At 46.2% G+C, this 144,179-nt stretch overlaps 16 non-coding genes across 16 annotated transcripts; all 16 read left to right on the top strand.

The window, feature by feature from the left end:
• Positions 1-63,321: 63,321 nt before the first annotated feature.
• On the top strand, positions 63,322-63,403 carry trnal-aag (transfer RNA leucine (anticodon AAG)). Its single transcript has one exon. It is a non-coding gene; the product is annotated as a tRNA-Leu (tRNA).
• Positions 63,404-67,324: 3,921 nt separating this feature from the next.
• On the top strand, positions 67,325-67,406 carry trnal-aag (transfer RNA leucine (anticodon AAG)). Its single transcript has one exon. It is a non-coding gene; the product is annotated as a tRNA-Leu (tRNA).
• A 2,845-nt stretch (positions 67,407-70,251) lies between these two features.
• trnal-aag (transfer RNA leucine (anticodon AAG)) lies at positions 70,252-70,333 on the top strand. The gene has a single exon. It is a non-coding gene; the product is annotated as a tRNA-Leu (tRNA).
• Positions 70,334-74,254: 3,921 nt separating this feature from the next.
• trnal-aag (transfer RNA leucine (anticodon AAG)) lies at positions 74,255-74,336 on the top strand. The gene has a single exon. It is a non-coding gene; the product is annotated as a tRNA-Leu (tRNA).
• Positions 74,337-78,247: 3,911 nt separating this feature from the next.
• Positions 78,248-78,329, top strand: trnal-aag (transfer RNA leucine (anticodon AAG)). The gene has a single exon. It is a non-coding gene; the product is annotated as a tRNA-Leu (tRNA).
• A 3,982-nt stretch (positions 78,330-82,311) lies between these two features.
• trnal-aag (transfer RNA leucine (anticodon AAG)) lies at positions 82,312-82,393 on the top strand. The gene has a single exon. It is a non-coding gene; the product is annotated as a tRNA-Leu (tRNA).
• A 3,787-nt stretch (positions 82,394-86,180) lies between these two features.
• On the top strand, positions 86,181-86,262 carry trnal-aag (transfer RNA leucine (anticodon AAG)). The gene has a single exon. It is a non-coding gene; the product is annotated as a tRNA-Leu (tRNA).
• Positions 86,263-91,170: 4,908 nt separating this feature from the next.
• Positions 91,171-91,252, top strand: trnal-aag (transfer RNA leucine (anticodon AAG)). The gene has a single exon. It is a non-coding gene; the product is annotated as a tRNA-Leu (tRNA).
• Positions 91,253-95,173: 3,921 nt separating this feature from the next.
• On the top strand, positions 95,174-95,255 carry trnal-aag (transfer RNA leucine (anticodon AAG)). Its single transcript has one exon. It is a non-coding gene; the product is annotated as a tRNA-Leu (tRNA).
• A 4,908-nt stretch (positions 95,256-100,163) lies between these two features.
• trnal-aag (transfer RNA leucine (anticodon AAG)) lies at positions 100,164-100,245 on the top strand. The gene has a single exon. It is a non-coding gene; the product is annotated as a tRNA-Leu (tRNA).
• A 1,950-nt stretch (positions 100,246-102,195) lies between these two features.
• trnal-aag (transfer RNA leucine (anticodon AAG)) lies at positions 102,196-102,277 on the top strand. The gene has a single exon. It is a non-coding gene; the product is annotated as a tRNA-Leu (tRNA).
• A 1,950-nt stretch (positions 102,278-104,227) lies between these two features.
• On the top strand, positions 104,228-104,309 carry trnal-aag (transfer RNA leucine (anticodon AAG)). The gene has a single exon. It is a non-coding gene; the product is annotated as a tRNA-Leu (tRNA).
• A 3,921-nt stretch (positions 104,310-108,230) lies between these two features.
• Positions 108,231-108,312, top strand: trnal-aag (transfer RNA leucine (anticodon AAG)). Its single transcript has one exon. It is a non-coding gene; the product is annotated as a tRNA-Leu (tRNA).
• Positions 108,313-110,262: 1,950 nt separating this feature from the next.
• trnal-aag (transfer RNA leucine (anticodon AAG)) lies at positions 110,263-110,344 on the top strand. Its single transcript has one exon. It is a non-coding gene; the product is annotated as a tRNA-Leu (tRNA).
• Positions 110,345-113,217: 2,873 nt separating this feature from the next.
• trnal-aag (transfer RNA leucine (anticodon AAG)) lies at positions 113,218-113,299 on the top strand. The gene has a single exon. It is a non-coding gene; the product is annotated as a tRNA-Leu (tRNA).
• Positions 113,300-117,220: 3,921 nt separating this feature from the next.
• Positions 117,221-117,302, top strand: trnal-aag (transfer RNA leucine (anticodon AAG)). The gene has a single exon. It is a non-coding gene; the product is annotated as a tRNA-Leu (tRNA).
• Positions 117,303-144,179: the final 26,877 nt, after the last annotated feature.

Here is a 144,179-nt window from a genome sequence, read left to right as displayed (position 1 = left end):
TACCCTCGATCCCTGAAATTCTGCCATACATCCACATCACTTTTGTTACCGATGTTGGTGCATATGTGGGCAATGACTTGGGGTTGTCCACCCCCTCCCTTAAGGATCCTGAAAACACGATGCGAGATATCACAAACCCTGGTAGCTGGGAGACAACACATCAATCACGAGTCTGCCCTATATCCACAGAATCTCAATCTGTTCCCATCGATATGGAGTCCCCAATAACAAATTCTCTCCTGCTCGTCCCCCGCATACTTCTGAGAAAAAGGTGCAAACTCTGTGCCAAAGAACTATACCCTATGGCTTTCCCCTCGGAAGTCATCCCACCCAAAAATAACAAATATGGTATACATGTTACTGAGGGGCACGGCCAATTCAGATGCCTGCACTGTCTGCCTGTTAGCGTTTCGGCTCCAGATTGGATCCCATCTATCTATTTCTTGTACCTGAAGTGTTACTGCCTCCCTATAACTTCGCTCAATTCCACTCAGACTCCAAATGACCTGACCTCAAGCTACAGTTCCCGAACGCAGTTGCCGAGGAGCTGGAGTTGGGTGCACTTCCCGCAGATTTGAATATCTGGGACATTATTGAAGACCCTTACCACTCATATTCTACAGAAAGAAATTTCAAATGTCCGGCAATCCATTCCAAATATTGTCCACATACACACACTCATATATATATATATATATATATATATATATATATATATATATATATATGTGTGTGTGTGTGTGTGTGTGTGTTTGTGTATGTGAACATATATACTGTATATAAATATGTGGGCATACTTGCATGTATGCGTGTGCGCATATATATTTAAAAGTTGCAAAAGAAAGTTGATTGAAACGGCATTTATTTAAAAGAAAATGATTTTGTGGAGTGTTCTGTCCTTGGAAAATACTATTCAGGTAAAGAACAATGAAACACAGAACAGAACGCAAGTCGACCCTTGAATAGAGGCAGAGGAAGTTAGGCCAGAGCAGAGGGGGAATTTGAGAGGGCGGATGGAAGTGTGTTAACACCGTTTAATCCAAACGAATGGCTGAGAGTTTGAGCTGCAGAAGAGCGGAGACGTGGAAGAGTTAATGATGTTAATGAGGTGCAAGTGACGATGGTGACGATGGCGATATGTGGTTGAAAGCACAGAACGCGGTGAAGGATGCCACTATGGTTATGACGTGTTTCGTTCAGACTCAGACAATTGCGAAAGAGAAGATTGAGTCAGTGGCGAGGCATTTTCTCCTCGCACATGGTCAATGATGCTTTCCAGCTCATGCATTTGCCGCAACTCCACTCTCAAAACCCATCCTCCAACAAGGACACAGCTCCCTTCTTCATCACTTTAAATTCCAGCAACCTCCGCAGACATCATGTCATTCACCGACATTTCCACCACCTGAAAATTAACCCCACCAGCTGAGATGTGTTTCCCTCCCCATCCCTATCCGCTTTCTATAAAGATCATTCCCTCTACGACTTCCTTGTCAAGTGCACACCCCTCACCAAACCACCCTCCCCTCCCGCCCCAATCTCATTCCAACACGAGATTTGCAAAACCTCCACCCACACCTCCACTCTGTCGCATGCCCAAAAGGAGCCTTCCACATCCATGAGAGTTTTACCTGCACTTCCACACATGTCATTGAATGTATCCATTCCTCCTGGTGCAGTCTACCTATATTGCGGAAACAGGATACCTAATTACAGTTCCCTTCAGAAAACACCCACAGACACCCGTAACAAACAACATCACTGACCCGTGGCCGAACATTTCAACTCTCCCTCCCAATCAGCCAAGTTCATGCAGGTCCTGGGATTCCATCGCTCTCATGAACTGTCCTATGTATCAATCTTCCTCCCCAACTATCCGCTCCGTACTGCTCTGCGACCAATCACCACTACACACACCTCCATCCACCTATCACACTCTCAGCTACATTGTCCCAGCCCCATCCACTCCAATTTGTCTCTCTACCCCTTCGGTTTACAAGCTTATTTCCTGATGATGGCTCTTGCCCGAAACGTCGATTCTTCTACTCCTTGAATGCTGCCTGCCCTGCTGTGCTTTTCCAGCAGCACACTTTCGGCTCAGGAGCGAGGCAGTGGATTTTGATTTCTGGACTGAAGACAGAGGCCTCAGCTTTGCCATGATGCAATTGTAAGAAATGTCTGCTCCAACAGAACTGCATGTCAGACAAGGCAGGACAGCGTTTGACCTGGAAGGAACAGGGAGGTGATCGTGTTTATATCCACCTGCAGATCTATCTGTTCTCTGTGGTGGATGCTGTGTGCATGAAAGATTCTGACGAAACTCTGGTCACATTCTAAGTGTCGAAAATCCCTCACCCTCAGACCATATCTTAGAAAGTATCCAGAGTCTTGTGGAAGTTGCTTTCCCATTCTCATTTTTGGATAATATCAATTTCGCAGGATATTAGAAGGGGAAGATTTTCAAACTAATCTCTCCGCCGTGATCTGATAACATCGCACATTGTATCACAAGTAGAACTTGATCATATAGAGAACATGAAAGAAAAAAAAAACCTCTGTTTATAGTGAGAGAGAAATCGTTCTCTTATTGTGTGTGTGGACAATGGTTCTACCCATCATCAGAGGTCACAAAACACAAATGCAGTCATACTAAGGAAAGTCTATTGAAATGTGTGTATTCATTTCCTTGTCTGAGCTGAATTCCCATGGAGACAAAGATTCCAGGAAAAAGCGATTCACCTGCTCAGAGTGTGGAAAGGGATTCACTCAGTCTCTGACCTGCTGCAGCACCTGCTCGCTCAAAATGAGTAGAAACCATTTCAAAGTCTGGACTGTGGAAAATGCTTTAAAACGTCCAGCACAACGTTCATACTAATTAGAAACCTTTCATCTCGCCAGACTTTGGAAAATGTTATCAAACCTCTGTGTGCTTCATCTCTGAGAAATATGCTCACATGAATGAGAGACCTTTACGAATTCTGGAGACGTGCTGTCTGATCTACGTGCTCACCCGGGAGGAGAGACATCTTTTTGTCCAAATCGATGGGACCTGCTGTAAAAGTCCGAGTGACCGGATGGCTCATCACATTTCTCACAATATTAACGTGCCTTTCTAATTGCCCTGACTGCAGGAAGTGCTGCATAAGTTCCTGGAGACGAACGTGTCATCAACGTATTCACACTGTGGAAAGACATTATTCACTCTAAAAGTTCCAGGGGGCAGTTTATCATGAACGTCTTCACATTGAAGAGAGACATATCAAATGTATAGTCTGTGGGATGTGCTTAACAGTCTCTGTAGAACTGATGTCCCTTCGACATTTTCACAATGTGCGAGACGTTTCAAGTGTCGTTATTCTAGTAATAGTTTCAAGCGTTCATCTCAACTCTCAGTACACCAGCCAATTTGCAGTGGGCAGAAAGCATTTACTTGCTCCATGTGAGAAACACAGCTCATTCATCGACCCTGCTGAGACAAAAGAGGGATCCCAGTCAGGGAAAGAATTCACTCACTCATCGACCCTGCTGAGACAGTGCAGAGATTACATATCTCAACAGCGATTTAACCTTGTTGTTCATCATATTCAGATCTGAAAGCAAAGTTTTGATATTCTGGATAAAAATCAAATAAATCAGCTTTGTATTAAGTTCATTGTCAAGTGTCATTGGAAGGATGGGCTGACCGAGTACTTGAAGCATCAGCACAGGTTCCCAAGGGGAAATAATGTCTGACAAATATATTAGACATCTGTGGGGAGGAAATGAGCAAGTAAGACGACGTCTACCCTGTAGAGGTGAAAATGTGTTGCTGGAAAAGCGCAGCAGGTCAGGCAGCATCCAGGGAACAGGAGAATCGACGTTTCGGGCATAAGCCCTTCTTCAGCAGGGCTTATGCCCGAAACGTCGATTCTTCTGTTCCCTGGATGCTGCCTGACCTGCTGCGTTTTTCCAGCAACACATTTTCAGCTCTGACCTCCAGCATCTGCAGACCTCACTTTACCCTGTAGAGGTGACCAGCTGGAATTTCCAAAAGGCTTTTGGAGAGGTGCAGTCTGACAAACTGCTCAATAATGGGTAACTTCTACTTTAGACGATGGTGTGTTTGGAGTTTCCACATCGTCTCCGAATCTGCCTGGATTTCCTCCCCAGACGAAAGATGCGTCGGTGACCTTCTTTGCCCATGGGGAATGCAGAGTTGCAGGAATTGGGTAGAGGTGTGAGTTTGGGTGTGATGTCAGTTGCAGGATTAAAGGATTCTTCCTGGGCCGAATGGCCTGTTTCCACATTGTAGGTATTATATTTGGACAAGGTTGATCGCAGGGATTAAGGCTTTTGTCATATGAATTCCTTTTTTTAAAAAAAGATCACAATTTCCATGTAAACATATGATTTCAATTGAATCTGTTGAAAGATATAAGGAGAGGAGGGGCATTCTTAAAGAGGACATCATAAAGTTTGAGCGAGAATGTCAGATCGCCTTAGCACGTAAAGTTAAGGATATAAACTAAAGAGATTCCACAAGTACATTAAGAACTAGAGACGAAATAGGACCACTTTAAGATGAAAGAGCTCACTTTTATTTTTAACCTCAGCAGATGGAGAGATATATAATGTTCACTTCGTGGAGAACGAAATGGACCCTACAACTAAATATTGATGTTTATAAAGTCGTTTCCATTGTAAAGGGCAAGTGCTGGAGGACTTAAAAAATATGAAGATGGATATTTCTCTGGGATTTGATCTCATGTATCTCGGAACTTTTTGGCAAGTTAGGGAATGAAACTGTTGGGCCTTTCGTAGAAATAATTGTGTAAACTATTACTATGAGTGAGGCGCCGAAAAATTGGGGAGTGGCTAATTTTGTGCTTTTGTGAAGAAAGGGTTACATGGAGAATTCTGGGAACGATAGACCTGTGTTTCTGACGGTGGTCTTAAGTAAGTTGTTGGATGCAATTATAAACGATAGGATTTAAATGCATTTGGAGATACAAGGAATAAATAGAAATAACCAGAATGTTTTTGCGCGAGGGAAGTTGTATCTCACAAACATGACTGAGTTTTTGAGGGCATAACGAATACGATTGATCCGGACAAAGTGGTAGATATTTCTCACTTGAACTTTAATAAAACCTTTTTCAAGGTTCCACATGTTTGCCTGATTCAAAAAGTGAGATCACAGAGAGTTCAAGGTGAGATTTCCAATTCGATATAAAATTAGATTAACAGCAGGAGGCTGGGAATAGCCGTGGAAAGTAGCTTTCAGACTGGAGGGCTATTACCGATGGTGTCCCACAAGGATCGATGCTGAACCCACATTCATTTTTTCATTTAAATAAATGATTGAGGTGAGTAGATAAAAAGCATGGTAAGTAATTCGCAAAATTTGTCGGAAAAGGGGCAATAAAAAGGTGATCGAAGATTTTGAAGAGATTTTCTCGTCAGGACCATTCCGCTCTCTGTCCTCGAGTTTTTAAAGCGTGGGAGAGTGGGGTTGGGGCGGGACAGTGAAGGGCAATCCGTCCATCGTACAGAGCAGGTTATCAGACGTCCATCTGTCCTCGTCCCAGTTTGCAGAATTTGCCCCATAACTTTGAGTGTTCTGACTTTCCAGGGAAAATGTCAATGAGATTCGCTCTGTGAGCTGAAATGACACAACAATGGTACTGACGGTTGACTGGGTTGCAACACCTTTGAGGAACGTATTCTCATGTTCACACACAGAGGCAGACACGCAGGCACATTCCCCGACAGTGACAGAGTCCTCATCATTATACGCACTCCATGAGCTTTACGTCCGCAAGTTTCTCTGGTGAAAGGCGGCTTTAAGTGACTTCTCCAAAAAAAATGTGAACCGTTGCTGTGAGCTGCGATATGAAGTGGATACAGAGCTGAAATAGTCCCACACGCTTCGCATGTTTACCTTTCAGTAACACAAATCCCACCAAATCAAGGTGTCTTGCTCCTGGGATCTGACAGGATAGCGCCCAGCAAACATTCCTCACTAAAACTATTGACACACGGCAAACTCTAGACACTTTCACGTCTCGTCTCGTCTCGTTCTGTTTCTGTCCCTGTCACACCTCCAGATTCCTCTTCAGGTCTAGTCCCGAGATCAATGAGCTGTTTGCTACAAATACAGACACATTGAGAAAGTGATCTTTATTTCAAAAGCAGAATCAGGGAATGTAATCTGCGAGGGCTTGCTCACGGCAGGGCAATAAGGCACCACGGTTTCATGTCCTGATTATCGTATAGACTGATTCCACCAATGGGCACCGTACCATTTATTACCAATTAAAATCTTCCAATGAATACCGTGACTGACAGAAAGTAGCTTCGACCTCTTCCTCACCGAGGGGCATTTTGCAAACAATGTCCTGTTCCTTCACAAACTGAGTTTTTTCTCAGCTGGCCATGAATGCGTCGAGCACAGAAAATGCCCTTTAGCCCACTAAGTCTGCACATTCCAATACAATCCCCAGAACTGTTCTTACCTCATTTGGCAGCACTTTGCTCAAAGGCTCAAACGAATTCAGCACTGTTCGACTACATGGGCCTTTCATGCTTTGGAGGTTTCTGCCTTTTCAATCATGACAGGTGGTTGGTTGCAGTTTCCCAAGCTTCCTTATCTGGGTTATATGCATTTTACTTCATCCTGCGATTTGAATTTCAAACAAAAAAGCAGAGAACAAACATACTTCTAGTTCACTCTCGACTCGCAATCACAGTCAGCAAAATGCTTAACTGCATGTGGAACTCACAGTGGATTTAACGTCCATCGCCTCAATCACTTGGCCACACCTGCAGAAGTACGCGACTAAACTGGTTTCAAGTTCTCCCTCCCTGTGGAGCTGAGGAACAGGCAATCATTGTTAGGTTTGTTTGAATTGAATCACCACAGCTTCGACAGGGTAAAATGTCAGGATATGTTTGGTCTGTGTAATCAATCTCGATATTTCAAATTATCATTCATTTAGAAGCAAAGACAGAGATTGCAGGAGAAACGAAGCATGTTTGGCAGCATCTGGAGATAGAGAAATAGAGACAACGATTCAGAGCTTCTTCAGCAGTTTCTCAGAACTCTGTTTTTCTCACAGGGTCTTCCATTCCTGCCGAATTCCTTGAGTAGTGTTTGTTTTTTTGTCAGAGATTCCCAGCATCCGCACACTTTACTAACCATTAAACAATAACGAAACACATTTGTCGTTCCTCACTGGATAGGTTTTCCGATTGGGAGCATATTCCCGAACCTACTAAAAACACGAAACTGCACAGCAAAGGATTCGGATGGATAAGAACAGCGACCGCTCCATGCTCCTATCGGTTACCAGCCAAACGAGAGAATTAATTACTCCACAGAGACTGGGGAGTTCCTTGTAGCAAGCCCCTTGCAGGATCTCATAAAGAAGACTGTTAGCGAATTCAAGAATTCGTAGAATGACAATTTCCCTCGTTTGGTTTCACGTTTCCAAAATGAATCCTGGGGCATTCGTTGTGGAAAATGGGAACAGTCTGATCCCACGCCTTGCCGACACAGTCATGTCACCGGGAACCAGCTCTCCTAAAACCGGGACCGACACCCTTCGTGCCTCATGACGGACATATTCCTGACGACGGTAAAAACCCCGGAACTGTGCAGCTGAAGAAAAAAGGATGGTGTGATTGTCGCTCCCTTCCTGGGTCGTGAGAGAACAGCACTTGTTAGTGAAGACCCGAACGCACTGACTTACATCGCCACAGAGACTGATGAGCCAACGGCGTCAATGATTTCCGAATGCAAGCTTTAGTCTGCTCCTCTCCCGTGGAAAATGCTCCTTAATTAGCTTTACCTTTCGAAAATAAATCCTTGGAAATTCATTCTGAAGACAAGGGAATAGTCTGCTCCCATCCTATAAAGACACAACCATGACACCAGGAACCAGTTCTCCTCCAACCGGGACCGTGTCCCTTCCGGCCTATCAGTGCCTTGTCTGTGAGCGTTTTTTCTCATTGTCCCGGAGCCGAAATGAAATTTGACGTCCTGACGTGCAGGAACGAGAATCTTTTCAATGTCACAGATCAGTTCATGTCCGGAGAGCATCAGAGTCAAAGCACTGGCCTCCACAAGCACAGAAGGATTTCTAACCTGTCTCTGCTCAGTCGAACAGTTCATCGTTCATTCGTTTCTGGATCCGCTTCCCAAGGAATATATAAAGATTCAAAAAAACTCGAGACGCGGATTTCTGCTTTGCTTCTTGACAGTTTCCCCACCTGCCAATTGGCAACACTTTCCAAGAACCTCTTCACAACCCTCTGTTTTGCACTATGTCCAGAGATAAATAAATCTCACTTTGTGGAGAGTTTCCCGACTCTGGGAATGTTTTGTTTGGAGCAAAGACGTTTAATAGGAGATTTCTTGGGAATGTTTATAATGATGTGGGCGAAAGCGGTGTGGATGGGCGCGTTGATGGCCAGGAGGAACTGCTGCCCCTGACCAGGGCAACTGACCAAAGGACGAGAAGTGAAGACGTTTAATGGAAAACACAACTTGTATCAAATAAACTCAGTGAAACCTACATATAAACCATGTGTTTGTTGTTATCTGTGGATAGAGGAACAGAGCTAACGTTTTGAGTCAGATCCGTTTCTCGTTCAGAACACAAGTTTCCTGCATGTCAACAATTGAGCATACCTGAGAAAATGTCGAGTTGTCGAGACGGGTTTTCTGGAGTTGCAGGGATAACTTCCATTGATGAGAGATAGAGTGGGTGGGAAGGATCGATTTCCATGAGCAGAGAGATTAACAATACGGCCATGGTCGAGTAACAAAGATGTTCTTGTATTTTTACAGCGCCTTTCAGCACCACTTCAGTCACAGGCACTGACGTAACTTTGAAGTAGATGTGTCATTGTCAAAACTAAAGTGCTAATCAGGACAGTTTTTTCAACCAGGGGTCAAAAAAGAGCACTCAGAACTGGCCTTAGAGACGCCAGTGAGATTATGATTTACTTTAAGCCTTTGTTCCTCTCTGGTTTATATCCAGAATAGTGCAGGACTGGAGGTTCTAATCTCAGGGGAAGGTGTTACCCACTAAGACACAGATGAGGAGGATGTTCTCACGTTCAGAGGGTAACAAGTATGTAGAAGTATTTACAGCAGATGTCCGGCAAGTCTCAGTATATTTAAGCCTTCAATTATCTCTCTATTAATAGCATGGAGCAAGTGGTAGAGTGAAATGTGCACAAATGTGCTGACAATTCACACTCGTGGGAGCGCATATTATGTTGAGAACGTGGCATTTCGCACAGGCATATAGATAGGTTGAATGAATGGGGAATAACTTGTCAGATGCAGTTTCATGTTGCCATTATGAGGTCATGCACTTTGGTCAGAGAAGTCAAAAGAAAGAACACTATTAAAACCGAGAGAAAGTAGAAGAAACGTGTGAGACAGAGGAATCTCATGCCTGACACAAACATGTTTAGTATCATATTATTTCCCTGACAAAAAGGATGGCTTCCTTTCCGAATGCTCACAATGAAAGAGATGGTTTCCAAGGAAAGTAAAAACCCCTGAAACAAATAGCCTAATCGAAAACAAAGGAACGAATTGAGTCGTTCCAATGGACAACTTTGATGCTTTTGGCTCTCTAAAATTTGTTTATAATGAAGCTGGAAGTGGGAATTGGGGCAGCTGGGGAGTGAAAGTCAGGTCACCCATGATTACTGTCATCCTTCGTCTGTTTTCCTCATTTGTTTTATGTTTTATTTCGCATTGTGGTTACTGTGAGTGCGCTTGTAAACCACACCGCTGGTGACTTGTTTCCCAGACAGTTCTTCAACACGACTCGTAAGAATTCAACATTCTTTTCTCCTGAATCTAGGTAATCTCTAAACACTGTGCAAATATCACCAGAACCTCGACATTTTCCACGCCTGTCTGCTTTCTTGCAATATCAATTGATTCATCACTGTGCTCCTGTTGCACAAATCAAGAACGACCCAAACCGCATCAATTGCATCGAGGCTGCGAACGCAGATAACTGCAGCCGCTCCCCAGAGTACTGGCAACTGTGTGATCGCAGAAGCACACATTGAACAGCCAGGAAACTCAAAATAATTACAGTGCCAGAGGCCGTGCCAGGAACGGCACCTGAGAAACAACAGAAACACTCTTTTGAGCTACGAACCTGGTTATATTTCTCAATCAGCAATCGAATTTTACATTGGTTATATCAACTGATCCCTCACTCAAGGAACCAACAACTGCTGCAAACGGAGGAGAAAATGAGGACTTTACATACTGGACATCAGAGTCTAGAGTGCGGTGCTGGAAAACACAGCAGGTCAGACAGCATCTGAGGAGCAGGAGAATCGATGTTTTGGGCATGTGTCTGATGACTTGCTCATGCCAGAAACGTCCATTCTCCTGCTTCTTGGATGCTGCCTAACCTGCTGTACTTTTCCAGAAACACCGTCTCCATTGCTGCATACTGTCATACAATCCAAGCTTCCAGTCGCAGAATCAGCAACACTCAGTGTTTTGAGTCAACCTATTGAGGACACCTGGCAGTGGTGTTTAGTGTCAAGTAGATCTTCATGAATGCGTGTCGTGAATTGTCTGTCCTGTATAATGTTCCCTGCTCTCACTACGTGCAACATTGTTTGACCATATTTGTATTGTACATGATGGGTATTGGGTCCAATGTTCTGGTGAGATGTTGTCTAACTGTGGCTTTCGGATTATATTCTCTAATCCGAGTAGTCAAAGGCTGTCCGTTCAGAGACTTTTTTCCTTGATGTTTTGGGTTTTGGCATGCCCTCCTAACGTTGTTTGTCTGCAAGGAATTTGCGGGAATATCTATTGTTGCAAAGCTTTTCTGGAGGATCCAGCAAACACCACAATCAGTTGTACAGAGTGGCAAGGCACAGACATGACGAGGTCAACAAATTCGACCAGAACGACACAACAATAATTGGACAATAGTGGGCAGCCAGAGATTTTCTAGAATGACAAGACTCATCCAATGACTCCATCAAAGTACATGTTGACCTGGATATAACATACCGGGACCTGCAATGAACGACAAGAAGCAGCAACGGAAAGCAGTGGGAAGAAAATCACACCAATTCGAAACGCTACAGGACAGCAGAGCTTCATAAGAGTCTCATCAGCCTTGAGGATGTCACCGAGAAAGGGCAAGAAACTGCTGCAAACCAACTGCCCAACACTATCGAACATCCATACACCATCTGCAAACTTCACTGGAACTACAAATCTTTACACAAACCTTGAAACCCTGAAACAGTCAGGGCCGCCCCAGCGGGAAAATGAACACTTGCATCCCACATGACAGCTGAGGATACGAAACGCCATACTCCAGTGGACGTCAGAGCGAACTGCTCTTGCAAGCTACTTGTGCGTGCTCTTGTCAAGATAACTGCTTGGTTATCCTCATCCAATTTTTCACCGTTTGACGTTGTGTGCTTTTAGCATTACAAATTTACATCTGTATATCTCTGAATTTTCTGAGAATTTCTGCCGTTCCAACACTTAGCGACAGTGAGTTCCAGATTCCAACCACTCGTTGTCTGATAACGTTTTTTATGTGCAGCTACCGAAACCTTTTTACTCTTATCTTAAATCTATGGCTCCTTGGTGATTGATCCCTCCATCAAATGTTTCGTTAAGTGTACATAATCCATATCGCTCATCATTTCATACATCTCAATACTGTCTCATCTCAATTTCCCCTGCTTTCAGAAAAACTCTTTGATTCCTGAAGAAGGGCCTGTGCCCGAAACGTCGAATCTCCTGATCCCTGGATACTGCCTGACCTGCTGTGCTGTTCCAGCAATAAAGTTTCAACTAAACTCTTTAATAGTTGAAGTTCTTCAATCCAGATAATATATTGGCAAATAACTTCTGCATCGTTTCCACAGTTGTCATATCACTGCTATAATGTGACTTGCAAAATTATACACAATACACTAGCGAGAGACAAATGATGACTTGAAATAAATGTGGGGAGACCAGAGACATTGGTCTTTTCCAATAAAGTCATTCCCTCGATACGTTTCTGTGCCCTTTTCATGAACCCAATGCTCCAATGATTTCTGATCCATGCAAATAAAACACTATACGTGAGGATTCAAAACCCAACCACATTGTCTGATAGCATTAAGTGGCTTAATGGTCCTGATGGTGATATTGGGTCACGTTCACCTCAGAAGAGTGACAGCTACAGCACAGACTTAACGGTGTCAATGTGAAACTGAACGTTAATTTTTCCAATGCCCCAGTGACATGGGAGGAGGGATGGAATGGGGGAATAGTGATTGTTAAAGGGAGAAAAATCTCCGAGATTAGGTGCTGAGACTGGCGGCTTGAAGCATTAAAACCAACACCTGAGTGAGTATTTTCATCTTAAAATTGATTGTGTCCTTTCTGCGTTTGTTTTGCACAGGTTATGTGGAGTAACATGGAACAAATGCTAATTACAGATACTCGGATTTGAATGGAGGTAGCTTGAGGACGAACCATTATTCGATTACATGAAAAAGCACAATACAAAAAAAGCATTTAATGCAATGGCAGAGACAGTCGAGAAACCGCATCACATGCACAACAGGAAAACCCACTGAGATTGGCTTGAATCGTCACCTTCGATGTCCCCAGTGGCTGTGGAGATTCCATCATTGAGAATGTTGAAGACTGAATTCGATAGATTTCAATAAAAGATGAAATATACAGTCAAGAGTTCACAAATATTGTTGAAATATCAGTTTCAATAAACATGAAGTTTCACATCGTAACAAGGAAGAAACTATTATTGCACACTCATATCACACTGGTTCCCAGGTCTGGACTCAGTGAAACTGTGTACGCAGTGGCGAAGATCTGATTGGAAATTGAGAGTGGAATGACCGAGTGGATATCTACTTTGCCTGCCAGTGACAAACTCCATGAGCATGCAGTCCCACTGTGAAGGTAGAGAGGCGCGTGAAACTCGCTCGGTGACACTTCTGTTGACATGGCGCAGAGGGCATTGGGTCGTGGGAAAAGATCATGAGATATTTTAAACAGAATTGAAATGATTAGATTAGATTCCCTGCAGGATGAAAACAGGTCCTTCGGACCAACATGTTCACTACAACCCTCCGAAGATCAACCCATCCCAACCCTATGTTTACCCCTGCCTAATGCACCTAACATTATGGACAATTTGGCATGGCCAATTCACGTGATGTGCATATCTCTTAGATTGTGGGGGGTACCGGAGTACACGGACAAACACATACAGACACAGGGAGAACGTGTAAACTCCACACAGACAGTCGCCCGAGGTTGGAATCAGACCTAGGACCTGGGTGCTATGAGGCAGCCATGTGAACCAATGAGCCACCGTGCCACACATTTGCTCACTGAATTGGCGCCCGCAGCCCTCTACAGCAAATACCTCCAAAGAATCACCACTCTCTGACTGAAGATATTCCTCCACGTCTCATTTCCAAATTGTTATCGCTTCACTTTGTCTCTGTGCCCTCGGGTTCTAGTGTATCATAGTGGTTGAAACATCTTTGCCACATTGGCTCTGCACAGGCCTCTCAGCACCCTGTAAATTTCAAATAAATTGAGTCATTGACTCAGACATCATTGAAACAGACCGCTGTTCCAAACAGTGCATGCTACCATTTACCGAAACTAACGTAGTACCAACTACGTGAACTGGGCCCATATCTCTCTTAACATGTCCTATTCCTGCACTTATCTAAGTGTCTTTTAAATGTTGTAACATTATCCACATTCCTACTTCCTCTAGAACTTTGCACAGGAAACATACCGTGTAAAGTAAAACAAAGTGAACCTCATGTCTTTTTTTCACTTTTGTTCTCATACCTTAAAAATACGCCCACTAGTCCTGAAATACTCCAAAGAAGGAAAGCACCGTTGCAGTTGATCTAATCTGTACCCCTCAGGATTTAAAAAAAAACATTTATACGGTAAACGTCAACCTCCTATACTCTTTTGAAAGAAGTCCCAGCTTATCCAGCCTCCCCTTACAGCTCAATCCCTTCATTCCTAGCAACATACTGGTAAATCTCTTCTTAACTCTGTCCATCTTAATATTCTTCTTTGTCTGACTTGGAAACCAGAACATAGACACAATACTACAGAAGATGCCTCGCCAATATCCTGTCCAACCTCAGGATAACGTCCCAACGTCAACACTAAAAACTGAGCAACGCATGATAGCGTTCTAACAGCATTTTGACGAAGCTGACGAGATGTGACACGACTTCCAAAGTCCATTCCGTGACCTATTCACATGTCTATTGCGCAGGACTATTCAAAGCAGTACTTGTAATTGTACCAGTTATCCCTTTATAACTCAAACTGCAGTACGTTACATTTGCTCAAGATAGTTTCTCTTTACCATTCATTTAATCATATACCCGAATGATCAATGTCTCTTTTAATCTTCTATAACCTCAGATAACCTTCTTCCCTGTCAACTGTACCACCATGGAGAGTTGTAGCGTCCCTCAGCACAGAAACAGGTCGTTTGGTGCAAACTGGTACATAATGATCATAATGCCGGTCCACATTAACCGCATTTCTCTGCACTTGGACCATATCATTCTAATCCTTTGCTATCCATGTGTTTGTCGAAAAGCCTTTTTAAATGTTCTTCATGTACACACAAAGACTTATGCTGTCATCTCATGAAATGCATGTCGCTCATGTTGGTGTCAACCACAAACTCATGATCCCTGCCTTCCATACTGTCATCGAAAACATTTACATCAGTCACAAGCAAAGGAGCCATCACTGATCCCTATGGAACACTGCTGGTCACAAACCTCCAGTCTGATAAACAACACACCAAAACCTCACCCTTTCTCTTGTTATTAATTGAATTTTGTATCCAATTTGAAAACTCACTGTGAACCACATCTGATCTAAATTTACTCGTTAGTCTTCCTTGTTGAATCTAATTAAACGCTTTCCTAAAGCCTAAGTCAGCAAAGATATTTGTTCTTGCCTCATCAATCCTCTTGCCTACTTGATCAAAACCTCACAATTTTGTGAGACGCAGTTTCCACCTCACTAAACCATGCCAACGATCCACTATATTTCCTGGACTCTGAAAATGCTATCTTCCAAAACCACCTCAAAAAACTTGCGAACCACCAATTTCAAACTCACAAGCCTGGAGATTCCAATCTTTTACCTGTATACATTCTTCAACAAGGTTCGTCATTGTCCAGTCATTTTAAATCACACCCATATTTAGAGATGACGCAATTATTTCAGCAAGGAGTCTTGCAATTTCCGCGCTTACCTCCCATAATGCTTTGGAATTCAGTACAAACACAGGGTATACCTCGATACTAATTGAACCCAGCAGCACTGTGCTGTAATCTGTGAAAATTCGATAGTCAAATCGTTTAGCAAAGGTCACGATTTAAATGGAAAATATCAACTTTTTTCTTTATGTCTAACAGAGTATGAAAACTAACAACTATTTACAACTAGTTTCTCTGAAACCCATCTTTTACCTTCCACTCCGCAATTATATTCCGATTCTAAAAGATTCCCAATAATGATTTAAAAAGTAATCATGGTTCGAAACCACTCAACTTTTTCAAGTCTCATTTTGTGGATTTTTCTGGGAACATTCTCTCCAGGTTTTCCTTGATGTTCTGCATTCAAACACATTTCCAGGAAGGTACATTTCTAGGATCCCTTGAGCTGGACGTCTCTGATGCAGTCCTAGCTGTTGAAAATGTCCGGAGTTATACCCCAAAACATCAGATTATTTCATTGGCTTTAGTATTATCAATATGTGAAGTTCACACCTGATTTTGATTTCGGATCTTGATCCATAATTTAAGCTGATGGCAATTCAACTCTGCTAGCTGTTTCGAACAAATGTCATATTGTTCCCTTGGTCAGAACAGGTTGTTCTGTGTCCTTGCACAGAACTCTATTTTTAACTCTATTTTTCACAACACGTTCATAACAACACACTCGTCCAGGGTCTGGTGTTTTTTACGCCTTTTACATTTTCTGAGAGGTCCAGCAATTATTTTCCTGTAATATGAAATGTTTATCAGTATGTATTTCCATGATTTCTGTCGCCTCCTTAAGTCTAACATATCCTTTGCGAACCGACTTTCCAAACTGAGCTGTTTCACCTTGCTTGAATCCCTCGAAACACTTTCTCTTCGTCTAAACGTCCAAATGTCTTATAAAATAATGTAACAGTACCTCTACGGACCAGTTGCTCTAGCAGTTGATTCCATGTGCAAGCCATCCTCTGTGTGAAAAGGATGTCTTGTCATTTGGTGTAAATCTTACGAGGTCTGGACTCCTGGATCCAAGGGAAAACGAACTTTGCTGTTCGCCTTATCGAGAGCACTCTTGATTTTATGAATCTCTATAAAGTCATCTTCGACCTCCGATGCTGCAGTACGACAAGGCAAAGCCGACACAGTCTCTGCTCGTTATATTAAAAATCCAGTCCTGAGAACATGTAGACTCTTTGTTGCATGAGGCCAGACAGAGTCGAATGTAATCCAGCCGCTAGAAACATCAACGACTCTCAAATTCTTGATGCTTGGTCAAATAGTTTCGGAAAAGGTATCGTCCTCTTCACATATGGAGAGTGAACATTTGGTCTCACTGTCTCCACAATAAAAAATGACGTGAAAAATTCGTTTATTGTCTCTTCCATCTGATGAGCTCAAAAGCAATGTCAACCTTCTTGATCTTTCAAGTAATATTTCTCGCGTTGTTCTCATTGACAGATATGTACTTGTAGACCCTCTTTGGATTATCTTCAGCCCTGGCAGATTAAATTATCCCCTCTTTCCTTCCTGGTCTGCACTTTATTGAAGTCCCTACAAGAAATTCACTTGAACCCTGTTGTCTGTCTGATAGAGGATACTCTTTCGTTTTGATTTGTTCCTCAACACCTTTTTTCAACAATGGTCACGTCTTGTGAGTGTCCATCCTGAGAAATTCAGCTCAGGTGGACAGCATATCTGCCACTGGGAAAATGTTAGTCTGTTATTAAATTTGGAATAACAGAGTATTAGAAATGCATTACAGAATAAAATGGATTCCGCATGGCTTTGTGCAGACGAAATCAGACCTAACACGTTTACAAGTATTTTCAGATCGTAACAAGCACAATACATAAAGGGGAATGCAGTAAATGGAATATATCTGAATTTCTAAAATTATTCAGAACGGTGTTTTATACGATAGCACTTCACAAGCAAAGAAGCATGAACCAACACAGTTGGGGGTATGTATTAGTCGAGGGTAGGAGAATGAATGGAGAGGCGAGGTAATGAGGGTATTTTCATGATAGTAAACTGTAACTTGCAGATTCCCGGAGCCAACAATATTGGTGCCACAGCTGTTGACAACATGTACTAATCACCTGTATAACATAAGTTAATGTACTGTTGCTCAGTTTGGAGATGACACAAAATAGACATGGATGCAAGTAATGAGGGCGGCACAGCAACATTGTGGACGACAGAATCAGGATAAACAAGTGGACAAAAACGTAGCAGCATATAACATGCAAAAAAGATGTTTATGCGTTTTGGCAGATATCAGTATTAAGTAGGGAAATACATAGCACAAAGCATCAGCATACAGAGCACTTCGCTTCCTTGTACATGAAATATGAAAAGTTAGCATCCAGTTTCAGCAGGTAATCGGGAAGTCAAATAATTTTGTTTCACTTTATTTAAACGGAATGGGGACATATGTTTTTTTTTTTCAAAATACACATTGCATTAGTCAGATCAGAGCTGGATTAATGTGAACAAATTATCCCCCCTATTTTAGGAATAGCAGTTCAGGGAGATTTAACACAAATCATCCTGGATATTGGAGGATATTCTCGTGAGATGAAACTGAGAATATTGCCCCTGTACTCATTGGAGTGTAGAATAATGTAACAAGACTTTACTGAGATACATTAGATTATGAGGGACATGATAGGATAATTCAGGAGAGAATTTGATTCGCCTTGTCTGAGAATCAAAGACCAGAGAACATAGTCTCAGAGGATGTAGTAACCTATTTAAGAAAGATATGGAGGAATTTCTTTCTCTTCGAGCCGACTGAATATTTGAAATTATTTACTGCAGGCCGCTCGAGAAATTGGCAGCTCAGTGTATCCAATATTACACTGAGATTAGGGAGGGTGATAAAAAAGGAGGGGGTGTGGCGTTGCTAATTAGAAATGGTATAATGGCTGCAGAAAGGCAGTTCGAGGGGGATCTGCCTTTGGAGGTAGTATGGGCTGAAGTCAGAAATAGGAAAGGAACAGTCACCTTGTTGGGTGTTTTCTATAGGCCCGCCAATAGCAGCAGAGATGTGGAGAAACAGATTGGGAAACATATTTTAGAAAAGTACAGAAGCCACAGGGTAGTAGTCATGGGCGATTTCAACTTCCCAAATATTGATTCGAAGCTCTTTAGATCAAGTAGATTGGATGGGGCGGTGTTTGTGCAGTGTGTCCAGGAAGCTTTTCTAACTCAGTATGTACATTGTCGGACCAGAGGGGAGGCCATATTAGATTTGGTACTCGGTAACGAACCGGGACAAGTGATGGGCTTGTTCGTGGGTGAGCATTTTGGTGATGGTGACCACAATTCTGTGACTTTCACATTGGTTATGGAGAGAGATAGGTGCATGCAACAGGGTTGGTTTTACAATTGGGGGAAGGGTAAATACGATGCTGTAAGACAGGATCTGAGGAGCATAAGTTGGGAGCATAGGCTGTCACGGAAGGATATCGTGGAAATGTGGAACTTTTTCAAGGAACAGATACGATGTGTCCTTGATATGAATGCATCTGTCAGGCAGGAAAGAGATGGTCGTGTGAGGGAACCTTGGTTGATGAGGGAGGTTGAATGTCTTGTAAAGAGGAAGAAGGAGGCTTATATAAGGTTGATGAAACAAGGTTCAGACAGAGCATTGGAGGGATACAGGATTGCCAGAAGGGAGCTGAGGAAGGGATTAGGAGAGCTAAGAGAGGGCATGAAAAATCTTTGGCGGATAGGATCAAGTATAACCCCAAGGCATTTTATGCGTATGTGAGAAACATGAGAATGACGAGAACGAGGGTAGGTCCGATCAAGGACAGTAGTGGGAGACTGTGTATTGAGTCGGAAGAGATAGGAGAGGTCTTGAATGAGTACTTTTCTTCAGTATTTACGAACGAGAGGGACCGTATTGTTGAAGAGGAGAGTGTGAAACGGACTGGTCAGCTAGAGGAGATACTTATTAGGAAGGAAGATGTGTTGGACATTTTGAATAACTTGAGGATAGACAAGTCCCCTGGGCCTGATGGGATATATCCTAGGATTATGTGAGAAGCAAGAGAGGAAATTGCATAGCCGTTGGCAATGATCTTTTCGTCTTCACTGTCAACAGGGGTGGTACCAGGGGACTGGAGAGTGGCGAATGTTGTGCCCCTGTTCAAAAAAGGGAATAGGGATAACCCCGGGCATTACAGGCCAGTTAGTCTTACTTCGGTAATCGAAAGGGAACTGAGGGATAGGATTTATGAGTATCTGGAAAGACACTGCTTGATTAGGGACAGCCAGCACGGATTTGTGAAGGGTAGGTCTTGCCTTACAAGTCTTATTGAATTATTTGAGGAGGTGACCAAGCATGTGGATGAGGGTAGAGCAGTGGATGTAGTATGCATGGATTTCCGTAAGGCATTTGATAAGGTTCCCCATGGTAGGCTGATGCGGAAAGTCAGGAGGCATGGGATAGAGGCAAATTTGGCCAGTTGGATAGAAAACTGGCTAACCGGTCGAAGTCAGAGAGTGGTGGTAGATGGTAAATATTCAGCCTGGAGCCCAGATACAAGTGGAATTCCGCAGGGATCAGTTCTGGGTCCTCTGTTGTTTGTAATTGTTATTAATAATTTGGAAGAGGGAGTCGAAGGGTGGATCAGTAAATTTGCAGATGATACGAAGATTGGTGGATTTGTGGATAGTGAGGAGGGCTGTTATCGGCTGCAAAGGGACTTAGATATGATGCAGAGCTGGGCTGAGGAGTGGCAGATGGAGTTCAACCCTGCCAAGTGTAAGGTTGTCCATTTTGGAAGGACAAATAAGAATGCAGAATACAGGGTTAACGGTAGGGTTCTTAGTAAGGTGGAGGAGCAGAGGGATCTTGGGGTCTATGTTTATAGATCTTTGAAAGTTGCCACTCAGGTGGATAGAGCTTGTAAGAAGTCCTATGGTGTATTAGCGTTCATTAGCAGAGGGATTGAATTCAAGAGTCGTGAAGTGATGTTGCAGATGTACAGGACTTTGGCTGGGCCACATTTGGAGTACTGTGTGCAGTTCTGGTCGCCTCACTTGAGGAAAGATGTGGAAGCTTTGGAGAGGGTGCAGAGAAGATTTACCAGGATGTTGCCTGGAATGGAGAATAGGTCGTACGAGGATAGGTTGAGAGTGCTAGGCCTCTTCTCCTTGGAACGGGGAAGGATTAGGGGTGACTTGAGAGAGGTTTATAAGATAATCAGAGGAATAGACAGAGTAGACAGTCAGAGATTTTTCCCCGGGTACAACAGAGTGTTACAAGGGGACATAAATTTAAGGTGAAGGGTGGAAGGTATAAGGGAGATGTCAGGGGTGGGTTCTTTATCCAGAGAGTGGTGGGGGCATGGAATGCGCTGCCCGTGCGAGTGACAGAGTCAGAATCATTGGCGAACTTTAAGCGGCAATTTGATAGGTACATGGATGGGTGCTTAAGCTAGGACAAATGTTCGGCACAACATCGTGGGCTGTTCTGCACAAGAAAATTTTCAACTATTATTGTGATTAGAAGCACAATAAATGTTAATATTGAAGTGAATTACAATCAAATCATTTCAAAAGTGTTTCCAAGTTTAAAATGAAAAGCAATATTCAGAATGATTGAGAGATGGTACATTGCTAAGTCCTTGCAATAGTTATTATATGGAACCATAATTCCACATTTACATCCTTTGCCAAATTGAACAATTATTCAATATTAGCAACAAATTGATTTTAAAACTACTATTAATGAATTTAAGAATAATGAGGTGTCTCATCTTACTAATCCACTGAGTAATGTGCAGAAATGAAGAGAAATATTGTAGTGTAAAGTAACTGGTGTTCTCTGAATATCAATGGCTGAGATGACTGTGATCTTTCAAATGAACAAAAGTCAGATATTTACAAAGGATGTCGCAAGGGCAGTTATTGGTCTTTTCTGGGTGTATTGGCCTGACCAAACAGGTTTTTATATTGTAGCATTCACAATAAGAAATATGGAAAATATTAAAACACATTAACTTAGACTTCATAACAAGCACAAAGTGCTGTTTAATTATTGTAATTGTTAATTGTTTCTAGAATATTGATAGATAAATTAACTTAATATTTTGAAAGCACTTTGCTCTGATGTCGATTGTGTAATAATTAAGATTGATAAACAGAAAATTAATATATAAAAAGTCGCTTTAATAATTCTAAAAAAATACTCAGCAACAATTGACACAGTTCAAAATTGTTTTTTTTTGTTGAGTCATGATTTTTAAAATTTTTATCGTGATAAATGTTTAGACATCTATGTCAGAATAAGGAAGAGAATAATTAGACCGGGAAAGTGAGGACTATTGTGAACAAAAGGTCGAATAAATGACATTTGGTACAGAAAATGTTTTTGCACAAAATGACTGATAATTACGTGATTATTGTTCGTTGACAACTAATGCTGGAAGTAAAAGGAACAGATTCTAACATTTCCAAAGCAGGTTTTTTTTCTTATAATGAAATTAAAATACAAATCATTTTAGAGGTCACATGATTTGAAAAAGTGTCATTTAATGTGATATTTGAGATGAAGCATCGTTCTTTTTCCCCCAGCGTAGTCTTTTCAATAATTTAAAATTTAATGTTATTTGAGCTAAAGAACAAATGGGTGTACATACATTGTTTTCTTGCTTACAAAAGAAGTAAAGTCAACAACATTTTTTAAGTTTCGTAGAGTTAATTAGCAAAATGTATTGAAGCTATCATGCATGAAGTGAGATAAGTGAGAGAGAGAGACAAATTAAATGTTCAAATGAACACGTCGATATTTTGAAAGTATATCAATCTTATGAATTATGAATAGATGGATGTAAAATAAAAACAAATTTCTGACAATTCAAGAATGAATAGTAATAAGAAATTTAATTTGTTCAAAGCACATCACAATATTTAGATGAATTGCAATATTTAGTTACAATTGTAGGTGATTAACTGACCAATGAATAATATGAAGTTGCATTTGGTTATTTTGCTGAAGAGGAATTTCGACTGCTTATTTTTTCATCTTTATAATACTGGAGAATAAGGATTTATGTGCTTGAAATGTCTGAACTAGGTTCTTTCAAACAGAAAAAAAAACAGTGAGTATCATTTCTTAGACTCTTCTAACTTTAAGATTGCAACATTCTCAATTACTTTTTCAAGGAATGTCGAACCAGCAGAATTAGATGCATCGTTTTATTAGTGACCTGAAGAAAATAAGTAATAGATATGGTGATGACTGAAATGCACAGCAGATTAAAGTATATTTCATGTTGTTTTGAAAAGCAGTTCTGTCTATGCTCAGGTATTTTTTCATCATAATGGTGTCTTCCCAGTTCACATGACCAGTTAAATATTCGACCACATGCGAAACATGGGAATGATTTCTCTGGGCTGGGAATGCCGCTTTCCCCTTCCTTATTAACGATAAGGATCAGGACCTGCAGAATTGGATGACTCTGCAGTTGATGTGATGTTAAAGCTGAGTTTCCCATCTGTCAACTCTCTCTCTCTGTAAAACAATTTTTCACTGTCATTATTACAACTCCCAAAACCAGCTTTCCCATCAGTTCTCCTGAACTTCTAAATTTGGACTAATTCAATGACGTCAGTAATGTGCCTTTCTCTCACTTGTTTCTGAAAGTAAATTAGGAACATTTTGAAAATCTTTGCACACTTTACCAGAAGAACCCACACCTATTCTATCATTTAAATGTTTTAACCCATGAGAAATTTATTACCTACTCCAATGACAGTTATAATGCTCTGACCACTTCTACGGAGCCAGTGCAGGTTAATTCTAACAGTTATCAATAAATTGTACCTGAACAGGATGTCTCCACAACAGGAAGTGCTCTAACACTCAATGCCCATAAGTTGTGTTTTTTTACTTAAAGCCCCTCATGTGTCTGGCAATCTGGCAATACAGTTGAAGATATTTTATATAGTAACCTTACAGTCTCAATTGCCAGTTCCAGTCCATGAAGCAGCCAGTTACATGCACCAGTGACTTGAATTCTGACGACAGCATTGCCCTAGCTAGAGAGATTGAAGAGCATGAAACTGTCTTCTCTGGAGTATCCAAAATGAAACACTTGAAATGAACAAAATTCTTCAAGAGCTCGATAGGACAGATACAGGAAGATGTGCTCCCTGGCTGGTGTATCTGGAATGAAATCAGCACTAACTATGGTATCTTTACCCAGCATCCCCTTTAGCTGTATAAATGTTTAAGATGTATTTGCTGCTCTAATTCCACTGTCTTGATCACTCCCATTTGTAACTGCTGTAGTGTTGGGGTCCATTCAAATTGATAACATTTGATTCAATCCATCCCAAAACCCCTCTGTGTCTGTGTCTCACTTTTGTTCACAGAGACCGTCATTCAATCTGACCCCTTCACAATCCCTGCTCTGATATTTCCTTCGAGGGCTCAGAATTAAATGTTCACAGAAGGACAAAAGGAGGCTGATTGGCTCATCACCTCACTGAATGCCATTCTTTACCTTAACCCCATAAACCTTCCCATTCGTCCTCTTCCAATAACTGTTCACTTCGATTCTCTTCATTGTACCTGGTTCCACCACACTCTTTGGCAGTGCATTTCTGACCATAAAACTTTCTCTGCATGCAAATGTTTTGTCTCATGTCACATGCGCTTCTTTTGTCAATCCCTTGACATCGGTGCCTCCTCATTATTGATTCTTTCATGCATGCGAACAGTTTGTCCCAATCAACTCGCACTGGATCCCTCTTGGAGGTATCTTTACACAGTATGATTAGATTAGATTATTTCCAGTGTAGAAACAGGCCCTTCGGCCCAACAAGTCAACAGCGACACGCCGAATCGCACTCACCCATGCCCCGACATCTAAAACTACGGGCAATATAGCGTGGCCAATTCACCTAACCTGGACTGTGGAGGAAACAGGAGCAGCCGGAGGAAACACACGCAGACACAGGGAGAATGTGCAAACTTCACGCAGTCAGTCGCCTCAGACAGGAATTGAACCAGGGTCTCTGGCACTGTGAGACAGCAGCGCTAACCACTGTACCACCGTGCCACTCACCACCCCAGGCTGGTAAATATCACCTCTTCCTGTCACAGGAGACCAGTGCGAGACCATTTAGGTGCTCTCACTGTAGGACTGGGTTCAGTACACCATCCAGCAAATACACACTGGGAAGAGGCCATTCACCTGCTCTGAGTGTGGGAAGAAATTCACTCAGATATCCAGCTTGATGAAACACCAGCGAGTTTACAAGTAACCACAGCGATTGGATTTGTTTTGTTTGTTCATGGGATCACGGCATCACTTGCTGGGTCAGCATTTGTCATCCATTCTGACTGCCCAAGAGATCGTTCAGAGTCAACCACGTTATTCAGGGTCTGGATTCACATGTCGGCTGGTCAAGGTCAGAATTAACAGTTTCACAGGCCCAATAACATGAAGAGTTGATTTCTGGTCTATTATCATATTTCAGAAATAATAATGAATAATGTTTGTAGTTGAATTAAAAGTGCAAGACCAAAATGGGTTTTATTCTGATTGAGCACGTCCTCCTGTTTTCTCAGCTGTTATCGACAATCTCATTCCTCGCATCAGATCCTGTTCCAGAGAGTGTTACAGAAAAGGCAGAATGGTCAGCTGCAGCTGGTCACCTGACCGGTCACTGGACCCAAAGGTTCACTCTTCACAGGTGCTGCCAGATCTGCTGACTTTTTCCAGCAACGTCTGTTTTTGTTTCTGATTTCCCAGCATTTGCAGATGGTTAGTTTTTCAATATTCATCTTGTCTGTTGCAGAGGAGTTTATTGATTAATTTGGCAGGTTTTGAAAATTGCAAGTTAAGCCACAAATCAGCCATGATCCATTGAATGGCAGAGCAGGTTTGAGGGGCTGAATGGTCTCCTCCTGTTCCAATGAAAGCTGTCTATCTGCAGCTTCTGGCAACTTTTCCCCTCACTTTCACTTCACCTCCATGTCTAACACACTGTTACTGACTGAACAAACCTCCGGTGTTTACACCAAACCTGCTAATATTCAGTGGCTCCCTCATCTGCCACCCGGGTTTAACACTCATCATGGAATGTTGTCTTGCACTACTGCGGAAATGCCCACAAAGGACTCAGCCTGGAGTCTGTATCCCCTGGGATCCACAAACACCGTTTATTTCCTCCTTCCTCTCTCATTCTAGCTATTGAACTCTCGGTTTCAATCCATTCTCCTGTCATGCTCTTCAACATGCCCATGTACGTGGAATAGAGGCAGCTGGGATTTAATGAAAGGAAGTGGGGATTACACGGAAGCACTAGGAGAGGTGACGTTTCAGAGAACACCTCTGGGACGCCCGGACCATCCCACCCAACCACCCCGTGGCTCAACACTTTAACTCCCCCTCCCACTCCACCAAGGACATGCAGGTCCTTGGACTCCTCCATCGCCAGACCATAACAACACAACAGTTGGAGGAAGAGCGCCTCATCTTCCGCCTAGGAACCCTCCAACCACAAGGGATGAACTCAGATTTCTCTAGCTTCCTCATTTCCCTTGCCCCCACATTGTCTCAGTCCCAATCCTCGAAATCACCACCATCTTCCTAACCTGCAATCTTCTTCCTGATCTCTCCGCCCCCACCCCCACTCCAGCCTATCACCCTCACCTTATCACCCTCACTTTAACCTCCTTCCACCTATCGCATTTCCATCGCCCCTCCCCCAAGTCCCTCCTCCCTACCTTTTATCTTAGCCTGCGGGACACACTCTCCTCATTCCTGAAGAAGGACTCATGCCCAAAGCGTCGATTCTCCTGTTCCTTGGATGCTGCCTGACCTGCTGCACTTTTCCAGCAACACATTTTCAGCACTTCACATCCACGTCTAACACACTGTTACTGACTGAACAAACCTCCTATGTTTGAACTAAACCTGCTAATGTTCAGTGGCTCCCTGTCTTGCCACCCGGGTTTAACTCTCATCATGGAATGCTGTCTCGTATTACTGCGGGAATGCCCACAAAGGACTCAGCCTGGAGTCTGTATTCCCTGGGATCCACAAACCCCGTTTATTTACTTCTTCCTGTTTCATTCTGGCTATTGAACTCTCGGTTTCAATCCAATCTTCTGTCATGCTCTTCAACATGCCCATGAGGCTGGACTAGAGGCAGCTGGGATTTAATGAAGGGAAGTGGGGATTAGGGGAAGCACTAGGAGCGGTGACAGCAAAGAAAGCTCTCATTGTAACGGCAGAGTTTCTCCGTGACCCAGTGAGTGGTGAGGCACTTGAGATTGTGGGGGGAGGCAGATTTGGGATCAGGGATTTGAAAAAACACTCAGACACTGACTGACCTGTCCATCTGATTGTTAACTCAGATATAAAGACAAAAGAAAGATACACATTTAGATCGCAACTTTGACCTGGGGCAATGAACCACACTTCAGACCCAACAATTCCAACCTCAAATCTCTGAACCCACAAAAACAAAGCTTCCTACTTATGCCAGGTTGTCCCTCAGCCTCCTCTTTTCTTGAGAAAAACATTTTGAGCTGTTAAGCCTTTCCTGGTAATTATAATCTCTATGTTCCTGTAAGATTTGTGACGAATCCGTTATTATTTTTCTGTTCCTTGTGAGTGATGCCAGCAGCAGAAACAGTTCCTCACCTGTGCGGATTTTGGTTGAAGTATTTGTATTTACAAATTCATTCCCACCCTCACGTACAGTGTGTAATTGCTGTAAAACAGAAGGAAAGGATAATGTGAGAACCCACAGAAACACACAGGCAGCGTGTGTTCCTGAGCTGAATGAACCTGGCATGAGGAAAACATGACGACAATCACAACTAGTTAGGATTCCAGAATCCCGTAGGTGCAGAAAGAGGCTATTCGATCCATCGAGCCTGCAATGACCTGCTTTCCCACCCTACCTCCATGACCCCACATTTACCATGGCTAACCCAACCCGCCGAATTTGCACACGACAGGCCATGTTAGCACGTCCAATAGAGCAAACCTGCACATCTGTGGGAGGGTCACAGATTACATCCAAATGCTCGGAATTGTGGATGATGTCTCACGAATATTTGACTCTGATACAAATGCCCTGCTTTTAAAAATAAAATCTGGGGGAAACTGCAACCAGAAAGATTTCCAATTATCTCTGGAGGAAGAGAATTCAAAACTCGTGCCACTGACCCAGGGGACACATTGAAGTCACAGAGGCCGTGGATCCATCAGAAATGTAACAGGTTGTGAGGAAGTTGGGTATCAGACAAGGACAAAAAGGCAGTCTGTCACACGGGGGAAGGCACGAGAGATTAAACAGCAGAAATGGTAGTCCCTCAACGCCACGGGGAATGAGTTAGGGCTGGGAAAGATACAAGGAAACAAGGAGTGCAGCTGTCAATGAAAAAAAAAACAGATTATAACACTTAGGGCCGAGTTCAGAGTCTGGAATTGTTTCTGCAATTGGTGAGTACAGAAAGCCTGGATAGTTCTATTGCAGCCAACACATAGAGGATGGGTCAAGTGCCCTATATTTGTGCTGCAACTTTCTGATAAATTTATTCCGACATTTGGATATCAAGTCTGATGATGCTCATAAATTCACAAATTAGACTTGAATTTAATATTCTGGAGAAATGTCAAATAAATCACATTGATACCATTCTGCAGACTTTAGTCCATTGCTCTGCATGTTCCAGCATTTCAGTTACATCTATGTCCTTTTATTCTAATGTGATGCTGGTTACTGCCTCTACCACCCCATCAGTGAGTTCCTGCTCCCCACCATCTTTGCGTGTTATGAATTCTCCCCTCCCCTTCTTTCTGAGAATTAGTTCAAGCTAAAGCCTCCAGTTTCTGACCTCTCTGTTATGAATAGCTCCTTCCTATCCACTCGATCTGGATTCCTCAGCATTTTATCACTTCAATTAAATCTCAGCTCATCCTCCTCGGAAATCATCCCCAGCCTATCCAACTGTTCCTCAGAGCAGAAATTTTCCAATTGTAGAAACATTCTGATCAATTCCTCTGTACCCTCTCTGGTGTGATCACATCAACCCTGGAATGTGGGGATCAGAAGTGTGTGCTATACTTTAACCGTGGTCAAACGAGTGTTCCTGACATTTCCCGTGTCCCCTCTTGTGTGGTTGTCGCTTACACAAGAAGTGTCCTGGTTTTCCCACATGGAACTGGATGTGCACTCCATGGGGCTGGGATTCCCTACCTTATGTTTATTTGTTAATTAATCCTAAATTAACTTCAGATTAAAACAAGATTATCAGCTACCGACCAATCAACTTCCTCCATTATACTCAAGTCACCTTACTTTTTAAAAATATCTTTAAAATTATTACTATATTAACACAATAGGCTTTAATTTGCTGATCAAGTATTCAGATGTCTCCACTGTTACAATCACTTGAAGATTATCTTTCCCTTCAGCTACTTTTGGTGAATTGAACACTGATTGTAAATGTATGAATATCAAACGGACTTGAATCTTATGATAATTAATCCAGTCTGACATTCTTGTTGGTTAATATCTTGAAGAGAACTGTCCTCCGAACTCCAGCTGTGCTCTGACTTCGTTCACAACTGGATTTGGTTGGACTGCAGATCTTTGATCTGTTCTGTTGTTTCCCGGATTGCTTCACTCTGTCTGTGACTTGCTGTTTATGCTGTTTGGCACACAAGTAGTCCTCTTTGGTAACTTCATCAGGTTAACACCTCATTTTTAGTTATTCATGCTGCTGTTACTGACATGCCCTCCTGAACTCTCTCTGTTGAACGAGGATTGATCCTCTGGTTTGATGGTAAGAGGTAAGTTGGGGAATATGCGGGGCCGTGAATGTTTAAGTTTTGTTGGAGTACAATTCTACTGCTGCTGGTGGAAGGAAAGAGCTAAACTCTTACACTGTCGGCCCCATACACAAGAAGCTACATGCAGTATCATGATCACTATTAGGCCAAGACATGAAATACAAGCAACACTGTACAATAATGCAGGATCACAACTGCAGCAAGAGGAGATTAAGATCCAACTTGACATAGGAGTTGGGGAAGAAGCAGCTGATCAGATTGTCTCATTCGTAATCATAAAGAGACTCTGTGAGATTATTGTATTGTTGGAGTGAGGATGGAGTGGTTGGGGAGATGGAGAGTCCTTCAAAAGAAACTAATCTGCCTGAGAGTTTTGGGAGCGGCTTGATTGTGATGCATTTAACAGAAAGCTAACTGAAACTGTTTTTATCCCCAAAAGATAACAAGACTGATGGTGTTTCCAATCACCATCAGAAACAAACTCCAGAATACATGGTTCCGAGATGGATGTCAATAGCCCATCAACATCCAACTCCTGCAATCATTGAGCAAACGGATGTGTGATTACCCAGAAAACCGCTGTTCACTGTGCAGATGGACAGCGATGTGGGGAAGTATTGGCCGAGTGGTATTGTCGCGAGACAGTTAATCTAAAACCCGAGATAGTGTTCTGGGTTCAAAGCCTGCTGCAGCAGATGGGGGAATTTGAATTCAATAAAAAAAAACTTGTGAATTTAGAGTCTAATGATGACCATTAATCAATTGTCAGAAAACCCCATCTGGATCACTAATGCCCTTTCAGGAAGGAAGCTGCCATCCTTACCTGGTCTGGCCAACATTTTGACCTCAGATCCACGGCAATGTGGTTGACTCTTACCTGCCCTATGGGCAATTAGGGATGGGCAGTAAATGCTGCCGGGCCAGCGACACCCTCATCCTGTGAATGAATAAAGGAAAATAAAAATCTGTGCCCAGTGTGAATCTGTACATGTTCAACAATGTTGTGAACATTTCCAAAGCTAAGATCTCTGTGTGCACAACTTTATCAGCTGCCAAAACCATTGTTCATTACTTGGCATGAAAAAGAGAAAACAATCTTTCAACTGTGGCTATCAGTAAATTGACTGGTGTCTCAGCAGGATGGATGCCTGAGTGAATCCCTTCCCACCGACTCCCACCACACACACACACACACACACACACACACACACACACACACACACACACACACACACACACACACACACACACACACACACACACACACACACACACACACACACACACACACACACACACACACACACACACACCAGATGAACAGCTACTCCCCAGTCTGACTGATTTGGCCAGTTTCCACGTGGGATGGGTAAAGAATTCACTTCTGGCATTCCCCACATTTCCAGAGTCGATCCCTAGTCTGGCTGCACTGGTGTTTTGCCATTTCAGATAAATGCTAGCAGACTGTTACACACACCATTCGCCCCCCACCCCCCTCCCCCACACACACCAAAAGAAGCCAGTATAAAGTAGTAAACATTATCTCCTTCTGTGGAGGGACAGCCTGTATTGGTCTGAGTAGGAACACTGAGCAGATTTACCTAAATGACAACTTAATTGGTGACCAGAGCAAGTTAAGCAAGTCCAAATAAAATCAGGAGAGCTCAGAAAGAGGCCCATCAAATCCAAGCTGGCTCTTTGCAGCAGAATCCCATATTCTCATTCCCCATACGTACCCCAAACTCTGCAAGTTTATTTCCTTCAGAACTGATCTAATTGTTTTTATCAATCATTGATCTTCTCTACTTGCACCACCATAATAGGCAACATGTTCTGCATACTTCCAGCCAATACAGTCAACAGAAACACTTGCTCATCTTCCGCTGTCTCAAAATCTTACATCTGGTCTTAATTCTTGTGCCATCACCTATCAAATACATATATTTTTGTCTGCTATATCTAGGTCTATTATAATCTTATATGGCTTTATCAAAAATGTATTTAACTTGTTTATTTCAAAGAAAATAGCAATCTCTTCAAATCAATCCAGTGACTGCATTTTCTTCATCAGTGAACCACTCCAGTAAGTATGTACTCCCCACCCTGAAGATCATTCATATCCTTCCTTGTTAATGTCTGTTTTGTTCCACAAATCCAGACGACACAATTTTCCTGTACAACAGCAGTAGCTTTATTATCGGACAGCTGGCAAGAGTTTCAAAGCATCTCTAAAGTAGCTGAGTGTCTACCTATAGACTCATCTTCACGAACCTCTGCCATATCCACAGAGACAGTATATTTAATAAGAATTAGACAAAGGCATATCAGTCACATGGGAGATTGCTACTACATAGTTTAAAGCTGGTAATTATGAATTTACAAATCTTGGTGAATGCCAATGTCCTGTGATAATGTGTGATGGATTACAGAAACTGATTATCGTATTGTCCATGATTATATGTTGATGGGAAGAGATTAAGGCAGAAGGGTTCTTCTTTCAGTAAATGGGGGATTCACTTACCTCTGCTCATATGGAGGGGAAGTGAGACAATGACAGCAGGAGGCAGTTTAACAGGGTTGTGCCCAGGGCTCTCAGTCTTGTCTGGAAAGGGTAAATTGCTCTGTCTGGGGTTATGGTGGAATCCACATGTGTGGCTCCAAGAGGTTCTATTTCGAAGATACGGTCTGCCTCACGCCTACTGAGGTGTTCAGTCTGTATTGGAAGAGTACAGGCCTTGTACTCTTACAATACGGCAGTAAGACCTTTGGCAGGAGAATATTTAACCCTTGAGTCACCAATGCATCCTGAAAGAGAAGCAAAGTATGGAACAGACCCCTCTGTGGTATTTTAACTTCCTCATCCTGACCAGGAATCTGTTGACCACAATTGGATGCAATGATTGACTGTGACCTAACTAGAACTTTGCCAATGGTCAGCATCCTTTCCATGAGTATGTTATCATTCCCTCTATTAATGAAGCCGAGCATCCTATACGTTTACTCAAAACACTTTATGTTCTCTCTCCTTTAAGGATTTGTACACATTGTCCCGCATTCCTGCTGTCCTGCTCCCTGTGTCTGTGCCATTCAAACATATATTCCCTTTCTACATTGCTTCTCTCAAAATACATCAACTTACTGCGTGTTCTAAAGAAGAGACATATTATACTCAAAATATTATCATTCTACCCCCTGGAAAACAGAACAGTACAGCACCTGAATAATCGGCCCACCATGCCTGTGCGGATCATGATGCCATTCCAAACTGATTCCATCTGCCTGTACATGATCCATATCCCTGCCAACCCATGCCTGCTTATCTGTCTGTCCAAATGTCTCTTAAACATTGTGATTGTTTCTGTTTTTACCATCTCTCAGGCAAGTACATTCTAGTCACTGACCACCTTCTGCAAAAGAAACTTATCTGACACAACTCCCTTTTAACTTGCACAGATGTTGTTGAAAATGCTCAGCAGGTCATGCAGTATCTGTGAAGAAAAATCAGTTAATGTTTCGGGTCCAGTCCCCCTTCCTCAGAAATGCTAACTAATTTCTCTTCACAGATGCTGCGAGAACTGCTGAGCTTTTCCAGAAACTTCTGTTTTTCTTTCTGGTTTACAGCATCTGCTGTTCTTTCGGTTTTCATTTCCTTTAAACTTGCCCCCTCTCCCCTTAAATCTATGGCCTGTGGAATTGGTCATTTCCACTTGGAAAAGGATTCAGATTATTCACTCTGTCTGTGCCTCTCGGATCACTCCACACCCACTGACTTTCCAAAGACAACAATCCAAGATTTTCCAACCTCTCCCAATCCAGGCAACATCCTGGTAAACCCATTTCCACCCTCTCCAAAGCCTCCACATCCTCCTTATAATGCGGTGCTCAAAACAGCACACAATACTGCAAAGGTGGCCTGATGACAGTTTTATATTCAGTCCCCTTACAGAAGAAGGCAAGCCTGCCATCCACCTCCTTCACCACATTCAGAGAGCTGTGAACTCGCACCTCTGGAAATCAATGCTGCTCAGGGCACTTCCTTTTAGTGTATACATTCCTCTTACAATGAGCCGCCCAAAACGCATCACGTCACACTTGTCTGAATTTAAATTTATTTGCAATTTCTCCGCATAACCTTCCAACTGATCTAGTCCTTGATGTTTCCTTTGACAACATTATTCACGATTCACAACTTCTTCACTTTGTGCCATCTACAAACTTGCTAATTAAATTGTTTACATTTTCATGCTAATCATTTATATGTATTACAAACAACAGATGTCCCAGCTCTGACCCTTGTAGAACAGAGGCACTGGTCACAGACCTCCAGCCGGCAACATACCCCAGCACATCTGTTGCTGGGAGAAATATCAAAGAGCAGCCTTGAGTTCTGTGCTGAGCAGCACGACCAATGTTTATTCAGAGCTTCTTACTAATGCATGATGGAAGAGTTCCCTCTCTGGAATTCTGTGGTTCCCCCAGCCAAGTCCAGCATTTTGATGTGTTTCTTCCATACGTTCCACTAATATTTCCCCCCTGACCGATCTCCTGGGTTCGGGCTGTCAGCTCGGATGTTTGTGAGCTCCATTTCCCAGTCTCTGATTCTCTGTCCGTCTGCAACTTCCCCTCTCAGCTCATGCAGTTGCTTTGTCAGTTCTTTCACAAATTGTTTCACCCTATCCTTGCCATTGTACATCTCCTGCCCTCCCAATACCATACCCTCTGGCATCTGCATAGTCCATCCGGTCACTAATTCAAAGGGGGGTTGCTCTGTTCCCTTTGCTGGGGTTGAAGTCAGTTTCATTAGGATTGTGGGGAGTACACTAACCCATCCCTGCCTGTCTCTGTCAGGGCCTTAGTCAGACTACCTTTCAGTGTCTGCTTCATTCCTTCTACTGTCCCTGAGCTCTGGGGGTGGTATGTGAGATGGGATTTATGCTCAGTACCAAACAGGCCACAGAGCTGCTTAACTTCGTTTCCTGGAACATGTGCCCCGTGGTCAGAATCTGCAGGGGATGCTTCCGCCCACTGAGTAAACCTGTTTATTAAGACCCAGCAGGATTTCCTTCCCTGGTATTGGGATGGGGGTGTACATAAAATCCATCTGTAATTGTTCCCGTGCGCCCCTGGGTCCCTGCTGCTCCCTCCATTTTATCCTGATTGTTTTCCCTGGCTCACACTGTGTACAGACTATACCCCTTCGACAAAATCTTCTTGTTCCAGAACACCCCTGTAGTTGATCATCCGATATTGCATTTTATCCTGCTCAATATGGGCCAGCCCATAATATGTTTTTAATAATGTTTGTCTTATACAGTGGCACTGCTAGATCATCCTATGTCCTATTACTGCCCCACCCTTTTCCCATTCCTGTTTCTCCTGCTATGGGACTGTTTCTGGAAATGTCTTACAACTTTCCTTTCTTGCTTCTGTAGCTACTGCCATTGCATCCTCTTCAAATGTCTGCACTGTTTCAGTAAGTATGCTCACCCATGCTCACCAACTACCCCATTGGTGTGGGGTTTCTACTTTCCTGTGAGCTCTAATTTTCATTATTGCTGCTTCACTGGGAAAGTTAGCTGCTTCCACTAACTCTCTGACCTATTCTTCATGCTCAATGTGGCCCCCAGACAGGGTGATATACCTTCACCGAGCCCAGTCCTGAACTATACCAAAGGCATGCTGACTGTGTGCATTTAGCCTCCCTCACCCCTGGATAATGTCCGTGCTTCTGCCAGGGCTCGTGATGGTTCTCTATTTCTGGATAATTCCTCACAAAATTCCCACAATAATTAAACAATCCTAAGGTTTGCCTGATCCCTTTACGGTGTGTGGGTAGATAATTTTATCATCATAGTTTTTGTTCCCGCTGGGACTGTCCCCTCTCCCTTCCTGATTTGATCTCCCCAATATGATGTCCCAGTTCCGTCTCTCTCTACCTTCCCAGTTGCACTCTCTGTGCGTTGATTTTAAGCCTGGCCTGGCAAACCTGCTCCAATACCCTGTTTAATACCTAGATATGTTCTTTCTCACTGCTTGAGGTGATGAGGTGTTGGTAAGATCAGTGTGACTAAATCCATCAAACACACATCGGTGGGATATACTGGAGTATTGCGGGATCCCTGAGGTAATAGTATCCTGGTGGCCTGTTCTCCTCGGTCAGTAAACACCACTCTCGTCTGCCATTCAATGTCCACAGGTATGGACCCAGACTATTTCCAGCTTCTGTCAATCTATCACTGTCACAATTACTGCCTCCCCTGCCCCAGCTTTGATGAGATCCCGTTTGTGTGGGGAGTGAGAGGGCCCTCGATCTCTACAGGGTCGATAGATAATAACCCACATTCTTGTTTGAGTTACGCACACCGCTGAGTGGGTCCGAGCTATAACCCACCAGATTCTCTGACTGTCCCAGTCTCCCTGCAATGTAGCTACTCCGGAGAGGTTGCCTCTCCTTTTCTTTCTGTCCCAGTCCTGGCCGGAGCATCCCCATGTTTAAATTCACGTGTTGACATCAATAGTTGCCATTTTAGAATAAATAGGAGGAACTCCCAGAATGGTCCCTTTTTGAGTTTCACACCTCCATATCTGAATACATTTTGTCATACTCCCAGTCTATATAGGGACAGGTTTATTTCATCCAGCTTCCTGAGTTCCCTCTCCGACTGCTCTTATTTTAGTCATTGAGGGGGTGAGTAGTAAATCCTTATCGGTAACTGATAAAGATGCTCCATATTAGCATAATGCGGTGCTGGCCCCTTAACAGCGCGTCAATAAATATTCATGAGTTATGCATGTGCACATGTGAATACAGGCCACACACAATGTGAACACCTATCTCCCTCTCTCTGCCTACATTCCCTGGCTCTGTGCTCTTTCCTGCTTCCCTTGTAACATTGTGGATCTGGATATCCCTCCCAGGGTATTCCCCTGTGTTTCTGAGTTTGCCTCAGTTCTCATGGTCCAATTCAGAATGTTGTTAGAATTATCTCCCACTGGGAGTCCCATGTTTATAATTACAGTTAAATGTAGTACCATTTTAAATACATCAAACTGATTTCATCATCGCAGGATGGGGTTTGGTAATCCCCTGTGGTCCTTACACACCTCAGGCTTCCTCTCTGTATTATACTCTGTATTACCCATGGGTCCCTGAGTCACCAAGGTTATTTTAGCCCATTCAGTCTGTCCTCTTCCCCAGTGTGTTCCTGCAATATCTGTAAATGCCTGGAGCCATTGATCGGCTGTGCTCTGGGGGAACTGGGTCACACCCGCAACCTCTCATTGCAGCGACAGGTTCTGCTGTCCACGTCAGGGCATCTTGGCTTGAAGGAGGGTATGCACATCATCATTGGTGAGACTGTGTACCTCAACTAATTCATCCATATTCTCCCAATAAGGCCCATTATTACCATTTCTCTACCAGGCTTGGTGTTCATTCACCAACATCTGTCGTTCAGCCAGGTGAACGGTTTAGGTTTGGTTTCTGTCAGTTCCATTCGCTGCCCCTCCCGTCTGTCCAAGTTTGAGCTTTGATGCCCAGTGGTGCCATAGACACTGCCTTCCGGGCCTTACAGAATGGTGGACCATACCATCCATGGCCGTTCCTCTGTCCATGCATGGGAGCTGTATCATCTAACCCGTTCCAGTCAGTGTCGCCATCCTCACTGCTTTCTGAGGAGAGCGGGGCACTAGGTATCTCCCCCACTATAACTACGATCTGGCCCTTTGGCTTTAAGGCCTCACATCTGAGAGCCACCATCTTCACTTGTTCCTGTTTCTCATAATAATGTAACATTCCGTAATTCCTGGAATACAACAGAACAAAATGTAAATTTGATTTTACTTCAAATAAGAATAGTTTGAGATTCACTCGACATAATTAGAGAGGTGAAAATTCTACTGTCAGTATTTAAGTGAAATTAACGTGATCATACTGTGAAAATAATCCTGGAAATCAACAACCATAAATGAGCTCAATAATATGTGATCATTTGTACCAGTTCTTGCATTGAAAATTCAATGTTATTCAATGCTTGTCAACTGTTAGACCATGCATTGTAATCAGGGCATAAAGTAATGGAAGGATATCAGAAAAAAAAAACAGACTTTAATTTTAGCTTCACTGCAATAATGAACCGAAACAATATTTGGACATATGATTGAACTGAAAACTTTGTTATAGAGTGTCCATATTGACATGAAAAAATATTTTAGTTTGCAAGTTGTTCTGCACTAGGAATAATTTGAAATAAATTGTGATTATTAATTGAACATCTAAAATATATTTTCAAGGGAATAATCAGATATTTTTGGAGGAAATTAGGAAAGGAAACAAATATGTATACCTTGATATGAATAGTTTAAAAACGTTTAGAAATTGACCGGGATTATTTGATTGAGAGAGGCTGCATGAGTATAAAGATTAATTCGCCTTTTTCGTTGCATTGTTGGTTTCACTAGAATCTGTTGTATTCTAAACTCTTGTTGTATGCAATTGACTGTCACTAATAGCTTAATTTATCTGAGAGACCCTGATCAGGTTTCCTTTGTCTGTAAATCAGGGGGCCAGTGAGCAATACGCCTTCAAGCAAAAATTCATTTCAAAGGAAAGAAGTGGCAGATCACACTGAGAATGGTTTCCAGCACACACCATCAGCAGGGAAGGGTTTTTCCAAAGAATTCCAATCTCTGTCTACAAATCTGATGGTATCTGCGTTTGTCAGTTTGTTGAGGATTCAGCCCCTTTGGTCTGAGCTGTTTTCATACAAGCAGTTGTTTCATTATGTCACTGCTTTTTTACTTCCCCTTTTACCATGATTCTGGGAGAGTACTTTCTGCAGATTAGACTATTCTGTTAATCAGTAATGTACAGTAACTCAACATTGAATGGTTTTGACTCTAACAGAGCAGTGGCCTTGTTTTCAGCTAATTATTCACTTTCGATTTCCTGGTTGTGTTGAATGTTTCAGAAACAGGCTCTGGGCAATGTTTCCATTCACCTGTGTTGGATTCACTGACAGCCATGTGGTCAGTCAGTTTCTGGTGATGATCAGTTTCTCTGTCCTATTAGGCAATGGTCACTTGCTCAGTTTTCACTGTGTCTCCTCAGCATCAGTCCATCAGCTGCTGAAACCCTCCATCCAACATTTGATCCCTCTCAGCGTGACTACTCCAATACAGTCCAAGCTTGTCTCCAAAATTCTACCTCCATTTCCTCATGATCATCTCAGTTTCTACTGTCTGTGTCCTTACAGCAAGTTGCGTAAGACATCTTCCTCAGGTTTAACCTTATCTGCATTGCGTTCAGAAAGATAATTTCAAAATTTGGTTTGCTGCTTCTAAACCTACTCGTGCCTTCACCCTGTCCATCCGTGTAGTTCCACACCTCCCTGTGGTATCTACACTTATCCAATTCCAGCTGCTTGACAGTTTCTTATTTTATTATCCTCCCTGTTGGTGGCTTTAGTTTCAGCTGCCTTGAATCCAGGCTTGATAGTTCTCTTCCCCTATTCCCATCAACTCTCCTCCATTCCATAGGCTCTCCTTAACATCCACTTGTTTGATCAAGATTTTGGTTTCCAAACTTAAAACTCTCCCTTTGTAGATAGGTAACAGCCTCATGGTATCATTGCTGAACCGTTATTATTCTGGGGACACTGATTCAAATCCTACCACGGCAGATGTGGAATTTGAATTCAGTGTAAATCTAGAAATATGATGCTATTGATGACCATGAATTATCGTCGATTGTCAGGAAAAACCCATCTGGATCACTGATGTCCTTTAGGGAAGGAAGCTGCCATTGTTACCTGGTCTGGCCTACATGTGACTCCTGACCCACAGCAATGTGGTTGACTCTTACCTGCTGTCTGGGTAATAAATGCTGCCCTAGCCAGTAGTAAGTACATCCAGTGAATGTATTTTAAACAAAGCTCTCAGTCCTGTGATCATGTGAGAGAGAATCAGAAGGTGACCATTCATCCCCACAAGCCTGCTCCACCATTCAAAAAGACCAGGCCTGATCTGTTCGTGATTTGCATTCCATCTCCCCCCAACGCCCCTTAACAAGAATCTATCAACCTGTGTCTTAAAATACTCAGTGCACACACCTTCTGCGGCAGAGAGTTCCAAAGTTGCACAGCCTTCTGAGAGGAAACAAATCTCGTCAACTCTGTCCTGAAAGCATAAACCCAATTTTAAAGCAGTCCCCTCTGGTTCAGGAATGACCCACAAGTGAAACATCCTTTCCACATCCTCCTTCTCAAACCGTTCAGGATCTTATGCACTTCAGTCATGTCACCTCTCATTCTCCCAAACTCCAGCTGAAACAAACCCAGCCTGTCCAACCAATCCACATTTTATTTCTGTCACGCTGGGTGTGAGTGGGGTTGAAATGTTGTTTTATGTTTATGATGCAGTAAATGTGTTGCTTCACTGAGGAGGAGTCTACAAGTCAATGCCTCACTGTATTACATATATCTTACATCACTGTTTCCACCCCTCCCTCCATTGTCTAACGAAAAACAAGGAGAGAGAGAGAGAGATTGAGAAAAGTTATTAGAAAAGTTGTTGTCACCTAAAAGGTACTTGGTCTGTTTGTAAAGATTGCATTGGAATTGAAGTAACCAGTTGGTAACATTTTGTCAGTAATATTAACTAACAATTTATCAACGACTGAGGGCAGGCTTATCAGCTGATAACTTCTTTTACCTTACATCCTTCTTATACTGGGGAGGTTATATTAGCAATTTTCCTGTCCTCTGGGACCCGCCCTGAGTCCAGTGATACCTGAAAGCTCACAACTAAAGCCACCACTATCTCTTCAGTTATTGCCTTCACATCTCTGGGGAGTAGTACATCTGGTCCAGTTGTTTTATCTATTTTCAGACCTTTCAGTCTTCCAGCATCTTCTCCTTGGTTATGGCCACCGTACTCATCTCTGTCCCCTTGACTCTCTTAAAGTTTTGGGATATTGCTCGTGTCTTCCACCATGAGGACTGATGCAAAGTACTTATTCAGTTCCTCAGCCATTTCTTTGTTAGCCGTAACTCCTCTGCCAGCCGTATTTTCCAACGGCCCAATGTCCACTTTTGCCTCTTTTGAACTTTGTATATCTCGAAAAGCTCTGGCAATCTTGTTTTTAATATTACCAACTAGCTTTCCCTCATGCTTAATCTTCTCCCTCCTTATTTCTTTCTTCATTGTTGTCCATTGGTGTTTCTAGGCTTCCCAATCCTCTGGTTTCCCACTGCACTTTGCCACATGATGTGATTTCTCTTTTGCTTTTATGCCGAGTCAGCCATGATTGCCTCACGCTCTCTTTAATACGTGTCTTTCTCCTCGGGATGAATGTCTGCTGTGTCACCCGGATTACTCCCAGAAACCCCTGCCATTGCTGTTCCATTATCTGTCCTATTAGGCTCTTCTCCCAGTCAATTCTCTCCAGCTTCTCCCTCATGGCTCAGTAGTTGCCTTTATTTAGCTGTAATAGAGTTACATCTGATTCCACCTTCTCCCTCTCAAACTGCCAAGTAAATTCTATCATATTAGGGTCACTGCCACCTCAGGGTTCATTCAAGTTAATCTCCCTTATGAAGGTTGCCTCATTGCACAACACTAAATCCGGTACTGTCTGTTCTCTGCTGGGGTCCACAAGCTGCTCTGAAAAGCCATCTTCCAGAAATTCCACAGATTAATTTTCTTGCAATCTACTGCCAGCCCTATTTTCTCAGTACCCCTGCATTTTGAAATCCCCCCGATAACTGTAACCATGCTTTTCTTACATGCTTTTTCTATTTCCTCATGTGTGTTATGCCACAAATCTTGACTATTTCTTGGAGGTCTCTAGATAACTCCCATTATGGTGTTTTTACCTTCGTGAATCTACATTATCTGACTCCACTTCATTTATGCTATTGATTTAACTTCATTTCTTACTGATCAGGCAACCCCTGCCCATCTGCCTGTCTTTTCGATTGGATGTAAGACTTTGAATATTTAGCTCCGAGAAAGCTTCAGCCTTATCTTTTGCACTGATGTGCTAGGCTTTTCCATCATTGTCAATGGGAATACTGGTGGAGCCTCCTCTTCCAGTGAGTTGTTAAATTGTCCACAGCCATTCTCGACTGGGTGTGGCAGGAATGCAGAACTTAGATCTGATCTTTTGCTTACTGCATCACTGAGCTCTATTACTTGCTGCTTATACAGTTTGACATGCAAGTTTGCTGTTGGTCGCTTCACCTGATTGGCACCTCATTTTTGGGCATGCCTGGTGCTACTCCTGGCATGCTCTCCTGCACTCTCCATTGAATCAGGATTGACCCCCTGGCTTTATGGTCATAGTTGCGTGGGGGATATGTCATGCCATGAGGTTACAGATTGTGCTACTGCACAGTTCTGCTGCTACTGGGGGCCTAGTGCCTCATGGACACCTTGTCTTGAGCTGTTAGATCGTTTCAAAGTCTGTCCCATTTAGCACGGTCATACTGCCACACAACACGATGAGGTTATTCTCAATTTGAAGGTGGGACTTGTTTTCACAATGTCTATACTGTGGTTGCTCTTACTGATACCGTCATGGATAGATGCATCTGCAACTGGCAGATTGGTAAGAATGAGCTCAGGTATGTTTTTTTCCCTCTTGTTGATTCCCTCCCCAACGACTGCAGACCCAGGCTCACAGCTATGTCCTTTAGGACCCAACCAACTCCATCAGTAGTACTGCCACCGACCCACTCTTGATGGTGAACATTGAAATCCTCAACACAGAGTACATTTTGTGACCTTGCCATCCTCAGTGATTCCTTCAATTGCTTTTTTAAAATTCATTTGTGTGACTTGGGCATCCCTATTTGCCTTTGTGAAGATGGTGCTGAGCTGGTTACTTGAATCGCTGCAGTCCACTTGTTGTGGGTGTTTGACCCACAATGCCATTAGGGAGGGAATTCCAGGATTTTGTCCCAATGACTGTGAAGAAACAAATATATATTGCCAAGGCATGATGGTCAGTGGCTTTGAGGGAAAATTGTAGGTGGTGATGTTTCCAAGTACCTGCTGCCCTTGTCCTTCTGGATGGAAGTGATCGTGGGTTTGGAAGGTGCAGTCTAAGATGCTTCAGTGAATTTCTGCAGAGCACCATGTAGATAGTATACACTTCTGTTACTGATCGCTGACGGTGGAGGGATTGAATGCTTGTAGATGTGGTGCCAATCAAACAGGTTGCTTTTTACTGGATTCTGTCGAGCTTCTTGAGTGTCATTGGGGTTGCACCCGTCCAGGAAAGTGGAGAGTATTCCATCGCACTCCTGACTTGTGCCTGGTCGATGGGGGATAGACTTTCAGGTACCAGGAGGTGAGTTCCTTGTCACAATACCCGAGTCTCTGACCTGTTCTTGTAGCCACTGTGAGGTGAGTCCGTTGAGTTTTTGGTCAATGGTAACAGTGGGAGATGGAGTGATGGTAATGCTGTTGAATGTAAAGGGGCAGTGGTTAGAATGTCTCTCGTTGGTGATGGTCATTGTCTGGCGCAAATGTTACTTGCCACTTGTCGGCCCAATCCTGCGTATTGTGCAGATCTTGTTTCATTTGAGCATGGACTTCTTCAATACTTGAGGAATGCGAATAGTGCTGAACACTGTGCAATCATCGGCAAACGTTCCACTTCTGACCGTGGCAAGGTCATTGATGAAGCAGCTGAAGATTGTTGGGCCGAGGACGCTACCCTGAGGGACTCCTGCAGAGATGTCCTGGAGCTGAGATGACTGACCCTCCACAACCACAACCATCTTTCTTTATGCCGGGTATGAATCTAACCAGTGGAGTGTTTGCCCCCGGTACCCATTGTTACCAATTTGGCGAGAGTTCCTTGATGCCATACTCAGTCAAAAGCAGCTTTAAAGTCAAGGGCTGTCACTCTTCCCTCACCTCTGGAATTCAGCTGTTCCGTCCATGTTTGAACCAAGGCTGTAATGAGATCAGGAGCTGAATGACGCTGGGGAAACCCAAACTGGGCGTCACTGAGCAGGTAATTTCTGAGGAGGTGCTGCTTGATAGCACTGTTGCTGAGCCCTTCCATCACTTCATTGATGATGGAGAGGCGAATGATTGGGCAGTAACTGGCCGGGTTGGATTTGTCCTGCTTTTTGTGTACAGGACATAACTGGGGACCATTTTCCACATTGTCAGTTAGATGCCAATGTTGTAACTGTACTGGAAGAGCTTAGCTAAGAGAGCAGCAAGTTCCGGAGCATACTTCTTCAGTACTATTGCTGGAATGTTGTCAGAATCCGTAGCCTTTGCAGTATCCAGTACCTCCAGCCACATTTTGATATCACGTGGAGTGAAACGAATTGGCTGGAGACTGGAATCTGTGATGATGGGACCACTGCAGGAGCCCGAGATGGATCATTCACTCGGCACTTCTGACTGAAGATTGTTCTGAATGCATCAGCCTTACCTTTTGCACTGATGTGCTGGGCTTCCCCATAATTGACGATGTGGATATTTGTGAAGCCTCCTCCTCCAGTGAGCTGTTTTCATGTCCACCACAATTCACAACTGAATGTGGAAGAACTGCAATTCTGAGATCTGATGCATTGGTTGTGGGATTGCTCAGTTCTGTCTACCACTTGCTGTTTGTGCCATTTGGCACGCAAGGAGCCCTGATTGGTAGCTTCACCAGATTGACACCTAATTTTTTGGTTTGCCTGATGCTGCTTCTGGCATTCCCTCATGCAGTCTGCATTGAACCAGCATTGATACCCTGGATTCATGTTCATCATTCAGTGGAGGATATGCCAGTCATGGGGGTGCTGGAGTACAGTTCTGCTGCTGTTGATGGCCCACAGCGCCTCACCGATGCCCAGTCTTGAGCTGCTAGAATGGTTTGAAGTCTGTCTCATTTAGCACGGTGATAGTGCCACACAGCACGATGGAGGTTATTCTCAATGTGAACGCAGGATTTCATGTCCACAAGCGCAGTAGTCACTTTTACCAATATTCTCATGGACAGAGACTTCTGCAGCAAGCAGATTAGTAAGGATGTGGTCAGGTATGTCTTTTTTCTCTTGTTGGTTCCTTCACCACCAGCCGCAGACCCAGTCTAGACGTTTAAGCTCCAGCATTAGTTATCAAGTGATTACCATCACAATAATTGCATAATAATTTAAATCAGTCTGTCTAATAAGTATACTGAGGTTGACATTTTAAATTAATTTATTGACTGGTGGGGCAAATAGTACAATATCTTTTTTTCAGGATTCTAACAGCAATTATTAAGTCATTGGCATTACAATTATTACACAAAGCTTTAACTTAGTCTTTCTGACAAGTACAGTGGGTTAATATTTGAATTTAATCCACTGTTTCCTTGTACCAATACAGTAAGATAAAAAATCCATTTTATTTCAGATCAACACACCTCGAAAAGAATCAATCATTTCTGATGAAACACGCATTGTAAAAACCTGATTTTTGCTCATTTGAATGATCGCTGTAATCTCAGCCCTTTAAATTTAGAAAACCGTAATTTTCCCTGCAACAATTCCTGTTCATTTCTGCACATGGCACAGTCACATTGTAAGATGAGATTTATCATTATTCTGAAGTTCCCTAATAGAAGTTTGAAAATCTCTTTGTTGCTAATATATAATAATTGTTCATTTCAGCACATAGAATGTAGAATAAAACAGCACAGCACAGACCCTTTGGCCCACCACATTGCGCTGACCTTTTATCCTCCACTAAGATCAAACTAACCTCCATACCCTTCATTTTACTATCATCTATGTGCCTATACAAAAGTCACTTATAAGTCCCTAATGGATCTGATTCTCTGACCACCACTGGCAGGGCATTCCACGCACCCATCATTATCTGTAAAGAAACTATCTCTGACATCCCCCTAAAACGTTCCCCATTTTCCTAAAAAATATCTTTTGTGATCAGCACATCCATCCTTGGAAAAAGTGTCTGGTTATCCACTCTATCTATGCCTCTCATTATCTTGTACGTCTATATCAAGCCACCTCTCATCCTCTTTCACTCCAATGAGAAAAGCCCGTGCTCCCTCAACCTTTCTTCATATGACCTGCACTGCAGTCCTGGCAGCATCTTGGTAAATCTCCTCTGAACCCTTTCAAAAGCCTCGACATCCTTCCCAAAATTAGGCAAGCAGAAATGAACGCAATATTCCAAGTGTGGTCTAACCAGGGCCCTATAAAGCTGCAGCATAACCTCCTGGCTCTGAAACTCAATCCCCCAGCTAATGAAAGCCAACACACCATACGCCTTCTTGAGAACCCTATCATCTTGAGTGGCAACTTTGAGGGCACTATGGATATGGTCCCCAAGGTCCCTCTGTTCCTCCACACTGCCAGGAATCCTGCCTTTAACCCTGTATTGTGCATTCAAATTTGAAATTCCAAAATGAATCACTCACACTTTCCCAGATGGCACTCCATCCGCCATTTCTCAGCCCAGCTCTGCATCCTGTCAATGTCCTATTACAACCTTCAACAGCCTTCCACACGATCCACCACTCCACGAACCTTTGTGTCATCGGCAAACTTACTAACCCACACTTCCACTTCCTCATCCAAGTTATTTATAAAAATCACAAAGAGCAGAAGTCCCAGAACAGAATCTTGCAGAACACCACTCGTCACCATGCTCCAAGCTGAATAGTTTCCATCTACTGTGACTCTGTCATCTGTGGGCCAGCCAATTTATTATCTGGACAGACAGGTTTCCTGTATCCCATGTCTCCATACTTTCTGAATGATTCTACCATAGGATCCATATCAAACAATTTGCTAAAATCCATATACATCACATACACTGTTCTGCCATCAACGTGTTTTGTCACATCTTTAAAGAATTCATTAATGTTTGTGAGGCATAACCTGCTCCATGCTGACTATACTATTCCAAATAATCATAAATCCTGTCTTTCAGAATCCTTTCCAGTAATTTGCCCACAACTGATGCAAGACTGACTTGTCTATAATTTCCAGGATTATCCCAATCCCTTTCTTGAACAAGAGAATAATGTTTTCCACCATCCGGTGGAACTCCAGTGGACAGTGAGGATGCAAAGATCTTTGCGAAATGCACAGCAATCCCTTCCCTTGCTTCCCATAACGACCTTAGTTTCATCCGTTCTGGCCCAGGAGACTTATCTATCCCCATGTTTTTCAATATTTTCAGCACATCCTCCATCTTAATATCAACCTGTTGGAGCATATCAACCATTAAGGACCTCCCATACCTCTTCCAACTCGTGGCCCACGTTCCCTTCACTGTTAGGGGTATAAATGTGGAATTATGTCTCAGTACTGAATTAATGTAACGATATTGCAGTCTATAACGTCTCAATTACAGTGACTATCAAATTGTATTTTAAATGAGGAAACAAATTTGAATTGATTTGGTTATATTTCACTTCATGCTAACAATAAGAGTTTCCTTTTCGAATTCGTAAAACTTACTTACAATTCATCTCACTTTTATGTACAGAAAGTAGAATTGACATCTGTTTGTTCCTTTCTTTATCAAAGACTGTTAATTTTGAATTTGTAGATGTTGTGCATTCTTGGAAGGAAGAGAAATTGTCTTCAGCTGAATATTCACATTGAATGACTGCTGCATTTTTTAAAAAAAATCAACGTACAATGATCACACAGTCAATTTGTCGTTTGAAGAATTGTCATGAGAATCCTATTTACTTAAGAACATCATTCCTTTACTCTATTGTTAATGTAAATTACTATTTCATTTCCAGTCCATTACACACACAAACTACTTAATTAATTCCCACTCCAATTACTACAATAAACAGCTGATTAGTTTTCATTTGAGTAACCACATTAAATATGCCATTACACTCCTGCCCGTCCTGGGTGGGAACATTTTCAAAGGAGCTTGTGGAGCTGTGGTAGTGTCTCTACTACAAGACCAGGAGGCAAAGTTTCAAATTACACCTTCAATTGAGCTGTATCAGAACAACTCTGAATGTTGATTAGAAAATAACTAAGCACAGACTTTTCAATCCAACATTAGATCTGCTTCTATCTATTATTCGTTGCAATAATCACAAAATCTGATTGTTATTTTTGTCACATTACCAAGAAATATGTGTGCAGGTATCCTCCACTTTGAAAAAGTTTGTTTTACGACACTTTGCTTTTCCAAAATAATTACCTTAATACGTGTTTTCTCTCGCTGAAATAAATCCAAAGTGGATTTTTGCTTTTAGGAAATTGGGGGATTTTTTCCCATACAAATTAATGCTTTTTCGATTTACACCATTTCAGCTCATGAAAGGTTTCATTGCAATGCTCTACTTTCGGATAGCGGGGGATACCTGTATCTAATTACGTTGCCTATAAGTTCCTAAAGAATATTTGAGAATGTTGCAGAAATGGCGCAGAATTGGGTGGCACGGTGGCTCAGTGGTTAGCACTGCTGCCTCAATCCTGTGTGGCAACTGTCTGTGTCGAGTTTGCACATGCCCCCTGTGTCTGCGTAAGTTTTCTCCAGGTACTCCGGTTTCCTCCCACAGTCCAAAGATATGCAGGTTAGGTGAATTGGCCATTCTAAATTGCCCGTAGCGTTAGATGGGTTAGTCAGGGGTAAATGTAGGGGAATGGGTCTGGGTGGGTTTCTCTTTGGAGAGTTGGTGTGGATTTGTTGGGCCGAAGGGCCTGTTTCCACATTCTAGGGAATCTAATGTAATCTAAAGGTTAAAATGTCTAAATCCAATTGATCATTCCTTTTTGTTTGGACTTGCCCCTTTGAAAAAATCGAAACACATGAAACATTATTCTTTCATACTATAAATTTGAAATAAAGTTGATTTCTTCTTCAGTAAACTAACAAATCCCACTACCTATTTCTTGTCAGTCAACTGATTAACTACTTTGTAAACTTGAATGTCTACAGCATCTACAGATCTTTCCGTTTTTATTTATAATTAATGTTAGAATTCTAAAAAAGAAAACTGTTTCAGTGCTTTCAAAGTAGCTTACTTTGATGTTGATTAAATATTCATTAAGATCAGTAAACAGGATTAAAACAAGGTAACTAGGTTGATAGAAACCTAATGGTCATTATCAAACAGAATTATATTTTCATTCAAAAATGCAGGCGATTCAAGAATTCTCTCTTCTTTCCATTGTATTTCTTGGAGAGAAAGGTAATTTATAATTTGTCAAATTTTAACCGCAATCAGTGGTTAGATGTTTGGGACAGAATTAGACAGAACGTGAATAGATAATGAATGTGATTATCCTTTTTAGTGAAAGGTACAATCCATGACATTTGGTAGAAAGAAGAAATGTGACACACTTGTGAAATATTGTACATTGACAAATAATTTCGGATAAAAGCTTTAACATTTCTGTATCTTCAAATCACTTTTTCATAAATTGAACTAAAAATTTAAAAACAATGTGCATGAATTGGGAAAGAAGAAAAGGTATTAAAGATGACAAATCAGCTAAAAGCAAATTCCCTTTTTCCAAACATGTGGTATTTAATTAAATCATTGGAAATTTCATGGATATTTAGCAAGAACTACAATAAATGTGAACAATGAAGTGAAATATAATCAAATCAATCTAACTAAGTTTCCACCCATGAAATTAAATTTAGCTATGTTTGGGAGATTGTAGAGTGCAATGTGTTTTTGAGTAAATCGATGTACTAAGCCATAGTGTTTCATATTACAATGAAAAACAGATTATTTATTCCAGGTCAACACACCCACGATACAAACAATGACTTGCATTCCAGCACTCGCAGTAAATACCTTATTCTTTCTTATTTGAATACGCTCAGGAATCATGACGTTAACGTTCAGACATATAAATCAAGTCATGTCTGATTTCTTTTCACACCAATAATTACTGTTCATCTCTACACATTACGTAGTTACATAACAACCTGACAGTTCTCATCATTAATATGGTGCAATTAACTTTTTGTAATCCAGATTGTAGCCAAAAAATATTTTAATATTGTTCAAATACAGTATATCCAGCTTTAAGTATTATATTATGGCACAGTACATCAACTGATGCAACCATATTACATTGTAGTTTCCAATTCATCGAAAGCAGTTTTTTATTGTAATATTGCAGTCCCAGTTGATTTTTAGTTCAATAATGGAATCCTATTGGTTTTTCTTTTAATAGTGGATTCCTGTTGACTTGCTTTGATTAGAATTCAATTCAATACAAACATGAATTGTGTTTCAAATGATCCCACTAAGACCTACATCTTTTACATACTAAAATTATTTTAAAATTTTTATGAAGTTTGTTGCATGCAAGAAAAAGTGCAGTTGCATCCATTTGTTTGTTCGTTCAACAAACACACTAAATGTTCAATTCTTGGAAGTCCTACTTTTTGAAAAAGGAAAGTTGTCTTCAGGTAAAATATCACATTAAATGCCTGTTTCCTTTTTCAAATCATGTTCTTCAAAGTGATTATTATTTTAATTTTAATTGTAAAAAAAGGATGCTTTGAATATGTTGTTTTTTTTCATTTTTATTTCAACATTATTTATCAATGTGCAATAATTACACAATTATACAAATCCTTTTTAAACCACATGTCATTCACTGCATCTTTTATTCACTATAAATTCACTTTCACTGTCAGTTTATTTTCTTCCTAATTCTGACACAAATATCTAAACATTGATCAGAATAATAATTATATAATTTAAAATAGCATAGCTCTACAAGGAAATCAATGGATCAAAATAAAATGCTTGCATTTCTTCCATTATTGAGCAAAAAGAAAATTTTGTTCAATAATCACTGAATGGATTTTTTTTGTGTGTGTGTTCGGTCTTTAAACCTGTATTGTATTCCCTTGTTTACCAACCTTCATGACTATCCAATCAACATCGCAGCAAAGTGCTGATAAGATATTGAATCACTTTATTTGCTTCCATTACAACATTAATTATCCATTCATTATCATTGCAATTATTACACAATTATTTCAATTAGTCTTTCTATCAAATGTTGTGAGATTCACATTTTATGTTAATCATTTGTATCTTAGCATGAATACTACAATATAAAATCCATTTTTTCAGCTCAACTATCCCACAATGGAACCAATGACTTCCCATCAAATACTCTTTGTAAATATCTGATATTTACCCATTTGAATAATCACAATAATCTCAGACTTTAAAATTCAGAAAACTATAATTACCTTTTATTGGAATAATTCCTGTTTGTTTCTATACATTGCTCAGTCACACAGCAAGATGAGATTTCTCATTATTCTTAAACAGACTGATAGGATTTTGACAATCCAACTGTTGCTAATATCTAATAATTGTTCAATCTAGTATGATATATCAATGTGGAATTCCAACTCAGTATATGAACAAATATAAAATTATGGCAGTGTATAATCTCTCAATCATTGTGAGCATCAAGTTTTATTTTAATGATGGCAACACTGTTGAATTGTCTTTCAAATCAACATGAGTTTTTAATCTGTCGTTCATTCCAATAATTACAATGCTATTTAATTTCTTCAGGCCACATAGAAAAGCATACATTTAATTCTGCTGGTTCGGTATTCCTTCGAAAATATTTGAGAATGTTGCTGTCTTAAAGAAGAAAGAGTTGAAGTAAGGATATTCATCAATTCTTTTTCCAAAAAGCTTTGCTCAAACAACTAAAACATATAAAAGCTTATTCTCCATGAAAAGAAAATCAATTTCTTCTTCAATAAAATAATTAAATGTCATTTCCTATTATTCATCAATCAGCTGATTTCCTGCATTTGTAACTAAATGTTGTATTTTTTCTAATGTCTTTATATCCTTTACTCAAAGTTATTTTTAAATTATTGTTTAGGTTATGAATTGTCTGAATTTTTGTTAAAAAAATTCACTCACCTATGTACACTGAATGTCAGATTGGAATGTTTCGAAAATATCGGAGTATTTTCATTTGAAAGTTGACTTTGTGTAACTCGCATTTATAGCATGATGGTTTAAGTGTGTTTCCAAAGCAATGCTAGCATCAAAATTTCATTAATTTTAAATAAGATCATTGACACCAAATTATTCCATCTGCATTATTGAAATCAGTGCTCACACAAAACACAGCACATTGGGGAACACAGATCTTCATGAGCATCTAATTACTGTTCAGTAGAGTAACCGAAGTATTTTATTGTTCCTGAGAGCAATTACCACGGTAAACTTTTGGCCCTCAGTCCATCCAATAAATGCAAGCTATATCTTACATTTCAGCTCAGTAATTAAACACAATGTCTGCTGCTTAAAACAACAATTCCACTTTTGAATGAATATTGACTGTAATACTAAGAAATAAATCTATTTCATGCTGAAAATCTTTTACATTTTCTTGTTCTTTCCTGTGTGCAAGAGAAAGCTCATGTTGCACACATTTTACTGGATTACTCAACAACACTAAATTTTGAATTTTTGGCAGTCCTGCATTTCTGGAAAATGGGAAGTGGTCTTCAGCTGACATGTCACATTAAAGACTGCTTCTTTAATTCATGCGTGCTGCAAACTATTTATTGTTTTCGTTTCATAAGTAGAAACATGTTTTGAACTTATTCCAGTCTTGTCATTCTTATTTTAATGTTATATGTCAATGTACATTGATGACGTATTTATGAAAATTTCTTTTCAGTCAAATGTCATTTGAAGTAGCTTTTGTTCAGTGTAATGTTCACTTTGACTCTATGCATTTTTCTTCCTAGTTCTGACACAAATATATGAACATTGATAAGTTTATCAATAATAACAATGCTCCTCATAGAAACCAATACATTTTTTTCATGTATTCCCTGCATTTTTGAGCAAAAAAAAATTCTGTTCAACATTCGGTGAATGGTTCTTATTTTTCATCTATCCTTAAAGCCAGCTACTATATTTTAATCCACAGGGTGTTACCAGTCTTAATTAATATCCAACCAAGGTCACAGCAAAATGCTATTAAAATAATGTTATCGCCCCACAGTAAGATAAGCAAGAGATATCTTTGTAATATTTACGTGCTACATCTTTCCTAGGGCAATAATCAAACTAAAATATTTACAGCTGAGAATGCTCATAGTAATCAATTCCAGCTTCGGGCAACTGTCTGTATGGAGTTTGCACATTCTCTCCGTATCTGTCTGGGTTTGCCCTGGTTTCTTCCCACAGTCCGAAGATGTGTCGGTCAGGTGAATTGGCTGTGCTAAATTGCCCATAGTTTTAGGTGCATTAGTCAGAGGGAACTGGGACTGGGTGGGCTACTCTTCGGAGTGTCGGTGTAGATTTGTTGGCCCGAAAGCCCAGTTTCCACACTGTGGGAAATCTAATCTAAAAAAATTCAAAGCATGTATTGAGATGACGCAAGTTCACGGTATGGGCAATCCAGTTCAATCACCCGTACAAAAGTGTAATTGTGACTCAGTACATTTTGATCAGATCCCCATTAAACTTAATCAGCTGTTTTTTTTTCCAGAGACAATATTCAAAGCAATTTCTCTATAAATGCCGTTGACTGTATTTTTCTGATACCTATGTTCTTTATCCACTTATTTTCTTTGTTATTCTGTCATAAATGTCAAAACATTAATGACACAAAAATTGCAACAATTACATATGGTAATTCTACAAGAATAGCAGCAACACGAAGCTCAGAATTCTTCGATAACTGAGAGTTTTAAATGACAGCACAATTCTGATCAATACTTGCTACGTGTCAGTTTTTATCGAACTCATCATACCAGTATTTTAATTCTCAGTTCACTGACTTTACTAAATATCTAATCGACATCAGAGCAAACTCGTTGGGAAATATTGTACAATTTACTTTGTCAGAATTCTAAAATTAATAGTCAATTCATTGTCATTCCAACAGTCATACAGAAATTTAGTTGATGTTTTGTAACATGCATCGCGAAATTCACATAATAGCTGACTCCATTATTTATTAGTGCCAGTATTACAATGAAAGATATATCTTTTATTTCAGGTCAACAAATCCACAAACCAACTAATCATTTCCCATCATGCACTAACGGCATTTGAATGTTCACAGTAATCGTTGAATTAATATTGGGCCTTATCAGTTAAGACACTGCTGAATGTTTTGCATTCCAATAATTACTGCTCAGTTCTACACATTATGGATAGCAAAATGAGATTTTTAATCATTTCCAAGTTTGCTGTGAACTGTTTACAAGAACAATTGTTGCGAATATGTAATATTTAATAATTGTTCAAGTCCTGTGTGTCTAATTGTGGCTCCTATCCCTCTAGACCCTTCCTATCCAGAAATTCATCCGGTTGCCTTTGAAATCTTCTGAGTGTACGAGCCTCCTCCACTTCCTCTGGTAGCTCATTCCAAACACGCACAGCCTTCTGTGGGAAAGGTGCCTCAGGTCTCTCTTAAAATTTTAGCATTCTCATCTTAAACCTATGCTCTCTAGTTTTCAACTCGCCCCACCTTGGGTAAACAACTTAAACACTCAGTTTACAAACTTTCCATACTGACTCACCCTGCAGTCCAAACATTGTAACCATGACAACATCCTTGTCTATATTCTGTAAGCAATTTTACGTGATATTCTAACCTTTTCGATGATGCCAATAACGCTGGACAACAACGAGCTATTGGAGACAGAAAGATAAAGCATAGAACGGCAGCAAGTGTTAGTGCTGGACACCGCAGAACAGCAACAGCTCCCGGCGCGACTTGTTTCTGAAGTGTCATGGTTATCACGTTCGCCTTTCACAGGAAAGGTTCCCCAGTATGAAACTGGGCAGAAACAGCCCTGTTCCCAACAGGAGCCTTTTAGATGAGCGGGAATGGAGCTTTCTTGCTTGCTTTGCCATTCGCAAACCTGGCTTTGAGTTTGCTCACGCAAGCCTGCTCTCGGGGTGAAAAGTAATGCAATTCCATTTAATTATTGGGCGAAACGTTGTGAAGGTTTTCTCCAACCTGGTTCTGAACATACGCCATTCTGTTTGAGAGTGCAGTTCCCGCGTTCTGATCATTCCACGAAAAGCAGTACCGCATTTGCATTCCTTGCGCAGACGGCCCGTTTCCAAGGCAGGGAAGAAGCTGATGCGCTGGTGTCACAGTGCACCACGGATTCCTGAGCTAGTCTGTCTGTCAAATGTACCGCAAAGTCTCCCAATGATGGGCTATCATTAGCTGCTGCAAAATTGATATTGCAGACGAACACACAGGCAGAAGTGCGAGTCGGAGAGAGATCATGGAACCCTTTTCACGTGACTTTGCATCTGTTGTTATGCAGGAGCACAATTGGAAGCGCAAGAAAATGGGCAGCTTTGCCGGTTGGTAGTGTGGCCGAGCGGTCTCATGCGCTGGATTCATGCTCTAAACTCGTTTTCGTTAATCAACTCCAACGGCGCACCCTTGTTATAATGCAGTTTCTACCCCTGGTGCATTTCTGTTTAAGAAAGAAGGAAAATGGTATTGCTTCCCGGGGAATTAACTGTGGTGTGGGGAAGTTCTGTGCTGTCATGATCGTGTTCGCCTCCCGCGCGGAAAGTCGCAAGCAGCTCTAGTGTTGCTTCACGTTCCAGGCAAATTGAGTTTTTACTGGAACATAATGGAGACTGTTATTTCATCGCGGTTGTGAAACAAAGTCCTTCGGTGACTCGATTCGTCGTTATTTGGTTTTCTGGCCAATGAGAAAATCGTTCCAATGAATTTCGTTGTCATATGATATTTAATTTCTCCCATTTCCTTCATTTCCGTCCTGGGTACATCGGAAGGGAAAGGGAATCTAATCGAGACTGTGATTGGTGAAATTCACTTTTTTATGGCCCATTCTTATTGTGTTCTTTCTTTCTCTCTTTTCAGCATTGTCTGGGAACTGGTGGTGCACTCAGGCTCCAGTATGTTTGAAAGAGCAGTTTGGAATTGCCCTGTTGTTAGTTGTGAGATTACTTTATGACTCATGCCCCCGGCCTGTCTCACATTTAGCATTCATGCTCGCTATGTCTGAAAATGCATTTGGTTTGCCAGTTTTGTTTGTGTTCCGTGTTAAATGCTTTCTGTTTTGCGATTCGCTCAATACATTACGAATTAACAGGGTTTCTGAGGTAACTTCCAGCTGCAAAAATCCTCAACTGAGAATCTGGGAAAATTTCCCGGAGTATGGTCAGTCGGAGCAAAAGAAAGGAAGTCGTTCGTTTCTGCAGTGTCTTACAACGCTACCTTTCCCGTGAGCAGTCGAACAGACGAAATGATTGTGCCACAGACTGCGACGTCAAGCTCCGCTAAAAAGTAATCCTTTACCGCCGGTGTAAGCAACACAATGTTATTGGCGCACACCGCGTGGAAACAGATACTTCGGTGTATCTCGTCCATGCTCACCACATAGCCAAAATTAAAGAAGTCCCATTAAACAACGAGCGATTGGAAACAGAAAGGTGAAAGGTAAAATGGCTTCAACTTTCATTGCTGGGTGCCATTGAGCCATAGCAGTGGCGACTGCGCCTTGTTTCTGTAGTGTAGTGGTCATCACGTTCGCCTGACGCGCGAAAGGTCCCCAGTTAGAAACTGCTTTGATCTTCAACTGCAGCATATTACATGGACAGGAGCGGAGTTTTCTTGCTTGCTTTCCCATCTGCAAACCTGCCTTCGAATTTGCTTGAACAAATCGGCTCTCGCAGTGAAATGTAATGCAACTCCATTTAATTACTGTGCAAAGCATTGTAAAGTTTTTCTCCAACCTGGTTGTGATCATATGCCATTCTGTTTGAGAGTGTAGTTACCGCCTTCTGATCCTTCCACGAAAAGCAGTGCCGCACTTGCATTCCTTGCGCAGGCGGCCCGGTTCAAAGACAGGGAAGAAGCTGATGCGCTGGTGTCACAGCGCACCGCGGATTCCTGAACTAGTCTGTCTGTCAAATGTACCCCCAAAGTCGTCTATGAAGGACATCATTTGGAAGCTGTCTGTCGTTATTCAACGTGCGTGAGTTGTTACCAGAGGTCCTGAATCACGTTTTGGAGCAGTTCGCACGTTAGTGGCTCATTCAATTAGCAACAGCAATGAAAGAAATTACACTCTCAGAGGAACCTCTGGACCTGTGCTTTGATAGCGCCCCGAGATCTAACCACGTTGGAACTGAAACGGAGGAATCGACAGAGAGGCTACAGAATGACATCGCATCCATTTGGTTTTCTTTAAATCACTGACGAGCAGGAAAATGTAAACTGGGAGGGCGAGTGGGGAAGTGAGGCAGTTGCATCTCTGGTGAAATTCCTTCTTTGTGATTCACTCAGCAACCAGAGACGTGAAGGTGACTCAGGCGTGAGAGCTCTTCACATCGAGAACAAAAAGCACTCAAGGGCAGTTAGCACCTCTTCCGGAGTGGAGGTGGGGTGATGTAATTATCTTTTGATTTCTGTTACTTTGTTCAGAAACTGCCTTTTAGATTGATGTGAACAGAGACTGCATTTCTAATAAGCACCGTGGAGTTTAGCAAAATTTATTGAGTCGCTTCTCCTCGAATCCCACACAGGTTTCCTACTCAGTTGGTATCCATGTGGCTCATGTCCAGGAATTAACATCTCTGCAGCAAATTGCACGGTTAAGGTAAAAGGCAAGGAAAGTGGCATCTCGAACTGGCTCCGAGGTCAGAGCATCCTCACAATGTGTTCTGTCGTTCTCGGAATGTAATGCTACCTCCGGTTTTAGGGTGGAGAACATTCTTTGGGACTCTTATTTTGCAAAACAGACACAGTGACTGTAACTATGCTGCACAGTATAATGTGGAACACGGCCTGCTCAGCTTTGTGCATTTTCCCTGTAGTCCGGTGTGTTTCGTGTTCGGTGTAAACGTGAAAGGTGTCCTGTTTCGAGCAATGGGTGAAAACATTTAGCAAAGCAAGAATCGAAATTGCAGTAATGTCAAGCAGCTCATGGTAATTTGACCAATATCATAACCGATCATATGTTCTCACGCACTCACAGATACATTTGTAGCTGAAAAGAGTCTGAGAAGATAGACTCGGCTTACCATTGATTTTTGTCTGGATTGATGGGCTATCATTATCTGCTGCGAAGTTGATATTGTAGACGGGCACATCCCAGCAGCTGTGCGAGTCGGAGAGGGGAAATGGAACCCTTTTCACGTGACTTTGCATGTGTTGTTATGCAGGAGCATAATTGGAAGTGCAAGAAAATGAGCGGCCGCGGGCGGCTGGTAGTGTGGCCGAGCGGTTTACGGCGCTGGATTAAGGCTCCAGTCTCGACTGAGGCGTGGGTTCGAATCCCAGCGCTGCCATTTCTGCTGATCAACTCCAACGACGCCGCTTGTTCCAATGCGGTTTCGACCCCTGCTGCATTTCTGTTTGAAACAGAAGAAAAATGAGTTTGCTTCCCGTGGAATTAACTGTGGTGTGGTAAAGTGCCGAATTTTCCGAAGTGTCTGTGCTGTCATGATCGTGTTCGCCTCCCGCGCGGAAAATCGCAAGCAGCTCTGCTGTTGCTTTACGTTCCACGCAAGTTGAATTTTTACTGGAACCGAATGGAGACTGTTATTTCATCGCTGTTGTGAAACAAAGTCATACGGTGACTCGACTCGTCGTTATTTGGTTTTCGGGCCAATGAGAAAATCGTTCCAATGAATTTCGATGTCATTTGTTATTGAATTTCTCCCATTTACTTCATCTCCGTCCTGGAGACATCGGAAGGGAAAGGTAATCTTATCGAGACTGTGATTGGTGAATTCACTTTTTATGGACCACTCTTGTTATGTTCTTTCTTTCTCTCTTTTCAGCATTGTCTCGGAAGTGGTGGCGCACTCAGTCTCCAGTATGTTTGAAAGAGAAGTTTGGAATTGCCCTGTTGTTAGTTGTGAGATTCCTTTATGGCTCATGCCCCCGGATTGTCTCACATTTAGCATTCATGCTCGCTGTGTCTGAAAATGCATTTGGTTTGCCAGTTTTGTTTGTGTTCCGCGTTAAATGCTTCCTGTTTTGCGATTCGCTCAATACATTACGAATTAACAGGGTTTCTGAGGTAACGTACAGCTGCAAAAGTCCTCAACTGAGAATCTGGGAAAATTTCACTGAGTATGGTCAGTCGGAGCAAAAGTAAGGAAATCGTTCGTTTCTGCAGTGTTTCACAATACGACCTTTCCCGTGAGCAGTCGAACAGACTAAATGATTGTGCCACAGACTGCGACGGCAAGCTCCGCTAAAAAGTAATCCTTTAAAGCCGGTGTAAGCAACACAACGTTATTGGGGTACACCGCGTGGAAACAGATACTTCGGTGTATCTCGTCCATGCTCACCACATCGCCAAAATTAAACAAGTCCCATGAAACAACGAGCTATTGGAAACAGAAAGGTGAAAGGTAAAATGGCTTCAACTGTCAGTGCTGGATGCCACTGAGCCGCAGCACGGCTGGCTGAGGCTAGTTTCTGTAGTGTAGTGGTCATCACGCTCGCCTTGCACGCGAAAGGTGCCCATTTCGCAAGTGCGCAGAAACTGCTTTGTTCTTCAACTGCGGCCTTTTACATGGTCAAGAACGGAGTTTTCTTGCTTGCTTTCCCATCTGCAAACCTGCCTTCGAATTTGCTTGAACAAATGTGCTCTCGTAGTGAAATGTAATGCAAATTCATTTAATTACTGTGCAAAGCATTGTAAAGTTTTTCTCCAACCTGGTTCTGTTCATATGCCATTCCGTTTGAGAGTGTAGTTACCGCCTTCTGATCCTTTCACGAAGAGCAGTACCGCATTTGCATTCCTTGCGCAGGCGGCCCGGTTCAAAGACAGGGAAGAAGCTGATGCGCTGGTGTCACAGCGCACCACGGATTCCTGAACTAGTCTGTCTGTCAAATGTACCCCAAAGCCGTCTCTGAAAGACCTCATTTGGAAGCTGTCTGTCGTTATTCAACGTGCGAGAGTTGGCACCAGAGGTCCTGAACCATGTTTTGGAGCAGTTCGCACGTTAGTGGCTCATTCAATCAGCAACAGCAACGAAAGAAATTACACTCTCAGAGGAACCTCTGGACCTGTGCTTTCATAGCGTCGCTAGTACTAAGTGCGCCCAGAGATCTAAGCCACGTCGGAACTGAAACGGAGGAATCGACAGAGAGGCTACAGAATGACATCGCATCCATTTGGTTTTCTTTAAATCACTGACGAGCAGGAAAATGTAAACTGGGCGGGCGAGTGGGGAAGTGAGGTAGTTGCAGCTCTGGTGAAATTCCTTCTTTGTGATTCACTCAGCAACCAGAGACGTGAAGGTGACTCAGGCGTGAGAGCTCTTCACATCGAGAACAAAAAAGCACTCAAGGGCAGTTAGCACCTCTTCCGGAGCGGGGTGTGTGTGAGCTAATTACCTTATGACTTCTGTTACGATGTTCAGAAAGTGCCTTTTAGATTGATGTGAACAGAGACTGCATTTCTAATAAGCACCGTGGAGTTTAGCAAAATTTATTGAGTCGCTTCTCCTCGAATCCCACACAGGTTTCCTACTCAGTTGGTATCCATGTGGCTCATGTCCAGGAATTAACATCTCTGCAGCAAATTGCACGGTTAAGGTAAAAGGCAAGGAAAGTGGCATCTCGAACTGGCTCCGAGGTCAGAGCATCCTCACAATGTGTTCTGTCGTTCTCAGAATGTAATGCTACCTCCGGTTTTAGGGTGGAGAACATTCTTTGGGACTCTTATTTTGCAAAACAGACACAGTGACTGTAACTATGCTGCACGGTATGATGTGGAACACGGCCTGCTCAGCTTTGTGCATTTTCCCTGTAGTCCGGTGTGTTTCGTGTTCGGTGTAAACGTGAAAGGTGTCCTGTTTCGAGCAATGGGTGAAATCATTTAGCAAAGCAAGAATCGAAATTGCAGTAATGTCAAGCAGCTCATGGTAATTTGACCAATATCATAACCGATCATATGTTCTCACGCACTCACAGATACATTTGTAGCTGAAAAGAGTCTGAGAAGATAGACTCAGCATACCATTGATTTTTGTCTGGATTGATGGGCTATCATTATCTGCTGCGAAGTTGATATTGTAGACGGGCACATCCCAGCAGCTGTGCGAGTCGGAGAGGGGAAATGGAACCCTTTTCACGTGACTTTGCATGTGTTGTTATGCAGGAGCATAATTGGAAGTGCAAGAAAATGAGCGGCCGCGGGCGGCTGGTAGTGTGGCCGAGCGGTTTACGGCGCTGGATTAAGGCTCCAGTCTCGACTGAGGCGTGGGTTCGAATCCCAGCGCTGCCATTTCTGCTGATCAACTCCAACGACGCCGCTTGTTCCAATGCGGTTTCGACCCCTGCTGCATTTCTGTTTGAAACAGAAGAAAAATGAGTTTGCTTCCCGTGGAATTAACTGTGGTGTGGTAAAGTGCCGAATTTTCCGAAGTGTCTGTGCTGTCATGATCGTGTTCGCCTCCCGCGCGGAAAATCGCAAGCAGCTCTGCTGTTGCTTTACGTTCCACGCAAGTTGAATTTTTACTGGAACCGAATGGAGACTGTTATTTCATCGCTGTTGTGAAACAAAGTCATACGGTGACTCGACTCGTCGTTATTTGGTTTTCGGGCCAATGAGAAAATCGTTCCAATGAATTTCGATGTCATTTGTTATTGAATTTCTCCCATTTACTTCATCTCCGTCCTGGAGACATCGGAAGGGAAAGGTAATCTTATCGAGACTGTGATTGGTGAATTCACTTTTTATGGACCACTCTTGTTATGTTCTTTCTTTCTCTCTTTTCAGCATTGTCTCGGAAGTGGTGGCGCACTCAGTCTCCAGTATGTTTGAAAGAGAAGTTTGGAATTGCCCTGTTGTTAGTTGTGAGATTCCTTTATGGCTCATGCCCCCGGATTGTCTCACATTTAGCATTCATGCTCGCTGTGTCTGAAAATGCATTTGGTTTGCCAGTTTTGTTTGTGTTCCGCGTTAAATGCTTCCTGTTTTGCGATTCGCTCAATACATTACGAATTAACAGGGTTTCTGAGGTAACTTACAGCTGCAAAAGTCCTCAACTGAGAATCTGGGAAAATTTCACTGAGTATGGTCAGTCGGAGCAAAAGTAAGGAAATCGTTCGTTTCTGCAGTGTTTCACAATACGACCTTTCCCGTGAGCAGTCGAACAGACTAAATGATTGTGCCACAGACTGCGACGGCAAGCTCCGCTAAAAAGTAATCCTTTAAAGCCGGTGTAAGCAACACAACGTTATTGGGGTACACCGCGTGGAAACAGATACTTCGGTGTATCTCGTCCATGCTCACCACATCGCCAAAATTAAACAAGTCCCATGAAACAACGAGCTATTGGAAACAGAAAGGTGAAAGGTAAAATGGCTTCAACTGTCAGTGCTGGATGCCACTGAGCCGCAGCACGGCTGGCTGAGGCTAGTTTCTGTAGTGTAGTGGTCATCACGCTCGCCTTGCACGCGAAAGGTGCCCATTTCGCAAGTGCGCAGAAACTGCTTTGTTCTTCAACTGCGGCCTTTTACATGGTCAAGAACGGAGTTTTCTTGCTTGCTTTCCCATCTGCAAACCTGCCTTCGAATTTGCTTGAACAAATGTGCTCTCGTAGTGAAATGTAATGCAAATTCATTTAATTACTGTGCAAAGCATTGTAAAGTTTTTCTCCAACCTGGTTCTGTTCATATGCCATTCCGTTTGAGAGTGTAGTTACCGCCTTCTGATCCTTTCACGAAGAGCAGTACCGCATTTGCATTCCTTGCGCAGGCGGCCCGGTTCAAAGACAGGGAAGAAGCTGATGCGCTGGTGTCACAGCGCACCACGGATTCCTGAACTAGTCTGTCTGTCAAATGTACCCCAAAGCCGTCTCTGAAAGACCTCATTTGGAAGCTGTCTGTCGTTATTCAACGTGCGAGAGTTGGCACCAGAGGTCCTGAACCATGTTTTGGAGCAGTTCGCACGTTAGTGGCTCATTCAATCAGCAACAGCAACGAAAGAAATTACACTCTCAGAGGAACCTCTGGACCTGTGCTTTCATAGCGTCGCTAGTACTAAGTGCGCCCAGAGATCTAAGCCACGTCGGAACTGAAACGGAGGAATCGACAGAGAGGCTACAGAATGACATCGCATCCATTTGGTTTTCTTTAAATCACTGACGAGCAGGAAAATGTAAACTGGGCGGGCGAGTGGGGAAGTGAGGTAGTTGCAGCTCTGGTGAAATTCCTTCTTTGTGATTCACTCAGCAACCAGAGACGTGAAGGTGACTCAGGCGTGAGAGCTCTTCACATCGAGAACAAAAAAGCACTCAAGGGCAGTTAGCACCTCTTCCGGAGCGGGGTGTGTGTGAGCTAATTACCTTATGACTTCTGTTACGATGTTCAGAAAGTGCCTTTTAGATTGATGTGAACAGAGACTGCATTTCTAATAAGCACCGTGGAGTTTAGCAAAATTTATTGAGTCGCTTCTCCTCGAATCCCACACAGGTTTCCTACTCAGTTGGTATCCATGTGGCTCATGTCCAGGAATTAACATCTCTGCAGCAAATTGCACGGTTAAGGTAAAAGGCAAGGAAAGTGGCATCTCGAACTGGCTCCGAGGTCAGAGCATCCTCACAATGTGTTCTGTCGTTCTCAGAATGTAATGCTACCTCCGGTTTTAGGGTGGAGAACATTCTTTGGGACTCTTATTTTGCAAAACAGACACAGTGACTGTAACTATGCTGCACGGTATGATGTGGAACACGGCCTGCTCAGCTTTGTGCATTTTCCCTGTAGTCCGGTGTGTTTCGTGTTCGGTGTAAACGTGAAAGGTGTCCTGTTTCGAGCAATGGGTGAAATCATTTAGCAAAGCAAGAATCGAAATTGCAGTAATGTCAAGCAGCTCATGGTAATTTGACCAATATCATAACCGATCATATGTTCTCACGCACTCACAGATACATTTGTAGCTGAAAAGAGTCTGAGAAGATAGACTCAGCATACCATTGATTTTTGTCTGGATTGATGGGCTATCATTATCTGCTGCGAAATTGATATTGTAGACGGGCACATCCCAGCAGCTGTGCGAGTCGGAGAGGGGAAATGGAACCCTTTTCACGTGACTTTGCATGTGTTGTTATGCAGGAGCACAATTGGAAGTGCAAGAAAATGAGCGGCCGCGCCCGTCTGGTAGTGTGGCCGAGCGGTCTAAGGCGCTGGATTAAGGCTCCAGTCTCGACAGAGGCGTGGGTTCGAATCCCACCGCTGCCATTTCTGCTGATCAACTCCAACGACGCCGCTTGTTCCAATGCGGTTTCGACCCCTGCTGCATTTCTGTTTGAAACAGAAGAAAAATGAGTTTGCTTCCCGTGGAATTAACAGTGGTGTGGAAAAGTGCCGAATTTTCCGAAGTGTCTGTGCTGTCATGATCGTGTTCGCCTCCCGCGCGGAAAATCGCAAGCAGCTCTGCTGTTGCATTACGTTCCACGCAAGTTGAAGTTTTACTGGAACCGAATGGAGACTGTTATTTCATCGCTGTTGTGAAACAAAGTCATACGGTGACTCGAATCGTCGTTATTTGGTTTTCGGGCCAATGAGAAAATCGTTCCAATGAATTTCGATGTCATTTGTTATTGAATTTCTCCCATTTACTTCATCTCCGTCCTGGAGACATCGGAAGGGAAAGGTAATCTAATCGAGACTGTGATTGGTGAATTCACTTTTTATGGACCACTCTTGTTATGTTCTTTCTTTCTCTCTTTTCAGCATTGTCTCGGAAGTGGTGGTGCACTCAGTCTCCAGTATGTTTGAAAGAGAAGTTTGGAATTGCCCTGTTGTTAGTTGTGAGATTCCTTTATGGCTCATGCCCCCGGATTGTCTCACATTTAGCATTCATGCTCGCTGTGTCTGAAAATGCATTTGGTTTGCCAGTTTTGTTTGTGTTCCGCGTTAAATGCTTCCTGTTTTGCGATTCGCTCAATACATTACGAATTAACAGGGTTTCTGAGGTAACTTACAGCTGCAAAAGTCCTCAACTGAGAATCTGGGAAAATTTCACTGAGTATGGTCAGTCGGAGCAAAAGTAAGGAAGTCGTTCGTTTCTGCAGTATTTCACAATACGACCTTTCCCGTGAGCAGTCGAACAGACTAAATGATTGTGCCACAGACTGTGACGGCAAGCTCCGCTAAAAAGTAATCCTTTAAAGCCGGTGTAAGCAACACAACGTTATTGGGGTACACCGCGTGGAAACAGATACTTCGGTGTATCTCGTCCATGCTCACCACATAGCCAAAATTAAAAAAGTCCCATGAAACAACGAGCTATTGGAAACAGAAAGGTGAAAGGTAGAATGGCTTCAACTGTCAGTGCTGGATGCCACTGAGCCGCAGCACGGCTGGCTGAGGCTAGTTTCTGTAGTGTAGTGGTCATCACGCTCGCCTTACACGCGAAAGGTGCCCATTTCGAAAGTGCGCAGAAACTGCTTTGTTCTTCAACTGCGGCCTTTTACATGGTCAAGAACGGAGTTTTCTTGCTTGCTTTCCCATCTGCAAACCTGCCTTCGAATTTGCTTGAACAAATGTGCTCTCGGAGTGAAATGTAATGCAAATCTATTTAATTACTGTGCAAAGCATTGTAAAGTTTTTCTCCAACCTGGTTCTGTTCATATGCCATTCCGTTTGAGAGTGTAGTTACCGCCTTCTGATCCTTTCACGAAGAGCAGTTCCGCATTTGCATTCCTTGCGCAGGCGGCCCGGTTCAAAGACAGGGAAGAAGCTGATGCGCTGGTGTCACAGCGCACCACGGGCCGCCTGCGCAAGGAATGCAAATGCGGTACTGCTTTTCGTGGAATGATCAGAACGCGGGAACTGCACTCTCAAACAGAATGGCCTATGTTCAGAACCAGGTTGGAGAAAACCTTCACAACGTTTCGCCCAATAATTAAATGGAATTGCATTACTTTTCACCCCGAGAGCAGGCTTGCGTGAGCAAACTCAAAGCCAGGTTTGCGAATGGCAAAGCAAGCAAGAAAGCTCCATTCCCGCTCATCTAAAAGGCTCCTGTTGGGAACAGGGCTGTTTCTGCCCAGTTTCATACTGGGGAACCTTTCCTGTGAACGGCGAACGTAATGACCATGAGTATGGTCAGTCGGAGCAAAAGTAAGGAAGTCGTTCGTTTCTGCAGTGTCTTACAACGCTACCTTTCCCGTGAGCAGTCGAACAGACTAAATGATTGTGCCACAGACTGCGACGGCACGCTCCGCTAAAAAGTAATCCTTTACAGCCGGTGTAAGCAACACAATGTTATTGGCGCACACCGCGTGGAAACAGATACTTCGGTGTATCTCGTCCATGCTCGCCACATAGCCAAAATTAAAGAAGTCCCATTAAACAACGAGCGATTGGAAACAGAAAGGTGAAAGGTAAAATAGCTTCAACTTTCAGTGCTGGGTGCCATTGAGCCATAGCAGTGGCGACTGCGCCTTGTTTCTGTAGTATAGTGGTCATCACGTTCGCCTTACGCGCGAAAGGCCTCCAGTTAGAAACTGCTTTGATCTTCAACTGCAGCATTTTACATGGACAGGAGCGGAGTTTTCTTGCTTGTTTTCCCATCTGCAAACCTGCCTTCGAATTTGCTTGAACAAATCGTCTCTCGTAGTGAAATGTAATGCAACTCAATTTAATTACTGTGCAAAGCATTGTAAATTTTTTCTCCAACCTGGTTGTGATCATATGCCATTCTGTTTGAGAGTGTAGTTACCGCCTTCTGATCCTTCCACGAAAAGCAGTGCCGCACTTGCATTCCTTGCGCAGGCGGCCCGTTTCCTAGACAGGGAAGAAGCTGATGCGCTGGTGTCACAGCGCACCACGGATTCCTGAACTAGTCTGTCTGTCAAATGTACCCCCAAAGTCGTCTATGAAGGACATCATTTGGAAGCTGTCTGTCGTTATTCAACGTGCGTGAGTTGTTACCAGAGGTCCTGAATCACGTTTTGGAGCAGTTCGCACGTTAGTGGCTCATTCAATTAGCAACAGCAATGAAAGAAATTACACTCTCAGAGGAACCTCTGAACCTGTGCTTTGATAGCGCCCCGTGATCTAACCACGTTGGAACTGAAACGGACGAATCGACAGAGAGGCTACAGAATGACATCGCATCCATTTGGTTTTCTTTAAATCACTGACGAGCAGGAAAATGTTCACGGGGAGGGCGAGTGGGGAAGTGAGGCAGTTGCAAAACTGGTGAAATTCCTTCTTTGTGATTCACTCAGCAACCAGAGACGTGAAGGTGACTCAGGCGTGAGAGCTCTTCACATCGAGAACAAAAAGCACTCAAGGGCAGTTAGCACCTCTTCCGGAGTGGAGGTGGGGTGAGGCAATTATCTTTTGACTTCTGTTACTATGTTCAGAAACAGCCTTTTAGATTGACGTGAACAGAAACTGCATTTCTAATAAGCACCATGGAATTTAGCAAAATTTATTGAGTCGCTTCTCCTCGAATCCCACACAGGTTTCCTACACAGTTGGTATCCATGTGGCTCATGTCCAGGAATTAACATCTCTGCAGCAAATTGCACGGTTAAGGTAAAAGGCAAGGAAAGTGGCATCTCGAACTGGCTCCGAGGTCAGAGCATCCTCACAATGTGTTCTGTCGTTCTCGGAATGTAATGCTACCTCCGGTTTTAGGGTGGAGAACATTCTTTGGGACTCTTATTTTGCAAAACAGACACAGTGACTGTAACTATGCTGCACGGTATGATGTGGAACACGGCCTGCTCAGCTTTGTGCATTTTCCCTGTAGTCCGGTGTGTTTCGTGTTCGGTGTAAACGTGAAAGGTGTCCTGTTTCGAGCAATGGGTGAAATCATTTAGCAAAGCAAGAATCGAAATTGCAGTAATGTCAAGCAGCTCATGGTAATTTGACCAATATCATAACCGATCATATGTTCTCACGCACTCACAGATACATTTGTAGCTGAAAAGAGTCTGAGAAGATAGACTCAGCATACCATTGATTTTTGTCTGGATTGATGGGCTATCATTATCTGCTGCGAAATTGATATTGTAGACGGGCACATCCCAGCAGCTGTGCGAGTCGGAGAGGGGAAATGGAACCCTTTTCACGTGACTTTGCATGTGTTGTTATGCAGGAGCACAATTGGAAGTGCAAGAAAATGAGCGGCCGCGCCCGTCTGGTAGTGTGGCCGAGCGGTCTAAGGCGCTGGATTAAGGCTCCAGTCTCGACAGAGGCGTGGGTTCGAATCCCACCGCTGCCATTTCTGCTGATCAACTCCAACGACGCCGCTTGTTCCAATGCGGTTTCGACCCCTGCTGCATTTCTGTTTGAAACAGAAGAAGAATGAGTTTGCTTCCCGTGGAATTAACTGTGGTGTGGAAAAGTGCCGAATTTTCCGAAGTGTCTGTGCTGTCATGATCGTGTTCGCCTCCCGCGCGGAAAATCGCAAGCAGCTCTGCTGTTGCTTTACGTTCCACGCAAGTTGAAGTTTTACTGGAACCGAATGGAGACTGTTATTTCATCGCTGTTGTGAAACAAAGTCATACGGTGACTCGAATCGTCGTTATTTGGTTTTCGGGCCAATGAGAAAATCGTTCCAATGAATTTCGATGTCATTTGTTATTGAATTTCTCCCATTTACTTCATCTCCGTCCTGGAGACATCGGAAGGGAAAGGTAATCTAATCGAGACTGTGATTGGTGAATTCACTTTTTATGGACCACTCTTGTTATGTTCTTTCTTTCTCTCTTTTCAGCATTGTCTCGGAAGTGGTGGTGCACTCAGTCTCCAGTATGTTTGAAAGAGAAGTTTGGAATTGCCCTGTTGTTAGTTGTGAGATTCCTTTATGGCTCATGCCCCCGGATTGTCTCACATTTAGCATTCATGCTCGCTGTGTCTGAAAATGCATTTGGTTTGCCAGTTTTGTTTGTGTTCCGCGTTAAATGCTTCCTGTTTTGCGATTCGCTCAATACATTACGAATTAACAGGGTTTCTGAGGTAACTTACAGCTGCAAAAGTCCTCAACTGAGAATCTGGGAAAATTTCACTGAGTATGGTCAGTCGGAGCAAAAGTAAGGAAGTCGTTCGTTTCTGCAGTGTTTCACAATACGACCTTTCCCGTGAGCAGTCGAACAGACTAAATGATTGTGCCACAGACTGTGACGGCAAGCTCCGCTAAAAAGTAATCCTTTAAAGCCGGTGTAAGCAACACAACGTTATTGGGGTACACCGCGTGGAAACAGATACTTCGGTGTATCTCGTCCATGCTCACCACATAGCCAAAATTAAACAAGTCCCATGAAACAACGAGCTATTGGAAATAGAAAGGTGAAAGGTAAAATAGCTTCAACTTTCAGTGCTGGGTGCCATTGAGCCATAGCAGTGGCGACTGCGCCTTGTTTCTGTAGTATAGTGGTCATCACGTTCGCCTTACGCGCGAAAGGCCTCCAGTTAGAAACTGCTTTGATCTTCAACTGCAGCATTTTACATGGACAGGAGCGGAGTTTTCTTGCTTGTTTTCCCATCTGCAAACCTGCCTTCGAATTTGCTTGAACAAATCGTCTCTCGTAGTGAAATGTAATGCAACTCAATTTAATTACTGTGCAAAGCATTGTAAATTTTTTCTCCAACCTGGTTGTGATCATATGCCATTCTGTTTGAGAGTGTAGTTACCGCCTTCTGATCCTTCCACGAAAAGCAGTGCCGCACTTGCATTCCTTGCGCAGGCGGCCCGTTTCCTAGACAGGGAAGAAGCTGATGCGCTGGTGTCACAGCGCACCACGGATTCCTGAACTAGTCTGTCTGTCAAATGTACCCCCAAAGTCGTCTATGAAGGACATCATTTGGAAGCTGTCTGTCGTTATTCAACGTGCGTGAGTTGTTACCAGAGGTCCTGAATCACGTTTTGGAGCAGTTCGCACGTTAGTGGCTCATTCAATTAGCAACAGCAATGAAAGAAATTACACTCTCAGAGGAACCTCTGAACCTGTGCTTTGATAGCGCCCCGTGATCTAACCACGTTGGAACTGAAACGGACGAATCGACAGAGAGGCTACAGAATGACATCGCATCCATTTGGTTTTCTTTAAATCACTGACGAGCAGGAAAATGTTCACGGGGAGGGCGAGTGGGGAAGTGAGGCAGTTGCAAAACTGGTGAAATTCCTTCTTTGTGATTCACTCAGCAACCAGAGACGTGAAGGTGACTCAGGCGTGAGAGCTCTTCACATCGAGAACAAAAAGCACTCAAGGGCAGTTAGCACCTCTTCCGGAGTGGAGGTGGGGTGAGGCAATTATCTTTTGACTTCTGTTACTATGTTCAGAAACAGCCTTTTAGATTGACGTGAACAGAAACTGCATTTCTAATAAGCACCATGGAATTTAGCAAAATTTATTGAGTCGCTTCTCCTCGAATCCCACACAGGTTTCCTACACAGTTGGTATCCATGTGGCTCATGTCCAGGAATTAACATCTCTGCAGCAAATTGCACGGTTAAGGTAAAAGGCAAGGAAAGTGGCATCTCGAACTCGCTCCGAGGTCAGAGCATCCTCACAATGTGTTCTGTCGTTCTCGGAATGTAATGCTACCTCCGGTTTTAGGGTGGAGAACATTCTTTGGGACTCTTATTTTGCAAAACAGACACAGTGACTGTAACTATGCTGCACGGTATGATGTGGAACACGGCCTGCTCAGCTTTGTGCATTTTCCCTGTAGTCCGGTGTGTTTCGTGTTCGGTGTAAACGTGAAAGGTGTCCTGTTTCGAGCAATGGGTGAAATCATTTAGCAAAGCAAGAATCGAAATTGCAGTAATGTCAAGCAGCTCATGGTAATTTGACCAATATCATAACCGATCATATGTTCTCACGCACTCACAGATACATTTGTAGCTGAAAAGAGTCTGAGAAGATAGACTCAGCATACCATTGATTTTTGTCTGGATTGATGGGCTATCATTATCTGCTGCGAAATTGATATTGTAGACGGGCACATCCCAGCAGCTGTGCGAGTCGGAGAGGGGAAATGGAACCCTTTTCACGTGACTTTGCATGTGTTGTTATGCAGGAGCACAATTGGAAGTGCAAGAAAATGAGCGGCCGCGGCCGTCTGGTAGTGTGGCCGAGCGGTCTAAGGCGCTGGATTAAGGCTCCAGTCTCGACAGAGGCGTGGGTTCGAATCCCACCGCTGCCATTTCTGCTGATCAACTCCAACGACGCCGCTTGTTCCAATGCGGTTTCGACCCCTGCTGCATTTCTGTTTGAAACAGAAGAAAAATGAGTTTGCTTCCCGTGGAATTAACTGTGGTGTGGAAAAGTGCCGAATTTTCCGAAGTGTCTGTGCTGTCATGATCGTGTTCGCCTCCCGCGCGGAAAATCGCAAGCAGCTCTGCTGTTGCTTTACGTTCCACGCAAGTTGAAGTTTTACTGGAACCGAATGGAGACTGTTATTTCATCGCTGTTGTGAAACAAAGTCATACGGTGACTCGAATCGTCGTTATTTGGTTTTCGGGCCAATGAGAAAATCGTTCCAATGAATTTCGATGTCATTTGTTATTGAATTTCTCCCATTTACTTCATCTCCGTCCTGGAGACATCGGAAGGGAAAGGTAATCTAATCGAGACTGTGATTGGTGAATTCACTTTTTATGGACCACTCTTGTTATGTTCTTTCTTTCTCTCTTTTCAGCATTGTCTCGGAAGTGGTGGTGCACTCAGTCTCCAGTATGTTTGAAAGAGAAGTTTGGAATTGCCCTGTTGTTAGTTGTGAGATTCCTTTATGGCTCATGCCCCCGGATTGTCTCACATTTAGCATTCATGCTCGCTGTGTCTGAAAATGCATTTGGTTTGCCAGTTTTGTTTGTGTTCCGCGTTAAATGCTTCCTGTTTTGCGATTCGCTCAATACATTACGAATTAACAGGGTTTCTGAGGTAACTTACAGCTGCAAAAGTCCTCAACTGAGAATCTGGGAAAATTTCACTGAGTATGGTCAGTCGGAGCAAAAGTAAGGAAGTCGTTCGTTTCTGCAGTGTTTCACAATACGACCTTTCCCGTGAGCAGTCGAACAGACTAAATGATTGTGCCACAGACTGTGACGGCAAGCTCCGCTAAAAAGTAATCCTTTAAAGCCGGTGTAAGCAACACAACGTTATTGGGGTACACCGCGTGGAAACAGATACTTCGGTGTATCTCGTCCATGCTCACCACATAGCCAAAATTAAACAAGTCCCATGAAACAACGAGCTATTGGAAATAGAAAGGTGAAAGGTAGAATGGCTTCAACTGTCAGTGCTGGATGCCACTGAGCCGCAGCACGGCTGGCTGAGGCTAGTTTCTGTAGTGTAGTGGTCATCACGCTCGCCTTACACGCGAAAGGTGCCCATTTCGAAAGTGCGCAGAAACTGCTTTGTTCTTCAACTGCGGCCTTTTACATGGTCAGGAACGGAGTTTTCTTGCTTGCTTTCCCATCTGCAAACCTGCCTTCGAATTTGCTTGAACAAATGTGCTCTCGGAGTGAAATGTAATGCAAATCTATTTAATTACTGTGCAAAGCATTGTAAAGTTTTTCTCCAACCTGGTTCTGTTCATATGCCATTCCGTTTGAGAGTGTAGTTACCGCCTTCTGATCCTTTCACGAAGAGCAGTTCCGCATTTGCATTCCTTGCGCAGGCGGCCCGGTTCAAAGACAGGGAAGAAGCTGATGCGCTGGTGTCACAGCGCACCACGCGCCGCCTGCGCAAGGAATGCAAATGCGGTACTGCTTTTCGTGGAATGATCAGAACGCGGGAACTGCACTCTCAAACAGAATGGCGTATGTTCAGAACCAGGTTGGAGAAAACCTTCACAACGTTTCGCCCAATAATTAAATGGAATTGCATTACTTTTCACCCCGAGAGCAGGCTTGCGTGAGCAAACTCAAAGCCAGGTTTGCGAATGGCAAAGCAAGCAAGAAAGCTCCATTCCCGCTCATCTAAAAGGCTCCTGTTGGGAACAGGGCTGTTTCTGCCCAGTTTCATACTGGGGAACCTTTCCTGTGAACGGCGAACGTAATGACCATGAGTATGGTCAGTCGGAGCAAAAGTAAGGAAGTCGTTCGTTTCTGCAGTGTCTTACAACGCTACCTTTCCCGTGAGCAGTCGAACAGACTAAATGATTGTGCCACAGACTGCGACGGCACGCTCCGCTAAAAAGTAATCCTTTACAGCCGGTGTAAGCAACACAATGTTATTGGCGCACACCGCCTGGAAACAGATACTTCGGTGTATCTCGTCCATGCTCGCCACATAGCCAAAATTAAAGAAGTCCCATTAAACAACGAGCGATTGGAAACAGAAAGGTGAAAGGTAAAATAGCTTCAACTTTCAGTGCTGGGTGCCATTGAGCCATAGCAGTGGCGACTGCGCCTTGTTTCTGTAGTATAGTGGTCATCACGTTCGCCTTACGCGCGAAAGGTCTCCAGTTAGAAACTGCTTTGATCTTCAACTGCAGCATTTTACATGGACAGGAGCGGAGTTTTCTTGCTTGTTTTCCCATCTGCAAACCTGCCTTCGAATTTGCTTGAACAAATCGTCTCTCGTAGTGAAATGTAATGCAACTCAATTTAATTACTGTGCAAAGCATTGTAAATTTTTTCTCCAACCTGGTTGTGATCATATGCCATTCTGTTTGAGAGTGTAGTTACCGCCTTCTGATCCTTCCACGAAAAGCAGTGCCGCACTTGCATTCCTTGCGCAGGCGGCCCGTTTCCTAGACAGGGAAGAAGCTGATGCGCTGGTGTCACAGCGCACCACGGATTCCTGAACTAGTCTGTCTGTCAAATGTACCCCCAAAGTCGTCTATGAAGGACATCATTTGGAAGCTGTCTGTCGTTATTCAACGTGCGTGAGTTGTTACCAGAGGTCCTGAATCACGTTTTGGAGCAGTTCGCACGTTAGTGGCTCATTCAATTAGCAACAGCAATGAAAGAAATTACACTCTCAGAGGAACCTCTGAACCTGTGCTTTGATAGCGCCCCGTGATCTAACCACGTTGGAACTGAAACGGACGAATCGACAGAGAGGCTACAGAATGACATCGCATCCATTTGGTTTTCTTTAAATCACTGACGAGCAGGAAAATGTTCACGGGGAGGGCGAGTGGGGAAGTGAGGCAGTTGCAAAACTGGTGAAATTCCTTCTTTGTGATTCACTCAGCAACCAGAGACGTGAAGGTGACTCAGGCGTGAGAGCTCTTCACATCGAGAACAAAAAGCACTCAAGGGCAGTTAGCACCTCTTCCGGAGTGGAGGTGGGGTGAGGCAATTATCTTTTGACTTCTGTTACTATGTTCAGAAACAGCCTTTTAGATTGACGTGAACAGAAACTGCATTTCTAATAAGCACCATGGAATTTAGCAAAATTTATTGAGTCGCTTCTCCTCGAATCCCACACAGGTTTCCTACACAGTTGGTATCCATGTGGCTCATGTCCAGGAATTAACATCTCTGCAGCAAATTGCACGGTTAAGGTAAAAGGCAAGGAAAGTGGCATCTCGAACTGGCTCCGAGGTCAGAGCATCCTCACAATGTGTTCTGTCGTTCTCGGAATGTAATGCTACCTCCGGTTTTAGGGTGGAGAACATTCTTTGGGACTCTTATTTTGCAAAACAGACACAGTGACTGTAACTATGCTGCACGGTATGATGTGGAACACGGCCTGCTCAGCTTTGTGCATTTTCCCTGTAGTCCGGTGTGTTTCGTGTTCGGTGTAAACGTGAAAGGTGTCCTGTTTCGAGCAATGGGTGAAATCATTTAGCAAAGCAAGAATCGAAATTGCAGTAATGTCAAGCAGCTCATGGTAATTTGACCAATATCATAACCGATCATATGTTCTCACGCACTCACAGATACATTTGTAGCTGAAAAGAGTCTGAGAAGATAGACTCAGCATACCATTGATTTTTGTCTGGATTGATGGGCTATCATTATCTGCTGCGAAATTGATATTGTAGACGGGCACATCCCAGCAGCTGTGCGAGTCGGAGAGGGGAAATGGAACCCTTTTCACGTGACTTTGCATGTGTTGTTATGCAGGAGCACAATTGGAAGTGCAAGAAAATGAGCGGCCGCGCCCGTCTGGTAGTGTGGCCGAGCGGTCTAAGGCGCTGGATTAAGGCTCCAGTCTCGACAGAGGCGTGGGTTCGAATCCCACCGCTGCCATTTCTGCTGATCAACTCCAACGACGCCGCTTGTTCCAATGCGGTTTCGACCCCTGCTGCATTTCTGTTTGAAACAGAAGAAGAATGAGTTTGCTTCCCGTGGAATTAACTGTGGTGTGGAAAAGTGCCGAATTTTCCGAAGTGTCTGTGCTGTCATGATCGTGTTCGCCTCCCGCGCGGAAAATCGCAAGCAGCTCTGCTGTTGCTTTACGTTCCACGCAAGTTGAAGTTTTACTGGAACCGAATGGAGACTGTTATTTCATCGCTGTTGTGAAACAAAGTCATACGGTGACTCGAATCGTCGTTATTTGGTTTTCGGGCCAATGAGAAAATCGTTCCAATGAATTTCGATGTCATTTGTTATTGAATTTCTCCCATTTACTTCATCTCCGTCCTGGAGACATCGGAAGGGAAAGGTAATCTAATCGAGACTGTGATTGGTGAATTCACTTTTTATGGACCACTCTTGTTATGTTCTTTCTTTCTCTCTTTTCAGCATTGTCTCGGAAGTGGTGGTGCACTCAGTCTCCAGTATGTTTGAAAGAGAAGTTTGGAATTGCCCTGTTGTTAGTTGTGAGATTCCTTTATGGCTCATGCCCCCGGATTGTCTCACATTTAGCATTCATGCTCGCTGTGTCTGAAAATGCATTTGGTTTGCCAGTTTTGTTTGTGTTCCGCGTTAAATGCTTCCTGTTTTGCGATTCGCTCAATACATTACGAATTAACAGGGTTTCTGAGGTAACTTACAGCTGCAAAAGTCCTCAACTGAGAATCTGGGAAAATTTCACTGAGTATGGTCAGTCGGAGCAAAAGTAAGGAAGTCGTTCGTTTCTGCAGTGTTTCACAATACGACCTTTCCCGTGAGCAGTCGAACAGACTAAATGATTGTGCCACAGACTGTGACGGCAAGCTCCGCTAAAAAGTAATCCTTTAAAGCCGGTGTAAGCAACACAACGTTATTGGGGTACACCGCGTGGAAACAGATACTTCGGTGTATCTCGTCCATGCTCACCACATAGCCAAAATTAAACAAGTCCCATGAAACAACGAGCTATTGGAAATAGAAAGGTGAAAGGTAGAATGGCTTCAACTGTCAGTGCTGGATGCCACTGAGCCGCAGCACGGCTGGCTGAGGCTAGTTTCTGTAGTGTAGTGGTCATCACGCTCGCCTTACACGCGAAAGGTGCCCATTTCGAAAGTGCGCAGAAACTGCTTTGTTCTTCAACTGCGGCCTTTTACATGGTCAGGAACGGAGTTTTCTTGCTTGCTTTCCCATCTGCAAACCTGCCTTCGAATTTGCTTGAACAAATGTGCTCTCGGAGTGAAATGTAATGCAAATCTATTTAATTACTGTGCAAAGCATTGTAAAGTTTTTCTCCAACCTGGTTCTGTTCATATGCCATTCCGTTTGAGAGTGTAGTTACCGCCTTCTGATCCTTTCACGAAGAGCAGTTCCGCATTTGCATTCCTTGCGCAGGCGGCCCGGTTCAAAGACAGGGAAGAAGCTGATGCGCTGGTGTCACAGCGCACCACGGGCCGCCTGCGCAAGGAATGCAAATGCGGTACTGCTTTTCGTGGAATGATCAGAACGCGGGAACTGCACTCTCAAACAGAATGGCGTATGTTCAGAACCAGGTTGGAGAAAACCTTCACAACGTTTCGCCCAATAATTAAATGGAATTGCATTACTTTTCACCCCGAGAGCAGGCTTGCGTGAGCAAACTCAAAGCCAGGTTTGCGAATGGCAAAGCAAGCAAGAAAGCTCCATTCCCGCTCATCTAAAAGGCTCCTGTTGGGAACAGGGCTGTTTCTGCCCAGTTTCATACTGGGGAACCTTTCCTGTGAACGGCGAACGTAATGACCATGAGTATGGTCAGTCGGAGCAAAAGTAAGGAAGTCGTTCGTTTCTGCAGTGTCTTACAACGCTACCTTTCCCGTGAGCAGTCGAACAGACTAAATGATTGTGCCACAGACTGCGACGGCACGCTCCGCTAAAAAGTAATCCTTTACAGCCGGTGTAAGCAACACAATGTTATTGGCGCACACCGCGTGGAAACAGATACTTCGGTGTATCTCGTCCATGCTCGCCACATAGCCAAAATTAAAGAAGTCCCATTAAACAACGAGCGATTGGAAACAGAAAGGTGAAAGGTAAAATAGCTTCAACTTTCAGTGCTGGGTGCCATTGAGCCATAGCAGTGGCGACTGCGCCTTGTTTCTGTAGTATAGTGGTCATCACGTTCGCCTTACGCGCGAAAGGTCTCCAGTTAGAAACTGCTTTGATCTTCAACTGCAGCATTTTACATGGACAGGAGCGGAGTTTTCTTGCTTGTTTTCCCATCTGCAAACCTGCCTTCGAATTTGCTTGAACAAATCGTCTCTCGTAGTGAAATGTAATGCAACTCAATTTAATTACTGTGCAAAGCATTGTAAATTTTTTCTCCAACCTGGTTGTGATCATATGCCATTCTGTTTGAGAGTGTAGTTACCGCCTTCTGATCCTTCCACGAAAAGCAGTGCCGCACTTGCATTCCTTGCGCAGGCGGCCCGTTTCCTAGACAGGGAAGAAGCTGATGCGCTGGTGTCACAGCGCACCACGGATTCCTGAACTAGTCTGTCTGTCAAATGTACCCCCAAAGTCGTCTATGAAGGACATCATTTGGAAGCTGTCTGTCGTTATTCAACGTGCGTGAGTTGTTACCAGAGGTCCTGAATCACGTTTTGGAGCAGTTCGCACGTTAGTGGCTCATTCAATTAGCAACAGCAATGAAAGAAATTACACTCTCAGAGGAACCTCTGAACCTGTGCTTTGATAGCGCCCCGTGATCTAACCACGTTGGAACTGAAACGGACGAATCGACAGAGAGGCTACAGAATGACATCGCATCCATTTGGTTTTCTTTAAATCACTGACGAGCAGGAAAATGTTCACGGGGAGGGCGAGTGGGGAAGTGAGGCAGTTGCAAAACTGGTGAAATTCCTTCTTTGTGATTCACTCAGCAACCAGAGACGTGAAGGTGACTCAGGCGTGAGAGCTCTTCACATCGAGAACAAAAAGCACTCAAGGGCAGTTAGCACCTCTTCCGGAGTGGAGGTGGGGTGAGGCAATTATCTTTTGACTTCTGTTACTATGTTCAGAAACAGCCTTTTAGATTGACGTGAACAGAAACTGCATTTCTAATAAGCACCATGGAATTTAGCAAAATTTATTGAGTCGCTTCTCCTCGAATCCCACACAGGTTTCCTACACAGTTGGTATCCATGTGGCTCATGTCCAGGAATTAACATCTCTGCAGCAAATTGCACGGTTAAGGTAAAAGGCAAGGAAAGTGGCATCTCGAACTGGCTCCGAGGTCAGAGCATCCTCACAATGTGTTCTGTCGTTCTCGGAATGTAATGCTACCTCCGGTTTTAGGGTGGAGAACATTCTTTGGGACTCTTATTTTGCAAAACAGACACAGTGACTGTAACTATGCTGCACGGTATGATGTGGAACACGGCCTGCTCAGCTTTGTGCATTTTCCCTGTAGTCCGGTGTGTTTCGTGTTCGGTGTAAACGTGAAAGGTGTCCTGTTTCGAGCAATGGGTGAAATCATTTAGCAAAGCAAGAATCGAAATTGCAGTAATGTCAAGCAGCTCATGGTAATTTGACCAATATCATAACCGATCATATGTTCTCACGCACTCACAGATACATTTGTAGCTGAAAAGAGTCTGAGAAGATAGACTCAGATTTTTGTCTGGATTGATGGGCTATCATTATCTGCTGCGAAATTGATATTGTAGACGGGCACATCCCAGCAGCTGTGCGAGTCGGAGAGGGGAAATGGAACCCTTTTCACGTGACTTTGCATGTGTTGTTATGCAGGAGCACAATTGGAAGTGCAAGAAAATGAGCGGCCGCGCCCGTCTGGTAGTGTGGCCGAGCGGTCTAAGGCGCTGGATTAAGGCTCCAGTCTCGACAGAGGCGTGGGTTCGAATCCCACCGCTGCCATTTCTGCTGATCAACTCCAACGACGCCGCTTGTTCCAATGCGGTTTCGACCCCTGCTGCATTTCTGTTTGAAACAGAAGAAAAATGAGTTTGCTTCCCGTGGAATTAACTGTGGTGTGGAAAAGTGCCGAATTTTCCGAAGTGTCTGTGCTGTCATGATCGTGTTCGCCTCCCGCGCGGAAAATCGCAAGCAGCTCTGCTGTTGCTTTACGTTCCACGCAAGTTGAAGTTTTACTGGAACCGAATGGAGACTGTTATTTCATCGCTGTTGTGAAACAAAGTCATACGGTGACTCGAATCGTCGTTATTTGGTTTTCGGGCCAATGAAAAAATCGTTCCAATGAATTTCGTTCCAATGAACCTGCCTTCGAATTTGCTTGAACAAATGTGCTCTCGTAGTGAAATGCAATGCAACTCCATTTAATTACTGTGCAAAGCATTGTAAAGTTTTTCTCCAACCTGGTTCTGTTCATATGCCATTCCGTTTGAGAGTGTAGTTACCGCCTTCTGATCCTTTCACGAAGAGCAGTACCGCATTTGCATTCCATGCGCAGGCGGCCCGGTTCAAATACAAGGAAGAAGCTGATGCGCTGGTGTCACAGCGCACCACGGATTCCTGAACTAGTCTGTCTGTCAAATGTACCCCAAAGCCGTCTCTGAAAGACCTCATTTGGAAGCTGTCTGTCGTTAGTCAACGTGCGAGAGTTGGCACCAGAGGTCCTGAACCATGTTTTGGAGCAGTTCGCACGTTAGTGGCTCATTCAATCAGCAACAGCAACGAATGAAATTACACTCTCAGAGGAACCTCTGGACCTGTGCTTTCATAGCGTCGCTAGTATTAAGTGCGCCCCGAGATCTAAGCCACGTCGGAACTGAAACGGAGGAATCGACAGAGAGGCTACAGAATGACATCGCATCCATTTGGTTTTCTTTAAATCACTGACGAGCAGGAAAATGTACACGGGGAGAGCGAGTGGGGAAGTGAGGCAGTTGCAGCTCTGGTGAAATTCCTTCTTTGTGATTCACTCAGCAACCAGAGACGTGAAGGTGACTCAGGCGTGAGAACTCTTCACATCGAGAACGAAAAGCACTCAAGGGCAGTTAGCACTGCCCTTGAGTCGGGGTGGGGTGAGGCAATTATCTTTTGACTTCTGTTACTATGTTCAGAAACTGCCTTTTAGATTGACGTGAACAGAAACTGCATTTCTAATAAGCACCGTGGAGTTTAGCAAAATTTATTGAGTCGCTTCTTCTCGAATCCCACACAGGTTTCCTACTCAGTTGGTATCCATGTGGCTCATGTCCAGGAATTAACATCTCTGCAGCAAATTGCACGGTTAAGGTAAAAGGCAAGGAAAGTGGCATCTCGAACTGGCTCCGAGGTCAGAGCATCCTCACAATGTGTTCTGTCGTTCTCGGAATGTAATGCTACCTCCGGTTTTAGGGTGGAGAACATTCTTTGGGACTCTTATTTTGCAAAACAGACACAGTGACTGTAACTATGCTGCACGGTATGATGTGGAACACGGCCTGCTCAGCTTTGTGCATTTTCCCTGTAGTCCGGTGTGTTTCGTGTTCGGTGTAAACGTGAAAGGTGTCCTGTTTCGAGCAATGGGTGAAATCATTTAGCAAAGCAAGAATCGAAATTGCAGTAATGTCAAGCAGCTCATGGTAATTTGACCAATATCATAACCGATCATATGTTCTCACGCACTCACAGATACATTTGTAGCTGAAAAGAGTCTGAGAAGATAGACTCAGCATACCATTGATTTTTGTCTGGATTGATGGGCTATCATTATCTGCTGCGAAATTGATATTGTAGACGGGCACATCCCAGCAGCTGTGCGAGTCGGAGAGGGGAAATGGAACCCTTTTCACGTGACTTTGCATGTGTTGTTATGCAGGAGCACAATTGGAAGTGCAAGAAAATGAGCGGCCGCGGCCGTCTGGTAGTGTGGCCGAGCGGTCTAAAGCGCTGGATTAAGGCTCCAGTCTCGACAGAGGCGTGGGTTCGAATCCCACCGCTGCCATTTCTGCTGATCAACTCCAACGACGCCGCTTGTTCCAATGCGGTTTCGACCCCTGCTGCATTTCTGTTTGAAACAGAAGAAAAATGAGTTTGCTTCCCGTGGAATTAACTGTGGTGTGGAAAAGTGCCGAATTTTCCGAAGTGTCTGTGCTGTCATGATCGTGTTCGCCTCCCGCGCGGAAAATCGCAAGCAGCTCTGCTGTTGCTTTACGTTCCACGCAAGTTGAAGTTTTACTGGAACCGAATGGAGACTGTTATTTCATCGCTGTTGTGAAACAAAGTCATACGGTGACTCGAATCGTCGTTATTTGGTTTTCGGGCCAATGAGAAAATCGTTCCAATGAATTTCGTTCCAATGAACCTGCCTTCGAATTTGCTTGAACAAATGTGCTCTCGTAGTGAAATGCAATGCAACTCCATTTAATTACTGTGCAAAGCATTGTAAAGTTTTTCTCCAACCTGGTTCTGTTCATATGCCATTCCGTTTGAGAGTGTAGTTACCGCCTTCTGATCCTTTCACGAAGAGCAGTACCGCATTTGCATTCCATGCGCAGGCGGCCCGGTTCAAATACAAGGAAGAAGCTGATGCGCTGGTGTCACAGCGCACCACGGATTCCTGAACTAGTCTGTCTGTCAAATGTACCCCAAAGCCGTCTCTGAAAGACCTCATTTGGAAGCTGTCTGTCGTTATTCAACGTGCGAGAGTTGGCACCAGAGGTCCTGAACCATGTTTTGGAGCAGTTCGCACGTTAGTGGCTCATTCAATCAGCAACAGCAACGAATGAAATTACACTCTCAGAGGAACCTCTGGACCTGTGCTTTCATAGCGTCGCTAGTATTAAGTGCGCCCCGAGATCTAAGCCACGTCGGAACTGAAACGGAGGAATCGACAGAGAGGCTACAGAATGACATCGCATCCATTTGGTTTTCTTTAAATCACTGACGAGCAGGAAAATGTACACGGGGAGAGCGAGTGGGGAAGTGAGGCAGTTGCAGCTCTGGTGAAATTCCTTCTTTGTGATTCACTCAGCAACCAGAGACGTGAAGGTGACTCAGGCGTGAGAACTCTTCACATCGAGAACGAAAAGCACTCAAGGGCAGTTAGCACTGCCCTTGAGTCGGGGTGGGGTGAGGCAATTATCTTTTGACTTCTGTTACTATGTTCAGAAACTGCCTTTTAGATTGACGTGAACAGAAACTGCATTTCTAATAAGCACCGTGGAGTTTAGCAAAATTTATTGAGTCGCTTCTTCTCGAATCCCACACAGGTTTCCTACTCAGTTGGTATCCATGTGGTTCATGTCCAGGAATTAACATCTCTGCAGCAAATTGCACGGTTAAGGTAAAAGGCAAGGAAAGTGGCATCTCGAACTGGCTCCGAGGTCAGAGCATCCTCACAATGTGTTCTGTCGTTCTCGGAATGTAATGCTACCTCCGGTTTTAGGGTGGAGAACATTCTTTGGGACTCTTATTTTGCAAAACAGACACAGTGACTGTAACTATGCTGCACGGTATGATGTGGAACACGGCCTGCTCAGCTTTGTGCATTTTCCCTGTAGTCCGGTGTGTTTCGTGTTCGGTGTAAACGTGAAAGGTGTCCTGTTTCGAGCAATGGGTGAAATCATTTAGCAAAGCAAGAATCGAAATTGCAGTAATGTCAAGCAGCTCATGGTAATTTGACCAATATCATAACCGATCATATGTTCTCACGCACTCACAGATACATTTGTAGCTGAAAAGAGTCTGAGAAGATAGACTCAGCATACCATTGATTTTTGTCTGGATTGATGGGCTATCATTATCTGCTGCGAAATTGATATTGTAGACGGGCACATCCCAGCAGCTGTGCGAGTCGGAGAGGGGAAATGGAACCCTTTTCACGTGACTTTGCATGTGTTGTTATGCAGGAGCACAATTGGAAGTGCAAGAAAATGAGCGGCCGCGCCCGTCTGGTAGTGTGGCCGAGCGGTCTAAGGCGCTGGATTAAGGCTCCAGTCTCGACAGAGGCGTGGGTTCGAATCCCACCGCTGCCATTTCTGCTGATCAACTCCAACGACGCCGCTTGTTCCAATGCGGTTTCGACCCCTGCTGCATTTCTGTTTGAAACAGAAGAAAAATGAGTTTGCTTCCCGTGGAATTAACAGTGGTGTGGAAAAGTGCCGAATTTTCCGAAGTGTCTGTGCTGTCATGATCGTGTTCGCCTCCCGCGCGGAAAATCGCAAGCAGCTCTGCTGTTGCTTTACGTTCCACGCAAGTTGAAGTTTTACTGGAACCGAATGGAGACTGTTATTTCATCGCTGTTGTGAAACAAAGTCATACGGTGACTCGAATCGTCGTTATTTGGTTTTCGGGCCAATGAGAAAATCGTTCCAATGAATTTCGATGTCATTTGTTATTGAATTTCTCCCATTTACTTCATCTCCGTCCTGGAGACATCGGAAGGGAAAGGTAATCTAATCGAGACTGTGATTGGTGAATTCACTTTTTATGGACCACTCTTGTGATGTTCTTTCTTTCTCTCTTTTCAGCATTGTCTCGGAAGTGGTGGTGCACTCAGTCTCCAGTATGTTTGAAAGAGAAGTTTGGAATTGCCCTGTTGTTAGTTGTGAGATTCCTTTATGGCTCATGCCCCCGTATTGTCTCACATTTAGCATTCATGCTCGCTGTGTCTGAAAATGCATTTGGTTTGCCAGTTTTGTTTGTGTTCCGCGTTAAATGCTTCCTGTTTTGCGATTCGCTCAATACATTACGAATTAACAGGGTTTCTGAGGTAACTTACAGCTGCAAAAGTCCTCAACTGAGAATCTGGGAAAATTTCACTGAGTATGGTCAGTCGGAGCAAAAGTAAGGAAGTCGTTCGTTTCTGCAGTGTTTCACAATACGACCTTTCCCGTGAGCAGTCGAACAGACTAAATGATTGTGCCACAGACTGTGACGGCAAGCTCCGCTAAAAAGTAATCCTTTAAAGCCGGTGTAAGCAACACAACGTTATTGGGGTACACCGCGTGGAAACAGATACTTCGGTGTATCTCGTCCATGCTCACCACATCGCCAAAATTAAACAAGTCCCATGAAACAACGAGCTATTGGAAACAGAAAGGTGAAAGGTAGAATGGCTTCAACTGTCAGTGCTGGATGCCACTGAGCCGCAGCACGGCTGGCTGAGGCTAGTTTCTGTAGTGTAGTGGTCATCACGCTCGCCTTACACGCGAAAGGTGCCCAATTCGAAAGTGCGCAGAAACTGCTTTGTTCTTCAACTGGGGCCTTTTACATGGTCAAGAACGGAGTTTTCTTGCTTGCTTTCCCATCTGCAAACCTGCCTTCGAATTTGCTTGAACAAATGTGCTCTCGGAGTGAAATGTAATGCAAATCTATTTAATTACTGTGCAAAGCATTGTAAAGTTTTTCTCCAACCTGGTTCTGTTCATATGCCATTCCGTTTGAGAGTGTAGTTACCGCCTTCTGATCCTTTCACGAAGAGCAGTTCCGCATTTGCATTCCTTGCGCAGGCGGCCCGGTTCAAAGACAGGGAAGAAGCTGATGCGCTGGTGTCACAGCGCACCACGGGCCGCCTGCGCCAGGAATGCAAATGCGGTGCTGCTTTTCGTGGAATGATCAGAACGCGGGAACTGCACTCTCAAACAGAATGGCGTATGTTCAGAACCAGGTTGGAGAAAACCTTCACAACGTTTCGCCCAATAATTAAATGGAATTGCATTACTTTTCACCCCGAGAGCAGGCTTGCATGAGCAAACTCAAACCCAGGTTTGCGAATGGCAAAGCAAGCAAGAAAGCTCCATTCCCGCTCATCTAAAAGGCTCCTGTTGGGAACAGGGCTGTTTCTGCCCAGTTTCATACTGGGGAACCTTTCCTGTGAACGGCGAACGTAATGACCATGAGTATGGTCAGTCGGAGCAAAAGTAAGGAAGTCGTTCGTTTCTGCAGTGTCTTACAACGCTACCTTTCCCGTGAGCAGTCGAACAGACTAAATGATTGTGCCACAGACTGCGACGGCACGCTCCGCTAAAAAGTAATCCTTTACAGCCGGTGTAAGCAACACAATGTTATTGGCGCACACCGCGTGGAAACAGATACTTCGGTGTATCTCGTCCATGCTCGCCACATAGCCAAAATTAAAGAAGTCCCATTAAACAACGAGCGATTGGAAACAGAAAGGTGAAAGGTAAAATAGCTTCAACTTTCAGTGCTGGGTGCCATTGAGCCATAGCAGTGGCGACTGCGCCTTGTTTCTGTAGTATAGTGGTCATCACGTTCGCCTTACGCGCGAAAGGTCTCCAGTTAGAAACTGCTTTGATCTTCAACTGCAGCATTTTACATGGACAGGAGCGGAGTTTTCTTGCTTGTTTTCCCATCTGCAAACCTGCCTTCGAATTTGCTTGAACAAATCGTCTCTCGTAGTGAAATGTAATGCAACTCAATTTAATTACTGTGCAAAGCATTGTAAATTTTTTCTCCAACCTGGTTGTGATCATATGCCATTCTGTTTGAGAGTGTAGTTACCGCCTTCTGATCCTTCCACGAAAAGCAGTGCCGCACTTGCATTCCTTGCGCAGGCGGCCCGTTTCCTAGACAGGGAAGAAGCTGATGCGCTGGTGTCACAGCGCACCACGGATTCCTGAACTAGTCTGTCTGTCAAATGTACCCCCAAAGTCGTCTATGAAGGACATCATTTGGAAGCTGTCTGTCGTTATTCAACGTGCGTGAGTTGTTACCAGAGGTCCTGAATCACGTTTTGGAGCAGTTCGCACGTTAGTGGCTCATTCAATTAGCAACAGCAATGAAAGAAATTACACTCTCAGAGGAACCTCTGAACCTGTGCTTTGATAGCGCCCCGTGATCTAACCACGTTGGAACTGAAACGGACGAATCGACAGAGAGGCTACAGAATGACATCGCATCCATTTGGTTTTCTTTAAATCACTGACGAGCAGGAAAATGTTCACGGGGAGGGCGAGTGGGGAAGTGAGGCAGTTGCAAAACTGGTGAAATTCCTTCTTTGTGATTCACTCAGCAACCAGAGACGTGAAGGTGACTCAGGCGTGAGAGCTCTTCACATCGAGAACAAAAAGCACTCAAGGGCAGTTAGCACCTCTTCCGGAGTGGAGGTGGGGTGAGGCAATTATCTTTTGACTTCTGTTACTATGTTCAGAAACTGCCTTTTAGATTGACGTGAACAGAAACTGCATTTCTAATAAGCACCATGGAATTTAGCAAAATTTATTGAGTCGCTTCTCCTCGAATCCCACACAGGTTTCCTACACAGTTGGTATCCATGTGGCTCATGTCCAGGAATTAACATCTCTGCAGCAAATTGCACGGTTAAGGTAAAAGGCAAGGAAAGTGGCATCTCGAACTGGCTCCGAGGTCAGAGCATCCTCACAATGTGTTCTGTCGTTCTCGGAATGTAATGCTACCTCCGGTTTTAGGGTGGAGAACATTCTTTGGGACTCTTTCGAGCAATGGGTGAAATCATTTAGCAAAGCAAGAATCGAAATTGCAGTAATGTCAAGCAGCTCATGGTAATTTGACCAATATCATAACCGATCATATGTTCTCACGCACTCACAGATACATTTGTAGCTGAAAAGAGTCTGAGAAGATAGACTCAGCATACCATTGATTTTTGTCTGGATTGATGGGCTATCATTATCTGCTGTGAAATTGATATTGTAGACGGGCACATCCCAGCAGCTGTGCGAGTCGGAGAGGGGAAATGGAACCCTTTTCACGTGACTTTGCATGTGTTGTTATGCAGGAGCACAATTGGAAGTGCAAGAAAATGAGCGGCCGCGGCCGTCTGGTAGTGTGGCCGAGCGGTCTAAGGCGCTGGATTAAGGCTCCAGTCTCGACAGAGGCGTGGGTTCGAATCCCACCGCTGCCATTTCTGCTGATCAACTCCAACGACGCCGCTTGTTCCAATGCGGTTTCGACCCCTGCTGCATTTCTGTTTGAAACAGAAGAAAAATGAGTTTGCTTCCCGTGGAATTAACAGTGGTGTGGAAAAGTGCCGAATTTTCCGAAGTGTCTGTGCTGTCATGATCGTGTTCGCCTCCCGCGCGGAAAATCGCAAGCAGCTCTGCTGTTGCTTTACGTTCCACGCAAGTTGAAGTTTTACTGGAACCGAATGGAGACTGTTATTTCATCGCTGTTGTGAAACAAAGTCATACGGTGACTCGACTCGTCGTTATTTGGTTTTCGGGCCAATGAGAAAATCGTTCCAATGAATTTCGATGTCATTTGTTATTGAATTTCTCCCATTTACTTCATCTCCGTCCTGGAGACATCGGAAGGGAAAGGTAATCTAATCGAGACTGTGATTGGTGAATTCACTTTTTATGGACCACTCTTGTTATGTTCTTTCTTTCTCTCTTTTCAGCATTGTCTCGGAAGTGGTGGTGCACTCAGTCTCCAGTATGTTTGAAAGAGAAGTTTGGAATTGCCCTGTTGTTAGTTGTGAGATTCCTTTATGGCTCATGCCCCCGTATTGTCTCACATTTAGCATTCATGCTCGCTGTGTCTGAAAATGCATTTGGTTTGCCAGTTTTGTTTGTGTTCCGCGTTAAATGCTTCCTGTTTTGCGATTCGCTCAATACATTACGAATTAACAGGGTTTCTGAGGTAACTTACAGCTGCAAAAGTCCTCAACTGAGAATCTGGGAAAATTTCACTGAGTATGGTCAGTCGGAGCAAAAGTAAGGAAGTCGTTCGTTTCTGCAGTGTTTCACAATACGACCTTTCCCGTGAGCAGTCGAACAGACTAAATGATTGTGCCACAGACTGTGACGGCAAGCTCCGCTAAAAAGTAATCCTTTAAAGCCGGTGTAAGCAACACAACGTTATTGGGGTACACCGCGTGGAAACAGATACTTCGGTGTATCTCGTCCATGCTCACCACATAGCCAAAATTAAACAAGTCCCATGAAACAACGAGCTATGGGAAACAGAAAGGTGAAAGGTAGAATGGCTTCAACTGTCAGTGCTGGATGCCACTGAGCCGCAGCACAGCTGACTGAGGCTAGTTTCTGTAGTGTAGTGGTCATCACGCTCGCCTTACACGCGAAAGGTGCCCATTTCGAAAGTGCGCAGACACTGCTTTGTTCTTCAACTGCGGCCTTTTACATGGTCAAGAACGGAGTTTTCTTGCTTGCTTTCCCATCTGCAAACCTGCCTTCGAATTTGCTTGAACAAATGTACTCTCGTAGTGAAATGCAATGCAACTCCATTTAATTACTGTGCAAAGCATTGTAAAGTTTTTCTCCAACCTGGTTCTGTTCATATGCCATTCCGTTTGAGAGTGTAGTTACCGCCTTCTGATCCTTTCACGAAGAGCAGTACCGCATTTGCATTCCATGCGCAGGCGGCCCGGTTCAAATACAAGGAAGAAGCTGATGCGCTGGTGTCACAGCGCACCACGGATTCCTGAACTAGTCTGTCTGTCAAATGTACCCCAAAGCCGTCTCTGAAAGACCTCATTTGGAAGCTGTCTGTCGTTATTCAACGTGCGAGAGTTGGCACCAGAGGTCCTGAACCATGTTTTGGAGCAGTTCGCACGTTAGTGGCTCATTCAATCAGCAACAGCAACGAATGAAATTACACTCTCAGAGGAACCTCTGGACCTGTGCTTTCATAGCGTCGCTAGTATTAAGTGCGCCCCGAGATCTAAGCCACGTCGGAACTGAAACGGAGGAATCGACAGAGAGGCTACAGAATGACATCGCATCCATTTGGTTTTCTTTAAATCACTGACGAGCAGGAAAATGTACACGGGGAGAGCGAGTGGGGAAGTGAGGCAGTTGCAGCTCTGGTGAAATTCCTTCTTTGTGATTCACTCAGCAACCAGAGACGTGAAGGTGACTCAGGCGTGAGAACTCTTCACATCGAGAACGAAAAGCACTCAAGGGCAGTTATCACTGCCCTTGAGTCGGGGTGGGGTGAGGCAATTATCTTTTGACTTCTGTTACTATGTTCAGAAACTGCCTTTTAGATTGACGTGAACAGAAACTGCATTTCTAATAAGCACCATGGAATTTAGCAAAATTTATTGAGTCGCTTCTCCTCGAATCCCACACAGGTTTCCTACTCAGTTGGTATCCATGTGGCTCATGTCCAGGAATTAACATCTCTGCAGCAAATTGCACGGTTAAGGTAAAAGGCAAGGAAAGTGGCATCTCGAACTGGCTCCGAGGTCAGAGCATCCTCACAATGTGTTCTGTCGTTTTCGAATGTAATGCTACCTCCGGTTTTAGGGTGGAGAACATTCTTTGGGACTCTTATTTTGCAAAACAGACACAGTGACTGTAACTATGCTGCACGGTATGATGTGGAACACGGCCTGCTCAGCTTTGTGCATTTTCCCTGTAGTCCGGTGTGTTTCGTGTTCGGTGTAAACGTGAAAGGTGTCCTGTTTCGAGCAATGGGTGAAATCATTTAGCAAAGCAAGAATCGAAATTGCAGTAATGTCAAGTAATGCAGTAATGGTAATTTGACCAATATCATAACCGATCATATGTTCTCACGCACTCACAGATACATTTGTAGCTGAAAAGAGTCTGAGAAGATAGACTCAGCATACCATTGATTTTTGTCTGGATTGATGGGCTATCATTATCTGCTGCGAAATTGATATTGTAGACGGGCACATCCCAGCAGCTGTGCGAGTCGGAGAGGGGAAATGGAACCCTTTTCACGTGACTTTGCATGTGTTGTTATGCAGGAGCACAATTGGAAGTGCAAGAAAATGAGCGGCCGCGGCCGTCTGGTAGTGTGGCCGAGCGGTCTAAGGCGCTGGATTAAGGCTCCAGTCTCGAGAGAGGCGTGGGTTCGAATCCCACCGCTGCCATTTCTGCTGATCAACTCCAACGACGCCGCTTGTTCCAATGCGGTTTCGACCCCTGCTGCATTTCTGTTTGAAACAGAAGAAAAATGAGTTTGCTTCCCGTGGAATTAACTGTGGTGTGGAAAAGTGCCGAATTTTCCGAAGTGTCTGTGCTGTCATGATCGTGTTCGCCTCCCGCGCGGAAAATCGCAAGCAGCTCTGCTGTTGCTTTACGTTCCACGCAAGTTGAAGTTTTACTGGAACCGAATGGAGACTGTTATTTCATCGCTGTTGTGAAACAAAGTCATACGGTGACTCGAATCGTCGTTATTTGGTTTTCGGGCCAATGAGAAAATCGTTCCAATGAATTTCGTTCCAATGAACCTGCCTTCGAATTTGCTTGAACAAATGTGCTCTCGTAGTGAAATGCAATGCAACTCCATTTAATTACTGTGCAAAGCATTGTAAAGTTTTTCTCCAACCTGGTTCTGTTCATATGCCATTCCGTTTGAGAGTGTAGTTACCGCCTTCTGATCCTTTCACGAAGAGCAGTACCGCATTTGCATTCCATGCGCAGGCGGCCCGGTTCAAATACAAGGAAGAAGCTGATGCGCTGGTGTCACAGCGCACCACGGATTCCTGAACTAGTCTGTCTGTCAAATGTACCCCAAAGCCGTCTCTGAAAGACCTCATTTGGAAGCTGTCTGTCGTTATTCAACGTGCGAGAGTTGGCACCAGAGGTCCTGAACCATGTTTTGGAGCAGTTCGCACGTTAGTGGCTCATTCAATCAGCAACAGCAACGAATGAAATTACACTCTCAGAGGAACCTCTGGACCTGTGCTTTCATAGCGTCGCTAGTATTAAGTGCGCCCCGAGATCTAAGCCACGTCGGAACTGAAACGGAGGAATCGACAGAGAGGCTACAGAATGACATCGCATCCATTTGGTTTTCTTTAAATCACTGACGAGCAGGAAAATGTACACGGGGAGAGCGAGTGGGGAAGTGAGGCAGTTGCAGCTCTGGTGAAATTCCTTCTTTGTGATTCACTCAGCAACCAGAGACGTGAAGGTGACTCAGGCGTGAGAACTCTTCACATCGAGAACGAAAAGCACTCAAGGGCAGTTAGCACTGCCCTTGAGTCGGGGTGGGGTGAGGCAATTATCTTTTGACTTCTGTTACTATGTTCAGAAACTGCCTTTTAGATTGACGTGAACAGAAACTGCATTTCTAATAAGCACCGTGGAGTTTAGCAAAATTTATTGAGTCGCTTCTTCTCGAATCCCACACAGGTTTCCTACTCAGTTGGTATCCATGTGGCTCATGTCCAGGAATTAACATCTCTGCAGCAAATTGCACGGTTAAGGTAAAAGGCAAGGAAAGTGGCATCTCGAACTGGCTCCGAGGTCAGAGCATCCTCACAATGTGTTCTGTCGTTCTCGGAATGTAATGCTACCTCCGGTTTTAGGGTGGAGAACATTCTTTGGGACTCTTATTTTGCAAAACAGACACAGTGACTGTAACTATGCTGCACGGTATGATGTGGAACACGGCCTGCTCAGCTTTGTGCATTTTCCCTGTAGTCCGGTGTGTTTCGTGTTCGGTGTAAACGTGAAAGGTGTCCTGTTTCGAGCAATGGGTGAAATCATTTAGCAAAGCAAGAATCGAAATTGCAGTAATGTCAAGCAGCTCATGGTAATTTGACCAATATCATAACCGATCATATGTTCTCACGCACTCACAGATACATTTGTAGCTGAAAAGAGTCTGAGAAGATAGACTCAGCATACCATTGATTTTTGTCTGGATTGATGGGCTATCATTATCTGCTGCGAAATTGATATTGTAGACGGGCACATCCCAGCAGCTGTGCGAGTCGGAGAGGGGAAATGGAACCCTTTTCACGTGACTTTGCATGTGTTGTTATGCAGGAGCACAATTGGAAGTGCAAGAAAATGAGCGGCCGCGGCCGTCTGGTAGTGTGGCCGAGCGGTCTAAGGCGCTGGATTAAGGCTCCAGTCTCGACAGAGGCGTGGGTTCGAATCCCACCGCTGCCATTTCTGCTGATCAACTCCAACGACGCCGCTTGTTCCAATGCGGTTTCGACCCCTGCTGCATTTCTGTTTGAAACAGAAGAAAAATGAGTTTGCTTCCCGTGGAATTAACAGTGGTGTGGAAAAGTGCCGAATTTTCCGAAGTGTCTGTGCTGTCATGATCGTGTTCGCCTCCCGCGCGGAAAATCGCAAGCAGCTCTGCTGTTGCTTTACGTTCCACGCAAGTTGAAGTTTTACTGGAACCGAATGGAGACTGTTATTTCATCGCTGTTGTGAAACAAAGTCATACGGTGACTCGAATCGTCGTTATTTGGTTTTCGGGCCAATGAGAAAATCGTTCCAATGAATTTCGATGTCATTTGTTATTGAATTTCTCCCATTTACTTCATCTCCGTCCTGGAGACATCGGAAGGGAAAGGTAATCTAATCGAGACTGTGATTGGTGAATTCACTTTTTATGGACCACTCTTGTGATGTTCTTTCTTTCTCTCTTTTCAGCATTGTCTCGGAAGTGGTGGTGCACTCAGTCTCCAGTATGTTTGAAAGAGAAGTTTGGAATTGCCCTGTTGTTAGTTGTGAGATTCCTTTATGGCTCATGCCCCCGTATTGTCTCACATTTAGCATTCATGCTCGCTGTGTCTGAAAATGCATTTGGTTTGCCAGTTTTGTTTGTGTTCCGCGTTAAATGCTTCCTGTTTTGCGATTCGCTCAATACATTACGAATTAACAGGGTTTCTGAGGTAACTTACAGCTGCAAAAGTCCTCAACTGAGAATCTGGGAAAATTTCACTGAGTATGGTCAGTCGGAGCAAAAGTAAGGAAGTCGTTCGTTTCTGCAGTGTTTCACAATACGACCTTTCCCGTGAGCAGTCGAACAGACTAAATGATTGTGCCACAGACTGTGACGGCAAGCTCCGCTAAAAAGTAATCCTTTAAAGCCGGTGTAAGCAACACAACGTTATTGGGGTACACCGCGTGGAAACAGATACTTCGGTGTATCTCGTCCATGCTCACCACATCGCCAAAATTAAACAAGTCCCATGAAACAACGAGCTATTGGAAACAGAAAGGTGAAAGGTAGAATGGCTTCAACTGTCAGTGCTGGATGCCACTGAGCCGCAGCACGGCTGGCTGAGGCTAGTTTCTGTAGTGTAGTGGTCATCACGCTCGCCTTACACGCGAAAGGTGCCCAATTCGAAAGTGCGCAGAAACTGCTTTGTTCTTCAACTGGGGCCTTTTACATGGTCAAGAACGGAGTTTTCTTGCTTGCTTTCCCATCTGCAAACCTGCCTTCGAATTTGCTTGAACAAATGTGCTCTCGGAGTGAAATGTAATGCAAATCTATTTAATTACTGTGCAAAGCATTGTAAAGTTTTTCTCCAACCTGGTTCTGTTCATATGCCATTCCGTTTGAGAGTGTAGTTACCGCCTTCTGATCCTTTCACGAAGAGCAGTTCCGCATTTGCATTCCTTGCGCAGGCGGCCCGGTTCAAAGACAGGGAAGAAGCTGATGCGCTGGTGTCACAGCGCACCACGGGCCGCCTGCGCCAGGAATGCAAATGCGGTGCTGCTTTTCGTGGAATGATCAGAACGCGGGAACTGCACTCTCAAACAGAATGGCGTATGTTCAGAACCAGGTTGGAGAAAACCTTCACAACGTTTCGCCCAATAATTAAATGGAATTGCATTACTTTTCACCCCGAGAGCAGGCTTGCGTGAGCAAACTCAAAGCCAGGTTTGCGAATGGCAAAGCAAGCAAGAAAGCTCCATTCCCGCTCATCTAAAAGGCTCCTGTTGGGAACAGGGCTGTTTCTGCCCAGTTTCATACTGGGGAACCTTTCCTGTGAACGGCGAACGTAATGACCATGAGTATGGTCAGTCGGAGCAAAAGTAAGGAAGTCGTTCGTTTCTGCAGTGTCTTACAACGCTACCTTTCCCGTGAGCAGTCGAACAGACTAAATGATTGTGCCACAGACTGCGACGGCACGCTCCGCTAAAAAGTAATCCTTTACAGCCGGTGTAAGCAACACAATGTTATTGGCGCACACCGCGTGGAAACAGATACTTCGGTGTATCTCGTCCATGCTCGCCACATAGCCAAAATTAAAGAAGTCCCATTAAACAACGAGCGATTGGAAACAGAAAGGTGAAAGGTAAAATAGCTTCAACTTTCAGTGCTGGGTGCCATTGAGCCATAGCAGTGGCGACTGCGCCTTGTTTCTGTAGTATAGTGGTCATCACGTTCGCCTTACGCGCGAAAGGTCTCCAGTTAGAAACTGCTTTGATCTTCAACTGCAGCATTTCACATGGACAGGAGCGGAGTTTTCTTGCTTGTTTTCCCATCTGCAAACCTGCCTTCGAATTTGCTTGAACAAATCGTCTCTCGTAGTGAAATGTAATGCAACTCAATTTAATTACTGTGCAAAGCATTGTAAATTTTTTCTCCAACCTGGTTGTGATCATATGCCATTCTGTTTGAGAGTGTAGTTACCGCCTTCTGATCCTTCCACGAAAAGCAGTGCCGCACTTGCATTCCTTGCGCAGGCGGCCCGTTTCCTAGACAGGGAAGAAGCTGATGCGCTGGTGTCACAGCGCACCACGGATTCCTGAACTAGTCTGTCTGTCAAATGTACCCCCAAAGTCGTCTATGAAGGACATCATTTGGAAGCTGTCTGTCGTTATTCAACGTGCGTGAGTTGTTACCAGAGGTCCTGAATCACGTTTTGGAGCAGTTCGCACGTTAGTGGCTCATTCAATTAGCAACAGCAATGAAAGAAATTACACTCTCAGAGGAACCTCTGAACCTGTGCTTTGATAGCGCCCCGTGATCTAACCACGTTGGAACTGAAACGGACGAATCGACAGAGAGGCTACAGAATGACATCGCATCCATTTGGTTTTCTTTAAATCACTGACGAGCAGGAAAATGTTCACGGGGAGGGCGAGTGGGGAAGTGAGGCAGTTGCAAAACTGGTGAAATTCCTTCTTTGTGATTCACTCAGCAACCAGAGACGTGAAGGTGACTCAGGCGTGAGAGCTCTTCACATCGAGAACAAAAAGCACTCAAGGGCAGTTAGCACCTCTTCCGGAGTGGAGGTGGGGTGAGGCAATTATCTTTTGACTTCTGTTACTATGTTCAGAAACTGCCTTTTAGATTGACGTGAACAGAAACTGCATTTCTAATAAGCACCATGGAATTTAGCAAAATTTATTGAGTCGCTTCTCCTCGAATCCCACACAGGTTTCCTACACAGTTGGTATCCATGTGGCTCATGTCCAGGAATTAACATCTCTGCAGCAAATTGCACGGTTAAGGTAAAAGGCAAGGAAAGTGGCATCTCGAACTGGCTCCGAGGTCAGAGCATCCTCACAATGTGTTCTGTCGTTCTCGGAATGTAATGCTACCTCCGGTTTTAGGGTGGAGAACATTCTTTGGGACTCTTATTTTGCAAAACAGACACAGTGACTGTAACTATGCTGCACGGTATGATGTGGAACACGGCCTGCTCAGCTTTGTGCATTTTCCCTGTAGTCCGGTGTGTTTCGTGTTCGGTGTAAACGTGAAAGGTGTCCTGTTTCGAGCAATGGGTGAAATCATTTAGCAAAGCAAGAATCGAAATTGCAGTAATGTCAAGCAGCTCATGGTAATTTGACCAATATCATAACCGATCATATGTTCTCACGCACTCACAGATACATTTGTAGCTGAAAAGAGTCTGAGAAGATAGACTCAGCATACCATTGATTTTTGTCTGGATTGATGGGCTATCATTATCTGCTGCGAAATTGATATTGTAGACGGGCACATCCCAGCAGCTGTGCGAGTCGGAGAGGGGAAATGGAACCCTTTTCACGTGACTTTGCATGTGTTGTTATGCAGGAGCACAATTGGAAGTGCAAGAAAATGAGCGGCCGCGGCCGTCTGGTAGTGTGGCCGAGCGGTCTAAGGCGCTGGATTAAGGCTCCAGTCTCGACAGAGGCGTGGGTTCGAATCCCACCGCTGCCATTTCTGCTGATCAACTCCAACGACGCCGCTTGTTCCAATGCGGTTTCGACCCCTGCTGCATTTCTGTTTGAAACAGAAGAAAAATGAGTTTGCTTCCCGTGGAATTAACAGTGGTGTGGAAAAGTGCCGAATTTTCCGAAGTGTCTGTGCTGTCATGATCGTGTTCGCCTCCCGCGCGGAAAATCGCAAGCAGCTCTGCTGTTGCTTTACGTTCCACGCAAGTTGAAGTTTTACTGGAACCGAATGGAGACTGTTATTTCATCGCTGTTGTGAAACAAAGTCATACGGTGACTCGAATCGTCGTTATTTGGTTTTCAGGCCAATGAGAAAATCGTTCCAATGAATTTCGTTCCAATGAACCTGCCTTCGAATTTGCTTGAACAAATGTGCTCTCGTAGTGAAATGCAATGCAACTCCATTTAATTACTGTGCAAAGCATTGTAAAGTTTTTCTCCAACCTGGTTCTGTTCATATGCCATTCCGTTTGAGAGTGTAGTTACCGCCTTCTGATCCTTTCACGAAGAGCAGTACCGCATTTGCATTCCATGCGCAGGCGGCCCGGTTCAAATACAAGGAAGAAGCTGATGCGCTGGTGTCACAGCGCACCACGGATTCCTGAACTAGTCTGTCTGTCAAATGTACCCCAAAGCCGTCTCTGAAAGACCTCATTTGGAAGCTGTCTGTCGTTATTCAACGTGCGAGAGTTGGCACCAGAGGTCCTGAACCATGTTTTGGAGCAGTTCGCACGTTAGTGGCTCATTCAATCAGCAACAGCAACGAATGAAATTACACTCTCAGAGGAACCTCTGGACCTGTGCTTTCATAGCGTCGCTAGTATTAAGTGCGCCCCGAGATCTAAGCCACGTCGGAACTGAAACGGAGGAATCGACAGAGAGGCTACAGAATGACATCGCATCCATTTGGTTTTCTTTAAATCACTGACGAGCAGGAAAATGTACACGGGGAGAGCGAGTGGGGAAGTGAGGCAGTTGCAGCTCTGGTGAAATTCCTTCTTTGTGATTCACTCAGCAACCAGAGACGTGAAGGTGACTCAGGCGTGAGAACTCTTCACATCGAGAACGAAAAGCACTCAAGGGCAGTTAGCACTGCCCTTGAGTCGGGGTGGGGTGAGGCAATTATCTTTTGACTTCTGTTACTATGTTCAGAAACTGCCTTTTAGATTGACGTGAACAGAAACTGCATTTCTAATAAGCACCGTGGAGTTTAGCAAAATTTATTGAGTCGCTTCTTCTCGAATCCCACGCAGGTTTCCTACTCAGTTGGTATCCATGTGGCTCATGTCCAGGAATTAACATCTCTGCAGCAAATTGCACGGTTAAGGTAAAAGGCAAGGAAAGTGGCATCTCGAACTGGCTCCGAGGTCAGAGCATCCTCACAATGTGTTCTGTCGTTCTCGGAATGTAATGCTACCTCCGGTTTTAGGGTGGAGAACATTCTTTGGGACTCTTATTTTGCAAAACAGACACAGTGACTGTAACTATGCTGCACGGTATGATGTGGAACACGGCCTGCTCAGCTTTGTGCATTTTCCCTGTAGTCCGGTGTGTTTCGTGTTCGGTGTAAACGTGAAAGGTGTCCTGTTTCGAGCAATGGGTGAAATCATTTAGCAAAGCAAGAATCGAAATTGCAGTAATGTCAAGCAGCTCATGGTAATTTGACCAATATCATAACCGATCATATGTTCTCACGCACTCACAGATACATTTGTAGCTGAAAAGAGTCTGAGAAGATAGACTCAGCATACCATTGATTTTTGTCTGGATTGATGGGCTATCATTATCTGCTGCGAAATTGATATTGTAGACGGGCACATCCCAGCAGCTGTGCGAGTCGGAGAGGGGAAATGGAACCCTTTTCACGTGACTTTGCATGTGTTGTTATGCAGGAGCACAATTGGAAGTGCAAGAAAATGAGCGGCCGCGGCCGTCTGGTAGTGTGGCCGAGCGGTCTAAGGCGCTGGATTAAGGCTCCAGTCTCGACAGAGACGTGGGTTCGAATCCCACCGCTGCCATTTCTGCTGATCAACTCCAACGACGCCGCTTTTTCCAATGCGGTTTCGACCCCTGCTGCATTTCTGTTTGAAACAGAAGAAAAATGAGTTTGCTTCCCGTGGAATTAACAGTGGTGTGGAAAAGTGCCGAATTTTCCGAAGTGTCTGTGCTGTCATGATCGTGTTCGCCTCCCGCGCGGAAAATCGCAAGCAGCTCTGCTGTTGCTTTACGTTCCACGCAAGTTGAAGTTTTACTGGAACCGAATGGAGACTGTTATTTCATCGCTGTTGTGAAACAAAGTCATACGGTGACTCGACTCGTCGTTATTTGGTTTTCGGGCCAATGAGAAAATCGTTCCAATGAATTTCGATGTCATTTGTTATTGAATTTCTCCCATTTACTTCATCTCCGTCCTGGAGACATCGGAAGGGAAAGGTAATCTAATCGAGACTGTGATTGGTGAATTCACTTTTTATGGACCACTCTTGTTATGTTCTTTCTTTCTCTCTTTTCAGCATTGTCTCGGAAGTGGTGGTGCACTCAGTCTCCAGTATGTTTGAAAGAGAAGTTTGGAATTGCCCTGTTGTTAGTTGTGAGATTCCTTTATGGCTCATGCCCCCGTATTGTCTCACATTTAGCATTCATGCTCGCTGTGTCTGAAAATGCATTTGGTTTGCCAGTTTTGTTTGTGTTCCGCGTTAAATGCTTCCTGTTTTGCGATTCGCTCAATACATTACGAATTAACAGGGTTTCTGAGGTGACTTACAGCTGCAAAAGTCCTCAACTGAGAATCTGGGAAAATTTCACTGAGTATGGTCAGTCGGAGCAAAAGTAAGGAAGTCGTTCGTTTCTGCAGTGTTTCACAATACGACCTTTCCCGTGAGCAGTCGAACAGACTAAATGATTGTGCCACAGACTGTGACGGCAAGCTCCGCTAAAAAGTAATCCTTTAAAGCCGGTGTAAGCAACACAACGTTATTGGGGTACACCGCGTGGAAACAGATACTTCGGTGTATCTCGTCCATGCTCACCACATAGCCAAAATTAAACAAGTCCCATGAAACAACGAGCTATTGGAAACAGAAAGGTGAAAGGTAGAATGGCTTCAACTGTCAGTGCTGGATGCCACTGAGCCGCAGCACGGCTGACTGAGGCTAGTTTCTGTAGTGTAGTGGTCATCACGCTCGCCTTACACGCGAAAGGTGCCCATTTCGAAAGTGCGCAGACACTGCTTTGTTCTTCAACTGCGGCCTTTTACATGGTCAAGAACGGAGTTTTCTTGCTTGCTTTCCCATCTGCAAACCTGCCTTCGAATTTGCTTGAACAAATGTGCTCTCGTAGTGAAATGCAATGCAACTCCATTTAATTACTGTGCAAAGCATTGTAAAGTTTTTCTCCAACCTGGTTCTGTTCATATGCCATTCCGTTTGAGAGTGTAGTTACCGCCTTCTGATCCTTTCACGAAGAGCAGTACCGCATTTGCATTCCATGCGCAGGCGGCCCGGTTCAAATACAAGGAAGAAGCTGATGCGCTGGTGTCACAGCGCACCACGGATTCCTGAACTAGTCTGTCTGTCAAATGTACCCCAAAGCCGTCTCTGAAAGACCTCATTTGGAAGCTGTCTGTCGTTATTCAACGTGCGAGAGTTGGCACCAGAGGTCCTGAACCATGTTTTGGAGCAGTTCGCACGTTAGTGGCTCATTCAATCAGCAACAGCAACGAATGAAATTACACTCTCAGAGGAACCTCTGGACCTGTGCTTTCATAGCGTCGCTAGTATTAAGTGCGCCCCGAGATCTAAGCCACGTCGGAACTGAAACGGAGGAATCGACAGAGAGGCTACAGAATGACATCGCATCCATTTGGTTTTCTTTAAATCACTGACGAGCAGGAAAATGTACACGGGGAGAGCGAGTGGGGAAGTGAGGCAGTTGCAGCTCTGGTGAAATTCCTTCTTTGTGATTCACTCAGCAACCAGAGACGTGAAGGTGACTCAGGCGTGAGAACTCTTCACATCGAGAACGAAAAGCACTCAAGGGCAGTTATCACTGCCCTTGAGTCGGGGTGGGGTGAGGCAATTATCTTTTGACTTCTGTTACTATGTTCAGAAACTGCCTTTTAGATTGACGTGAACAGAAACTGCATTTCTAATAAGCACCATGGAATTTAGCAAAATTTATTGAGTCGCTTCTCCTCGAATCCCACACAGGTTTCCTACTCAGTTGGTATCCATGTGGCTCATGTCCAGGAATTAACATCTCTGCAGCAAATTGCACGGTTAAGGTAAAAGGCAAGGAAAGTGGCATCTCGAACTGGCTCCGAGGTCAGAGCATCCTCACAATGTGTTCTGTCGTTTTCGAATGTAATGCTACCTCCGGTTTTAGGGTGGAGAACATTCTTTGGGACTCTTATTTTGCAAAACAGACACAGTGACTGTAACTATGCTGCACGGTATGATGTGGAACACGGCCTGCTCAGCTTTGTGCATTTTCCCTGTAGTCCGGTGTGTTTCGTGTTCGGTGTAAACGTGAAAGGTGTCCTGTTTCGAGCAATGGGTGAAATCATTTAGCAAAGCAAGAATCGAAATTGCAGTAATGTCAAGTAATGCAGTAATGGTAATTTGACCAATATCATAACCGATCATATGTTCTCACGCACTCACAGATACATTTGTAGCTGAAAAGAGTCTGAGAAGATAGACTCAGCATACCATTGATTTTTGTCTGGATTGATGGGCTATCATTATCTGCTGCGAAATTGATATTGTAGACGGGCACATCCCAGCAGCTGTGCGAGTCGGAGAGGGGAAATGGAACCCTTTTCACGTGACTTTGCATGTGTTGTTATGCAGGAGCATAATTGGAAGTGCAAGAAAATGAGCGGCCGCGGCCGTCTGGTAGTGTGGCCGAGCGGTCTAAGGCGCTGGATTAAGGCTCCAGTCTCGACAGAGGCGTGGGTTCGAATCCCACCGCTGCCATTTCTGCTGATCAACTCCAACGACGCCGCTTGTTCCAATGCGGTTTCGACCCCTGCTGCATTTCTGTTTGAAACAGAAGAAAAATGAGTTTGCTTCCCGTGGAATTAACTGTGGTGTGGAAAAGTGCCGAATTTTCCGAAGTGTCTGTGCTGTCATGATCGTGTTCGCCTCCCGCGCGGAAAATCGCAAGCAGCTCTGCTGTTGCTTTACGTTCCACGCAAGTTGAAGTTTTACTGGAACCGAATGGAGACTGTTATTTCATCGCTGTTGTGAAACAAAGTCATACGGTGACTCGAATCGTCGTTATTTGGTTTTCGGGCCAATGAGAAAATCGTTCCAATGAATTTCGTTCCAATGAACCTGCCTTCGAATTTGCTTGAACAAATGTGCTCTCGTAGTGAAATGCAATGCAACTCCATTTAATTACTGTGCAAAGCATTGTAAAGTTTTTCTCCAACCTGGTTCTGTTCATATGCCATTCCGTTTGAGAGTGTAGTTACCGCCTTCTGATCCTTTCACGAAGAGCAGTACCGCATTTGCATTCCATGCGCAGGCGGCCCGGTTCAAATACAAGGAAGAAGCTGATGCGCTGGTGTCACAGCGCACCACGGATTCCTGAACTAGTCTGTCTGTCAAATGTACCCCAAAGCCGTCTCTGAAAGACCTCATTTGGAAGCTGTCTGTCGTTATTCAACGTGCGAGAGTTGGCACCAGAGGTCCTGAACCATGTTTTGGAGCAGTTCGCACGTTAGTGGCTCATTCAATCAGCAACAGCAACGAATGAAATTACACTCTCAGAGGAACCTCTGGACCTGTGCTTTCATAGCGTCGCTAGTATTAAGTGCGCCCCGAGATCTAAGCCACGTCGGAACTGAAACGGAGGAATCGACAGAGAGGCTACAGAATGACATCGCATCCATTTGGTTTTCTTTAAATCACTGACGAGCAGGAAAATGTACACGGGGAGAGCGAGTGGGGAAGTGAGGCAGTTGCAGCCCTGGTGAAATTCCTTCTTTGTGATTCACTCAGCAACCAGAGACGTGAAGGTGACTCAGGCGTGAGAACTCTTCACATCGAGAACGAAAAGCACTCAAGGGCAGTTAGCACTGCCCTTGAGTCGGGGTGGGGTGAGGCAATTATCTTTTGACTTCTGTTACTATGTTCAGAAACTGCCTTTTAGATTGACGTGAACAGAAACTGCATTTCTAATAAGCACCGTGGAGTTTAGCAAAATTTATTGAGTCGCTTCTTCTCGAATCCCACACAGGTTTCCTACTCAGTTGGTATCCATGTGGCTCATGTCCAGGAATTAACATCTCTGCAGCAAATTGCACGGTTAAGGTAAAAGGCAAGGAAAGTGGCATCTCGAACTGGCTCCGAGGTCAGAGCATCCTCACAATGTGTTCTGTCGTTCTCGGAATGTAATGCTACCTCCGGTTTTAGGGTGGAGAACATTCTTTGGGACTCTTATTTTGCAAAACAGACACAGTGACTGTAACTATGCTGCACGGTATGATGTGGAACACGGCCTGCTCAGCTTTGTGCATTTTCCCTGTAGTCCGGTGTGTTTCGTGTTCGGTGTAAACGTGAAAGGTGTCCTGTTTCGAGCAATGGGTGAAATCATTTAGCAAAGCAAGAATCGAAATTGCAGTAATGTCAAGCAGCTCATGGTAATTTGACCAATATCATAACCGATCATATGTTCTCACGCACTCACAGATACATTTGTAGCTGAAAAGAGTCTGAGAAGATAGACTCAGCATACCATTGATTTTTGTCTGGATTGATGGGCTATCATTATCTGCTGCGAAATTGATATTGTAGACGGGCACATCCCAGCAGCTGTGCGAGTCGGAGAGGGGAAATGGAACCCTTTTCACGTGACTTTGCATGTGTTGTTATGCAGGAGCACAATTGGAAGTGCAAGAAAATGAGCGGCCGCGGCCGTCTGGTAGTGTGGCCGAGCGGTCTAAGGCGCTGGATTAAGGCTCCAGTCTCGACAGAGGCGTGGGTTCGAATCCCACCGCTGCCATTTCTGCTGATCAACTCCAACGACGCCGCTTGTTCCAATGCGGTTTCGACCCCTGCTGCATTTCTGTTTGAAACAGAAGAAAAATGAGTTTGCTTCCCGTGGAATTAACTGTGGTGTGGAAAAGTGCCGAATTTTCCGAAGTGTCTGTGCTGTCATGATCGTGTTCGCCTCCCGCGCGGAAAATCGCAAGCAGCTCTGCTGTTGCTTTACGTTCCACGCAAGTTGAAGTTTTACTGGAACCGAATGGAGACTGTTATTTCATCGCTGTTGTGAAACAAAGTCATACGGTGACTCGAATCGTCGTTATTTGGTTTTCGGGCCAATGAGAAAATCGTTCCAATGAATTTCGTTCCAATGAACCTGCCTTCGAATTTGCTTGAACAAATGTGCTCTCGTAGTGAAATGCAATGCAACTCCATTTAATTACTGTGCAAAGCATTGTAAAGTTTTTCTCCAACCTGGTTCTGTTCATATGCCATTCCGTTTGAGAGTGTAGTTACCGCCTTCTGATCCTTTCACGAAGAGCAGTACCGCATTTGCATTCCATGCGCAGGCGGCCCGGTTCAAATACAAGGAAGAAGCTGATGCGCTGGTGTCACAGCGCACCACGGATTCCTGAACTAGTCTGTCTGTCAAATGTACCCCAAAGCCGTCTCTGAAAGACCTCATTTGGAAGCTGTCTGTCGTTATTCAACGTGCGAGAGTTGGCACCAGAGGTCCTGAACCATGTTTTGGAGCAGTTCGCACGTTAGTGGCTCATTCAATCAGCAACAGCAACGAATGAAATTACACTCTCAGAGGAACCTCTGGACCTGTGCTTTCATAGCGTCGCTAGTATTAAGTGCGCCCCGAGATCTAAGCCACGTCGGAACTGAAACGGAGGAATCGACAGAGAGGCTACAGAATGACATCGCATCCATTTGGTTTTCTTTAAATCACTGACGAGCAGGAAAATGTACACGGGGAGAGCGAGTGGGGAAGTGAGGCAGTTGCAGCTCTGGTGAAATTCCTTCTTTGTGATTCACTCAGCAACCAGAGACGTGAAGGTGACTCAGGCGTGAGAACTCTTCACATCGAGAACGAAAAGCACTCAAGGGCAGTTAGCACTGCCCTTGAGTCGGGGTGGGGTGAGGCAATTATCTTTTGACTTCTGTTACTATGTTCAGAAACTGCCTTTTAGATTGACGTGAACAGAAACTGCATTTCTAATAAGCACCGTGGAGTTTAGCAAAATTTATTGAGTCGCTTCTTCTCGAATCCCACACAGGTTTCCTACTCAGTTGGTATCCATGTGGCTCATGTCCAGGAATTAACATCTCTGCAGCAAATTGCACGGTTAAGGTAAAAGGCAAGGAAAGTGGCATCTCGAACTGGCTCCGAGGTCAGAGCATCCTCACAATGTGTTCTGTCGTTCTCGGAATGTAATGCTACCTCCGGTTTTAGGGTGGAGAACATTCTTTGGGACTCTTATTTTGCAAAACAGACACAGTGACTGTAACTATGCTGCACGGTATGATGTGGAACACGGCCTGCTCAGCTTTGTGCATTTTCCCTGTAGTCCGGTGTGTTTCGTGTTCGGTGTAAACGTGAAAGGTGTCCTGTTTCGAGCAATGGGTGAAATCATTTAGCAAAGCAAGAATCGAAATTGCAGTAATGTCAAGCAGCTCATGGTAATTTGACCAATATCATAACCGATCATATGTTCTCACGCACTCACAGATACATTTGTAGCTGAAAAGAGTCTGAGAAGATAGACTCAGCATACCATTGATTTTTGTCTGGATTGATGGGCTATCATTATCTGCTGCGAAATTGATATTGTAGACGGGCACATCCCAGCAGCTGTGCGAGTCGGAGAGGGGAAATGGAACCCTTTTCACGTGACTTTGCATGTGTTGTTATGCAGGAGCACAATTGGAAGTGCAAGAAAATGAGCGGCCGCGGCCGTCTGGTAGTGTGGCCGAGCGGTCTAAGGCGCTGGATTAAGGCTCCAGTCTCGACAGAGGCGTGGGTTCGAATCCCACCGCTGCCATTTCTGCTGATCAACTCCAACGACGCCGCTTGTTCCAATGCGGTTTCGACCCCTGCTGCATTTCTGTTTGAAACAGAAGAAAAATGAGTTTGCTTCCCGTGGAATTAACAGTGGTGTGGAAAAGTGCCGAATTTTCCGAAGTGTCTGTGCTGTCATGATCGTGTTCGCCTCCCGCGCGGAAAATCGCAAGCAGCTCTGCTGTTGCTTTACGTTCCACGCAAGTTGAAGTTTTACTGGAACCGAATGGAGACTGTTATTTCATCGCTGTTGTGAAACAAAGTCATACGGTGACTCGAATCGTCGTTATTTGGTTTTCGGGCCAATGAGAAAATCGTTCCAATGAATTTCGATGTCATTTGTTATTGAATTTCTCCCATTTACTTCATCTCCGTCCTGGAGACATCGGAAGGGAAAGGTAATCTAATCGAGACTGTGATTGGTGAATTCACTTTTTATGGACCACTCTTGTGATGTTCTTTCTTTCTCTCTTTTCAGCATTGTCTCGGAAGTGGTGGTGCACTCAGTCTCCAGTATGTTTGAAAGAGAAGTTTGGAATTGCCCTGTTGTTAGTTGTGAGATTCCTTTATGGCTCATGCCCCCGTATTGTCTCACATTTAGCATTCATGCTCGCTGTGTCTGAAAATGCATTTGGTTTGCCAGTTTTGTTTGTGTTCCGCGTTAAATGCTTCCTGTTTTGCGATTCGCTCAATACATTACGAATTAACAGGGTTTCTGAGGTAACTTACAGCTGCAAAAGTCCTCAACTGAGAATCTGGGAAAATTTCACTGAGTATGGTCAGTCGGAGCAAAAGTAAGGAAGTCGTTCGTTTCTGCAGTGTTTCACAATACGACCTTTCCCGTGAGCAGTCGAACAGACTAAATGATTGTGCCACAGACTGTGACGGCAAGCTCCGCTAAAAAGTAATCCTTTAAAGCCGGTGTAAGCAACACAACGTTATTGGGGTACACCGCGTGGAAACAGATACTTCGGTGTATCTCGTCCATGCTCACCACATCGCCAAAATTAAACAAGTCCCATGAAACAACGAGCTATTGGAAACAGAAAGGTGAAAGGTAGAATGGCTTCAACTGTCAGTGCTGGATGCCACTGAGCCGCAGCACGGCTGGCTGAGGCTAGTTTCTGTAGTGTAGTGGTCATCACGCTCGCCTTACACGCGAAAGGTGCCCAATTCGAAAGTGCGCAGAAACTGCTTTGTTCTTCAACTGGGGCCTTTTACATGGTCAAGAACGGAGTTTTCTTGCTTGCTTTCCCATCTGCAAACCTGCCTTCGAATTTGCTTGAACAAATGTGCTCTCGGAGTGAAATGTAATGCAAATCTATTTAATTACTGTGCAAAGCATTGTAAAGTTTTTCTCCAACCTGGTTCTGTTCATATGCCATTCCGTTTGAGAGTGTAGTTACCGCCTTCTGATCCTTTCACGAAGAGCAGTTCCGCATTTGCATTCCTTGCGCAGGCGGCCCGGTTCAAAGACAGGGAAGAAGCTGATGCGCTGGTGTCACAGCGCACCACGGGCCGCCTGCGCCAGGAATGCAAATGCGGTGCTGCTTTTCGTGGAATGATCAGAACGCGGGAACTGCACTCTCAAACAGAATGGCGTATGTTCAGAACCAGGTTGGAGAAAACCTTCACAACGTTTCGCCCAATAATTAAATGGAATTGCATTACTTTTCACCCCGAGAGCAGGCTTGCGTGAGCAAACTCAAAGCCAGGTTTGCGAATGGCAAAGCAAGCAAGAAAGCTCCATTCCCGCTCATCTAAAAGGCTCCTGTTGGGAACAGGGCTGTTTCTGCCCAGTTTCATACTGGGGAACCTTTCCTGTGAACGGCGAACGTAATGACCATGAGTATGGTCAGTCGGAGCAAAAGTAAGGAAGTCGTTCGTTTCTGCAGTGTCTTACAACGCTACCTTTCCCGTGAGCAGTCGAACAGACTAAATGATTGTGCCACAGACTGCGACGGCACGCTCCGCTAAAAAGTAATCCTTTACAGCCGGTGTAAGCAACACAATGTTATTGGCGCACACCGCGTGGAAACAGATACTTCGGTGTATCTCGTCCATGCTCGCCACATAGCCAAAATTAAAGAAGTCCCATTAAACAACGAGCGATTGGAAACAGAAAGGTGAAAGGTAAAATAGCTTCAACTTTCAGTGCTGGGTGCCATTGAGCCATAGCAGTGGCGACTGCGCCTTGTTTCTGTAGTATAGTGGTCATCACGTTCGCCTTACGCGCGAAAGGTCTCCAGTTAGAAACTGCTTTGATCTTCAACTGCAGCATTTCACATGGACAGGAGCGGAGTTTTCTTGCTTGTTTTCCCATCTGCAAACCTGCCTTCGAATTTGCTTGAACAAATCGTCTCTCGTAGTGAAATGTAATGCAACTCAATTTAATTACTGTGCAAAGCATTGTAAATTTTTTCTCCAACCTGGTTGTGATCATATGCCATTCTGTTTGAGAGTGTAGTTACCGCCTTCTGATCCTTCCACGAAAAGCAGTGCCGCACTTGCATTCCTTGCGCAGGCGGCCCGTTTCCTAGACAGGGAAGAAGCTGATGCGCTGGTGTCACAGCGCACCACGGATTCCTGAACTAGTCTGTCTGTCAAATGTACCCCCAAAGTCGTCTATGAAGGACATCATTTGGAAGCTGTCTGTCGTTATTCAACGTGCGTGAGTTGTTACCAGAGGTCCTGAATCACGTTTTGGAGCAGTTCGCACGTTAGTGGCTCATTCAATTAGCAACAGCAATGAAAGAAATTACACTCTCAGAGGAACCTCTGAACCTGTGCTTTGATAGCGCCCCGTGATCTAACCACGTTGGAACTGAAACGGACGAATCGACAGAGAGGCTACAGAATGACATCGCATCCATTTGGTTTTCTTTAAATCACTGACGAGCAGGAAAATGTTCACGGGGAGGGCGAGTGGGGAAGTGAGGCAGTTGCAAAACTGGTGAAATTCCTTCTTTGTGATTCACTCAGCAACCAGAGACGTGAAGGTGACTCAGGCGTGAGAGCTCTTCACATCGAGAACAAAAAGCACTCAAGGGCAGTTAGCACCTCTTCCGGAGTGGAGGTGGGGTGAGGCAATTATCTTTTGACTTCTGTTACTATGTTCAGAAACTGCCTTTTAGATTGACGTGAACAGAAACTGCATTTCTAATAAGCACCATGGAATTTAGCAAAATTTATTGAGTCGCTTCTCCTCGAATCCCACACAGGTTTCCTACACAGTTGGTATCCATGTGGCTCATGTCCAGGAATTAACATCTCTGCAGCAAATTGCACGGTTAAGGTAAAAGGCAAGGAAAGTGGCATCTCGAACTGGCTCCGAGGTCAGAGCATCCTCACAATGTGTTCTGTCGTTCTCGGAATGTAATGCTACCTCCGGTTTTAGGGTGGAGAACATTCTTTGGGACTCTTATTTTGCAAAACAGACACAGTGACTGTAACTATGCTGCACGGTATGATGTGGAACACGGCCTGCTCAGCTTTGTGCATTTTCCCTGTAGTCCGGTGTGTTTCGTGTTCGGTGTAAACGTGAAAGGTGTCCTGTTTCGAGCAATGGGTGAAATCATTTAGCAAAGCAAGAATCGAAATTGCAGTAATGTCAAGCAGCTCATGGTAATTTGACCAATATCATAACCGATCATATGTTCTCACGCACTCACAGATACATTTGTAGCTGAAAAGAGTCTGAGAAGATAGACTCAGCATACCATTGATTTTTGTCTGGATTGATGGGCTATCATTATCTGCTGCGAAATTGATATTGTAGACGGGCACATCCCAGCAGCTGTGCGAGTCGGAGAGGGGAAATGGAACCCTTTTCACGTGACTTTGCATGTGTTGTTATGCAGGAGCACAATTGGAAGTGCAAGAAAATGAGCGGCCGCGGCCGTCTGGTAGTGTGGCCGAGCGGTCTAAGGCGCTGGATTAAGGCTCCAGTCTCGACAGAGGCGTGGGTTCGAATCCCACCGCTGCCATTTCTGCTGATCAACTCCAACGACGCCGCTTGTTCCAATGCGGTTTCGACCCCTGCTGCATTTCTGTTTGAAACAGAAGAAAAATGAGTTTGCTTCCCGTGGAATTAACAGTGGTGTGGAAAAGTGCCGAATTTTCCGAAGTGTCTGTGCTGTCATGATCGTGTTCGCCTCCCGCGCGGAAAATCGCAAGCAGCTCTGCTGTTGCTTTACGTTCCACGCAAGTTGAAGTTTTACTGGAACCGAATGGAGACTGTTATTTCATCGCTGTTGTGAAACAAAGTCATACGGTGACTCGAATCGTCGTTATTTGGTTTTCAGGCCAATGAGAAAATCGTTCCAATGAATTTCGTTCCAATGAACCTGCCTTCGAATTTGCTTGAACAAATGTGCTCTCGTAGTGAAATGCAATGCAACTCCATTTAATTACTGTGCAAAGCATTGTAAAGTTTTTCTCCAACCTGGTTCTGTTCATATGCCATTCCGTTTGAGAGTGTAGTTACCGCCTTCTGATCCTTTCACGAAGAGCAGTACCGCATTTGCATTCCATGCGCAGGCGGCCCGGTTCAAATACAAGGAAGAAGCTGATGCGCTGGTGTCACAGCGCACCACGGATTCCTGAACTAGTCTGTCTGTCAAATGTACCCCAAAGCCGTCTCTGAAAGACCTCATTTGGAAGCTGTCTGTCGTTATTCAACGTGCGAGAGTTGGCACCAGAGGTCCTGAACCATGTTTTGGAGCAGTTCGCACGTTAGTGGCTCATTCAATCAGCAACAGCAACGAATGAAATTACACTCTCAGAGGAACCTCTGGACCTGTGCTTTCATAGCGTCGCTAGTATTAAGTGCGCCCCGAGATCTAAGCCACGTCGGAACTGAAACGGAGGAATCGACAGAGAGGCTACAGAATGACATCGCATCCATTTGGTTTTCTTTAAATCACTGACGAGCAGGAAAATGTACACGGGGAGAGCGAGTGGGGAAGTGAGGCAGTTGCAGCTCTGGTGAAATTCCTTCTTTGTGATTCACTCAGCAACCAGAGACGTGAAGGTGACTCAGGCGTGAGAACTCTTCACATCGAGAACGAAAAGCACTCAAGGGCAGTTAGCACTGCCCTTGAGTCGGGGTGGGGTGAGGCAATTATCTTTTGACTTCTGTTACTATGTTCAGAAACTGCCTTTTAGATTGACGTGAACAGAAACTGCATTTCTAATAAGCACCGTGGAGTTTAGCAAAATTTATTGAGTCGCTTCTTCTCGAATCCCACGCAGGTTTCCTACTCAGTTGGTATCCATGTGGCTCATGTCCAGGAATTAACATCTCTGCAGCAAATTGCACGGTTAAGGTAAAAGGCAAGGAAAGTGGCATCTCGAACTGGCTCCGAGGTCAGAGCATCCTCACAATGTGTTCTGTCGTTCTCGGAATGTAATGCTACCTCCGGTTTTAGGGTGGAGAACATTCTTTGGGACTCTTATTTTGCAAAACAGACACAGTGACTGTAACTATGCTGCACGGTATGATGTGGAACACGGCCTGCTCAGCTTTGTGCATTTTCCCTGTAGTCCGGTGTGTTTCGTGTTCGGTGTAAACGTGAAAGGTGTCCTGTTTCGAGCAATGGGTGAAATCATTTAGCAAAGCAAGAATCGAAATTGCAGTAATGTCAAGCAGCTCATGGTAATTTGACCAATATCATAACCGATCATATGTTCTCACGCACTCACAGATACATTTGTAGCTGAAAAGAGTCTGAGAAGATAGACTCAGCATACCATTGATTTTTGTCTGGATTGATGGGCTATCATTATCTGCTGCGAAATTGATATTGTAGACGGGCACATCCCAGCAGCTGTGCGAGTCGGAGAGGGGAAATGGAACCCTTTTCACGTGACTTTGCATGTGTTGTTATGCAGGAGCACAATTGGAAGTGCAAGAAAATGAGCGGCCGCGGCCGTCTGGTAGTGTGGCCGAGCGGTCTAAGGCGCTGGATTAAGGCTCCAGTCTCGACAGAGGCGTGGGTTCGAATCCCACCGCTGCCATTTCTGCTGATCAACTCCAACGACGCCGCTTTTTCCAATGCGGTTTCGACCCCTGCTGCATTTCTGTTTGAAACAGAAGAAAAATGAGTTTGCTTCCCGTGGAATTAACAGTGGTGTGGAAAAGTGCCGAATTTTCCGAAGTGTCTGTGCTGTCATGATCGTGTTCGCCTCCCGCGCGGAAAATCGCAAGCAGCTCTGCTGTTGCTTTACGTTCCACGCAAGTTGAAGTTTTACTGGAACCGAATGGAGACTGTTATTTCATCGCTGTTGTGAAACAAAGTCATACGGTGACTCGACTCGTCGTTATTTGGTTTTCGGGCCAATGAGAAAATCGTTCCAATGAATTTCGATGTCATTTGTTATTGAATTTCTCCCATTTACTTCATCTCCGTCCTGGAGACATCGGAAGGGAAAGGTAATCTAATCGAGACTGTGATTGGTGAATTCACTTTTTATGGACCACTCTTGTTATGTTCTTTCTTTCTCTCTTTTCAGCATTGTCTCGGAAGTGGTGGTGCACTCAGTCTCCAGTATGTTTGAAAGAGAAGTTTGGAATTGCCCTGTTGTTAGTTGTGAGATTCCTTTATGGCTCATGCCCCCGTATTGTCTCACATTTAGCATTCATGCTCGCTGTGTCTGAAAATGCATTTGGTTTGCCAGTTTTGTTTGTGTTCCGCGTTAAATGCTTCCTGTTTTGCGATTCGCTCAATACATTACGAATTAACAGGGTTTCTGAGGTGACTTACAGCTGCAAAAGTCCTCAACTGAGAATCTGGGAAAATTTCACTGAGTATGGTCAGTCGGAGCAAAAGTAAGGAAGTCGTTCGTTTCTGCAGTGTTTCACAATACGACCTTTCCCGTGAGCAGTCGAACAGACTAAATGATTGTGCCACAGACTGTGACGGCAAGCTCCGCTAAAAAGTAATCCTTTAAAGCCGGTGTAAGCAACACAACGTTATTGGGGTACACCGCGTGGAAACAGATACTTCGGTGTATCTCGTCCATGCTCACCACATAGCCAAAATTAAACAAGTCCCATGAAACAACGAGCTATTGGAAACAGAAAGGTGAAAGGTAGAATGGCTTCAACTGTCAGTGCTGGATGCCACTGAGCCGCAGCACGGCTGACTGAGGCTAGTTTCTGTAGTGTAGTGGTCATCACGCTCGCCTTACACGCGAAAGGTGCCCATTTCGAAAGTGCGCAGACACTGCTTTGTTCTTCAACTGCGGCCTTTTACATGGTCAAGAACGGAGTTTTCTTGCTTGCTTTCCCATCTGCAAACCTGCCTTCGAATTTGCTTGAACAAATGTGCTCTCGTAGTGAAATGCAATGCAACTCCATTTAATTACTGTGCAAAGCATTGTAAAGTTTTTCTCCAACCTGGTTCTGTTCATATGCCATTCCGTTTGAGAGTGTAGTTACCGCCTTCTGATCCTTTCACGAAGAGCAGTACCGCATTTGCATTCCATGCGCAGGCGGCCCGGTTCAAATACAAGGAAGAAGCTGATGCGCTGGTGTCACAGCGCACCACGGATTCCTGAACTAGTCTGTCTGTCAAATGTACCCCAAAGCCGTCTCTGAAAGACCTCATTTGGAAGCTGTCTGTCGTTATTCAACGTGCGAGAGTTGGCACCAGAGGTCCTGAACCATGTTTTGGAGCAGTTCGCACGTTAGTGGCTCATTCAATCAGCAACAGCAACGAATGAAATTACACTCTCAGAGGAACCTCTGGACCTGTGCTTTCATAGCGTCGCTAGTATTAAGTGCGCCCCGAGATCTAAGCCACGTCGGAACTGAAACGGAGGAATCGACAGAGAGGCTACAGAATGACATCGCATCCATTTGGTTTTCTTTAAATCACTGACGAGCAGGAAAATGTACACGGGGAGAGCGAGTGGGGAAGTGAGGCAGTTGCAGCTCTGGTGAAATTCCTTCTTTGTGATTCACTCAGCAACCAGAGACGTGAAGGTGACTCAGGCGTGAGAACTCTTCACATCGAGAACGAAAAGCACTCAAGGGCAGTTAGCACTGCCCTTGAGTCGGGGTGGGGTGAGGCAATTATCTTTTGACTTCTGTTACTATGTTCAGAAACTGCCTTTTAGATTGACGTGAACAGAAACTGCATTTCTAATAAGCACCATGGAATTTAGCAAAATTTATTGAGTCGCTTCTCCTCGAATCCCACACAGGTTTCCTACTCAGTTGGTATCCATGTGGCTCATGTCCAGGAATTAACATCTCTGCAGCAAATTGCACGGTTAAGGTAAAAGGCAAGGAAAGTGGCATCTCGAACTGGCTCCGAGGTCAGAGCATCCTCACAATGTGTTCTGTCGTTCTCGGAATGTAATGCTACCTCCGGTTTTAGGGTGGAGAACATTCTTTGGGACTCTTATTTTGCAAAACAGACACAGTGACTGTAACTATGCTGCACGGTATGATGTGGAACACGGCCTGCTCAGCTTTGTGCATTTTCCCTGTAGTCCGGTGTGTTTCGTGTTCGGTGTAAACGTGAAAGGTGTCCTGTTTCGAGCAATGGGTGAAATCATTTAGCAAAGCAAGAATCGAAATTGCAGTAATGTCAAGCAGCTCATGGTAATTTGACCAATATCATAACCGATCATATGTTCTCACGCACTCACAGATACATTTGTAGCTGAAAAGAGTCTGAGAAGATAGACTCAGCATACCATTGATTTTTGTCTGGATTGATGGGCTATCATTATCTGCTGCGAAATTGATATTGTAGACGGGCACATCCCAGCAGCTGTGCGAGTCGGAGAGGGGAAATGGAACCCTTTTCACGTGACTTTGCATGTGTTGTTATGCAGGAGCACAATTGGAAGTGCAAGAAAATGAGCGGCCGCGGCCGTCTGGTAGTGTGGCCGAGCGGTCTAAGGCGCTGGATTAAGGCTCCAGTCTCGACAGAGGCGTGGGTTCGAATCCCACCGCTGCCATTTCTGCTGATCAACTCCAACGACGCCGCTTGTTCCAATGCGGTTTCGACCCCTGCTGCATTTCTGTTTGAAACAGAAGAAAAATGAGTTTGCTTCCCGTGGAATTAACTGTGGTGTGGAAAAGTGCCGAATTTTCCGAAGTGTCTGTGCTGTCATGATCGTGTTCGCCTCCCGCGCGGAAAATCGCAAGCAGCTCTGCTGTTGCTTTACGTTCCACGCAAGTTGAAGTTTTACTGGAACCGAATGGAGACTGTTATTTCATCGCTGTTGTGAAACAAAGTCATACGGTGACTCGAATCGTCGTTATTTGGTTTTCGGGCCAATGAGAAAATCGTTCCAATGAATTTCGATGTCATTTGTTATTGAATTTCTCCCATTTACTTCATCTCCGTCCTGGAGACATCGGAAGGGAAAGGTAATCTAATCGAGACTGTGATTGGTGAATTCACTTTTTATGGACCACTCTTGTTATGTTCTTTCTTTCTCTCTTTTCAGCATTGTCTCGGAAGTGGTGGTGCACTCAGTCTCCAGTATGTTTGAAAGAGAAGTTTGGAATTGCCCTGTTGTTAGTTGTGAGATTCCTTTATGGCTCATGCCCCCGGATTGTCTCACATTTAGCATTCATGCTCGCTGTGTCTGAAAATGCATTTGGTTTGCCAGTTTTGTTTGTGTTCCGCGTTAAATGCTTCCTGTTTTGCGATTCGCTCAATACATTACGAATTAACAGGGTTTCTGAGGTAACTTACAGCTGCAAAAGTCCTCAACTGAGAATCTGGGAAAATTTCACTGAGTATGGTCAGTCGGAGCAAAAGTAAGGAAGTCGTTCGTTTCTGCAGTGTTTCACAATACGACCTTTCCCGTGAGCAGTCGAACAGACTAAATGATTGTGCCACAGACTGTGACGGCAAGCTCAGCTAAAATGTAATCCTTTAAAGCCGGTGTAAGCAACACAACGTTATTGGGGTACACCGCGTGGAAACAGATACTTCGGTGTATCTCGTCCATGCTCACCACATCGCCAAAATTAAACAAGTCCCATGAAACAACGAGCTATTGGAAACAGAAAGGTGAAAGGTAGAATGGCTTCAACTGTCAGTGCTGGATGCCACTGAGCCGCAGCACGGCTGGCTGAGGCTAGTTTCTGTAGTGTAGTGGTCATCACGCTCGCCTTACACGCGAAAGGTGCCCATTTCGAAAGTGCGCAGAAACTGCTTTGTTCTTCAACTGGGGCCTTTTACATGGTCAAGAACGGAGTTTTCTTGCTTGCTTTCCCATCTGCAAACCTGCCTTCGAATTTGCTTGAACAAATGTGCTCTCGGAGTGAAATGTAATGCAAATCTATTTAATTACTGTGCAAAGCATTGTAAAGTTTTTCTCCAACCTGGTTCTGTTCATATGCCATTCCGTTTGAGAGTGTAGTTACCGCCTTCTGATCCTTTCACGAAGAGCAGTTCCGCATTTGCATTCCTTGCGCAGGCGGCCCGGTTCAAAGACAGGGAAGAAGCTGATGCGCTGGTGTCACAGCGCACCACGTGCCGCCTGCGCAAGGAATGCAAATGCGGTACTGCTTTTCGTGGAATGATTAGAACGCGGGAACTGCACTCTCAAACAGAATGGCGTATGTTCAGAACCAGGTTGGAGAAAACCTTCACAACGTTTCGCCCAATAATTAAATGGAATTGCATTACTTTTCACCCCGAGAGCAGGCTTGCGTGAGCAAACTCAAAGCCAGGTTTGCGAATGGCAAAGCAAGCAAGAAAGCTCCATTCCCGCTCATCTAAAAGGCTCCTGTTGGGAACAGGGCTGTTTCTGCCCAGTTTCATACTGGGGAACCTTTCCTGTGAACGGCGAACGTAATGACCATGAGTATGGTCAGTCGGAGCAAAAGTAAGGAAGTCGTTCGTTTCTGCAGTGTCTTACAACGCTACCTTTCCCGTGAGCAGTCGAACAGACTAAATGATTGTGCCACAGACTGCGACGGCACGCTCCGCTAAAAAGTAATCCTTTACAGCCGGTGTAAGCAACACAATGTTATTGGCGCACACCGCGTGGAAACAGATACTTCGGTGTATCTCGTCCATGCTCGCCACATAGCCAAAATTAAAGAAGTCCCATTAAACAACGAGCGATTGGAAACAGAAAGGTGAAAGGTAAAATAGCTTCAACTTTCAGTGTTGGGTGCCATTGAGCCATAGCAGTGGCGACTGCGCCTTGTTTCTGTAGTATAGTGGTCATCACGTTCGCCTTACGCGCGAAAGGTCTCCAGTTAGAAACTGCTTTGATCTTCAACTGCAGCATTTTACATGGACAGGAGCGGAGTTTTCTTGCTTGTTTTCCCATCTGCAAACCTGCCTTCGAATTTGCTTGAACAAATCGTCTCTCGTAGTGAAATGTAATGCAACTCAATTTAATTACTGTGCAAAGCATTGTAAATTTTTTCTCCAACCTGGTTGTGATCATATGCCATTCTGTTTGAGAGTGTAGTTACCGCCTTCTGATCCTTCCACGAAAAGCAGTGCCGCACTTGCATTCCTTGCGCAGGCGGCCCGTTTCCTAGACAGGGAAGAAGCTGATGCGCTGGTGTCACAGCGCACCACGGATTCCTGAACTAGTCTGTCTGTCAAATGTACCCCCAAAGTCGTCTATGAAGGACATCATTTGGAAGCTGTCTGTCGTTATTCAACGTGCGTGAGTTGTTACCAGAGGTCCTGAATCACGTTTTGGAGCAGTTCGCACGTTAGTGGCTCATTCAATTAGCAACAGCAATGAAAGAAATTACACTCTCAGAGGAACCTCTGAACCTGTGCTTTGATAGCGCCCCGTGATCTAACCACGTTGGAACTGAAACGGACGAATCGACAGAGAGGCTACAGAATGACATCGCATCCATTTGGTTTTCTTTAAATCACTGACGAGCAGGAAAATGTTCACGGGGAGGGCGAGTGGGGAAGTGAGGCAGTTGCAAAACTGGTGAAATTCCTTCTTTGTGATTCACTCAGCAACCAGAGACGTGAAGGTGACTCAGGCGTGAGAGCTCTTCACATCGAGAACAAAAAGCACTCAAGGGCAGTTAGCACCTCTTCCGGAGTGGAGGTGGGGTGAGGCAATTATCTTTTGACTTCTGTTACTATGTTCAGAAACTGCCTTTTAGATTGACGTGAACAGAAACTGCATTTATAATAAGCACCATGGAATTTAGCAAAATTTATTGAGTCGCTTCTCCTCGAATCCCACACAGGTTTCCTACACAGTTGGTATCCATGTGGCTCATGTCCAGGAATTAACATCTCTGCAGCAAATTGCACGGTTAAGGTAAAAGGCAAGGAAAGTGGCATCTCGAACTGGCTCCGAGGTCAGAGCATCCTCACAATGTGTTCTGTCGTTCTCGGAATGTAATGCTACCTCCGGTTTTAGGGTGGAGAACATTCTTTGGGACTCTTATTTTGCAAAACAGACACAGTGACTGTAACTATGCTGCACGGTATGATGTGGAACACGGCCTGCTCAGCTTTGTGCATTTTCCCTGTAGTCCGGTGTGTTTCGTGTTCGGTGTAAACGTGAAAGGTGTCCTGTTTCGAGCAATGGGTGAAATCATTTAGCAAAGCAAGAATCGAAATTGCAGTAATGTCAAGCAGCTCATGGTAATTTGACCAATATCATAACCGATCATATGTTCTCACGCACTCACAGATACATTTGTAGCTGAAAAGAGTCTGAGAAGATAGACTCAGCATACCATTGATTTTTGTCTGGATTGATGGGCTATCATTATCTGCTGCGAAATTGATATTGTAGACGGGCACATCCCAGCAGCTGTGCGAGTCGGAGAGGGGAAATGGAACCCTTTTCACGTGACTTTGCATGTGTTGTTATGCAGGAGCACAATTGGAAGTGCAAGAAAATGAGCGGCCGCGGCCGTCTGGTAGTGTGGCCGAGCGGTCTAAGGCGCTGGATTAAGGCTCCAGTCTCGACAGAGGCGTGGGTTCGAATCCCACCGCTGCCATTTCTGCTGATCAACTCCAACGACGCCGCTTGTTCCAATGCGGTTTCGACCCCTGCTGCATTTCTGTTTGAAACAGAAGAAAAATGAGTTTGCTTCCCGTGGAATTAACAGTGGTGTGGAAAAGTGCCGAATTTTCCGAAGTGTCTGTGCTGTCATGATCGTGTTCGCCTCCCGCGCGGAAAATCGCAAGCAGCTCTGCTGTTGCTTTACGTTCCACGCAAGTTGAAGTTTTACTGGAACCGAATGGAGACTGTTATTTCATCGCTGTTGTGAAACAAAGTCATACGGTGACTCGAATCGTCGTTATTTGGTTTTCAGGCCAATGAGAAAATCGTTCCAATGAATTTCGTTCCAATGAACCTGCCTTCGAATTTGCTTGAACAAATGTGCTCTCGTAGTGAAATGCAATGCAACTCCATTTAATTACTGTGCAAAGCATTGTAAAGTTTTTCTCCAACCTGGTTCTGTTCATATGCCATTCCGTTTGAGAGTGTAGTTACCGCCTTCTGATCCTTTCACGAAGAGCAGTACCGCATTTGCATTCCATGCGCAGGCGGCCCGGTTCAAATACAAGGAAGAAGCTGATGCGCTGGTGTCACAGCGCACCACGGATTCCTGAACTAGTCTGTCTGTCAAATGTACCCCAAAGCCGTCTCTGAAAGACCTCATTTGGAAGCTGTCTGTCGTTATTCAACGTGCGAGAGTTGGCACCAGAGGTCCTGAACCATGTTTTGGAGCAGTTCGCACGTTAGTGGCTCATTCAATCAGCAACAGCAACGAATGAAATTACACTCTCAGAGGAACCTCTGGACCTGTGCTTTCATAGCGTCGCTAGTATTAAGTGCGCCCCGAGATCTAAGCCACGTCGGAACTGAAACGGAGGAATCGACAGAGAGGCTACAGAATGACATCGCATCCATTTGGTTTTCTTTAAATCACTGACGAGCAGGAAAATGTACACGGGGAGAGCGAGTGGGGAAGTGAGGCAGTTGCAGCTCTGGTGAAATTCCTTCTTTGTGATTCACTCAGCAACCAGAGACGTGAAGGTGACTCAGGCGTGAGAACTCTTCACATCGAGAACGAAAAGCACTCAAGGGCAGTTAGCACTGCCCTTGAGTCGGGGTGGGGTGAGGCAATTATCTTTTGACTTCTGTTACTATGTTCAGAAACTGCCTTTTAGATTGACGTGAACAGAAACTGCATTTCTAATAAGCACCGTGGAGTTTAGCAAAATTTATTGAGTCGCTTCTTCTCGAATCCCACGCAGGTTTCCTACTCAGTTGGTATCCATGTGGCTCATGTCCAGGAATTAACATCTCTGCAGCAAATTGCACGGTTAAGGTAAAAGGCAAGGAAAGTGGCATCTCGAACTGGCTCCGAGGTCAGAGCATCCTCACAATGTGTTCTGTCGTTCTCGGAATGTAATGCTACCTCCGGTTTTAGGGTGGAGAACATTCTTTGGGACTCTTATTTTGCAAAACAGACACAGTGACTGTAACTATGCTGCACGGTATGATGTGGAACACGGCCTGCTCAGCTTTGTGCATTTTCCCTGTAGTCCGGTGTGTTTCGTGTTCGGTGTAAACGTGAAAGGTGTCCTGTTTCGAGCAATGGGTGAAATCATTTAGCAAAGCAAGAATCGAAATTGCAGTAATGTCAAGCAGCTCATGGTAATTTGACCAATATCATAACCGATCATATGTTCTCACGCACTCACAGATACATTTGTAGCTGAAAAGAGTCTGAGAAGATAGACTCAGCATACCATTGATTTTTGTCTGGATTGATGGGCTATCATTATCTGCTGCGAAATTGATATTGTAGACGGGCACATCCCAGCAGCTGTGCGAGTCGGAGAGGGGAAATGGAACCCTTTTCACGTGACTTTGCATGTGTTGTTATGCAGGAGCACAATTGGAAGTGCAAGAAAATGGGCGCTTGCGTGTGGCTGGTAGTGTGGCCGTGCGGTCTAAGGCGCTAGATTAAAGCTGCAGTCTCGACAGAGGCGTGGGTTCGAATCCCACCGCTGCAATTTCTGCTGATCAACTCCAACGACGCCGCCTGTTCAAATGCAGTTTCGACCCCTGCTGCATTTCTGTTTGAAACAGAAGAAAAATGAGTTTGCTTCCCGTGGAATTAACAGTGGTGTGGAAAAGTGCCGAATTTTCCGAAGTGTCTGTGCTGTCATGATCGTGTTCGCCTCCCGCGCGGAAAATCTCAAGCAGCTCTGCTGTTGCTTTACGTTCCACGCAAGTTGAAGTTTTACTGGAACCGAATGGAGACTGTTATTTCATCGCTGTTGTGAAACAGTCATACGGTGACTCGACTCGTCGTTATTTGGTTTTCGGGCCAATGAGAAAATCGTTCCAATGAATTTCGATGTCATTTGTTATTGAATTTCTCCCATTTACTTCATCTCCGTCCTGGAGACATCGGAAGGGAAAGGTAATCTAATCGAGACTGTGATTGGTGAATTCACTTTTTATGGACCACTCTTGTTATGTTCTTTCTTTCTCTCTTTTCAGCATTGTCTCGGAAGTGTTGGTGCACTCAGTCTCCAGTATGTTTGAAAGAGTAGTTTGGAATTGCCCTGTTGTTAGTTGTGAGATTCCTTTATGGCTCATGCCCCCGTATTGTCTCACATTTAGCATTCATGCTCGCTGTGTCTGAAAATGCATTTGGTTTGCCAGTTTTGTTTGTGTTCCGCGTTAAATGCTTCCTGTTCTGCGATTCGCTCAATACATTACGAATTAACAGGGTTTCTGAGGTAACTTACAGCTGCAAAAGTCCTCAACTGAGAATCTGGGAAAATTTCACTGAGTATGGTCAGTCGGAGCAAAAGTAAGGAAGTCGTTCGTTTCTGCAGTGTTTCACAATACGACCTTTCCCGTGAGCAGTCGAACAGACTAAATGATTGTGCCACAGACTGCGACGGCAAGTTCCGCTAAAAAGTAATCCTTTAAAGCCGATGTAAGCAACACAACGTTATTGGGGTACACCGCGTGGAAACAGATACTTCGGTGTATCTCGTCCATGCTCACCACATAGCCAAAATTAAACAAGTCCCATGAAACAACGAGCTATTGGAAACAGAAAGGTGAAAGGTAGAATGGCTTCAACTGTCAGTGCTGGATGCCACTGAGCTGCAGCACGGCTGGCTGAGGCTAGTTTCTGTAGTGTAGTGGTCATCACGCTCGCCTTACATGCGAAAGGTGCCCATTTCGAAAGTGCGCAGAAACTGCTTTGTTCTTCAACTGCGGCCTTTTACATGGTCAAGAACGGAGTTTTCTTGCTTGCTTTCCCATCTGCAATCCTGCCTTCGAATTTGCTTGAACAAATGTGCTCTCGTAGTGAAATGCAATGCAACTCCATTTAATTACTGTGCAAAGCATTGTAAAGTTTTTCTCCAACCTGGTTCTGTTCATATGCCATTCCGTTTGAGAGTGTAGTTACCGCCTTCTGATCCTTTCACGAAGAGCAGTACCGCATTTGCATTCCTTGCGCAGGCGGCCCGGTTCAAAGACAAGGAAGAAGCTGATGCGCTGGTGTCACAGCGCACCACGGATTCCTGAACTAGTCTGTCTGTCAAATGTACCCCAAAGCCGTCTCTGAAAGACCTCATTTGGAAGCTGTCTGTCGTTATTCAACGTGCGAGAGTTGGCACCAGAGGTCCTGAACCATGTTTTGGAGCAGTTCGCACGTTAGTGGCTCATTCAATCAGCAACAGCAACGAATGAAATTACACTCTCAGAGGAAACTCTGGACCTGTGCTTTCATAGCGTCGCTAGTATTAAGTGCGCCCCGAGATCTAAGCCATGTCGGAACTGAAACGGAGGAATCGACAGAGAGGCTACAGAATGACATCGCATCCATTTGGTTTTCTTTAAATCACTGACGAGCAGGAAAATGTACACGGGGAGGGCGAGTGGGGAAGTGAGGCAGTTGCAGCTCTGGTGAAATTCCTTCTTTGTGATTCACTCAGCAACCAGAGACGTGAAGGTGACTCAGGCGTGAGAACTCTTCACATCGAGAACGAAAATCACTCAAGGGCAGTTAGCACCTCTTCCGGAGTGGGGGTGGGGTGAGGCAATTATCTTTTGACTTCTGTTACTATGTTCAGAAACTGCCTTTTAGATTGACGTGAACAGAAACTGCATTTCTAATAAGCACCATGGAATTTAGCAAAATTTATTGAGTCGCTTCTCCTCGAATCCCACACAGGTTTCCTACACAGTTGGTATCCATGTGGCTCATGTCCAGGAATTAACATCTCTGCAGCAAATTGCACAGTTAAGGTAAAAGGCAAGGAAAGTGGCATCTCGAACTGGCTCCGAGGTCAGAGCATCCTCACAATGTGTTCTGTCGTTCTCGGAATGTAATGCTACCTCCGGTATTAGGGTGGAGAACATTCTTTGGGACTCTTATTTTGCAAAACAGACACAGTGACTGTAACTATGCTGCACGGTATGATGTGGAACACGGCCTGCTCAGCTTTGTGCATTTTCCCTGTAGTCCGGTGTGTTTCGTGTTCGGTGTAAACGTGAAAGGTGTCCTGTTTCGAGCAATGGGTGAAATCATTTAGCAAAGCAAGAATCGAAATTGCAGTAATGTCAAGCAGCTCATGGTAATTTGACCAATATCATAACCGATCATATGTTCTCACGCACTCACAGATACATTTGTAGCTGAAAAGAGTCTGAGAAGATAGACTCAGCATACCATTGATTTTTGTCTGGATTGATGGGCTATCATTATCTGCTGCGAAATTGATATTGTAGACGGGCACATCCCAGCAGCTGTGCGAGTCGGAGAGGGGACATGGAACCCTTTTCACGTGACTTTGCATGTGTTGTTATGCAGGAGCACAATTGGAAGTGCAAGAAAATTCCTTTATGGCTCATGCCCCCGGACTGTCTCACATTTAGCATTCATGCTCGCTGTGTCTGAAAATGCATTTGGTTTGCCAGTTTTGTTTGTGTTCCGCGTTAAATGCTTCCTGTTCTGCGATTCGCTCAATACATTACGAATTAACAGGGTCTCTGAGGTAACTTACAGCTGCAAAAATCCTCAACTGAGAATCTGGGAAAATTTCACTGAGTATGGTCAGTCGGAGCAAAAGTAAGGAAGTCGTTCGTTTCTGCAGTGTTTCACAATACGACCTTTCCCGTGAGCAGTCGAACAGACTAAATGATTGTGCCACAGACTGCGACGGCAAGCTCTGCTAAAAAGTAATCCTTTAAAGCCGGTGTAAGCAACACAACGTTATTGGGGTACACCGCGTGGAAACAGATACTTCGGTGTCTCTCCTCCTTGCTCACCAGATAGCCAAAATTAAACACGTCCCATTAAACAACGAGCTATTGGAAACAGAAAGGTGAAAGGTTGAATTGCTTCAACTTTCAGTGCTGTATGCCACTGAGCCGCAGCAGGGCCGACTGAGGCTTGTTTCTGTAGTGTGGTGGTCATCGCGTCCGCCTTGTGCGCGAAAAGTCCCCAGTTCGAAACTGGGCAGAAAATGTTTTGTTCTTCAACTGCAGTATTTTACATGGACAAGAACGGAGCTGTCTTGCTTGCTTTCCCATCTGCAAACTTGCTTTTGAATTCGCTTGAGTAAATCTGCTCTCGGAGTGAAATGTTATGCCATTCCATTTAATTACTGTGCAAAGCATTGTAAAGTTTTTCTCCAAACTGGTTCTGATCATATGCCATTCTGTTTGAGAGTGTAGATACCGCCTTCTGATCCTTCCACGAAAAGCAGTACCGCATTTGCATTTCTTGCGCAGGCGGCCCGGTTCAAAGACAGAGAAGAAGCTGATGCGCTGTTATCACAGCCCACCACGGATTCCTGAACTAGTCTGTCTGTCCAATGTACCCCAAGGTCGTCTCTGAAAGATCTAATTTCGAAGCTGTCTGTCGTTATTCAATGTGCGAGAATTGGCACCAGAGATCCTGAATCATGTTTTGGGGAAGTTCGCTCGTTAATGGCTCATTCAATCAGCAACAGCAATGAAAGAAATTACACTCTCAGATGAACCTTTGGACTTGTGCTTTCATAGCGTCGCTAGTATTAAAGTGCGCCCCGAGATCTAAGTCATGTTGGAACTGAAACGTAGGAATCGACAGAGAGGCTACAGAATGACATCGCATCCATTTGGTTTTCTTTAAATCACTGACGAGCAGGAAAATGTAAACGGGGAGGGCGAGTGAGGTAGTTGCAGCTCTGGTGAAACTCCTTCTTTGTGATTCACTCAGCTGCAAGAGACGTAAAGGTGACTCAGACATGAGAGCTCTTCACATCGAGAACAAAAAGCACTCAAGGACAGTTGACTTCTGTTACTATGTTCAGAAACTGCCTTTTAGATTGAGGTGAACAGAAACTGCATTTCTAATAAGCACCATGGAATTTAGCAAAATTTATTGAGTCTCTTCTCGTCGATTCCCACTCAGGTTTCCAACTCAGTTGGTATCCATGTGCCTCATGTCCAGGAGTGAACATCTCTGCAGCAAATTGCATAATTCAGGTAAAAGGCAAGGAAAGTGGCATCTCGAACTGGCTCCGAGGTCAGAGCATCCTCACAGTGTGATCTGTCGTTCTCGGAATGTAGTGCTACCTCCGGTTTTAGGGTGGAGAACATTCTTTGGGACTCTTATTCTGCAAAACAGACACAGTGACTGAAACTATGCTGCACGGTATAATGTGGAACACGGCCTGATCAGCTTTGTGCATTTTCTCTGTAGTCCGGTGTGCTTCGTGTTCGGTGTAAACGTGAAAGTCGCCCTGTTTCGAGCAATGTGTGAAATCATTTAGCAAAGCAAGAATCGAAATTGCAGTAACGTCAAGCAGCTCATGTTTACTTTACCAAAGCACAAGCGAACATATATTCTCACGCACTCACAGATGCATTTGTAGCTGAAAAGAGTCTGAGAAGATAGACACAGCTTACCATTGATTTTTGTCTGGATTGATGGGCTGTCATTATCTTTTGAGAAAATGACATTGCAGCCGGGCACATCCCAGCACCTGTGCGAGTCGGAGAGGGATCATGGAATATTTTTCATGTGACTTTGCATCTGTTGTTATGCAGGAGCACAATAGAAAATGCAAGTAAATGGGTGCGATCAACCAGCAGGTCGTGTGGCCGAGCGGTCGAAGGCGCTGGATCCAGATTGCCGTCTCGAAAGTGTCGTTGGTTCGAATCCCACCACTGCCATTTGTATTGATCAACTCCGACGCTGCAGCTTGTTAAAATGCTGTTTCGGTCCCTGTTGTATCGATGTTGAAAACAAAAGCAAAATGGTTTTGCTTCCCGGCAATTAACTGTGGTGTGCGCAAGTGCCACATATTTCCAAGTGTCTCTGCTATCATGGTCATGTTCGCCACCCGCGCAGAAAATTGCAAACAGCTCTGCTGTTCCAGACAAGTTGAGTTTTTACTGGAACAGAATGGAGACTGTTCTTTCATCACTGTTGTGAAACAAAGTCCTACCGTGACTCGACTCGTCGTTATTTGGTTTGCCGGCAAATGGGAAAATCGTTCCAATGAATTTCGATGTGATATGTTTTTGAATTTCTCTCATTTCCTTCATTTCCGTCCTGGAGACATCGGAAGGGAAAGGTAATCTAATCGAGACTGTGATTGGTGAAATTCACTTTTTATGGCCCATTCTTATTCCGTCCTTTCTTTCTCTCTTTTCAGCATTGTCTGGGAAGTGGTGGTATACTAAGAATGCAGTATGTTTGAAAGAATAGTTTGGAATTGCCTGTTGTTAGTTGTGTGATTATTTTATAGCTCATGCCCTCGGATTGTCTCACATTTAGCATTCATGCTTCGCTGTGTCTGAAAATGCATTTGGTTTGCCAGTTTCGTTCGTGTTTCGTGTTAATTGTGTTCTGTTTTGTGATTCGCTCAATACAATCCCGAGTTAACAGGGTGTCTGTGTTAACCTCCAGCAGGAAAATCCTCAACTGAGAATCTGGGAATATTTCACGGAGTGTAGTCAGTCGGGTCAAAAGTAAGGAAGTCGTTCGTTTCTGCAGTGTTTCACAATACTACCTTTCCCGTGAGCAGTCGAAAAGACTAAATGATTGTGCCACAGACTGCGACGGCAAGCTCCGCTAAAAAGTAATCCTTTAAAGCCGGTGTAAGCAACACAACGTTATTGGGGTACACCACGTGGAAACAGATACTTCAGTGTATCTCATCCATGCTCACCACAAAGCCATTATGAAACAAAATCCCATTTCAAACATTTTGCCCCGATCTCTCTAAACCCTTCCAATCCAGACACTCATCCAGTTACCTTTGCAATTTACTGAGTGTACTAGCCTACTCCACTCCCTCCGGTAGCTCATTCCATGCACGCACAACCTTCTGTGTGGGAAATGGTGCCTCAGGTCCTTTGTCAATTTCAGCCCACTCACCATAAACCTATGCTCTCGAGTTTTCAACTCGCCCCAACTTGAGTAAAACAAGTAAATACTCTGTTTTAACCCTTCCATAAGATCATGTCGCAGCCGTGAAGCTGCAGGGAATATTGCCCCAGTCTATTCCACCTTGCCCTATGGCCCAAACATCCTTGTCTATATTTTGTCATCAATTCCACGTTCCTATTCAAAGTTTGTGTGTAGATTTGTAGCTCGGGTGCTCGTTGTTGTGGTTCTGTTCGCCGAGCTGGGAGTTTTTGTTGCAAACGTTTCGTCCCCTGTCTCGGTGACATCCGCAGTGCTTGGGAGCCTCCTGTGAAGCGCTTCTGTGGTGTTTCCTCCGGCATTTATCGTGGCCTGTCCTTGTCGCTTCCGGTTGTCAGTTTCAGCTGTCCGCTGTAGTGGCCGGTATACTGGGTCCAAGTCGATGTGTTTGTTGATGGAGTTTGTGGATGAGTGCCATGCTTCTAGGAATTCCCTGGCTGTTCTTTGTTTGGCTTGCCCTATAACAGTAGTGTTGTCCCAGTCGAATTCATGTTGCTTGTCGTCTGCGTGTGTGGCTACTGAGGATAGCTGTTCGTGTCGTTTCGTGGCGAGTTGGTGTTCATGGTTGCGGATCGCTAGCTGTCTTCCTGTTTGTCCTATATAGTGTTTTGTGCAGTCCTTGCATGGGATTTTGTATACTACATTAGTTTGCTCATGTTGGGTATCGGATCCTTAGTTCTCGTGAGCTGTTGTCTGAGTGTGGCTGTTGGTTTGTGTGCTGTTATGAGTCCCAGTGATCGCAGTAGTCTGGCTGTCGGTTCGGAAATGCTCTTGATGTATGGTAGTGTGGCTAGTCCTTTGGGTTGTGGCATATCCTCGTTCCGTGGTCAATCCCTTAGGCATCTGTTGATAAAATTGCGAGGATATCCGTTTTTGGCGAATACCTTGTATAGGTGTTCGTCTTCCTCTTTTTGCTGTTCTGGTGTGCTGCAGTGTGTTGTGGCCCTTTTGAATAGTGTCTTGATGCAACTTCGTTTGTGTATTTTGGGGTGGTTGCTCTCATAATTCAGGACTTGGTCTGTGTGTGTGGCTTTCCTGTATACCTTTGTGGTGAATTCTCCGTTTGGTGTTCTCTGTACCATCACGTCTAGGAATGGGAGTTGGTAGTCCTTTTCTTCCTCTCTGGTGACAACCGGAAACGGCAAGGACAGGCCACTATAAATGCCGTAGGAAACACCACAGAAGCGCTTCACAGGAGTCTCCCAAGCAGTGAGGATGTCACCTAGACCGGGGACGAAACGTTTTCAACAAAATCTTCCAGCTCGGCGAACTTCACGTTACTTTTTTTTTACTTTGTCGAGATATCAATTACGCTGGACAACAATGCGCAATTGGAAGCAGAAAGGTGAAGTTCAGAATGGCTGCAAATTTCAGTGCTGGACGCCACTCAGCTGCAGCAGCACTGGTCCAAGCTTGTTTCTGAAGTGTAGTGGTTATCGCGCTGGACTTATACAAGAACGGTCGCCAGTTTGAATCTTGGCCAAAACTACCTTGTTCTCCAAGAGCAGCCTTTTACACGGACGAAAACAGATCTTTCTTGCTTGCTTTCCCATCTGCAAACCTGACTTCGAATTCGCTCCAGCCTTCTACGCTCATCGCCTTCACACCCTGCCTTCTGACTAACACATTCTCTTCCCTCGCCTTCTCCCCGCCCTCTCCACCCTTGCCTTCTATCCCCCTGGTCTTCTCTCCCCTCACCTTCTACCCCTCGCCTTCTCCCGCACCTTCTCGCCCGCTCCTTCTCTCCCCGTCATCTGCCACCTCACCTACTCTTCTCTCACCTTCTCTCACCACGTTCTCCTGCACCATCTCTCCCCTGCTTCTCACCTCTCCTTCTCCCCAACATTCTCCACCCTCGCCTTCTCTCCCTCGCTTTCACCCTGCCTTCCCGCCTCACGTTCTCTCAGTTGCCTTCTCCCCTCCGCCTTCTCTCTCTCGTCTACTCTCCCTCGCCTTCTTCCCCGCCTTGTCTCCCCGTTTCTCTCCCCCGCATTCTCCACCCTCGTGTTCTCCCCCGCCTTCTCTCCCCTCTTCTCCCCTTCCTTCTCTCCCCACCTTCTCTCCTCTGCCTTCTCCACTCTCGCCTTCTCTCCCCACTTACTCCCTTTCGTTCTCCCACGCCTGCTCCCCCGAGTCTTCTCGCCCTGCCTTTTCTCCCCACTTCTCCCCCCGCATTCTTCACCCTCGCTTTCTGTCCTTGTCTTCTCTGCCCCATCTTCTCCACCTCGCATTCTCTCCCCGACGTTCTCCACTGTCGCCTTCTCTCCCCGCCTTCTCTCCCTAACTTCTTCCCCCGCATTCTCCATCCGCGCTTTTTGTCCTCGTCGTCTCTCCCCCAGTCTTCTCCCTCCTCACTTTCATCCCCGCATTCTCCTCTCACATTCTCCACTGTCACCTTCACAGCACCTCAGCTTCACACCCGTCACCTTCACCCCCTCGCCGTCACAACCCCTCACATTTACCCCATCGCCTTCACCCCCTGACTTTCACAGCCCCTCACCTTCCCCCTCGCCTTCACTCCCCTCACCTTCACCCTCCCTCCCTTTGTCCCTTTGCCTTCACTCCCCCTCACCTTCAAACCCTAACCTTCACTCCCCTTGCCTTCACCCTCCCTCGCCTTCTCCCCATTGCCTTCACTCCCCTCGCCTTCACTCTCCCTCGCCTTCTCCCCATCGCCTTCACACCCCTCGCCTTCTGCCCCCCTCAACTTCACTCCCCCTCACCTTCACCCCGTTCGCCTTCACTCCCCTCGCCTTCACCCTCCCTGCCCTTCACCCCCACGCCTTCACACCCCTTCGCCTTCACACCCCTAGCCTTCACCCCCCTCGACTTCACACCCCCATGACTTCACACCATTGCCTTCATCTCCTCACATTCAGCCCCCCTTGCCTACAACCCCCCTCGTCTTCACCCCCACATGCCTTCAACCCATCTCGCCTTCAACTCCCTTTTCTTCCCACCGTTCGCCTTCACCCCCGCTCACCAGCACCCCCTCGCCTTAAAACCCCCTCTCCTTCACACCCATTTACTTCACACCCCTCGCCTTCCCCCCTTTCATTCACCCATCCTCACCTTCATCCCTCCTCGCCTTCACCACCCCTCGCCTTGCCCCTCTTGTCTTCTCTCCCCTTGCCTTTTCCCCAACCTTCTCCACCCTCGCCTTCACCCCCACCTTCACCCCCGCAATCTCACCCTCTGCCCACCTTCTCTCCCGCGCCTTTTTTCCTCTCGCCTTCAAATTGCCTCACATTCACCCGCCTCGCCTTCAACCCCTCGCCTTCACCCCTACTCGCCTTCTCTCCCCTCGTATTCTCCCCTAACCTTCTCTGCCATCGCCTTCTCTCCCCTCGCATTCTCTCACCCGCCTTCTCTCCCCGCCTTCGCTCCCCCATGCCTTCACCACCCTTGCCTTCACACCCTCGCCTTCACCCCGCCCTCGCACCTTGACCTTACCCCACCTTCACCCGCATTGCCTTCTCTATCCCATGCCTTCACCCCACTCGCCTTCTCTCCCCGCCTTCTCCCCCACCTTCTGTCCCCTCCTTCTCCCCTGCTTTCTCCACCCTCATCTTCTCTCCCTGCCTTCTCTCCCCACCTTCTCCCTCCCGCCATCTCTCCCCACCTTCTCTCCCTCGCCTTCACCCCCACCTTTTACCACATGCCTTCACCCTCACCTTCTCTCCGCCGCATTCGCCTCACTCGCCTTCTCTCCCCCTCATTGTCCCCAATCGCCTTCTCCCCCCGCAAACTCCATCCGCACCTTCTCTACCCCCACCTTCGCTCCCCTTGCCGTCTCTCCACCTCACCTTCTCTCCCCCTCGCCTTCTCTTCCCTTGCCTTCTCTCACTCCATCTTCTCCACAAAGTCTTCTCTTCTCTCGCCTTCTCTTCCCTCGCTTTCTCTCCCCCTCGCTTTTTCCACCCTCGCTTTCTCCTTCCTCTCGTTCTCCACCCTCGCCATCTGACCCATCGCCTTCTCCCCTGCTTCTCCACCTTCGCCTTCTCTCCCGTCGCCTTCTCCAACCTCGCCTTCGCCCTCGCCACCTGACCCCTCGCCTTCTCCCCTGCCTTCTCCACCCTCGCCTTCTCCGCCATCGCTTTCGCAGCCCTCGCCTTCTCCCCTGCCTTCTCCCACCTCGTCTTCTCTCGCCGACTTCTCCACCGCATTCTCCACCCTCGCTTTCTCCCCCACGTTCTCCACCTTCGCCTACTCTCCCCTCGCCTTCTCCACCTTCGCCTTCTCCACCCTCGCCTTCTCCACCCTCGCCTTCTCCACCACCTTCTCCACCTTCGCCTTCTCTCCCCTCGCCTTCTCCAACATCAACTTCTCTCCCCTCGCCTTCTCCCCCACCTTCTCCCTCTCACCTTCTCTCCCAGCCTTCTCCCCCACCTTCTCCACCTTCGCCTTCTCTCCCCCCACCTTCTCCACCTTCGCCTTCTCTCCGCTCGCGTTCTCCACCGTCGTCTTCACCACCCTCGTCTTCTCTCCCCGCATTCTCCCCCGTCTTCTCCACCCTCGCCTTCTCCACCCTCGCCTTCTCCACCCTCGCCTTCTCCGCCATCGCTTTCTCAGCCCTCGCCTTCTCCCCAACCTTCTCCCACCTCGTCTTCTCTCCCCAACTTCTCCACCGCCTTCTCCACCCTCGCCTTATCCTACCACCTTCTCCCCGCCTTCTCTACCCACGTCTTATCTCCCGCCTCCTCTCCCCGCCTTCTCCACCATCGCTTTCTCCCCCACCTTCTCCCCGCCTTCTCTCCCCTGCCTTCTCTCCCCGGCTTCTCTCCCCTGCCTTCTCCACCCTTGCCTTCTCCTCTGCCTTCTCTCCACATTACCACCCCCGCCTTCTCCACCCTTGCCTTTTCGCCCCGCCTCCTCTCCCCGTCTTCTCCACCCTTGCCTTCTCCACACACCTTCTCCTCGCCTTCTCTCTCTCTGTCTTCTCTCCCAGCCTTCTCCCCCGCTTTCTCCCCCGCCTTCTCCCCCGCATTACCATCCCCGCCTTCTCCGCCCTTGCCTTTTCACCCACCTTCTCTCCTCTGCCTTTTCCACCCTCACCTACGCTCCCCTCGCCATCATTCCCCTGCCTTCACGCCCTCCCCTGTAATCCCGCGTTACCTTCACACCCTCTCACCCTCAACCCTCGCCTTCACCCCCTCACGATCAACCAGCTCGCCTTCATCCTCCCTCGCCTTCACACCCCGTTGCCTTCACACCCACTCACCCTCAACCCCCCACACATCACTCCCCTTGAATTCACCCCCTCACCTTCACCACCTTGCCTTCACCCACTCTTGCCTTAATCCCCCTCGCCTTCAGCTCCATCGCCTTCACGTTGCCTTGCCTATCCCTCTCGCCTTCACACCTCTTGCGTTCACTCCCTCGCCTTCAAATCCCTTCGCATTCACCTGCCTCACCTTCAATCCCTTGCCTTCAGCCCCCTTGCATTCTCCCCTTGCCTTCTCTCGCCTTGCCTTCTCCCCAACCTTCTCTACCCTCGCCTTCTCCCCTCCACACTCCCCACCCTCGCCATCTCCCCGCCTACTCTCCCCTCGCCTTCTCTACCACCTTCTACCCCACATCTCCCCCCTCGCCTTCTGTCCCTCGCCTTCTCTACCGCGAATCCTCCACCCTTGCCTTCTCCATCCTCGCTTTCCCCTTCCTCGACTTCTCCCCCATGTTCTCCCCCTCAGCTTCTCTCCCCGACTTCTCCTCCGCCTGCTCCAACCTCGCCTTCTCCCCCACGTTTTCCATGCCTTCTCTGCCCACCGTCTCTACCCTTGCCTTCTGCCTCGCATCCTCCACCCTCGCCTTCTCCCCCGCCTTTTCCACCCTTACCTACTCACGCCTCCTCTCCACCACCTTCTCCACCCTCACCTTCGCTCCCCTCGCCATCACTCCCATCGCCTACACCCCCTACCTTTTAATCCATCTTGCCTTCACTCTTCTTACCCTCACCCCCTCGCCTTTATGCCCTCACCTTAAATCCACTCGCTTTCACCCTCCCTCACTTTCACACCCCTCGCCTTCACCTCCTCGCCTTCACACCCCCTTGCCTATGCACCCACTCGCCATCAACCCCCATCGCCTACACCCACCTTCGCCTTAATCCCCCACGCCTTCAACCCCCTGGCCTTCTCCCCCATCGCCTTCACGCTCCCTTGCCTTCAAATCCCCTCTCATTCCCCCGCCTCGCCTTCAACCGCCTCGCCTTCACCACCTCACCATCTCCCCTTTCCTTCTCGCCCCTCACCTTCTACCCAACCTTCTCTCCCGTCGGCTCTCTCCCTTCACCTTCTCTCGCCCGCCGTCTCTCCCCTGCCTCATCTCCCCCTCATCTTCAACCTCCCACACCTTCACCACACTCGCCTTCACTCCTTCACGCCCTCACCATCCTCTCGCCTTCACACACCCCGTCTCCTTCTCTCTCCCCTACCTTCACCCCACTCACCTTCTCCCCCATCTTTTCCCCCACCTTCTCTCCCCGCCTTCTCTCCGTGCATTCTCCACCCTCGCCTTCTCTCCCACTCTCTCCACCCGCCACCTACTCCCCGCCTTCTCTCCTTGCCTTCTCTCCCCGCCTTCTCCACCCTCACCTTCTCCATCCTCGCCTTCTCGCCCCTTGTCCTCTCTCCCCAGCTTCTCCCCCCTTCTCTCCCCACCTTCTCTCACACGCCTTCTGCACCCTTGCCTTCTCCACCTTCAACTTCTCCACCCACCATCACCCGCGCATTCTCACCCCCGCCTTCTCCACTCTTGCCATCTATCCCCGCCTACTCTCCCCAATTTCTCACCCCCGCCTCCTCCACCCTCGCCATCGCTCCCCGCCTACTCTCCCCAATTTCTCTCCCCCACCTTCTCCACCCTCGCCATCTCTCCCCGCCTACTCTCTCCAATTTCCCTCCCCCACCTTCTCCACCCTCGCCATCTCTCCCCGCCTACTCTCCCCAATTTCTCTCCCCACCTTCTCCACCTTCGCCATCTCTCCCCGCCTACTCTCCCCAATTTCTCTCCCCCACCTTCTCCACCATTGCCTTCTCTCCCCCGCCTTCTCCACTCTCGCCATCTCTCCCCGCCTACTCTCCCCAATTTCTCTCCCCCACCTTCTCCACCCTCGCCTTTTCTCCCCCGCCTTCTCCACCCTCGCCATCTCTCCCCGCCTACTCTACCCAATTTCTCTCCCCACCTTCTCCACCCTCGCCATCTCTCCCCGCCATCTCCACCCACGCTTTCGCTCCCCTCGCCATCATTCCCCTCGCCTTCCCCTTCCTCAAACCCTTCAAACCCCTTCCAACCCTTCAAATGCCGCCTTCTCCACCCTCGCCTTCACCGCACTCGCTTTCTCCCTCGCCTTCTCCCCACGTTCTCTCCCCCTCATCTTCTCTCCCCACCTTCTGCCTTCTTCACTCACGCCTTCTCTCCCCGCCTTCTTGCCGCCTTCACCACCCCACCTTCTCTCCCCTGCCTTTTCCACCCTCACCTTCTCTCCCCGCCTTCTCCATCCTTGCCTTCTCTCCCCACCTTCTGTCCCCATCTTCTCCACCCCCGCCTTCTCTCCCCTGCCTTCTCTCCCACTTGCTTTCATCCGCCCCCGCCTTCACCCCCCCGCCCTCACCCAAACCCTCGCCTCCACCCTCCCCTTCCTTCACCCCATCGCCTTCTCTCTCCCCTGCCTTCATGTCCATCACCTTCTCCCTCCCTTGCCTTCACCCCACTCGCCTTCCCTCCCCGCCTTCTCCCCCACATTCTCCACCCTCACCTTCTCTCCCCGCCTTCTCTCCCCTGTCTCTCCACCCTTGCGTTAATCCCCCTCGCCTTCTCGCTCCCTTGCCTTCACTCCACTCACCTTCTCTCCCCGCCTTCTGTCCCGCCAGCCCTCCCCATCTTCATCCCCGCATTCTCACTCTGCCTTCTCCACCCTCGCCTTCTCCCCGCCTTCTCCCCACCTTCTCTCCCCGTCTTCTCTCCACTGCCTTCTCCACCCTCGCCTTAATCCTCTCGTCTTCTCGCTCCCTTGCCTTCACTACACTCACCTTTTCTCCCCACCTTCTGCCCCGCCATCTCTCCCCACCTTCATCCCCGCATTCTCACCCTGCCTTCTCCTTCCTCGCCTTCGCTCACCTCGCCATCATTCCCCTCACCTTCACCCTCTCGCCTTAAACCCAACTTGACTTCACACCCCCTCACCCTCACCCCATCACCTCGCCTTGGCTCCCGCTCACTTTCACCACCCCTCGCCTTTAACTCCTCGCCTTCACACACCCTCACCTTCTCTCCCCTCACCTTCTCTAGCCTGCCTTCTATCCCCTCGTATTCACCCTCCCCCGACTTCACCACCCACGCCTTCACCCCTCTCACTTTAACCACACTCTCGCCTTAAACCATCCCCTTGCCTTCACCGTACAGTGTCATCACACCCATCGCCATCTCTCTCCCCTGCCTTCATCCCCCTAGCCTTCACCACCCTCATGTTCTCCCCGCCTTCTCCCCCTCGCCTACTCTCCCTTCGCCTTTACCACCCTCGTCTTCTGCACCCTCGTCTTCTCCCCGCCTTCTCCACACTCACCTTCTCCCCCCACCTACTCCCCCGCCTTCTCTCCCCTGCCTTCTCTCCCACTTGCTTTCACCGGCCCCCAACTTCACCAACTGCGCTTTCACCCCACTCCCCCTCACCATCCTCTCAGCTTCAGACACACCCTCACCTTCACCCTCCCCCTCATTCACCTATCGCCTTCTCTCTTCCCTGCCTTCATGCCCCTCGCCTTCTCCCTCCATGCCTTTACCCCACTCGCCTTCCTTCCCTGCCTTCTCCCCGTCTTCACACCCCGCCTTCTCCCCCCACATTCTCCACCCTCACCTTCTCTCACCGCCTTCTCTCCCCAGCCTTCTCCACGCTCGCCTTAACCCCACTTACCTTCTCTCCCCGCCTTCTGCCCCTGCCATCTCCCCCCCACCTTCATCTCCGCATTCTCACCCTGCCTTCTCCACCCTCACCTTCGCTCCGCTCGCCATCACACCCCTCACCTTCACACCCTCGCCTTCAACCCACCTTGACTTCACACCCGCACACCCTCAGCCCCTCACCTCCACCCCCTCACCTTCACCCCACTCGCCTTCAATCTCCCTCGTCTTGGTTCCCCCTCACCTTCACCACCACTCGCGTTTAACTCCTCGCCTTCACACCCCCTCGACATCTCTCCACTCACCTTCTCTCCCCTGCCATCTCTCCCCTCGTATTCACCCTCCCGCACCTTCACCACCCTTGCCTTCACCCCCTCACTCTCATTGCCCTCTCGCCTTAACCGACCCACTTGCCTTCACTGTGCTCTGCCTTTACACCCATCGCCTTCTCTGTCCCCTGCCTTCATTCCCTCGCCTTCACCACCCTCATCTTCTCCCCGCATTCTCCACCCTCATCTTCTCTCCCACTCTCTCCACCCGCCACCTACTCCCCGCCTTCTCTCCCCGCCTTCCCTCCCTGCCTTCTCCACCCTCACCTTCTCCACCCTCGCTTTCTCGCCCCTTGTCTTCTCTCCCCAGCTTCTATCCCCTTCTCTCCCCATCTTCTCTCACACGCCTTCTGCACCCTTGCCTTCTCCACCTTCAACTTCTCCACCCACCTTCACCTGCGCATTCTCACCCCCGCCTTCTCCACCCTCGGCATCTCTCCCCGCCTACTCTCCCCAATTTCTCTCCCCCACCTTCTCCACCCTCGCCATCTCTCCCCGCCTACTCTCCCCAATTTCTCTCCACCACCTTCTCCACCCTCGCCTCCTCTCCCCCGCCTTCTCCACCCTCGCCTTCGCTCCCCTCGCCATCATTCCCCTCGCCTTCCCCTTCCTCAAACCCTTCAAACCCCTTCCAACCCTTCAAATGTCGCCTTCTCCACCCTCGCCTTCACCACACTCGCTTTCTCCCTCGCCTTCTCCCCACGTTCTCTCCCCCTCATCTTCTCTCCCCCACCTTCACTCTGCCTACTTCACTCTCACCATCTCTCTCCGCCTTCTTGCCGCCTTCACCACCCCGCCTTCTCTTCCCTGCGTTTTCCACCCTCGCCTTCTCTCCCCGCCTTCTCTCCCCGCCTTCTCTCCCCGCCTTCTCCACCCTCGCCTTCTCTCCCCACCTTCTGTCCCCACCTTATCCACCCCCGCCATCTCTCCCCAGCCTTCTCTTCCACTTGCTTTCACCCGCCCCCGCCTTCACCACCTGTGCCTTCACCCTCTCGCCCTCACCATCCTCTCAGCTTCACACAAACCCTCGCCTCCACCCTCCCCTTCCTTCACCTCATCGTCTTCTCTCTCCCCTGCCTTCATGTCCCTCACCTTCTCCCTCCCTTGCCTTCACCCCACTCGCCTTCCCTCCCCGCCGTCTCCCCCATATTCTCCACCCTCACCTTCTCTCCGCGCCTTCTCTCCCCTGTCTTCTCCAACTTTGCGTTAATCCCCCTCGTCTGCTCGCTCCCTTGCCTTCACTCCACTCACCTTCTCTCCCCGCCTCCTGCCCCGCCATCCCTCCTCACCTGCATCCCGCATTCTCACCCTCCCTTCTCCACCCTCGCCTTCTCCCCCTCACTTTCACCCCTCTCGCTTTCACCCTCCCTCGCCTTGGCTCCCGCTCACTTTCACCACCCCTCGCCTTTAACTCCTCGCCTTCACACAGCCTCACCTTCTCTACCCTCAACTTCTCTCGCCTGCCTTCTCTCCCCTCGTATTCACCCTCCCCCGACTTCACCACCCGCGCCTTCACCCCTCGCACTTTCACCACACTCTCGCCTTAACACTCTTGCCTTCACCGTCCTGTGACATCACACCCATCGCCTTCTCTCTCCCCTGCCTTCATCCCCCTAGCCTTCACCACCCTCATGTTCTCCCCGCCTTCTCCCCCTCGCCCTCTCTCCCTCGCCTTTACCACCCTCGTCTTCTGCACCCTCGTCTTCTCCCCGCCTTCTCCACACTCACCTTCTCCCCCCACCTACTGCCCCGCCTTCTCTCCCCTGCCTTCTCTCCCACTTGCTTTCACCGGCCCCCAACTTCACCAACTGCGCTTTCACCCCACTCCCCCTCACCATCCTCTCAGCTTCAGACACACCCTCACCTTCACCCTCCCCCTCCTTCACCTATCGCCTACTTTCTTCCCTGCCTTCATGCCCCTCGCATTCTCCCTCCATGCCTTTATCCCACTCGCCTTCCTTCCCTGCCTTCTCCCCGTCTTCACACCCCGCCTTCTCCCCCCACATTCTCCACCCTCACCTTCTCTCACCGCCTTCTCTCCCCAGCCTTCTCCACGCTCGCCTTCACCCCACTTACTTTCTCTCCCCGCCTTCTGCCCCTGCCATCTCCCCCCACCTTCATCCCCGCATTCTCACACTGCCTTCTCCACCCTCACCTTCGCTCCCCTCGCCATCACTCCCCTCACCTTCACACCCTCGCCTTCAACCCACCTTGACTTCACACCCGCACACCCTCAGCCCCTCACCTCCATCCCCTCACCTTCTCCCCGCTCGCCTTCAATCTCCCTCGTCTTGGTTCCCCCTCACCTTCACCACCCCTCGCGTTTAACTCCTCGCACCCCCTCGACATCTCTCCACTCACCTTCTCTCCCCTGCCATCTCTCCCCTCGTATTCACCCTCCCGCACCTTCACCACCCTTGCCTTCACCCCCTCACTCTCATTGCCCTCTCGCCTTAACCGACACACTTGCCTTCACCGTGCTCTGCCTTTACACCCATCGCCTTCTCTGTCCCCTGCCTTCATCCCCTCGTCTTCACCACTCTCATCTTCTCCCCCGCCTTCTCCACCCTCAACGTCTCTCCCACTCTCTCGACCCGCCACCTACTCCCCGCCTTCTCTCCCCGCCTTCCCTCCCCGCCTTCTCCACCCTCACCTTCTCCACCCTCGCTTTCTCGCCCCTTGTCTTCTCTCCCCAGCTTCTACCCCCTTCTCTCCCCATCTTCTCTCACACGCCTTCTGCACCCTTGCCTTCTCCACCTTCAACTTCTCCACCCACCTTCACCTGCGCATTCTCACCCCCGCCTTCTCCACCCTCGGCATCTCTCCCCGCCTACTCTCCCCAATTTCTCTCCCCCACCTTCTCCACCCTCGCCATCTCTCCCCGCCTACTCTCCCCAATTTCTCTCCACCACCTTCTCCACCCTCGCCTCCTCTCCCCGCCTTCTCCACCCTCGCCTTCGCTCCCCTCGCCATCATTCCCCTCGCCTTCCCCTTCCTCAAACCCTTCAAACCCCTTCCAACCCTTCAAATTAGGCCTTCTCCACCCTCGCCTTCACCACACTCGCTTTCTCCCTCGCCTTCTCCCCACGTTCTCTCCCCCTCATTTTCTCTCCCCCACCTTCACTCTGCCTACTTCACTCTCACCATCTCTCTCCGCCTTCTTGCCGCCTTCACCACCCCGCCTTCTCTTCCCTGCGTTTTCCACCCTCGCCTTCTCTCCCCGCCTTCTCTCCCCGCCTTCTCTCCCCGCCTTCTCCACCCTCGCCTTCTCTCCCCACCTTCTGTCCCCACCTTATCCACCCCCGCCATCTCTCCCCAGCCTTCTCTTCCACTTGCTTTCACCCGCCCCCGCCTTCACCAACTGTGCCTTCACCCTCTCGCCCTCACCATCCTCTCAGCTTCACACAAACCCTCGCCTCCACCCTCCCCTTCCTTCACCTCATCGTCTTCTCTCTCCCCTGCCTTCATGTCCCTCACCATCTCCCTCCCTTGCCTTCACCCCAGTCGCCTTCCCTCCCCGCCATCTCCCCCATATTCTCCACCCTCACCTTCTCTCCCCGCCTTCTCTCCCCTGTCTTCTCCACCTTTGCATTAATCCCCCTCGTCTGCTCGCTCCCTTGCCTTCACTCCACTCATCTTCTCTCCCCGCCTCCTGCCCCGCCATCCCTCCTCACCTGCATCCCCGCATTCTCACCCTCCCTTCTCCACCCTCGCCTTCTCCCCCTCACCTTCACCCCTCTCGCTTTCACCCTCCCTCGCCTTGGTCCAGCTCACTTTCACCACCCCTCGCCTTTAGCTCCTCGCCTTCACACAGCCTCACCTTCTCTACCCTCAACTTCTCTCGCCTGCCTTCTCTCCCCTCGTATTCACCCTCCCCCGACTTCACCACCCGCGCCTTCACCCCTCTCACTTTCACCACACTCTCGCCTTAACACTCTTGCCTTCACCGTCCTGTGACATCACACCCATCGCCTTCTCTCTCCCCTGCCTTCATCCCCCTAGCCTTCACCACCCTCATGTTCTCCCCGCCTTCTCCCCCTCGCCCTCTCTCCCTCGCCCTTACCACCCTCGTCTTCTGCACCCTCGTCTTCTCCCCGCCTTCTCCACACTCACCTTCTGCCCCCACCTACTCCCCCGCCTTCTCTCCCCTGCCTTCTCTCCCACTTGCTTTCACCGGCCCCCAACTTCACCAACTGCGCTTTCACCCCACTCCCCCTCACCATCCTCTCAGCTTCAGACACACCCTCACCTTCACCCTCCCCCTCCTTCACCTATCGCCTTCTCTCTTCCCTGCTTTCATGCCCGTCGCCTTCTCCGTCCATGCCTTCACCCCACTCGCCTTCCTTCCCTGCCTTCTCCCCGTCTTCACAACCCGCCTTCTCCCCACATTCTCCACCCTCACCTTCTCTCCCCGCCTGCTCTCCCCAGCCTTCTCCACGCTCGCCTTCACCCCATTTACTTTCTCTCCCCGCCTTCTTTCCCTGCCATCTCCCCCCACTTTCATCCCCGCATTCTCACCCTGCCTTCTCCACCCTCACCTTCGCTCCCCTCGCCATCACTCCGCTCACCTTCACACCCTCGCCTTCAACCTACCTTGACTTCACACCCCCACACCCTCAGCCCCTCACCTTCACCCCCTCACCTTCACCCCGCTCGCCTTCAATCTCCCTCGTCTTGGCTCCCCCTCACCTTCACCACCCCTCACGTTTAACTCCTCGCCTTCACACCCCCTCGCCATCTCTCCACTCACCTTCTCTCCCCTGCCTTCTCTCCCCTCGTATTCACCCTCCCGCACCTTCACCACCCTTGCCTTCACCCCCTCATTCTCATTGCCCTCTCGCCTTAACCGACCTCTTGCCTTCACCGTGCTCTGCGTTTACACCCATCGCCTTCTCTGTCCCCTGCCTTCATCCCCCTCGCCTTCTCCACCCTCGCCTTCTTTCCCTCGCCTTCTTCACCCTCGTCTTCTCTCCTCTCGCCTTCTCCACCCTCGTGTTCTCTCCCCGTCTTCTCCCCCGCCATCTCCACCCTCGGCTGCACCACCCTCATCGTCTCTCCCCGCATTCTCCCGCCAATTTCTTCCCCCTCGCCTTCTCCACACTCGCCTTCTCCACCATGGCCTTCTCCCCCACTTTCTTCCACCTCGTCTTCTCTCCCCGCCTTTGCTCCTGCCTTCTCTCCCCGCCTTCTCCACCCTCGCCTTGATTCCCCACCTCTCCCCACGCATTATCACCCCCGCCTTCTCCACCCTCGCCTTCTCCCCCACCTTCTCCTCCACATTATCACCACCGCCTTCTCCATCCTCGCTTTCACTCCCCTCGCCATCCCTCCCCTCACCTTCACGCCCTCTTTAAACCCCCTTGTCTTCACACCCGCTGACCCTCACGCCCTCGCCTTCACCTCCTCAGCTTCAGCCCGCTCGCCTTCACCGTCCTTCGCCTTCACTCCCCCTGACCTTCATTAGCCCTTGCTTACACCCTCTGGCCCTCAACCACCCACGCCATCACACCCCGCGAATTCACCCCCAGCGCCTTCACCACCTTGCCTTCAGCCACCCTCGCCTTAATCCCCCTTGTCTTCAACCCCATCGCCTTCACGCTCTCTTGCCTTTCCCTCTCGCCTTCACACCTCTCTCCTTCACCCCCCCTCGCCTTCAAATACCGTCGCATTTACCCGCCTCGCCTTCAACCCCTCGCATTCACCCCCTCACCTTCTCCGCCCTTGCCTTCTCTCCCCTCGTCTTCTCCCCTAACGTTCTTTGCCCTCGACTTCTCTCCCCTTGCCTTCTCCGTCCCACCTACTCTCCTCTGCCTTCTCTCCCCATCTTAACCTTTCTTCGCCTTCACTCCCCTCGCCCTCACCATCCTCTTGCTTTTACACGCCCCCTCGCCTTCACCCTCACTCACCTTCACACCTCGCCTTCTCTCTCCCCGCCGTCATCCCCCTCGCCTTCTCTCTCAGATTCGCTCCCAAACTTCTCTCCCAGTCTTCTCCCCCTCGGCTTCAATCCCCGCTTTCACCCCCTCCTTCTCTCCCCCGCATTCTCCACCCTCGGCTTAACCCCCTCCTTCTTTACCGTCGACTTCACTCCCTGTCTTTAACCCTACTGCCTTCTCCGCCACATTTTCACCTCTATCTTCACGCCCCGCCTTCTCTGCCCGCCTTCACCAGTCGACTTCTCCCCCTGCCTTCTTTCCCTCGCCTTCTCTCCCCGCCTTCTCTCCCTCGCCTTCTCCCCCTCCTTCTCTCCTCTCGCCTTCCCCACCCTCGCCTTCTCCCCAGCCTTCTCCCTCTTGCTTTCTCTCCCCACCTTCTCTCCCGCCACCTCCACCCTCGGCTTCACCACCCTCGTTTTCTCTCGCCGCATTCTCCCGCAACGTTCTTCCAACTCGCCTTCTCCACCCTCGCCTTCTCCCACCTTCGCCTTGATCCCCTACCTTCACCCCCGCATTATCACTCCCGCCTTCTCTAAGCTCGCCTTTTCACCCTGCTTTCTCAACCCTCGCCTTCTTCCCCACTTTCTCCCCCCCATTATCACCCCCAACTTCTCCATCTTCGCCTTTGCTCCCATCGCCATCACTCCCCTCACCTTCACGCCCTCTTTAACCCCCCTTGCCTTCACACCCCCTGACCCTCATGTCCTCGCCTTCACCCCCTCACCTTAACCCCGCTCACCTTCACCGTCCCTCGCATTCACTCCCCCTGACCTTCACCGCCCCTCACCTACACCCTCTCGCCCTCAACCCCCAACGCCGTCACACCCCTCGGAATCACCTCCTCGCCTTCACCACATTGCCTTCAGCCACCCTCCTCTTAATCCCCCTTGTCTTCAAACCCATCGCCTTCATGGTCCCTTGCCTTTTCCTCTCGCCTTCACACCTCTCGCCTTCACTCCCTCACCTTCAAATACCCTCGCATTCACCCGCCTCACCTTCAACCCATCGCTTTCACACAATCCTCGCCTTCTCTCCCCTCGCCTTCTTCCCTAAACGTCTCTCCCCTCGCCTTCTCTCCCCGCCTTCTCTCCCTCCCTTTTCTCCCCCAGCCTTCTCCACCCTCGGCTTCACCCTGCTTCACCCACCGCCTTCTCTCCCCGGCGCTCTCCAACCTCACCTTAACCACCTCCTTCTCTCCCCTCTCCTTCACTTCCCGCCTTCACACCCCGCCTTCTGTGCCAGATTCTCGCAAATCCTTCAACCCCCGCCTTCTCTCTCTCGCATTCCCTCCAAGCCTTCTCCACCATCGCCTACACTCCCCGCCTTCTCCCCGCCTGTCCACCCTCGCCTTCTCCACCGTCGCCTTCTCCACCCTCGCCTGCTCCACCACCGCCTTCTCACAGCCTCACCTTCTCCAACTCGCCTTCCCTCCCCTCTCCTTCTCCACCCTTGCCTTCCCTCCCCTCGTCTTCTCCACACTGGCCTTCTCTCTATCTCGCCTTCTCCACCCTCGCATCTCTCCCCTCGCCTTCTCCACTCTCGCCTTCTCCACCATTGCCTTCTCTCCCTGCCTTCTCCCCCGCCATCTACACCCTCGGCTTCACCACCCTCATCTTCTCTCCCTGCATTCTCCCGCCAATTTCTTCCCCCTCACCTTCTCTACCCTCGAGTTCTCCACCCTGGCCTTCTCACCCCCACCTTCTCCCACCTCGTCTTCTCTCCCCGCCTTTGCTCCCGTCTTCTCTCCACGCCTTCTTCACCCTCGCCTTGTTCCCCCACCTCACCCCTGCATTATCACCCCCACAGTCTCCACCCTCGCCTTCTCATCCCGCTTTCCCCACCCTCGCCTTCTCCCCCACCTTCTACTCCGCATTATATCCCCGCCTTCTCCATCCTCGCCTTCGCCCCCCTCGCCATCACTCCCCTCACCTTTACGCCCTCTTTAAACCCCCTTGCCTTCACACCCCCTGATCCTCACGCCCACACCTTCACCCCCTCACCTTCATCCCGCTCGCCTTCACCGTCGCTCGCTTTCATTGCCCCTGACCTTCACCGTCTCCTCGCCTACACCCTCTCGCCCTCAACCCCCCACGCCATCACATCCCTCGAAATCACGTCCTCACCTTCACCACCTTGCCTTCAGCCACCCTCGCCTTAATCCCCCTTGTCTTCAACCCCATGGCCTTCACGCTCCCTTGCCTTTCCCTCTCGCCTTCTCACCACTCGCCTTCACCCCCTCGCCTTCAAATACCCGCGCATTCACCCACCTCAACTTCAACCCCTCTCCTTCACACCATTCGCCATCTCCGCTCTTGCCTTCTCTCCCTTCGCCTTCTCCCCAATCTTCTTTGGCCTCGACTTCTCACCCCTCGCCTTCTCCATCCCACCTACTCTCCCCTGCCTTCTCTCTCCCTCGTCTTAATCTTTCCCCGCCGACACCACCCTTGCCTTCACTCCCCTCGCCCTCACCATCCTCTCGGCTTCACACACACCCTCGTCTTCTCCCTCACCCACCTTCAAGCCTCGCCTTCTCTCTCCCTGCCGTCATCCCCCTCGCCTTCTCTCTCCTTCGCCTTCTCTCCACAAATTCTCACCCCGCCTTCTCCCCCTCAGCTTCAATCCCCGCTTTCACCCCCGCCTTCTCTCCACGGCATTCTCCACCCTCGCCTTAACACCCCCTTCTCTCCCGTCGACTTCACTCCCTGTCTTCAACCCCACCGCCTTCTCGGCCACATTCTCATCTCCGCCTTCATGCCCTGCCTTGACTGCCCGCCTTCACCAACGGACTTCTCCCCCTGCCTTCTCTCCCCACCGTCTCTCCCTCGCATTCTCCACCCTCGCCTTCTCTCCACACCTTCTCTCCCTCGCCTTCTCCTCCGCTTTCTCCACCTTGGCCTTCTCCACCCTCGCCTTCTCCCCCGCCTTTTCCACACTTGCCGTCTTCCCCGCCTTCTCCACCCTTGCCTTCTCCCACGCCTTCTCTCCCGCCTTCTCTCCCCACCTTCTCCACCCTCGCCTTCTCCTCCCACCTTCACCCCCGCAATCTCATCCCCTTCTTCTCCAACCTCGCCTTCTCTCTTCGCCTTCTCTCCCCGCCTTCTCCCCCTGCCATCTCTCCCTCGCCTTCTCTCTCCGCCTTCTCCCCCGGCTTCTCCACCCTCTCCTTCATCACCCTCGCTTTCTCCCTCGCCTTTCTCGACCTTCTCTCCCCATCGTCTTCTCTCCCCACCTTCTCCCCCCTCCCC

The sequence above is a fragment of the Chiloscyllium plagiosum genome, unplaced genomic scaffold (genome assembly GCF_037043375.1).
Source record: "Chiloscyllium plagiosum isolate Xiang-an unplaced genomic scaffold, Cpla_swu_hap1 HiC_scaffold_39, whole genome shotgun sequence".
Taxonomy (NCBI): Eukaryota; Metazoa; Chordata; class Chondrichthyes; order Orectolobiformes; family Hemiscylliidae; genus Chiloscyllium; species Chiloscyllium plagiosum.
Note: the sequence above shows the minus strand (reverse complement) of the source record. Positions and strands in the feature narration are given on the sequence as shown.